Raw genomic sequence first — 107,236 nt, 5'->3', positions numbered from 1 at the left:
TATAATAATATGTTATGTTTAATGACTAATTGAGAATCTCCTCACTTTTAAAGTCAGATAAAACAACGTAAAAAGGTACTTATCCATAATATAACAATAAAGTACCTACTTATATATTTGTATTATATTTGTAATACATACTAAAACTACACCACTAGGTGTATACTATTTGTTATAACCCTGACACCAGGGTTGATGAGGTTGGTTATCCACCTCACAACCCACACGATAGAAGAAAATAATAAATAAATAATACAATGTCGGAGGTTCGTGTTTCTGCGACCTCCGTGGTCCAGTGGTTGACCGTTGGGCTCACGATCCGGAGGTCCCGGGTTCGATTCCCGATGGGGACATATCACAAAAATGACTTTGTGGTCCCTAGTTTGGTTAGGACATTACTGGCTGATCACCAGATTGTTCGAATATAAGATGATCCGTGCTTCGGAAAGCACGTTAAGCCGTTGGTTCCGGTACTTCCGGTTACTACTTACTGATGTAAGAATGTACTCGTTACATGAGCCATGTCAGGGGCCTTTGGCCTTTGGCGGCTCAATAGTAACCTTGACACTAGGGTTGATGAGGTTGATACTCCATCTCGCAACCCACACGACAGAAGAAGTTGTTTCTAAATGGTCTTTGTGTGTTTTCTTAAGCGCGGGTGTGTGCTATAAAAACAGAAATCATTTACTTACAATATTTGTTTATAAATCTTATCAAACGAGGTTAATCAGTGACTTGCTTCAAAATTGATTGGTCGTAGTGCTAGGTGGACTATAAATTGCTTGTACCATCTGGTGCTGATTCATGTAAACACCATCTAATTTTATTTTAAGTTATACTTATCATTTTCTTATCCGCCGAAAAGGAAAGAGCATCAATACAGTTAAAAAATTGTGGACTCAATTTTTACCCAGAATAAATTATGGCGTCACAAGGACTGTAACCTGGGGACATTGTAGAAATCACTTTGTGAGACTGTCCTTTGCTTAATAAGAACTATCAGGCTTGAATCACTTGATTGTCGGAAAAAGTAAGATGATTCAGTGCTTCAGGGGGCACGTTAAGCCGTTGTTCCCGTCTATTAGCCGTAAAAACACCTCCATCAACCCGCAGTGGAGCAGCGTGGTGGAGTATGCGGCATACCCCCTCCTGTTGATTGCGGGGTGGCCTGTGCCTAGCAGTGGGTATATAGGCTGTTTATGTTATGTCATTTACATTCATCACTTATATAAGAGCCACGCTCTTGTCGGTGTAGCATGATTGTTACTTTTTTAGGGAAAAATAGGGCAGTGGCTTCCCTATTGCCTTCCGCCCCGCAGTACTCTGTCTGACGCAAGTGGGATGGCGCCCAGAGTAAGTGAGTGTCGGTTATTTACATTATACATCGCAATTTTTTTTGTCGTGTTAAACGACACACGGCTAAGAATGAGATTTTTGTATGAAGCGTCAGACACCAGGGTTGATGAGGTTGGCAATTCACCTCACAGCCCACACGATAGAAGAAGATTAACTTCACGAACCTATCCGCAAAATCCTTGAGAAATACACAGCGAAATCAGGCTGAGAATCGCGCCAGTGGTAGAGCGAACCACCAAAACATCTGCCATTATCACACGGAACTGATAACCGTCAGTTGAGGTTCTGACGCCGCCCATGCGCCCGTCACCATGGCCGAGTTCCCCGTTAAGCTCGACGGTCAAACTTACGACCTTCAGAAGTTCCTAAAAGACCATCCCGGCGGAACTAACACGCTTAAGAACTATAAAGGAAGGTCTATATTAGAGGCTATGAAGAAGTTCGGACACAGTGTCAGTGCGTATCACATGTTAAAAGATTTTAAAGTTACGGATAGTAATCTAACTGGTGCTGTGAGTGAGAATGGCAGGATTATCACGAAGGAGGAGGAGGATAGGGATGTGGCAGAGATCGAATTTTTGGAGAAACTTGAGGTAGGCAGATAGAATTATAATAATAATAGATATTTATTTCAGACATCCCTTTCAGATCATTCATCATTTCAGATCCATCGAGTTACAAACAAATAATACAATATAATAATAAAAAGATAAATAATAATAAAGATAAATAACAAAATAAGAGAAAGCATATTCAAATCATACATAATAAAATTCGCAGAAGCTTCGATTTTTTTTTAATATGAATGTTGCTACTGACCAAGCCTGTGGTGGATTTACATTCTGTTTTTTATTATTATTTTTATCCTGTTTATTGAAGAATAAAATATTATTTTTTATTAATAAAATAATAACAAAATTGCTTTAAAATAAAATATAAATATTCTAAAATAAAACAATCCAAAACTCGCGTTAACTCTAGTAAGTAAATTATAAATTAAAGTAAATTATAAAAAAGAAATTATATTTTTTTGGCGGTACTTACCTACTTCCTTTTATATGTCAAAACAAAGGATTATTTCGCAGGTAGTAGATACCTATATGTATAATTAAGTAGTCTGAATTTTCGATTAGGCTGAAAATGCATTCACGTCTCCCTAGCATTATCTCGTTTTTCACAGGGTCCGCTTACCTAACTTGAAGATTTGACAGGTCCGGTTTTTTACAGAAGCTACTGCCTGTCTGACCTTAAAAGTCGCGAAGGGAATCCAGCCCAATAGGTACAGGTACCACACCTCCGAAAATGCATTTCTCGGGAATGTGGGTTTCTTCGTGATGTTTTCCTTCACATTTACTCATTTATTTATTATTTTCGGAGGTATGTGACGTAGGTATTAGGCTGGATTTCCCCTTGCGGGTTGGAAGGTTAGACAGGCAGTCGCTTATGTCAAAAATCGGATCTGATAAAAATTCAGGTTAGGTAAGCGGATCCTGTGAAAAACGGGATAATGCTGGAGATGATGATGATGATCAAGTGGAATTTGCCGTCGCAAATTATGGAACTGCTAATAATTAAAAAAAAATAAACTAAACTAAATTTACGACGGAAAATTACACTTGATATTAACTCAGAATCATGGTCTGATACATTTCCCTCAGTATTCGTTACGAAGTCATTAACACCCTGTATTATGTATCTACTTATATCTTCGTACTTCAGATAAGTATCCCTTCACCTTTATCTTCATCTTAGAATTATCAAGATTATGCCGTTTCTTATCAATGAAAAATATATCTAGTCAATTCAAATATACCTTTCTACCTACCTTACTTGAAATCACAATATTTTAAGAGATTGTGTTTAACAAAAATACTTATTCGTTAACTGTAAGCACACCCCGGGCACTTCATACAAACAACCTCGTTTTACACAGACACTACACGTTGACATTATCGTACACGCGCATCTGTGTGTGTGACGTCTGACGCCATACGATTCAAGTCTAAACTATGTTCGAGGTGGGGTGAGGTAAACCTAGCTCAGTTGCTGGTGTGGAGCGGAGAGTTGCAGTTCTATACGTAGTATTATTCCTTATTCTACGCTGAAAGTGACGACCTCTGAGGTATGTATCTACCTAAATTGGCCAGATACATAGACCAACAACCAGACCATTACAGAGGGCTATACACTCCACCACCTATCACGTTGGTCTAACAGAAAGCTCGGTGACGTGTGGGTATTTAGGTACTTCATCTTGCGATGGTTGTAATAACTCATTGGTGCAAGTCCGGTACCGGAGTTCGATCTGGCGCTCCACGTTTCAGACCCAACCGTATGCCGGTGAACCACAGGTAATCAACGCGCATAAAAAACACGTGTCAATTTTAGGCAGAAATTTCAAAAATCTAAATATATAAAAGGAGAAACTGACTGACTGACATATCAACGCACAGCCTAAACGGCTAAAGGTAGGCACTTGAAATTTGGAAGGGACGTAGCTTAGGTACCGTAGAGGTGCACTAAGAAAGGAATTCCCGAAATTCCCACGGGAACGGGAGTTAGCGGGAAAAAACATTTGTATGAAAAAATCTAAACCGCGTAAGATACGAGTAGATGTTCTTAATCTAGCATGCATGCATACCTTAGTAAATATAAAGTTTAGTTATGGCTGTATTTTGAAAAATGGGGGTTAGCGGGAAACAAATGTTGTATGAAAAAATCTAAACTGCATAAGTTACATGCTTGAAATTTGACATGCACTCCCACACACACAAAGATCTCTCTTTTATAACACGCTGCGCGGACGAAGTCGCGGGCAAAAGCTAGTGTAGGTATATTGGCCAATAACCCGAAGAATTAATGTTTATTATTACTTTGAATAAATAAAATAAAAAGTTTTTTATTTATTTATTAAAAACACTTACATCTACCATTACAGTTTATATAACCAATTCGATAGAGTAGGAACATAACTTGACATCAATTATTTATTTTTTTAGGTAGGACGCAAATGGGTTGCATATGAGCGCGATGCCTATTTTATTTGCTCTTTCCTTTTCGGCGGATAAGAAAACTACAAGTACCTATAACCTTGCCTGTAACTTATAATAAAATTAGGAGGTGTCTTCAGGAATCGGGGTCAATGACTACCTATGTAAAAAGTTTATCTACAAGAAAAAATACCGTATTTCGTCCAATAATTACGTATACACAGCGAATGTCTACGCACGTAATAAACGTCGAACAGCTATTGGTCTAGCCCGCGATACTATCGTCACCAAAAATTCCGGATTTTATCTTGCCCTGTTATCATAGATATCAGCCCTTGTGACTCATTGTTCACCCTTCGGATTCGGTTTTGATAAGTTCTACATAATCTTTTCAGTCGTAAATGTTATATCTAGTAATAAAACAGCTAGGACACTTCATACAAGAATCGTTCTTAAGTGTGTCGTAACCTTTTTTTTTAACGTTGGGAAATGCGTTACGCATACCACACCGCCCGGGGGACGACGTGGTTATGTGGGACTCCCCGGGTGTAGCCACCCGGTATACCCTCTAAAACCTAAGCGCCTCCCCCTCCGCCGAGGGCTGCCCGGAACACTTGGGGAGCCCTACGGCACGGGACCTATGGCGGCAAGTCTGTCGTAACCTAACCTAACCTAACCCCGCGTGTGCGAGCGAGACGCTATTCACACGCTCCCGAAAATATCGACTACGACGATTATTTTACGCATGTAAAGAAAATAAACTAGTGTAAATCTATTGCTAATGACTGTACAGTCATGAGCAATATCATGTACCCACTTTAGAACCCTGTCGCACTATCATATTTGACATTAATGAGGCTTATGGTTTAATTTGTCAGAAAAGTGAATGTGACATGGTTGCAAAGTGTAGGTATACTTACATATTAGTACTCGTGACCGTACTTGATTAAGTTGACGAGTAGCGTGTTTGGCAAATATCATAACTTGTCGAAAATAGGACTTGACGAATTACCAATTTGACATATGACAGACTTGACTATAGTCGTGAAATTCACGCTCCCTTACTCTTTAAGGGTGTTGGGATCCTCGTTATAGTATAAGTTTCGGCGACAATAGATGGCGTAAGTGTAGCCACACCATTTGATGATCGAAATTATTATTTTTGTCATATTATATAAACTAAGCTAAATGAGCTCTATGCTCTTTTGCCACTACTTGAAGGTCTAGAGAACCTACTAACAATAAAAAAATATACATTGTTTTAAGTTTACGCGGTTATTATAATAATTAAAGCACATAATAACGGGTTCATCTCGTGTCAGTGTCAGTTATCCCGTGATCATGGCACTTGCAACAGTGTCGAAATATCGGGAGTCTCATATCCCCATTTAAACGCGGTAAGAACCCGTTATTATGTGCTTTAATTATAATAAAAAAATATTATAAACCCTTCCTATTTTCTTCATGTTTACTCTGGGTCTGAGGTTATTGACAACTTCCCACTTAAATGTTCTTTTTATTACTTATTATTAGAAACTACATATAAAAAAATAATTTTGTAAAGGTTTATTCACGTTTACTTGTAATAAAAATACTGAAACTTAGTAAATACTTAAGTATGTATGAGAATGTATATTTAATCAACCATTTAAAGAAAATACATTATTACTTTACCTCTTGTGGTACAAATAAAATGAAGCCTTTTTTTGACGTGACTTATTGTAGATTTGCCGCAGATGGCATTAACTACTTGGCCGGACAAATGGGGAGCTCTAAAGGCTTTCACCCGGTACAACGTTTAGGACAACAGGCCTGAGGGTGCCCAGTTCGGCGCGAACCTCGGCTCAGGGCGTCGTCTGAGAGGAAAAATATTTGAAAGAATTAATCGACCCTAGTGGGTCGATAGCGATAAGCACTGAATGAGCGCTGAATGAAATGAATGAGAAATATACTAAATTATTTACGTTTTACACTGAATGCTCTACGTACGCCATCTAGGTGACGAATAGGAATTAGACTAGGGGGCTTAAATAGACTAAAGTGTGACCCTATCGGGGAGTGTCCCATCTGTACGGTCACGAGCATTAATATGTATACACTTTGGTACCATGTCACATTAACTTTTTTGACAAATTGAACTGTAAGTCTCACTAAATGTCAAATATGTTAGTGCGACAGAGTCCTAAAGTGGGTACATTATATTGCTCATGACTGTACGTATTTATGGTCTGATCTGCTCTAAAGGTGTAGGTTCCGATATTTGATATACTCACCTGTATACTGCACTGTTCACCCACTTGTTGTAGTGTGGCACGACGATTTTCATCTGCTGCAGTACAGACTTCGACCAGTCCAGCTGGCTCTGTAAACAAACAGAAAAGAATATAGTCTAGTGCTCAAGCGCCTGCGCAGACGACGGTTTTTTAACGTGACTTACTTCTTCTATCGTGTGGGGAGGTGCATTACCAACCTCATCTACCGTGGTGTCAGGGTTATTACTGAGCCGCCAAAGGCCCCTGACATGGCTCATGTAATGACTACATACTTACATCAGTAAGTAGCAACCGAAACTAACGACTTAACGTGCCTTCCGAAGCACGGAACTACTTTGGGGCAATCAGCCTGTAATGTTTTAACCAAACTAGGGATCACAAAGTGATTTTTGTGATATGTCCCCACCGGGATTCGAACCCGGGGCCTCTGGATCGTGAGCCCAACGCTCAACCACTGGACCACGGAGACCGTTACAAAACGATAATACCTGGTTTAAAATATCCGCGTCTCAAAAGTAGTCCACAGGTTATAATAAAACGAATGGGGAGTTTTCAGGCTACGTTCACCAAAAATGGCGCTGTATTAGATTTAACGGTATAAATACCTATTTTCTCATTACTCGGGATAGATAATTTCCAAAATAATTATTAGGCTATTAAAAAAAAAACACCACGTTCAGCTGCTTGTCTTCCCGGACATGTCGTAAAAACCGACAGAGGGGTTGCGTCCTCTAACATGATGGACTAATGTTATGGGCGATAGGCTGATCCCTTATCACCATAAGGTTCATCATATCCATCTTAGGACTTCGTATCAACAGTGGCTGCAAGTTGTCTTTGATTACTTGGGGCTCTGCCCACCACATTTGGGATTACGGGCGTGAGTTTATGTATGTATGTAAAAAAAATTAGGCTCCGCCCCTATGCGATAGTATCCGAAACTTTTATTTCGGGTTCGGTTACGGATGATTTTTTATATCATATATCCGATTCTTTCGGTTACGGTTACGGAGCTCCTTAACATCCCTGGTGTCTAACTATTCCATGCAGAGTTCCTCCTTCGAATAGCCGCAATCAATACTATTAGCCAGGCGATAATGCAAAACATTAGGAGCATTAATGTTTGAGTGATAGTTACTGCGACAGACCACGCAAGGACACTATAGTATGGTGCTATCCATTAATTAGGTTGGCCCAATCTGTATCGAGTTCACAGAGCTTCGGCATAGAATAAGGAATCAGTCAGTCAGTCAGTCAATGATAAAAATGAGGATTTTTGGACATTCATATCTAAATAACCGTTTGAGATAAGCTTATGAAATTAAGAACACATATGTATCTCGCAAGTCTCAAAATATGTGCCAAAGATACGTTTATGTGAAATAGTTTTTGATTTATGAGGGGGTCAAAAGTGGCTCCAAATGGTTCGTGTAATATTACACACGGTGCGGCTCGCCAGTTCTGTTTCTTGAACTTGGCTTGACACGCTACCGCGTGTCTAGATAATACAACGTAGGTATAGAACGGCTCTCCGCCTTCCACCAGCGTCTGAGCTAGGTTTACCTCGATCCCCTCGAACAGAGTTTAGACATTTTTTTTCTTCTTTGGCGTCATGCGACTTGCATATTTGCCATTAATGTAGATTTGAATGTAGAGGATGAAAACTTAGGAAACGTATAGAGAAAGGAATTTGGATAAGTACGAAATTTTGAAATGAAATAAAGGATCATAAGATAAGGAATATCAATGTACTTACTTACACATATAAATAGGTATAAAATAAACATATATTTAACTACAATTTAATATTATTTACATGAATAAATGTGGCTAACAACTTATATATTTGAGGGTCATCAGTTTAGACTTGAATCGTGAAGGCTGAGCGCGGACCGTTCTTTTTATTTTTTATCAGTTTAGTTCTATGTTCGAATTTTGAAATTGGACGCCGATGTTCTTTCGTCTAATTCGAATATTTGATCTGACAGTTATTGTCCCCTATTTTGATTGGCGCCCTATAAATATTTTTTATTTCTCATGGCGATTGTTCGTCAAAATATGCTATAATTTGCAATGAAATTGAATCTAGGCTAAGTGTTTATTGTAAAAATGATGTGAATGCAATTAATTAGTTCCGTGATTTTTTAAGTCAAGTGTAAAGCCTAGATATTTATTTATATTGTGATCCTTTATTGTTCAAAATTTCTTGTTTGTGATATGTATGGTAAATAAATAAATATTAATTGATTACTTATTATAAAATCAGCTTTCGTAAGTACTTAGTACTAGCTAAGTAAGTAATAACGGTTAAAATATTAGGTATTGTAATTGGCAGCCCTCAGACATCACACAAAAAAAGTATGGAACGCATAATAATAATAAAAAAAAAACACTAAAATTTACTTGAATTTTGCGACGGAAAATTCCACTTGATATCAACTCAGAATCATGGTCTGAATCATCCCCCTCAGTATTCGTTACGATGTCACTAATACCCTGTTTATCGGTATCTATTCCATTTCTATTCCGTCACCTTTTATAACAGCATGTATTCAAAATTCAAATTCAAAATTCAAAAATATCTTTATTCAGTAGGTAACATAGTTACACTTTGAATCGACAATTTTACATAACGAACGTCTCATCCGCCTAAAACTACTGCAGCTTCTCACAACCTGTATAGCCGGGGAAAAGAAGCTGCAAGAAAAACCTCGGCACAGGGCCCTAGACGTTCTTTAAAAAAATAAAAATACACATAAAATATTGGTATATTACAATTGAGTAATTTAGCTGCCTAATATCAGTTCCCAGACAGTTATCCCATGCATTCATATCTTCTAAATAATCACTAACTTTATAATAACCTTTTTTGTAAAGTTTTTGTTTAACTAAATCTGTCTTAAAACAGTTGAAAGGCAAATTCTGAATGTCAATGGGAATCTTATTGTAAAAACGTATACATTGCCCCTTAAAAGATTTAGTAATCTTATGTAATCGACTGACTTGTAAAGCAAGTTTATTTTTATTCCTGGTATTAACAATGTGCCGATCGCTATTTTTTGCAAATAATCCTATATGTGTATCTTAGATAAGGCTCGCTTGTCTCTGTCGTTATAGATAAGCGAAAAAGTTGACCGCGGCAGTGGGGTCGGCCAAGTCTTAAAATGTAATAGAATTATGATGAGTAATATATTATACTTACCTACAATTCTACAGGTAGGTACCTCTATGTTGACTGATTAAGTATTGTGATGACCGCAATAATACTGTAATATAATATCATATAATAACCATGTAATTTTCATTATGAAATGCATATTGTCAATGATATTTTATAGGTAATAATCATTGCATAATGTAAATTACTTCTATACCTACCTATAGATAATAAATTACTATTACGATACTAATAATAAAAAGTAATTTTATAGTGCATTTATTTCACTACGATGGACTGGGGGCGATCCGCGGCCCATATTTCCAGACATAACTTTTTTTTTTTGACGTGACTTATTGTAGATTTGCCGCAGATGGCATTAACTACTTGGCCGGACAAATGGGGAGCGCTGAGGGCTCTCACCCGGTACAAAATTTAAGACAACAGGCCTAAGGGTGGGCGAGAACCATGGCTCAGGGCGTCATCTGAGAGGAAGAATATTTAAAAGAATTAATCGACCCTAGTGGGTCGAAAGCGTTAAGCGCTGAATGAGGGAAGTTGTCGACCACGCCGGCGTGGTCAGTATCGGGGTTCTGAAGTGTTTGGTGTCGCGAGCTGATTGGCCGCCTCCATAGCTAGAGTAATCGGGCCGTATACTACGTTCTTCGGACGCCGATACTTTTCAGTATCGTCCCTGAGCGGGATGTATTCGAAAGCCGCAACTACCAGGGGATTTGGGTGGTGCGGGTCAGAATCGAAAAAACGTTTTGAAGCTAATTTGAGCCATTGGGCAATGGTTGGTAAACCTAGGTCAATGTGCACATTTTCATTGCGAAGGAACCACGGTGCCGCATATAGAACGGCAACTCTCCGCTCCCCACCAGCGTTTGTGCTAGGTTGGTAATTTGGTATTAATAAACCAATCTCAGCTGAGACTGCCCTCAAGATCATTCTCAAGTCCCTGTTTTTATATAAGAACTGTCACATTGATATGACCTTGAGGGCAGTCTCAAAGCGACCCAGAGGGTGTTAGGTAAAAACTTAGCGCCCGATACTAATTGGCGAGGGGCGGAGTTACAATTTTACGAAGGTATTATTTCTATTCTATGCCTATGCCATGGTGATAATCTCCCTATAAAGATAATAGTAGGTATTATCGAAGCCAAATACGATAACAATTCAACAATCACTAAAATATGTGTCAGATGTCATCGACTAGTACTGATTAGCGTGTTCGGAAAATGTTTATTTGATAAAATCTAGATAGGTACATACAAAATACTTATTCGTGTTCATTTTGACTCCTGAATTTTTGTTTATAAATTCACAGCTGAATTGAAAAGCAGCCTAGATATTTTGTAGGTTCTACAGAAAAACAATGACGGATGTTCCAAGCTATGTTCTCCGAAATGTAGATGGCGCTTTCGTGATTTAACGTGTTAATTACCTATTTTATCATTACTCGGGTACACTTATAATTATTCAAAAATACAATGTGATGGCAGAAGCAAATATAAAAATAATTGTTGCTTGATATTTGAATTACATTGTGTAGGTATAGAATTATGTTGCTACCTATACACTGACAGATTATTTGCTTATTGAAATGTGACGTCACTGGGCAAAATGTCACGTGACCAACAGTTTTCGCGCCAAATTTTAAATTAATGAAGAAAAATATGTTTTTTCTATTATAAAGTATAAAAAAGCTTTTTCGACAAAATAAAATATTTTAAGAGGTATAAAATAAGCGATTGTATTTTTTTAAATACTTATCCGAAAACTGTCAAGTGGCTCTTTTTTTTTTGACGTGACTTATTGTAGATTTGCCGCAGATGGCATTAACTACTTGGCCGGACAAATGGGGAGAGCTGAAGGCTCTCACCCGGTACAACGTTTAAGACAACAAGCCTGAGGGTGCCCAGTTGGGCGCGAACCTCGGCTCAGGGCGTCGTCTGAGAGGAAAAATATTTGAAAGAATTAATCGACCCTAGTGGGTCGATAGCGATAAGCGCTGAATGAGGGAAATCGTCGACCACGCCTGCGGGGTCGGTATCGGGGACCTGAAGTGTTTGGTGTCGCGAGCTGATTGGCTGCCTCTATGGCTAGAGTAATCGGGTCGTCGGGATCGTATATTACGTCCTTCGGACGCCGATACTTTTCAGTACCGTCCCTAAGCGGGATGTATTCGGAAGCCGCAACTACCAGGGGATTTGGGTGGTGCGGAGCAGAATCTGCCAAGTGGCCGATTAGCACCGAGCGCTGCGCAGAACCCGCAGGTGCTATTTACGTCATTTAAATAGACATCCTTCAACATTGTATTAGCGAGGGAATAAAATAGTTTATAAGTAGACTCTATAGACATGATAATAATGCGTTCTAGGCTTTTCGGCGGGAAACGGGAACGGGACAGTTGCTTTCTTCATTGAGTGATCTAAATAATTAATACGAAGTGGTGTTTTGTGGTTAATGATCGCATTAAGTTAGTCTGAAGACATTCGCGAGTGTTATTATATTGGAGTATTCAATGAACAAAGTGTATCTGCCTATTTTCGCTTCGTGCCGGGAAGCCGCTTCATAACTGAAAAGTTTATGCGGACTTTTGAGTTAATTCGTTTGGGGTTCGGAGTAGGAGTCTACTCCGAGGGTGGGGGCTTAGGTTTCATCATCATCACCTTTCATCATTTCATTAATCATCAAGAAAAAAAAATACGTCAGACATGGCTGTATGGGCATAGTTCCCTTTGCCTTACCCTTCGGGGAAAACCAAAACAAAAAAAATAATAAAAAAATAATGCGTTCTATTTTTTTTCTGCAAGTAATTTTATTCTTAAATAAGTAATTCCTACCTAGCAGAGAAAAACCAAGTCACTAAGAGCTAATTTAGTAGCGAATTACATTGATTTAGTTTCCTGATTTTTTTACGCACGGTATCAATTATTTATCCTTTCAAAAGAACAAAAAGGTTATTTATAGATCAAAAGACTAGATTTTTTAACCTACCTACTTGTACGCTCTAACCTAACCGAATTACCTAGTTCGATATTTCGACCTTGAAATGAACTGTAATGATTACAAAATAAATAGGAATCGGTTACTGGTTAGGATTCGATTATCTGCGGAACTGAAGAAAGAGGTTGGGATGGCGCTAACGCGCATTTTATACCGCGGTTCAACCCAGACTCTCTTTTAAAAAAAGAAAGAAAGAAAGAAACATTTATTACTTCCGGATACCACAGACACAGACAGACAGGTACATTACATTTAACACAGGACAGAAACCACACGGAAATCAATCTTTTACTGCTACCCCTGCAAACATATAGCTACGATAGCTCTACTGCTTCTCAAATACCATAGCCACTTTACCGGATATGTATATTTTATGTGATAGGCTGCAATTTTATCATTACTTTTCATAAGATACTGAATATTTTTTTTTTTGATAAATAACCGATCATACTAAGGTTTTTAGCTTTTCTGTGAAAAGGAGGGATCTCCTTGCATGTTAGTCGATATAAGATTTTTTTGCCCTGCAAGTTATAATGCACATTTTTTTTTTGACGTGACTTATTATTGTATTGCCGCAGATGCCATTAACCACTTGGCCGGACAAATGGGGAGCGCTGAAGGCTCTCACCCGGTACAAAGTTTAAGACAACAGGCCTGAGGGTGGCCAGTTGGGCGCGAACCTCGGCTCAGGGCGTCGTCTGAGAGGAAAAATATTTGAAAGAATTAATCGACCCTAGTGGGTCGATAGCGATAAGCGCTGAATGAGGGGGAAAGTTATAATGCACAAGACGACCTTTGAATATACTATCGCAAAGCTCCGTGTCGTAAAGATTGCGGACGAGTGGAGTGCAAAGCTGAAGTGTAAATGTGCTCATTTTTTTATTATACTTGAATGGCGCGCATTTCGGGCTCACTTGGCCGTTCCAACCCCTAAGTTCTTCTATTCTGTGATTAGCTTACCTATTACCTTCTATTAAAAAAAAAAAACAAAAAAAAACCTACCTATTTCAAAATAAGAACTCCAGTGAACACGTGAATAAACTATCCGTGTAGATTAGGCCCGTGCAATGAGGTGCTGATATTCTAATTAGGGTAGAGAGAGGTACGTCCATCACAGAATGAACCCACCCGCGCCTCACCGAGTTTTCTGTTAGACCAACGTGATAGCTGGTGAGCCGTATCGCCATCTGTATTGCTCGAGCCAACTGTGCTAGTGAAAAGAGCACTTTTTTTTATGACGTGACATATTGTAATGGTGTTTGGAACGCAGATATAAATATGTAGCTACTGACCTATATCTACAAATCCGATAAAAAAAAACTGTAGATTAGTACCTTAGACAGTTCAACTTCCTTGACCCCGATATGCATCTGACTGAGTCTCGCATTGTGACATGTAGGTTCCTAAGGACCTACCTAATAAAGAGAAATGGTTTTATATGTACCTACTTAACTATCTACTACCTCTACTCAAAGTATATAAGTATCCCAGCAGGCCTAGCACCGTAAGCACGTGACTCTTTTTCATCGCGACAGAGTTCGTCTGTCTCTTTCAGTGCAGTACTGTGAGAGAGTGACAGGTGACGTATGTCGAGGCGAGAAAGAGTCGCGCGCGTACGGTGCTAAGTCCGCAGGAGAAAGAAAGACATTTAAATGAGGAACTTTCCAGGCTACGTTCACCAAAAACAATATAGATGGCGTTGTACAGTTTTAACGTGCTAATTACCTATTTTCTCCTTACTCGGGTACATATTTATTCCAAAATACATTGTAATGGCAAAAGTAGGTATACATAAAAATAATTGATGCTTGATATTTGGATCACATTATGTATAGAATTATGTTGCTACCTATCTTGTTTCTCTTTATTTTGATCAGAATAATAATGCGTGGATGTAATTGTGCCTGGGTGTAAAAAAAGGGTCTTCATTATATCCAAAAACAAGGTAAAAGATGCATAGATAGAAGGTTAAACGAAGAAAAATCTGTGTAGTAACTTTGAACGGGATTTGAAGTTTTTTCTAAATATTTATGAAAACTTTAAGGTTTTTATAGCTTATTTTCTTACCTTGGCTCGTTATCACTAGTCGAAAACACTTTTCTTGTGGCTAAAACACCAAATTATGAATAACACAAAAAAATTGCCGCCTTTTTGTTCGAACTTTTTTGCGCCACTGACAGCATTATTATACGTAGTTACCATGACACAAAATTAAAAATGTGTTGCCCTAATAAAATACCAATATCTAATAGTAGAAATTCCGCAAAATGCTACCCAAATGCGAAATACCTTAGCCGAATTGAAATAGGCAATGTTGCGCTTAGTTTTCAAAGTTACAGCATTTTATATAAAACACGCTGGCGGTATAAAAGTGAGGAAAAAAACATAAGTAGCGGTACATACATAAAAACTCACGCCCGTAGTCTGTAATGGAGTGTGTTGGCATCAGTTCTGGCAACCACAATGTTTAGCTTTGTTATTGTATGGCGTATAGCAAATAGCAATACGCGATCTTTACTTGAGTCGCCAAAGGCCTCTGACATGACTCATGTTGGCGACTTAATAGTAACCCTGACACCAGGGTTGATGAGGTTGGTAATCCACCTCACAACATACACGATAGAAGTAAGTCACGTTAAAAAAACCCGTCGCCTGCGCAGCCGCTTAGGCACTACACCATCTTCTTTTCTGTTTGTTTACAGAGCCAGCTGGACTGGTCGAAGTCTATACTGCGACAAATGGACATCGTCGCGCCACACTACAACAAGTGGGTGAACAGTGCAGTCTACAGGTGCGTATATGAACAATCAAAACCAACACCTTTTATCAAGAGCCCAACGCTCTGACCACAAGACCCTACTGCTCAAGAGCACCTACTCTAAACCGGCGCATGTAACCTTTGATGAAAGTCGTATGTCAAGAGCGTAGTATGAAGTGGAATAAGCTAGTTTCCAACTAGTCAAATCAGTTACCTTTTCCTAAACGTTTAAACACGAAATTACTATGGAATTTCTATGAAAAAGCACACTGTGACGTCATAGAAAAACGTGATAAAATGTCGGACTTATTATTAGTAAAATAGAAAATAGAAAACTTTTCTTATCCGCAGATTGACAAATGACAATTTGAAAATGAATATTCGCCCGGGCGAATCAAATAGGTATCTCGCTGGTACGTAAACCCTTTGACGTGTGCTGTCAAATGATTCTGTCGGGTTATTGGCTAATGTAATATTAGGTTGTTTTAGATTTTTGCCTAAAATTGACGTGTGTTACTTTTAGATCTGTCTTTATTTAGCAATCAGAATTTCACAATTTATCTTGAACCTAGTACACGGCCCAATTTCGCGGTCTCTGTCTAACCCAATGGGAAACAGTGTGACCAGGGGCCTGTTTAATAAAACTTACAATTGTAAATTACAACGACAATTTGATGTTCATTACGTAGCTAATATGAAACTGCAAAATATTCGTGATCACACACTCCGCAATGTACATCAAATTGTCATTGTAATTTACAATTGTAAGTTTTATTAAACAGGCCCCAGGGGGGTTAAAATGGCTTCATCCAGGCAATTCATCTAGGAAAGCAATATTGCTATTTGACATTTGTTTGCATTGCGCACTTACTTTTACATGCGCGAATGTCAAGTTGTAATATTGCTTTTGTAGATGAATTACTATTTGCCTGATGCCGATCAGCAGCGGTATCAGTACAGGTTGGAGGCCGAGGAAATGGATTCTGGTAGGGCTCTAGCTAGAACATCACCGATTGAGAAATTGGTCGGTGTACTGTGGAACGGAAGGCGATTGGGGCAACCACCGTTCTACACGCCCTATCTATGGAGTATTGAAGGCGATTACTCCACCGACAAGAGCGCAGCTCTTAAATAAAGAGAGAGAGATGAATTGCTTCGATGTGCACTTTTTACCTCCTTATGTATGTATCTCTTCTACAGGAGATGCAGGTTGTTCGAAAGCCCACTGCTGGAGAACCTAACGTATTCACCGTGGTACCTCGTCCCGCTGTTCTGGGTGCCTGTCATGCTGTACATAGGAGTCACCGAGTATCACCGACTTGTGCTGTGTTCAGGTAACTACTGCGGGTCTGACAGGCCACATTGAAAAACCTCTTGATGTCTTTCGAATTCTGTAGGTGACGTCATTGATTCTTGTTATCACTTCTTTAAGACCCTCCCAACTTGACTGGAGCTTCGGGGACTTTCATCTAAAAAAGGGATTTTTCTATTTGACATTTGTTTGCATTGCGCACTTACTTTTATATGCGCAAATGTCAAATTGCAATAATGCTTTTTTAGATGAATTGCTTCAATGTGGCCTTTTTAACCCCCCAGTTCAGTACCTACAATTAGTATATTTCAATAAAGATTATAACATTTTAAAATAGCCTCAATGCGCGGTGAGAAATAATCTGTCAAAGTACGTAAGCCAGTGTTGTGACGTTCATTAGCTTAATGATAAAGAATAAGGAGTAGTATTACGTATAGAAGGGCATCTCTCCTCTCCCCACCAACGTTTGAGCTTGGTTTACCTCCCCCTCGATCTTAATTTAGTCTTTAGTCTTCAATCGTGTGGTCGTCAGAAGTCACACACGGGATTCTCTTAAAATGCATAAATGGTTTTGTCATAATTTTAATTATCATAATCCTTTTCGCATAACGTTTTTAAGCATAATAGTACTTTCCCATAATAACATCTAGGAATACTGGTTTGTTAGGTATAACTTATTTATGGACTAATATTTGTTGGTATAAATTTGATTCGCATATAAATAGGTATCCATTATTCTTTTTTAGAATAATAGTGTTTTGTCATAATTTTTACAAGGCATAACAGTAGGTTTAGGATACGGCGGGGGTGGCCCTTGGGCCACCCCTACGCCGCCAGCATGTTTATCTTACACACGAAAAGTATGCTGAATGATGACTAACAGCATGAAATAGAGTCAAAAAATATAAAACGTCACAATCATGAACCAAATGCAGTCAAAGAAAAAGTAAGTTTCGGAAATGTTCAAAGTTGTGCCAAAACTTTTCTTATTCGGAGTATAGTTTTTATGCTTATAATAATTATGCTTATATATCATTATTGTCATTAATTATTATGCTTATAGTAGTTATGAGTTTCAAAATTAAGCTTAAAAAGTTATGACAAATTAATACTATGCGTAACTAATAATAGGACAAGTAACATTATGCCATGGTAAATTATTGCATAAAAATTTATGCGTAAAAATAGAGAACCGTCACACACACACGCGCGTGTACCAAAATAAAAATAAATAATTACAAAAGACTCTTAACTAGGTACATGGCAAATGGCGGCCTTATCGCTTAAAGCGATTTCTTCCAGACATTCATAAGGCGAGGAAAATTGTGTAGGTAGTGTCTGTGTAAAACTAGGTGTTTTGTATGAAGTGTCCGGGGTGTGGGGACAGTCGAGATTAGGTCGATATTTTCTATCTAACAGTACCTACTTACATTTCAGAAGCATGTGGCGGAGACCCGATGTCGGTATGGAGGTTCTGCGTGCAAATAGCCCTGGGCATGCTGATGTGGACCTCGCTGGAGTACTCGCTGCACCGCTGGGTATTCCACCTCGACCCTGGCACCAGCCTCAACATGATCAAGCTGCACTTCCTCATCCACGGGCTGCATCATAAGGTGAATCATCAACAGGGTGTTAGGAAAAATAAATTAGGACGTCTACTTGATTGTAGTAAAAACGACGGTCTGTTCTGATAGGTCAAAAATATATTATGAAATTCTGATTACTAATCTAAGGCAGATCTAAAGGTGACATAAAATAGTTTTCTATTTATCTTATTTATGAATTTTCGTCATCACTAATTTAGGAGCCGCTCTCTTGTCGGTGTGCCATTCTTTATTCTACATTTTTATTGAAAAATAGGGCAGTGATTTCCCTCTTGCCTTCCGCCCCGCAGTACTCTGTATCACGCGATTGGGATGGCGCCCTATTTTAAAGCTGTACTAGGACTCCTGTCCTCCACCTCTGAATAGTACTGATAGTTACTTCTAATTAACTAACTCATTTATGAATTTTAATAAAGAAAAATGTAATGAGTGCGATATTTTTGTCACGTTTTTCTGTGACGTCACATGCTTTTTCATACAAATTCTATAGTAATTTCGTGTTTTGACGTTTAGTAAATTTCGAGTTTTGTTGCTTACCTATCCATGTTTGGGACATCACGATTATTTATTTTCAGATTCAGTCATTCCAAACTATATTGACCATGATAAACTATATTGACTTCATAAGATGATCGCTCTCCGTTGTTGAAGAAACTTTGAAAGTTATAACATTATTTTAACGTGTTCTGTTAATAATTGATTAAGTACTCAAATTTTAACGTGACAGACTCTTGTCAACGCCGGAGTTGATACTTGATAACACAACTGGTTAGATTAATTAAATTAACTCATTATTATCCGAATATTATCGGGCACTAAAACTTTAATATAAAAAGTGAACCCCATACTTAAAATATATTCCTAACTTATTTTCTTACAAGTTACTCTTGTAGTATTTACGTATATAATAATAATAATTTGTACAATATAAGCCTTAAATATATGACAATATTTGTTAACATTTATAAGTATGTAGTTACAGGCAGTAACATAATTATTATGAGTCTGGTGGTATCCTTAAAAGTTTTAAAACTGAGCAAAGGATACCTACTACCATCCAAAAGTTGTATTCAAAAGCCAAAAGTGAGGGTGCTGGCAATGAATATTGTTATATTCTTTAGATATGTGGAATTCTCTGCCTGAAAGCATTAGGCGAGGATAGAAGAAGAGTAAGAAGGGTAATAGGATTACGAAAGCGGTATATAAGGCGAAGGTCGGTGGTAGGTCTGGCAGAGGAAGACCTAGAAGGACGTACATTGACTAACTTGGAGGTGTCTGTAGAAAAGGTTTTGTACGATCTATTCTGAACCGGCGTGCGTGTATGAAGCGATTGATGAATGTGGAGTAAAAACGAGAAGTGTGCAAGAATCGAAGCAAATGGAATTCCATAGTCTCTGCTAGCCCCGGTGGGAATTAGGCGTGATTTATGTATGTACTTATGTACTAAGTTAAAAATAAATCGTCAAAATATACAAGTCCCTTGGGCATACATAAACAGCCTATATACGTCTCACTGCTGGGCACAGGCCTCCCCTCAATCAACCGGAGGTGGTATGGAGCATACTCCACTGCGGGTTGGTGGAGGTGTTTTTATGGTTAATAGCCCGGACCAATGGCTTAACGTGCCCTCCGAAGCACAGAATCATCTTACTTTTTCGGACAATCAGGTGATTCAAGCCTGAAAAGTCTTTACCAAACAGTCTCACAAAGTGATTTGGACAATGTCCCCATCGGGAATCGAACCCGGACCTCCAGATCGTGAGCCTAACGCTCCAACCACTAGACCACGGTGGCTGCCCCTTGGGTATATTTGCACAGTTTGTCTATTTCGTAACCTGGCGCTTATCTACTTATTGCTCAAACTCGGAGTAAAACTAACAGTAAACCATGTAAATACGTGTGTTGTACACACGAAACATGTGTGTCTATGGTGTGCCTGTTATTTTTTGGAGGACAACACTGCTGACTCACACGTCACACATCGTTATCTCCGAAGGCTGGGTCGTGTGCGCTATGACGTCACAGTACTACTAACAGGCCAGTTGACAATCTACTCAAATGAGATACTTTTTACGAAACGTCAAAACGAAAGTTTTCCTCGGAGTTTGTATGGAAATACTGGGGGGGGTTAAAATGGCCACATCGAAGCAATTCATCTTAGAAAGCAATATTGCTATTTGACATTTTTAAATTGCAATAGATATTGCTTTCTAAGATGAATTGGTTCTATGTGGCCATTTTAACCCCCCTGTTCTGTGACGTCATCAATAAAAGCGGTCAAGCGTCGTACTTACTCATTGATTTTTTTTAATTCATAAATAAAATTCGAAAATAAGTCGAAAAGTAAAATGAGTTTGATTTTTGATCATCTTAGACTGGCTTCTATTTCTAGATTAACATTTTATAATTTATCTTTTTCACCCGTTTTTTTTTCTATCCTGTTTGAGAAGTGTTTTTAATAAACTGTATATATTCCTGCTTGCTGCTTGCTTCTAATTTATCATCGTTATCACCAATCGAAAAAAATGTTTTTTTTTTATTATTTTAATGTTAGGGACGATTCAGATTTTTAGACGACTAATCTTACTAGCCAACACATTTTTTTTTAATTAGGTTAAAGTTCTATAAGTTAACAGCCTCCGTGGTCTAGTGGCGTTAGGCTCACGATCTGGAGGTCCGGGTTCGATTCCCGATGGGGACATTGTCGAAATCACTTTGTGAGACTGTCCTTTGTTTGATAAGGACTTTTCAGGCTTGAATCACCTGATTGTCCGAAAAAGTAAGACGATTCCGTGCTTCGGAGGGCACGTTAAGCCGTTGGTCTTGGCTATTGGCCGTAAAAATACCTCCACCAACCCGCAGTGGAGCAGCGTGGTGGAGTATGCTCCATACCCCCTCCGTTTGATTGAAAGGAGGCCTGTGCCCAGCAGTGGGACGTATATAGGCTGTTTATGTATCACCAATCACTCCCCTGCGCGCCGCAGTACAGTTGGGATATAGATATATGGGATATTATGTTACTATACGAATTCTCCTAAGACGACACGATACGAAGACTATAAGAATTTGTAATACAGGGTGTAAGTGATATCGTACCGAATACTGAGGGGTATGATTCACCTCATAATTCTGAGTTAATATCAAGTGGGACTGTTTTTCCGCAGACGCCGTTCGATGGTCTACGGCAAGTCTTTCCTCCGTTCCCCGCAGCGATCCTGGCCTGGGTCCTGTACACCCCCGCTAGTATGATATTCACGTATCCTCGACTACTCCTCGTTGGCAACCTCATTGGTAAGAACACGTTAAGTATTTCAAACTCATGGAAATGCCCACAGTGGCAGCATCAGAGGCGGCCCGCTACGAGTATAAGCAATGTTTGGACGATTTTTGTATAGTATTCATACATACATACATACATAAACTCACGCCCGTAATCCCAAATGGGGTGGGCAGAGCCACAAGTAATCAAAGACAACTTGCAGCCACTGTTGATACGAAGTCCTAAGATGGATATGATGAACCTTATGGTGATAAGGGATCAGCCTGTCGCCCATAACATTAGTCCATCATGTTAGAGGACGCTATTCATAATTTCATTTTATATTTTTCCGCGAAGAGGAATTCCTTCACCCCGGAGCGGATTGCTGTGGTAGCCCAGGTAGGACTCATATTCTATATACGCAAGGAACCGAATCTCGACCTCTCGAACCTTTAGATTCCGAAACCAGGCGTGTTCATTAAGAAGCGCTTGGCGAGACCATCACGCGTTTTGAATTTCTCGTCCCGCCACAATTTTATAAACTCCAATTTAAGGTGCTGATAGACTTGAGCATTCACTTGTAACAGAACATGGAGCAATCGCCGTTTTTATATTTGTCGAATTGTACAACGAGCCGAGCCGAGCCAAGCATAGAGCCAAACATTGCTATGAATGTTTTCATGAGCAAGAACGCTCGATAGAATGCTCGCTAAAATAAATAAATAAAATCTTTATTTCAAGTAACCATCGACTCATAGGTATGTGTTAGTAAATGACTTATTTCTAATGTTAGTATAAAATAAAAATAACACACAATATCAAAAGCTTATAATACATTTGGGCGCGTGCAGCCCACTGCAGCGACGCAAATAGGGGCTCTCATCCCCAATCGAACAGAGAGCAAGGTTGGGGCTGCCCCGTACGCGGCGCACCAGGGATGCTCCCCGCTTGCGCAGTGTGGCGTCGAAGCCGTCGACGCCTGCAGCGGCGAACATCCCTGATGCGCTACAGAAACGAGGCAGCCCCATCAAGGCCCGGAACGCGTTATTGTATTGAGTCCGCAGGGCTCTGTAAGTCCCTTTCGTATAATTATACCATAAGCTGCATGTGTATAGAAAATGTTCTCGTATTGTAACATTCGCACAAATGCTCATTACAAGTGAATGCTCAAGTTTATCAACACCTATAGCCAAACGGAAAGGTGCGGCTACACTTACGCCATCTATTGTCGCCGAAATGTAAATAGATAGGGAGAAATGCTCTCAGACCATTTATTCAAAGTATTCTCTTAATGAGTTCTGGCCATGAATGGAACAGCTTACTATTTTCAGTAAATACAAATGAATCATTTGATATAATTTAAACTTTTATACGGTTGCAATAAAGGTGATTAAGTACCGTTTTATGGTACACTTTTATCCGCATTTGATCATATTTCACACATAGACTTCGGATTACGAAATTAATAACGCAAGATAAGAAAAACTACAAAAATACGTGTGACTTACTCCAACGAATCATTGAGTCATCATTAATACGTACCTATCTACATAATATTATAATATCCCTAAAAGGTGGGCAGAGCCACTAATCAGCAATAAGATAATCTATACTCCTGGGGCCTTAGCCAAATTGCAAAACGATTTTATTACAATCGGCACTTGTTTTTTTTTGACGTGACTTATTGTAGATTTACCGCAGATAGCATTAACTACTTAAGACAACAGGCCTGAGTTCAGTTTTTGTTACGATGCCACTATATATTCAGTAGGCCTTCTCGTAAGTACAGGTAGGTACTAGGTGCCTACATATCATTACGATGAGTCGACGTAGTAGGTAGGTACAGTCAGTTTTTTTCTATCTATTCGTCGTAAAGCTGATATGCATTCCGTAATGTTCATTGAATAATACCTAAGTATGATAACACTATATAACGATTAGATAAGTATGAAAATTTTGTGGTATGATGACGCATCCAGAGCAATTAATACCTAGTACGTACCTACTACCTAATCATTTTTTTTTAATAAAGTAAAAAACACTTATTCCAGAATTATGAACTTGGATCTGTCGCATTAGAGTGCTCGCTCTTTCACCTCCCGAGCATTCGCCTGTACTTAAATCGTATGGTGTCAGACGTCACACACACAGATGCGCGTGTATGATAATGTCAATGTGCAGTGTCTAAAACGAGATCTCGGGGTGTGATAGAGTGGAGACACACATTTTCTCTATTTCGGGCATCATCGGCCTTATGTTTATGTTAGAGGTTTCCGCATTAGACTGCCGGTAATGATGCCTGCTGTTGGTAACTACGTAAGCCAACATAACGCCTTACAGAAGCTCAAAAGCCTCCTGGGGTTTTCGCAGACTTCGCGGAGCGATCCCATCCTTTTGAGGATTTGTACCCCTTGTACTGTCACTCTCGTGCATTCCAGGATTAGGTAGGCAGTTCCTTCTGCATCCAGACAGCCTCTGCAGAGTGGACTCTCTGTTAGTCCTAAGTGGACAGTGACTCGTAATGCTGCCCACTACTATTCGGAGATCATTGCGGTTTAAGCGAAGCAGTCAAAGAGTTAAGCTCTTGGATATCATTGGAATAGCCTTCGACTGTCTGCAGGTGGGCAACCGTGCCCATCTGTCGTTGTGTTGTTGCTGGGTATGGTCCCGGACCTACGTCTGACTGAAAGGATTCGGCAGGATTGGTTCAGGTCCATATGCCCTGGCGTCCGATCCTCTTTTTGCCAGTTCGTCGACGGCATCAATCTGCCAGTAAAAACAATCGACTCCTTCTCAAAAAAATTATAATATGGAAATTCAAATAAACTGTCCATAAACTAACTTATGGCCAGTAACATACATCACAGTCCGTAAGATTACAGATTCAATTCCCAGCATAACACTACATACTGACTGTCGGTGCCAATCAGCTCGCGACACCAAACACTTCAGGACCCCGATACCAACCCCGCCGGCGTGGTCGACGACTTCCCTCAATCAGCGCTTATCGCTATCGACCCACTAGAGTCGATTAATTCTTTCAAATATTTTTCCTCTCAGACGACGCCCTTAGCCGAGGTTCGCGCCCAACTGGGCACCCTCAGGCCTGTTGTCATAAAACGTTGTACCGGGTGAGAGCCTTCAGCGCTCCCCATTTGTCCGGCCAAGTAGTTAATGCCACCTGCGGCAAATCTACAATAAGTAAAAAAAAAACTGCCTGCCGGATTGACGAGCATTCGCATGTAGTGTTAACTGTAAGATTAGATTAGATTTTGAGCCTTTAGTTTCTCGTTTTATACAAACACTACAGATTGACGTTATCGTACACGCGCATCTGTGTGTGTGACGTCTGACGACGCCCATAACGATTGAAGAGTAAAGTAAGACCGAGGGGGTGAGGTAAACGTAGCTTAGTCACTGGTGGGGAGCGGAGAGTTCCCGTTCTATACGTATTATTTCTTATTCTATGCTACTGGTTTACGCATGTTTTCATATTTTCAGGATATTTGACCTACGATATGATTCATTACTACGTGCACCATGGCTCGCCAAAAGACGGGACTTATCTATACGCAATGAAGAGGTACCATTCCAATCATCACTTCGTCAACCATGACAAGGGTAAGTTTTTAATCTTCTTCTATGTGTTGTGAGGTGGACTACCGACCTCATCCATCTTGGTGTCAGGGTAATTATTGAGCCACCAAATGCCCCTGACATAGCTCATGTAACGACTACGTACTTACATTAATAAGTAGTAACCGGGACCAACGGGTTAACGTGCCTTCCGAAGCTTGGAACATCTTAATTTCGAACTATCGACCTGCAATTTCCTAACCAAACTACGGCTCACAAAGTGATTTTTGTAATATGTCCCCCTGGGTTTCGAACCAGGGACCTTCGGATCTTGAGCCCAACGCTCAACCACTGGACCACAAGGGCCGTTAGACATAATATTAGTCATTCCAATTATTACAAATAAAAGTAATGAAACTAAAAAAAAAAAATAAGTAAGATTTAAAATCTTACTTTCGACGCAAGTTTTTTTTTTATAAAGCCTATTTTTTTTTCAGCATTTGGCATCAGCAGTAACATATGGGACCACGTATTTAAAACGTTTGTACACGTAAGGAGGTTAGGTTTTAGTTTACAGTGGTGATTGTTTTAGTAACATAATGGCCCCGATTCCTGCAGACACCGCCTAATTTTAACTTATATCCGTCATTTTCATATCCGTCGAAAAGGAAAGGGATGGATGATTCATAGCTCTTAATTTTAGGAAGAATGAGTGAATGAATGAATAACCCGGGCGAATCAAAAGGTACGTCGCTGGTATGCAATCCGTTTGACGTGCTGTCTACTTAACTGTGTCGGGTTATTGACGGATGTAAAATTTTTAGACGGTTGGTTTAGATTTGTGCTTAAAATTGACGTGTGTTCCATTTTTATGCTTGTCGATTACCCGTCCCTTTCTTTTTCGGCGGATAAGAAAATGACAGATATAACTGAAAATAAAATTAGATGGTATTTACAGGAATTAGCACCATTATTTAAAAGTGTTTTAAAGTGCTCTTAGGCTCACTACAGGCAGAGGCGGTATCGGAAGCGATCCGGGGAGCTGGTATGTAAGTGTGTTAGGTATGTCATTTGTGTGAGTGAATGTATTTATAGTTTGTTATATGAATAGGCCGATTTATTTCATTTTAAGCCCAGTGCACACAGAGGCGCGTACAGCGAACGTTAAGGGCTGGGGAGCGGGTTTTTTTTTGAAACCGGGAATTTCTGTGTGAAGTCATAAAACATCCGGTCCGCAACGCTCCCATTGTCGCCTCTGTGCGTAGGGCGCTTTAAGGTCACAAAGTGTAGTATAGAATCCCACCACATGCAACACATGTTTGAAATGTTGTGTTTTTAAAAAGTAAGTCTTTATGTAAAGACGGGAATACACATGACAGTAAAACGGAGCAGTAACTATCATGCCAGGTAGCTGGCACGTACCTACATGAGCAATAAGGCCGCCTGTTGTGCTTTTCTGTATAATATGCTGTCCTTATATCTGTATTTTGTGTCCATTGTGCTCAATAAAGTATTTTATCTATCTATCTACATGTGCAAAAACAAAATATAGGTAGTGCAATCTACTGAGGGACTGTCCAGGCCACGTTCCTTAAAAACTATACAGGGTGTTAGTGACATCGTAACGAAAACTTTGAGGGGTGGTTCAGGCCATGATTCTGAGTTGATATCAAGTAGAAATTTCCGTCGCAAAAGTATGGATTGGAAAATAATTAAAAAGAAAAGAAAAACTTTCATGAATTTTTTGACACGAAATTCCACTTGATATCAACTCAGAATCATGGTCTGAACCATCCCCCTCAGTATTCGTTACGGTGTCACTAACACCCATACCTACTTATATGGCTACCGTATGTACTTGTACGGGGTGTAAGTGTCATCGTAACGAATACTGAGAGGGATGATTCATCTGATTATTCTGAGTTAATATCAAGTGGATTTTTCCATCGCAAAAGTATAGAATTGAAAATAATTAAAAAAAAAACTAAAAAAATCATGAATTTTGCGACGGAAAATTCCACTTGATTTTAACTCAGAATCATGGTCTGAATCAACCCCCTCAGTATTCGTTACGATGTCACTAACACCCAGTATAAACAGCCTATATACCTCCCACTGCTGGGCACAGGCCTCCCCTCAATCAACCGGAGGGGGTATAAAATTTTATACATTATCGTTAAATCTCAACAGCGCCATATACAGGGTGTTAAGTGACATCCTACCGAATACGAAGGGGGATGATTCAGACCATGATTCTGAGTAAATATCAAGTGGAATTTTCCGTCGCAAAATTCACGACTTTTTAAATATTTTTTAAATTATTTTCAATTCTATACTTTTGCGATGGAAAATTCCATTTGACATCAACTGAGAATAATCAGCTGAATTACCCCTCTCAGAATTTGTTACGATGTCAGTTACATGCACCCCATACCAGTACATACAGGTAGCCATACACACCGTAACGAATACTGAAGGGGCTGATTCAGACCATGATTCTGAGTCGATATCAAGGAGTTATTATTTATTCGTAGATTTCAAGTGGAATTTCCTGTCGGAAAAGTCATGGAAATTTTAGTATTATTTAAAAATATTTTCAGTTCTATACTTTTGCGACGGAAAATTCTACTTGATATCAAACCAGAATCGTGGCCTGAATCATCCCTCAAAGTTTTCGTTACGATGTTACTAAAACCCTATATACTACTTTTGGGGAAATTAGTCCCTCCTAGCACGCCAGGTTCAAAATTACAATTGAATAATTCGAATCCATTCGTATCCATTTGTTTTTCCAACCTATTCGAACGTATTATAGTTCATATCCGCCCATCACTAGTGTATTCTCGTCTATGTTTGAAACTATATCTGTGATGATATCTTGTGACACTATTTGTAAGATTATGTCAAGGTATATTGTGTAACGTTATCTTTTATCTTTGTATCGTAATATTGTATTGAAGGTGCATCCAAATTGCGGTCGATTGAGACCGATCGATGCCCTCATCATCATTCCCCTAGCATTATCTCGTTTTTCACAGGGCTCGCTTACCTAACCTGAAGATTTGACAAGTCCGGTTTTTATAGAAGCGACTGCCTGTCTGTGACCTTCCAACCCGCAAAGGGAAAAAAACCGGCCCAATATAAGTTAGGTCACATACCTCGGAAATGCGGGTTTCATCACGATGTTTTCCTTCACCGCTAAGCTGGTGTTCGAATCTGATTGAATTAACGTTTGCTCTACATTGGCCGCAGTATAGATGCACTTTTATGTTTCATCAAAATGTTAATAATGTACAGATTTATTGAAATATAGTGATAATAAAATAGGTTACATTATAATATCTTTGTTATTTTTACTACTTATTACACACAACAAGTGCCATTATTGCATTTTTCATTGTTAAATCGATATTTTTTTCCTGTAGGAATGTTTCAGTAAATGTAAATTGACTTCTTAAAATAGGCCTAACTACAAAGTAACAAATATGTAATATATTTTTTATTGACCAAAAGAAGGGATTGCTTAAATAAAGAATGATATGAAACACTTGCAACTTGTTTCTTTTAAATTACTTAACACATAATATAACGTATACGTGCCTCGATTAGATGAATCCATTTACGATAACAAAGAAAAAAAAAACACATTCCTCAGTTTTCTTTTAACCTGTTTACTACACCAACATTATAATTAATTAATATTAAAATATTAAAAAAGTTTATGAAACTCTTTTCTCCAATTATTTTTAAATAATAAAGCAGCACTGGCAATGACTCGACGAAAAAATGTTTAGTAAAAGCCATTAAGAAAATTAAAAAGAATGCTTTATTTTTTAAGTGCAAAAGGCTGATTTGTATTTTATTCGAGTAAAACTGCCAGTAAATATGAATAAAAACTTTTTTTGTGGATTAAAATGTGTTTTTGGAGTTGGGTTGGTGTTGTGTGTGTTTATAGAGAGTGTTACAGGGTGTTTCAATCCCGGATGGGAGAGTATATTCGATGATTTGTTTTGTGATGTGTGCCCATTATTAGCCAGTACTACTTCTGCTATCAGTGATCTATTTAAGATGCATTCAGTTGGTAAGTTATATTATTTATTTTTTATAATAAAATTGACAATTTGTCGAGTACCGAAAGTGTTCAGTTAGGTAGTGTGCCAATTATGGAATGTAAAAATTGAGTAAGAGATTACGTATAATAATATATTAGATATATTAGCTACGACTCTTCTTCTATCGTGTGGGTTGTGAGGTGAATTACCAACCTCGTCAACCCTGGTATCAGGGTTATTATTGAGCCGCCAAAGGCCCCTGACATGGCTCATGTAACGACTACTTACTTACATCAGTAAGTAGTAACTGGGACCAACGACTTAACGTGCCTTCCGAAGCACTGATCATCTTACTTGTTGGACGAAGGTGATCAGCCTGTAATGTCCCAACCAAACTAGGGATCACAAAGCGATTTTTGTGATATGTCCCCACCGGGATTCGAACCCCGGACCTCCGGATCGTGAGCCCAACGCTCAACCACTGGACCACGGAGGTCGTTACAGCTACGACTACTACCATAAGATTCATAAGTAAGTCGTCCCTGACGTCGCAAAGTGACGTATCTCAATTTTTTGGCGGATCTGATTTGCACCTTATGTTATTGTCAATAAGACACAATTTATTTTAGCAGAAAATTGCAGATACGTCTTTTTGCGACGTCAGGGACGAAGTATATTTAGTACCTATTAAGTTTATTTATGAAGTTAGTGTTCCATATCAGGGTAATAGCCATGTCAGGGGCTTTAGCTGCTAAATAGAACCCCGGACAGGATTGTGAGGACAGTGACCGACGACCAAAAATGGATAAAGAACACATCGGAGCAGTTCATCTAAAAATGCAATATTGCTATTTAATTTTGGGCATATTATATAAAAGCAAGTGCGCAATGCAAACAAATGTCAAATAGCAATATTGCTTTTTAGATGAATTGCTTTGATGTGGCCTTATTAAACTCTCCCCCGTTTGTTACTTCGATAACGAATATGGATGGGGATGAAAAGGGGGTAGTTCAGAAATCGTACGTTGCGTGCGCGAGTCAAGTTTGAGAGAGTCAAGTTTTTATTTTTTTGGTACGAAAAGGGGAAAAAAATCGTACGTTACGCGCGCGATAACGTAGTCAAGTTTTTTGTTACTTGACTTATTGTAGTTTTTCCGCTTATGTCATTAACTACTTGGCCAGACAAATGGGGAGCGCTGAGGACTTTCACCCGGTACAAAATTTAAGACGTTTGAAGGTGCCCAGTTGGGCGCGAACCTCGGGTCAGGGCGTCGCCTGAGAGGATAGTATTTGAAAGAAATAATCGACTCTGCGTAGTTGGCCGATAGCGATACGTGCTGAAAAAGGGAAATCGTCGACCACGCCGGCGGGGTCTGCATCGGTATCCAAGTCAAGTAATAATAAAAATTAAGACACATGAACATGGTACCACGCTTGTACTCCCAAAAGGGTAGGCAGAGGTGTATAGTATATATAACATCCACCATCGCCAGCTGTGTTTGAAGTCCCATGTAATACCTAGGGGGCGAACCTTTTTCCATTAACCGGGCACAAATCCAGGAAACCACAAACTAACTAATAGGTAGTAAAAGTTTCTCCTGTTATAAGTAATGTTTGTTAGTAACCAGTAATAATAACAGCTGCCTATCCACAAACCCTGACAACCCACAGAAGACCAATCACCCATCCCCTCGGACCTGGTTGCGGAGTGTCTCCGCTGCAGCCGCGAGCTGACCCAAGCAGCAACCAAGCGCGGCAACCAGCTGGTCAAGAGCGGGATCAACCTGGACACCTGCTCCCCTGCCATGCACCACTTCTTCTCCTCCAACCTTTCTCCGGAGATCAAGAGAGCTGCCAAGAGGTCCCAGGAGATGCTCGCTGCTACCAAAGTGCTGCAGATGAAGCTCAGTTCAGCGTATGTCATAGTTTCTTCAGTTTTTTAGGTGTTAGGATCATTGATAGTAGTATACAGGGTGTTAGTGACATCGTAACGAATACTAAGGGGGGGGGGGGGGGGGATTCAGACGATGATTCTGAGTTAATATACAAGAACAAGTTTTTTTTTTAGTTTTTTCAAATTATTTTCAATTCCATACTTTTGCGACGGAAAATTCCACCTGATATCAACTCAGGATCATGGTCTGAACCATTCCTCAAAGTTTTCGTTACGATGTCCTAACACCCTGTATATATGGTTACGATCTACTTTAGTATTAGGCTATCCAGTATGTAAAGACCTTGCGATCCTTCACTTAGGACTGACAAAATTATACCACGTTGTACGGTCACGAGCATTAAATGTATACACTTTGGTACCATGTCACATTAACTTTTTTGACAAATTGAACTGTAAGTCTCACTAAATGTCAAATATGTTAGTGCGACAGAGTCCTAAAGTTGGTACATTATATTGCTCATGACTGTACAGGTCAACGCGTGATACTCCGCCTAATGCCTTCCACAAGAGACAAGTCACCGCTAAACACCTCGCACTATGCCCCGCGACTTCATTCGAAAGTCCCACATTTGGCTCCTGCCACAGAATACGGAATAATACTACTATAGAACTCTCCGCTCCCCACCAGCGGCTGAGCTAGGTTTACTTCACCCCCTCGGTCTTTATTTAGTCTACAATCGTATGGGCGTCAGGCGTCACACACACAGATGCGCGTGCTCGATTACGTCAATATCTGTGTAAAACGCGGGTTTTTGTATGAAGTGTCCGGGGTGAGATCCTGCTTCATCTTTCCCCAATTCTAAGTTCCAGTTCTGCTGTGACGCCGAACACGTTCATATCCTTCCTGGAGAATCAAGTGATCCGACTCAATGACGTGTCGTACTGCGAACCAATCCTGCTGAGTTGCGCCCGACAAGAGAAGTATCGTTCTATCGATGGCAGTTGCAACAACTTGGAGCACCCTGGGTGGGGACGAAGTGGGTCTGCGCTTACAAGGATCGCTACACCGAGATATTCTGATGGTAAGATTTCTATTCCTGGATAAGACTACATGGGGATTCCCAACACTTATGAACGCAGGGACATTAGGAAGAAGTCATAAGTTACCTTTTGGTTATATCTAGTTATTAAGTAAGTGCCTCATCATCATCATCACCAGCCCATTAACGTCCCCACTGCTGGGGCACGGGCCTTCCCTATGGATGGATAGGGAGATCGGGCCTTAAACCATCACGCGGGCCCAGTGCGGATTGATGGTTATTAACGACTGCTAATGCAGCCGGGACCAACGGCTTAACGTGCCTTCCGAAGCACGGAGGAGCTCGAGATGAAAACTTTTTTTTTGTGGTCACCCATCCTATGACCGGCCTTTGCGAAAGTTGCTTTACTTCAACAATCGCAGACCGAGCGCGTTAACCGCTGCGCCACCGAGCTCCTCCACCTCGAGCACCGAGTAAGTGCCTACTACACTTTAATTCTAGACGTATTTCCTAAAAGTGTATACAAGGTGTTAGTGACACCGTAACCTTAACTGAAGGGGATCAGTCAGACCATGATTGTGAGTTGATATCAAGTGGAATTTCCTGTCGAAAATTGATGAATAATTTAGTGTTAAAATTATTTTCAGTTCCATATTTTTGCGGTTGGAAAATTCTCAGAATAAAGGTCTGAATCATCCCTCAAAGTTTTCGTTACGATGTCACTAGCACCCTATATAGGCACCTTTTGGGTAAGCTCTTTACACCGTCGAAACTTTCTTAACCTCTTTAAGAGGCAGAATGTTGCAAAGAGTAAACCCATCCAATAAAAACAAAACAAGTGAATAAATAAGACGAAAACAAACACGTTATGCCTCCATACAGCCTTACAGGAGTTAAGTCGAGGTCTAAGAATACCGATTTCAAGCTGAGTTCAAGGTCTTCCTTAAGGTCGCCTCAACTGAGAACGAGGTCGAGGATGGTTCGAGTACCTTCTTCTTCTTTCGTATGGGTTAAGAGGTGAATTACCATCCCTGGTGTCAGGGTTACTAACCATCTTAGAATACGGGTGTTAAAGTCTTCGTCAAATTATATAAACTATCATTGATCTATTCGTAAGTATATTTTCTCCTAATACTCTCCCCGCAGGTATCTACGCAATGCCTGTAGCGGTAAGCGGTAGGCAACTCCCGAACCCTCGGGTGCTGTCCACGAAGATGTTCACCGACCAGCCCGTCGCCAGCCAGGCGCTCACCTACCTCAACATGCAGTGGGGCCAGTTCGTCACCCACGACCTTGTTTACCAAGTCATGGAGACTACAGGTATTTAGGTCTTCTTGCCCAAGTTTAGGTCGATAACTGACCTCACCAACCTTGGTGTTAGTTGTTGAACCTCGAAAGGTTTTTATTGAGACTATTAGAACCTACGTGTGGTACGAAACTATCCGGAACGTACAAAAAGTAATATAATGTTCCACCTGTATATTCCCAGGCATGTCAGTATTATGTCGTTGGCAAATCGTAACACCATCAGCGTAATGCTTATAAACCTTATTAAGCGTAAAGGGGGAACGGCAAAGCAGAGATAGTAGTGAATTTCCTCATTATACACTTTCAGACGACGCCCTGAGCCGAGGTTCGCGCCCAACTGGACATCCTCAGGCCTGTTGTCTTAAATTTCGTACCTTGTGAGAGCCCTTAGCGCTCCCCATTTGTCCGGCCAAGTAGTTAATGCCATCTGCAGCAAAACCACAATAAATCACGTCAAAAAAAACCTCGTTATACACCAATGTATTTACACAACCACCATTCTTAACTCTATCCCGATCTTCCAGAGGAAGGCGGAATCCAATGCTGCGCAAACAACGGCGCAGACGTGCTGCCGCCGGAGTACATGAACCACAAGTGCATCCCTATCTGCGTGCCTGACGACGACCCCTTCTATCGCTACCACGGCATTCGCTGCATCAACTTTGTGAGGAGCGTCACTGCACCCAGAGACGACTGTTCGTTAGGGCATGCTGAGCAGGTGAGTCTTGCTGTTTTGTCATTTATATTTCGTATGTAAGTTGAAGCCTTGACCACTGAATCAGAGGTCTCACTTCAATTTCCAATCAAGTTAAATTGATGCGAAACTAATTTTATAATATTGACTCCACCGCATAAATCGGTGGCTGCAGAAAGTCTTTGGAATAATGCTTTGGAAAAACGACACTAATGTCAAACAAGTTTTAAAACACCAAAATGCAGATGGTTAAATCTGAAGAATGTCCATAAAATAAGTCTTCTTTTACCTAGATGAACACAGTATCAGCATACCTAGACGGGTCAGCAGTCTACGGGTCAAACAAGAAGCTAGCAGCTCGTCTTCGAAGCAAGTTTGGTGGTAGACTGCGTGAGGAAAAGAGGCCCTACTCCTCAAGAGGGTTCCTCCCCTCCGTTGAAGATAAATCAGCAGTTTGTGACCTGAGGAACGCATCGGAACCATGTTATCTTGCTGGTAAGTCTTCTTCGGGGGTGAGGTAAACCTAGCTCAACCGCTGGCGGGGAGCGGAGAGTTGCCGTTCTGTACGTGGGGAAGTAATATTCCTTATTCTATGCTTTCGGTGATACGATTATGTGACTATAACGACAGGAATAATATTCAATGTGCTCTATTGTTTTAACCAGGTGACGGCAGAATCAACCAGACTCCAACCCTAGCATTGCTTCATACACTCTTCCTTCGCGAACACAATCGAGTGGCCAATATCCTGAGCGAGCTGAACCCTCTGTGGGGAGACGAGAAGCTGTACCAAGAAGCTCGGCGTATCGTTATCGCCGAGATCCAACACATCACCTACCAGGAGTGGTTGCCGCAGAACTTTGGTAATTGCACATTGCTCGACCATTATAGACGGCGATACGGCAGAAAACTTGATGAGTACAATAAGCTAGTTTCCAACTAGTCAAATCAGTTACTTTTTACTAAACGTCAAAACAATTCACTATGGAATTTGTATTAAAAAGCACACTGTGACGTCATAGACAAACAAGATAAAATGTCGGACTGATTATGTTTTTCTTAATTAAAATGCATGAATAGGTTAAATAGAAAAAAAACCTTTTATGACACCTTTAGATCTGTCTTTATCATTACTTTTTTTTAAATTATTTTTATGTCGTTTTTTGTCTGTTTTTTTTTGTTTTTTTTTTATTATTTTTTGTTTTTTTTTGTCTTTGTCGATACCTAATCAGAATTTCATAATTTATCTTTGACCTAGGATACTACCCAATTACATCTGTCAAAGTACGTAGGCTAGTGTTGTGACGTTCATGAGTATATTAATGTATCAGTCGAGATTAGGCTGATCGATTTTTTTCTATCTAACAGGCCCGATTGTACCTCTAACTACCCCAATTGGAATACAGTGGTGAGGTTATGTGATGTCTTCACAGGAGATAACTACCTGCGGTACTATCGCATCTCGCCATCGACGCTGTACAGTCATGACTACAGCGAGCGAGTCAACCCGGGTGTCATCAACAGCTTCGGGGCTGCCGCCTTCCGGTTCATGCACAGTGTCGTGCCCGACTCCATCATGGCCTGCCCTGCCTCCTATCAGACCGGGTACTTGTACAAGTAAGAATGGAGTCGATGCAAAGCTGTAAATGTTGTAGAAGTTGCATCATGCATCGAGAACGGCCTCCGTGGTCCAGTGGTTGAGCCTCGCACTCACGATCCAAAGGTCCCAGGTGCGAATCCCAGTGGGAACATATCACAAAAATCACTTTGCGAGCTCTGGTTTGGTTAGGAAATTACAGGCTGATCACCTGAGTGTCCGAAAATAAGATGATCCGTGCTTCGGAAGGCACGTTAAGCCGTTGGTCCCGGTTACTACTTACTGATGTAAGTAAGTAGTCGTTACATGAGCCATGTCAGGGACCTTCGGCTCAATAATAACCCTGACATCAGGGTTGATGAGTTGGTAATCCACCTCACAACCCCGCGATAGTGATGAAGAATTTGACATCAGAATGTGATTTTGTCATAGACATCATGACTAAGAGGCTTTTGTAAACCGGCATTATGTCTTGTAGTGGTGAGATCGGAATGTGTTTTCAATACCTACATTTTGTGGGTAGGTATTGCCGATGGGTACAGGAATAGGGAAAGAAAGAAAGCTAGAAAGAAAGTGTGGATGATAACTGTGGTTATTGCGATATGAGTGTGAAAGGTGTGAGTATAAAGGTGGCTTATACTGACAGACAAATAGAAGAAGAATACATGTTGTGCCGACCCAACTTATAAAAGGGCTGGATGATGATGATATTTGCCTCGGATGCCATATACTACTTAATGGAAATTAGGTCCTTTTGTACCGATTATCAATCTGTTTTCACAGGGTCTGCTTACCTAACCTGAAGATTTTGAAAGAAAAACCAGCCCAATACAGCTCCTTTACACTATTGACATTGGATAAATGTTCCAGATTAAGCGACCACTACATGAACCCAAGTCTTCTGGAGAGCTCCCCTTCGTCTTTCGACGACCTGGCCCGCGGTATCCTGACACAGAGCTCCGCGGAGTCAGACCCCTTCTGCACTGGGGAGATCACCAACTTGCTGTTCAAGTCACATAACAGATGGGGGCTCGATCTTATTGCCATGGATATACAGCGGGGAAGGGACCATGGACTTGCAAGCTATAATGAGTATAGGTGAGTTCAATGATCAATGAAGACAAAGTCAATGACATACCTATCCAAGAGCTGCTGGAACTCAAATCTACGATACGTTGAAGCGTTCGTGAGGAACTATCTGTTTGGGTGCGACACCCTTAGGCCTGTTGTCTTAAATTTTGTATCAGGTGAGAGCACTCCGCGCTCCCCATTTGTCCGGTCAAGTAGGAATGCTATATGCAGCAAATCTACAATAAGTCACGTCAAAAAAACACGAACACCGTGCGTCAAGGGATAGGAGAATCTGCGTCTGGCTTCTTCAGGGCTGTGTTGAAATTCTCTCACTAAGTGGTTTAGGCTTCGCTAAAAAGTGTTATTTTGGAAATTGTATCCCTAATCTTCTACCGTATGGCCTGTGAGGTGGAAGGTCACGGACCCATCACTTACTAATTTCCCTCTTAACTTTTCTCCCCAATGATTCAACGCTCTATATTTTGATTTTCAGAGAAGTCTGTGGTCTACAAAAGGCAAAAACGTTTCAAGATCTGGCTGGCGAAATGTCACAAGACGTAAGTAGAAGTTCTAGTAGCAATTATGTAGGTACGTAGTCATTCCTAGTCAGTAATAAAATCTATTCGGAGCGAGAAGCGGGTGTTTGTAAGGAACTACGTATCTGGGTACCAAGTTCAGTCAAGGGCCTTTTTCCAATTCTTCTACCTAATAGAAATTCTTATATCTAAGAGAGTCGTGATGCCCTAATTGGAAGAACGCTTGACTATCACTTTGAGGTCACAGGTCCCAGCACAGGCCTAAACCAATGGTTTCCGAAGTTGTTTTCAAATTCATGTTTGGGTCATAAGATGAATATCACGTCATCGGTGAAGAGAACATGTGAGGAAACCCACATTTCCGAGAAATGCGTTTCGGAGGTTTGTGACATGAACTGTATTGGGCTGGCTTTCCCTTCGCGTGTTGGGAGGTCAGACAGGCAGTCGCTTCTGTAAAACATCGGACCTGTCAAATCTTCAGGTTAGGTAAACGGACCCTGTGAGAAATGGGATAACGCTAGGGAGATGATGACATATAATACAGGTTCTTACTTTTTTCAGCGTATATACGCCCTAGCCCAACTATACGAGTCAGTAGACGACATAGATCTGTTCGTGGGCGGTGGGCTGGAGACGCCCGTGGCTGGCTCCATCATGGGCCACACCTTCCAATGCATCGTGGCTGAGCAGTTCTACCGCACGCGTGTCGGAGACAGGTTCTTCTATGACAACAGCGAAATGCCGCATTCTTTTACTTCTGGTGAGTATCTAGTAAGATATGCTCACGACTATGTCCGAATGGGTAGCCAGAGGTACATCCATAGCAAGATGAACTAAGTACTCACACCTCACTAAGCCAGCAGCAGTGCCAACTTTGGTAGTGAAAACTATAGGTACTTAATATGAATTAATAACACATTGGTGAAGTCCGGTACCGTGGTTTGAACCCATTTCCTTTCGGGTCGAATATAAAATAATCGCCGATGTTCAAATGCTAAGTGTCATCGTGAGGAAACCCACATTCCCGAGAAATGTGTTTCGAAGATATGTGATAATGTGACCTAACCTGTATTGAGCTGGTTTTCCCTTCGCGGGTTATAAGGTCAGACAGGCAGTCGCTTCTGTTAAAAACTGCACCTGGCAAATGTTAAGTTTAGGTAAGCGGACCACGCGAAAACGGAATAACGCTGGAGAGACGATGTTCAGATCCTAAGTGTCATATTATGAAAGGTGCCGTGGGTTGCGTTCTTAAAAGTACGCATTACAGCGAAACTTTTCGTGTACCAAAACCCAAACCACAGCCTGCTGCTTAACGCGTAAGTGCGAGCGAGACACAGTCTGCGCGCTCCGCTTTACTCCTTAGCAGCGTACAGCCATTTAAGACTTTTTAGACCCAAAGGGGGTGAAATGCGCAGTCGATACGATTTGGTGCGGGGAGATGCGGAGAGTTACCGTTCTATACGCGGTATTATTCTTTACTCTCCCTATCTGACATAGTGAACGAGTGCCCTCTACACCGGATCCCAGGTGGCATAGCCGAGCTGCATTGTGTGACGGATGCGGCACAGACTTGGTTAGGGGAACTTAAGCTGGATATATGATCCACGCAGGATATTTTACTGATTGCCATGCTCTATAATAATAATTCTTTATTCTATGTCTAAACTAAAATTTTCTCCCATCCACAGCGCAATTGCAGGAGATCAAGAAAGCGTCGATGGCTCGGCTGATGTGCGACAACACGGACGGAGTATTCTACGTGCAGCGGAGAGCCTTCCAAATGGAGTCGGCAGCCAACCCTAAATACAGCTGTGACGACTATAACGCTATACCCTACGTCGATCTAACAGCGTGGAGAGATTAGCGGCTGAGCGGAGAATATATTGCGGAGGCCACATAGGACCTCTCTCTCTTTTCTTCTAATCCTATAATAAGGGATTAGAAGAAGAGGGATTATAGGGCTCAAATAACAGATTTCCACTCCTTGCGACCTTTAACAGCCTCTGTAGCTTGCTCGTTTTGTTTTTAATTTTTAGCCAACTGAGCGCCGCCGTATTGGAGCGCATCATCGAATTTCTCGCGCATGTAAAAGTAATTGCGCAATGTCAATAAATGTCAAAATGGTTGTCAAATAAATATAATGGGATTGTGCAATAAAAGGTGGTTTCTTTTTGTTACCTTAATCTATACTAATATTATAAATTTGAAAGTGTGTGTGTCTGTTTGTCAGTCTTTCACGGCAAATTGGAGCGTCGAATTGACGTGATTTTTAAGTGGAGATAGTTGTAGGGATGGAGAGTGATATATGCTACTTTTCGTCTCTTTCTAACCCCCCACTTCCCTAAAAATGGAGGTGGAAATTTGTATGGAGCAACCCGCAATTTTCAAGGTAGAAAGCTTATGCGTGCTATTTGTGACTACCCAAAAAAATCATACATATTTTTTTGATATACTTTTCGCAGTTTTCAAGGTAGGAAGCTAAAAATTGGTTGTGGAGAGCGAAGCCGTGGGCAAAAGCTAGTACATAAATCAACAGCCTCCGTGGTCTAGTGGTTAGAGCGTTTGGCTCACACAATATTTTTAAAGTTAATAAACGAAAAATTTATTAAAAAATATACTTTTTAACAAAAGAAAACCGACTTCAACGCAAAATTAAAAAGCAATAAATACATTTACTTCGCACACGGTAATAAGTACGTATTTTCAATTAATTAAATAATTTTATAATTTTGAAGTCGGTGCCAAGTGCCAAGTAAATGCTACAACGACCCTACTACAATATCAAACTACTATGTACACACAATATTGTTAAATACCTATATCAAAGCAAATACAAAACAATGTTAAACAAAAAATCACAAAACAATCAGTATTTGAAAAATATATGAATCGGTACCTCGTTGTAGCATTACTTGGCAGCGACTAAATTCGACCAAGATTTAAATAGGTTTCGTGAAAGGAAAATTGGTTCAGGTTCCATAGTTTCGCCAGGCCGTAGGGTGTCACCCTGAAGCGGAGCAGTTTTCGAAAATCGGGAAGTATTTGTACATTTATATTTATACCCCCTAGACATTTTCTGGAAAAACAAAATTTTGTATGGCGGCCATCTTTTTCTTCCGCCATTTTGTTTTTTTTTTCACTCGCGATGGAATTTGACCAAGATTTAATAGGTGCCGTGAAAGAAAATTGGTTCACGTGCGAATAGTTTTGCCAGGCCGTAGGGTGTCTCTAATGCGGAGCAGTTTTTGGTGACCAGAAAGTATTTAATTTCCGTACTCTACATGACGTTTTGAGCAAGCGCCCCATACTTTATTATTCTTCTTAAAAAAAAAAACAAAATTTTGTATGGCGGCCATTTTGTTTTTTTTCACCGGCGATTGGATTTGATCTTGATTAAAATACGTTTCGTGAAAGAAAAATTACTCCAGGTTTTATAGTTTTGCCAGGCCATAGTGTCTCCCTGACGCTGACCAGTTTCCGAAGGTCTGGAAGTTTTCCCGGGGCCTAGAGACCGATCCGATTAATTTGACCTTACAAACGCACTAGTCGCCCCTACGATTTTTGAAAATTCCCCTCGTCTTCTCTGGTCTGCCATCATCAGACCGTAACTTCCTTATCATGGGACCATCTTGGGAATATCTCCTTTCGAACAAAAAAATAATTATCAAAATCGGTTCATAAACGACGAAGATAACTTCGAACAAACATTCCCCGAAGAAACATAAAAAAAGTAATACGGTCGAACTGAGACCCTCCTATTTTGAAGTCGGTACATAACGATTTGTTTGTATACACGTTGCAGTGGTGTGGTTACCTAAAAGAAAATTGTGAACGACACCACAGTGGTGCGGTATCGTGGTGTCGTTGACAATACATGTACGACGTTTATCCGCTTAAAGGCCTCGTATAATTCATATCAATGATTGTAGTCAAGTCAGCACCAGCACAATCATTGAATAAGCTGACTGCGGTAAAATTGACACTTGTCAGTCAGTTTGCTAAGGTATTATGTGGGCCGATCCCGGCGGCACTGCAATGCCGGGCCGACCCGCGACGGGAGTGGAGCGAGCCCCGAACATCCCATCTGGTCACAAAAATCAGTTTAATATACTGGTCCCTCAGTGAGGGAACTTTCAGATATTAAGCTGAAAAGAACAGATACTACACTTTGATCTTAGCCAAAAGGCCGAGAAGCGATACCAAAAAATTTTGCTCGAGCCCCCTAATGAAATCGCGAGTAAATCTTAACACCGCGATGTAGAAATTTACAAAGTTAATTTGCAGTTGAGCAAAATATTACGTTACTTACGGCAGTTTCGATAATCTATTTATCTCGCTTAATAAAGTATTTTTATCACTGATTTTGATACAAAATAAAAGCCAAATAAATATAAAAGAAACAAAACCAAATTAATAAATAGGTAAGCAAAAACTATGGATAGATATTATTGAAAACGCCCGTTACAGACTAAGTTAAAAGATAAAATGTAAAATTTTAAAACAAAATTGATAACGCTATATAAATAACAATTTTACCCGCGTATTTTACTTAAAATACATTCCTTTTCTATGCGTAATAAACTAGATACTTGTAAAAATAGTTCCACAGCGAGAATTACTCTGTTGCGCGAACCGCAAAATATAACTTTGTAACCTTCTCACTGATCAGCGACATCTACCGGATTTTTTAGGAACCTCTTACTTTCGACGTGGTTTACGTTTTTGAATTGAATATTTATGATTTGACCTCAAGATTTGCCAATATTGATTCTCTAATATCCCTATGAGGGTAGACAGGGCCCTAAATCGTCGTGAGCTGTAGTTAGTAGTGGTACCAGAATACAATTAAACGTAATTTAAATTTATACGTCTTTGTGTCAATTGTTTGGTCAGGAGTCAGAACATTGCAGGCTTGAATTACCTGATTGTCCGAAAAAGTAGTATTTTTGAGGGCATGTTAAGAAGTAGGTAAAAAACACCATAAACCCGCACTGGAGCAGCATGGTGGAGTATACTCCATATGTCTTCCGGTTGATTAGAGGCCTGTGCCCAGCTGTGGGACGTTTATAAGCTGTTTATGTTAGTCTCTAAGGAAAATAAATAAGATATTGTTTGTAGCTTACCTTCTCGGGAATTCCTACCGTAAAACCGATGAAATAGGAATCGTTTACCTATATTTATTTTATTTTTGAATTAAACAAATGAATCAAACTTATTGGACAAATATATTTTCAAAAGCAAATATAGAACACGATCTTACAATTATTATGTAAAGATAAAATAGTAATATACTTAATAAACTCACTCAATAATAACAAGTTTGGTCCATCTTATAATTATACAGACTTTTATACTATAATTATTAACATTATAACTATCACATTCGCTTATAAACTAAGAGTGGTTCTAATTCCTGCAGATACCATCTACTTTTTTCTTATGCGGTTTCAAAGTCTTAATTTTTTGAGCAAAATGATTTTCGTATTCTCAGAACAAATCAGAACTCTATTCCCCTAAAGAATATTTGTATACAACTTGCTTTTATGGAAGAGCGGAGTCTCCGGACACAGGCACTACGCTTAAAAGGAGATTCCAATCACCTTTATTACTGTAAATAGTTGCTAACAAAAAAAAAATATTTTTTTATTAGCAACTATTTACAGTAATAAAGGTGATTGGAAAAAAAAATGATTTTTTTATTCCCATGCGTTTACAGAGCATGTTAACGGTCACGCGGACACGGCGAGACAGTAGTACTGTATTGCTATAGGTCACACTACCCAATCATCCAGCTTTAGCGGGTATTACACTTACATGTCCGTCAGGCTAGATTCGTCAAGGTCACGGCTGGTTACCATGGTTACTCCCCACCAACTCCCGTTTCCCGTTGATCGTGTAGTCTAATAGCAAATTGGCGGAGCGTGACCATGGTAACCATGATTTTGAGCGAGTTGGTGGGGGCCTTGACACATCCCTGTCGGACAGGGTAGGATGCAAAGAAGCATCTCCTATGAACGCGGCGCTTATTTTTTTCACAATCAAAGCGCGGACGCAAAACGAACCTAACCTAAGAATCTAAATCAAAAGGTTCCTATTACCCTGTCTCTCCTTACCGAGAAAATTGGCGAGTTTGTTATTGAGCGCGTTCCAAGTGACGGAGGTATGCATGAGCTGCGAGAACCCGCCAGGACCAGGCTTCACGAGCCTCTCCACGAACGGCCGCTTGTAGAGCCGGTGGGCCTCAGAACGCTGGTCCTCCGTCACCTTCCTGTCGTCTAAGTGGTTGAGTGACGGGAATTGGGAGATCACGAATAGCCTGTAATAGAGAACAATACAAAATAAAGTATTTTTACAAAAGGGTGTTTGATTTTTGTATGAAGGCTGACATACTATTATTATACTATTTATTATTAAAAATAGAAATTATTAAATATTCTATTTAATTGAAAAGGAAAGTCAATAAACAGAAACAAATCTCTTGACTCTTGTTAACCTGATTTTGAAATAGAGAAACAAAATGGCGGCAAAATAGAACGCCACATTGTAACTTTCTCGATTCCTTGCGGCGTAAAAAGTGCCAGCAAAACAGACAGTCCCTTTACTCCGTCGCGGCTTACGGGCATTTAGACGTAGTATTATTCCTTATTCTATGATTTAGACTAAAGTAGAACGGAGAGTTACCGTTCCATATACGTACGTAGTACTGTGCTCTAAAGCTATACACATGGTGTCCTTTTTTCAATAATAAAATTCAAGTCGTTGCAGATACCAATTTAATGATAACACTCATGTAACACTTACGTCATCAAACGGCTAGCAATGGCAGCTTTTCATAGGATTCGCATGTTAGGCCTGCTCATGATACCATAGGTATTTAAAATTAACCTTGGAAATCTACATTTTACATTTATTCCGATTGTTCGAAGGTTATCAATACTATTATCATGTTTACGTTTAGTTTTAAGGTAAAACCTCAAAAAAAAAAACCTTGACCTGAATGGTCTCAATAATCACCAAAAGTGAAAATTGTTGTGGTTGGTGGATAAGAAAATTGGAGCCAAATTAAGTGAATGCATTTTGAATATTTCTCTTTGAGAAATAAATTCTACGGACACAATAGTGACGCTCTACAGATCACGTTGGTCTAACAGAAAGCTCGGGGAAGCGTAGACACTTCAGTTCATCTTGCGATAGTTGTACAATCAAAGAGCAAAAGTTCAGTCACTGAGCCCAGCGAATTATTTGTAAACAGTGGTGAAATTATAAACCATTAGTTGTCATAATTATAAAATTTATGTTTTTGTAGGTGTTTTTGGTCTATTACAGAAACGACATGTAACCAGGAGGTCTTAAGTGCGACAAGGGGGATTAAAATGGCCACATCGAAGCAATTCATCTAAGAAAGCATTTTGACATTTGCGCATATAAAGGTAAGTGTGTAATGCAAACAAATGTTAAATAGCAATATTGCTTTCTTAGATGAATTGCTTCGATGTGGCCATTTTAAGCCCCCAGTTAATTTATTACTTTGCAAGAAACTGTTTGGCTTATTGTACCTCAGACTAACCCAATTGGGTTATAGTCGCAAGCTTATGTTATGTATATGTCGCGGTCGGATTGCATAATCCGCTGTATTACATTACGGCTAGCTGTTTTCAAAAACAGGGCCGTTTTGTAATGCGGCGGTTCAACGACTAGCCGTATTGTCATTGCGATTCGTTCTCCAATAAAGCGGTCCATGTTTAGCCGCATTGTACTACTACTTAAGTTGTAGGGTGACCATATTTTTTTCTAATTGCACTTGAAAATTGTTCTTAAATTCACTATTTACCGAATTATTTAACACGTTTCATTTATTTAATTCATCTCTCGCATTACATTACGGCTAGCCGTGTTGAATGACGTATGGCGACGAATACGTTTCGGCGGTTTTTTACTTAGCCGCATTCAATATAGCTAATCGTTGAACCGTCGCATTACAAAACGGCCCTGTTTTTGAAAACAGCTAGCCGTAATGTAATACAGCGGATTATACAATCCGACTGCGACATATACACGCATAAATAAATAAACAACTTCATGACTCAATCATTGATATCATATAATTGACGCCTGTATAAATAGGAGTGAGCTGATAATGGTAGGTAAATAAAAACATTAGTATCTGCCACTGCTGTGTACAGAGCAGTTTCTTATCAACCGGAAGGGGTGTGGTGTGGAGCATAGTTCGTGTTTCTATTACAGTTACCGAGCTATCGATAGTTTGGACAATCGACATTAGACCTTGAAAGAGTTAAGGAAGGCGTGCGGATTGTCTGTCTCGCTCGCATGCATGGGCACACCCCGGACACTCTATACAAAAAAAACATGGCATAAGAAGACCAGCTGGGTCTGCATGACAACCGCTCCGCGCGCATGGCGAATTATATTGAGCGCTTCGACCAATAAACGATACGAATGCTATCTACGTAGATGGAAGTCAAACGGCTATTGGACGAAGGACTCGATATAATTCGCGTGCAGAGCCTACAGGTATGCTCAAAACTGACAGCTAGCATTTCAAGGTTAGCCCAGCTGACGTCATAGAAAAACGTGATAAAATTTCGCACTATTTTTAGGTACGGATTTCTTGATTAAAATTCATAAATCTTTGTTTCCTTTTGGTGGTTGCCTGCTGTTGCTCTAGAGCAATAGGCCGCCCAAATTGTACTGTATTCATGTGTTATGTCTGATTGTGAAATTTGGTTCTGTGCAATAAAGTATATTTGATTTGATTTGGAAAAGTGAAATAGAAAAAAATAAAATTTTTCGTTAGGTTTAGATCTGTCTTTATTTAGTTATCAGAATTTCATAATTTATCTTGAACCTAGTACACGACCCAATTGATTGTGGAGAGTTACCAGTCTATGTTGTATTCTTTATTCTATGGCATGGGGTAAAGCGGCCTACACAAAGTTGCGCGTCTTCAAAAACTGCATCTTTGTAGTGTTTGTATAAGAACAAGATTTTTGTATGGGATTTTCGAGGAAGCAAGTAGGTATAGAGGGGATTTTCATACCTGTACTGTAGGTACTCGTAGAATGTCCCACCGTTGAGATAGCTGGGTGCAGCAGGGTTCTCCATAAGGCAGAGATGCTGCAGTCTGGGGCATGACTGCTTCAGTTTGCTCACCCAGGGGTATAGAGAGGCGATCTTGCAGTGGTTTAACCTGGAGAAAGAAAGAGGATATATAATTTAGCGGCGAGGGTGTACTGCCGCCAAAGGATGTTTTCGGGGCACCGAACTGAGCATATGAACACAACACTAAAGAAGACACTGAAATTGTATATTATGCGTCTTGCTGTGTAAACTTCGATATCGCGTTTCACGACCGCTTGCAGACTGCATTATTGAATGTGGCGCCATCTGTTGCAACTAGGTGGCCAACTAGTTGGGTACCCTACATATAATTTCATGATTATATTTCCGCTGGAGGTAGTCAGAGGTACGGCCGTCGCATGATGAACTAAATAAAAAATCATCAAATCAAATACACTTTATTGCACAGAACTTAATTTTAAAAAATATACCTACGTTTTTATTATCAATCAACTCAAATTTATTAAGGAAACTTCGATAAAGTTTGGAATGCTGGCTGGCTGACAGAATAAATCGAAATTCAGCAGGAAAGGGAGTGAAAATGGTTCAACGGTTCAAAGTTTAGTAAAAATAATAATTTTAATTTTACTTACCACAGTAACTGCAACTGCGGTAGGGGTGGAAGGATGCAGTTTTCAGTGATAGGGTTATGGTCAGCTATCAGTGATGTGAGGTGCCTGAAGTGAACTAGAGGGTCCAGGTTCCTGAAATGTAAATAAATATTAAGTAGGTAACAAATTCCCAGAATAGAAGAATAGAAGATGTTCCCATCAACCAATCTTATAAAGTTTAATAATAACCCTAACACCAGGGTTGATGAGGTTGGTCATCCACCTCACAACCCACATGATAGAATAGGAGAATACTCTACATGACTTCTCTCTACATCTCAACAATACTTTCTTCTTCAATCCACTGCAGATTATCTATCACTTTCTGAATTAATCTAATGTTACACAGATACACATGTGTAAAGACATGCATGCATGCAAGCACTCATGGCAACATGCATGCAAGCATATGTTTAAACACATTCTCTGTAAAATAGTTAACTTACGTGATTTTATTATGACTGATGTCTAGGTATTTGATGTGTTCTGAGAACCTCTCAGCAATGGTTCTTGGTATCTCATACAGATTCTCATATGCCAGAGTGAGTTTAGTTGACTCCTCGTCACTCTCGGCTGAACCATCAGCTGATCTGAAATATGGAAAAGTGAAGGAAAATAAGGAGAAAGTATGATATTGCATTTCAAATTGCACCCCTAATATTGGGACATAAGTAGTCAGATCAGAAAAATTTGGAATAAAATAACAACTTCTACAATAAGTACCTACCTACCCAGAAAGCTAAGCCAAATAGAGTAACAGAGAAAACTGAGGATTTTCCAGGTAATGCAAGAAAAACAAAAATGTAATTATCTACTTATTACAACAATAAGAAATTATTTTAAAATTAGAACTTACAACATCATTTTTAGTTCTTCTACACTGTAGGTGTTTTACAGTACCAAATTCAAATGAAACTAATTAATTATCGAACACTACGTGTTGCTTATCACTTTAATTAATTAGCTATAGTAATATTTCCTCAATAAATGTGCAAATGAACTTACAAGGTAAGCAAGTCTGGAGGTATAGGTGTTTCAGACATGTTAGTCACGGGATCCACTAGTACGTCTCTTGAAACATCAACAGCGATCACACCTTCGTCTCCACTACCTCCAATCCTGGTTAGAACACAGAAAATAAATTAAAGTTTGTTTTGCCTTACCATATTTTATTTATATGTTTTAGGTTTGTTAACGAAATATTTTCAATGTTTACCTACTATAATTTGTGCTCAAAATAATAACACAAACAAAAGCATGTAGAACTAATATAATTACAAAAAATAAGTTAAAATATAAAAAAGATAGGTATAAATAAAACAACAAAACAAAAAGTTGTATTTTTTCCGTAAAGTGTTGCCAGATAAGATAAGATTTCTGATAAGAGTCGAAAACTACTGAATAGTAAAATAATATGAAATCAACATTTTTGTTACTTCTTTTAGTTTGTTGTAAAGAAAAAAGATACTTACACATTCTCGAAATAATTCATTGCTATAAAAGTGAAATAATCTGAATAAGTTACTATTGACACGAATATTAAGATCACATATTTTCTGGTCTATAATTATATATCTGGAAAACTGTCTTTGTACCTAAAATTGAATAATATTACAGCTTGCATGCAAGCATGTTATCTATGTTCTACTATAGGTGCACACGTTTGAGGGCAAGAATTTCAAAGATAAGAGGAATACTTATTATGTTGTTTACATTAATCAAATTATTGATTTTTATATAATTTCAGTGACTAAGGAAACATTTTACTATAATTATTTTATTTACTGTTAAATAATGCACATTCAAACATTTCTACAAATTATTTATAAATTTGGCAGTAACATTTTATTATGGCTACATTTTTTGGAAAAAAAGAAATCAGTTTTGACGTCTTGTTTTTTTGTTAGCGAATACGTTCAGATTAGACACTAGTTTACTTTACACCACCACATAAAAGCATGAGCATTGTTTATTTTTGGCGATTGATGGATTGATATTTGGCGTAGAACACGTACAAATAAAACACAACTACAACTTTGTTGACACGTCACGGCACGAAAGTGAATTTTGTTGTTCAAAATTAAATAATTTAAAAGTAATTTATTGAATTAAGATTACAAAAAAAATGGACGTAAGTAAATACATTATTATTCTTTTTCTAAATTACCTCTTATACCTATAGTATTGAGCTTTTGAATTGTAACCTTTTATATTTTTGCTTTATTTTACAGGAAAGCAATATTCCTATTGACATAAATATTGGTAAACTGCAAGACTGGTTGGTGAGCCGTCACCACGTGAGCAAAGAATGGCAGAAGAACGTGATAGCAGTGAGGGAAAAAATAAATAATGCTATTCAGGATATGCCTGCTCACGACGATATTGCAGCCCTCCTATCTGGCAGCTACATAAACTATTTCCACTGTCTAAAGATCATTGAAATCCTCAAGGAGACGGAGGCAGATACTAAGAATCTCTTTGGTAGGTATGGGTCTCAGAGAATGAAAGATTGGCAGGATGTGGTGAAGACTTATGAGAAAGAGAACTTATATTTGGCTGAAGCAGCTCAGATGTTGGTTAGAAACATTAACTATGAGATACCGGGGCTAAAGAAACAGATTGCTAAGGAGGAACAGATGCAGACTGTAAGTATTTATTACTAAGTAAGTAGTACTTATTAGTTTAAGTAAGTTTACCTATACAATTAAGATTTTTCTATTTATAGCATCAATAATTTAAAAATGAAAGAGGAAGCTTTACAAATCATTGCTAATAGTAATATTATAAAGAGGAAAGATTTGTATTTTTGTATGTTTGTATTGAATAAACTCAAAAAGTACTAAATTGATTTCAAAAATTCTTTCACCATTAAAATGGTTCTCTTTTATTGAGTATAAAGAATAAACAGTTCTATTATTATCATTCTAAAAAGTATCACAGAGAGAGAGGAAGAGAGAGAGAGAGAGAGAGAGAGAGAGAGAGAGAGAGAGAGAGAGAGAGAGAGAGAGAGAGAGAGGAGAGAGAGAGAGAGAGAGAGAGAGAGAGGAAGAGAGAGAGAGAGAGAGAGAGAGAGAGAGAGAGAGAGGGGAAGAGAGAGAGAGAGAGAGAGAGAGAGGAAGAGAGAGAGAGAGAGTAGAGGAAGCAAAGGTGGTGTGGCAGGATCATATTAAGTGGAATGCCATGGTCTCTTCATGCCCCTATGGAAAATTGGTGTAATCTTATGTATGCATATGTGTGTTTGTTTTATTCAAGGAATGTGAAAAGAAGCAGACGGACTACTTGAAGAATGAGTCGTCAACCAAGTCAGAGTTCCTGACGCTGTGCAGACAGCTCGGTATCCAGGGCAACAGCATCAAGAGGGAGCTGGTGGACAGATTGCAGGAGTTACCAGAGATTTATGATAAGGTAGAACATGGAGCACATCTTGGTTGGTCGATTGTGACAGGATTAATAGCAGAAAACTAGAATAATAAGATTTGTCTATTGTCTAGGTTATGAGGTGGATGACCAACCTCAGCAACCCTGGGTTAATATTAAGCCACCAAAAGCCCCGGACATGGCTTGAAAAAATTACTGCAGTTTGTGACTTTAGTAGTACTCAAAATAATTTTGACTTTGAGTAATTTCAATTTACTAGGTATTGTCTTTGGTTTTTGACAACTGGGCAACTTCAGGCCTGTTGTCTTAAACATTGTACCGGGTGAGAGCCTTCTGCGCTCCCCATTTGTCCGGCCAAGTAGTCAATGCCATCTGCGGCAAATTACAACAAGTCACATAAAAAAAAATTGGTTTTTGAACAGAATAGAATAGGGTAGGCACCCACAAAATAAAAGATATACATATTGATTTACTTAAATATTTTTTTCAGATAGGAAAATCCTTGAAACCCCTTCAGCCTGGCATAGACCTGTATTCAGCATTCACAAAGTACATCTATGGTGACAGGGCCATGGAAGTGTTGTCGTTATTGCAATATGTTGTTGAGCATGGCAACACTACTGTGTACGAGTGGAGCTACGGGGAGCCCCCACTGAGTGTGGAGCCGGATCCTATACACATTGAGCTGGATGATGAGGAGGGTCAGGGGGGAGGAGACCAGGTAAGAAAAATTATATTATAGGTAAGATGGAGAAGAATGCTTGCACCTATGATTTTCATAGTTTTTTCGAATTCATGTTTGGATCATAAATGATTATCACATGTTCAGCGGCGAAGGAAAACATCGTGAGGAAACCAGTGTGTGAATACATTTCGGAGGTATATGACAGATGATCCTTGGAATCTAGTTAAATAGTAACTGTAGATGTTGTGTCTCTGTAAGTGTTAAGTGAGAGGGATTGTTAAATAAATACTCAATACAATTCCTCAACAGTGTTGATACCTGTAGATATCTCCTAATTTTATCTATTTTAAGTTATATCTGTCTTTCTCTTATCTGCCGAAAAGGAAGGAGACCTTGCATATCAATTACTCAGATTTTGACTCTTAGGGTGGTATTAATAAATTGATCTCAGCTTTGAGACTGCTCTCAAGACCATGTCAATGTGACAGTTCTTGTATAAAAACAGGTACTTGAGCATGATCTTGAGGGCATTCTCAGCTGAGATTGGTTTATTAATACCACCCTTAATTTGATAAAGTTTCAGACTGTCTTTAACAAACTTTGCAGATTGTCAACTCCGATTTTAACAAACTTTGCAGATTGATTTCGGCGACAACGCGATAGATTTTGGCTCACTTGATGCGGGAGGCGAGATCGACTTCGGTAACGGCGACGCGGCGGCCGGCGACATCGACTGGGGGAACATCGACGGTGGAGACCCCGCCGATATTGTAAGTAATACTTCCGCATAACAGGTCGCGACTGGGAGCAGTTCAGTTCGTCGCTCCTGAGCGACAGTATTAACTGAAACTTCTGATAGAGAACCGTTCATTCACGACGCGCTCTAACTAAGGAGGGGAAAACCTGAGAACTAGTTCGCGTAGTTAACCTTTAAAAACGCTTATACAACAAGTATTTTTGCCGTTATGGATATTGGATTTGCCAAGAGGCAACCAATTTCTCCTCCAGTAGGCCTAGCACGACCAAACTCAATGCGCGAATTGTCAAATTTGATCGATGAATTAAGGTTCCTGGTTCACGCATCGACTTGCTCGAGACTTGGATATGATAAGCTAACAATTTTATCATTTCTTATAAAAATAGATATGTTTTTTTTTTTGATATCCTTGGCTCTTCTTTAAGCAATATACAATAATAATGAATGCTACATCTTGAAAAAATCGCGGATGTCCCGGTAGTCGCGTGTACCAAAGGCCTTATATTATCTTGCGTCGCGTCGGGTCTGCTAAGCCTGCAGATACCATTGTATTATTTTTCCAAATTTTTCTTCTTCTATCGTGTGGGTTATGAGGTGGATTACCAACCCCATCAACCCTGGTATCAGGGTTACTATTGAGCCGCCAAATGCCCCTGACATGGCTCTTGTAACGACTACTTACTCACATCAGTAAGTAGTAACCGGGACCAACGGCTTAACGTGCCTTCCGAAGCACGGATCATCTTACTTTCGGACAGTCTGGTGATCAGCCAGTAATGTCCTAACCAAACTAGGGACCACAAAGTAATTTTTGTGACATGTCCCCACCGGAAATCGAACCCGGGACCTCCGGATCGTGAGCCCAACGCTCAACCACTGGACCACGGAGGCCGTCTTTTCCAAATTAATCCCGTCTTTCAGGACCTATCAGGAGACATAGCGTCAGTATCCCTAGAAGAGTCCGGCATAGTAGTTGAAGAACAAGGCGTGGCTGGCGGCGTCGCTCGCGGACGTGACGCGCTGACGTTGTTAGACAACCCTGCTACTAGAAACCAGCTGATCGACCAGCTGTTAGAGGTAACGTATGAATAGGGTATTTGACTCCAAGAAAATGCTAACCTAGAAATAGAAGCCAGTCTAAGATGATCAAAAGTCGAACTCTTCATCATCATCGGCCGTACGACGCCCACTGCTGGGCATAGGCCTCCCCCAAGGATCTCCACGACGATCGGTCCTGCGCTGCCCGCATCCAGCGGCTTCCCGCGACCTTCACCAGATCGTCGGTCCACCTTGTAGCGGGCCAAACTTTCGAATTTTATTTATGAATTAAGTAACAATCTTCTTATCGTGTCGATGGCAAACTAAATTGTATCGGCCCAAAACTTGGCAACAAGTATGGCGCTATCTGCAGCGCTCATCAGATCCTCCTGCGTACAGGTGTTCGGGCACGCAGGACACGATGTAAGATGTTCCATCGTTTGGGGAACAGTGCCGCACTTGCACTTTAAGTCCGAACTATCCGAGAAACCCCACCTGAACAAATTGTCCTTACTTCGGCCCACCTGAGTCCGAAGTCTATTTAGAGACTTCCAGGTAAGCCAAGGCAAATCAAGACCTGGCGGAGGTCTCTCGGACGGCGAAACAAAAGGTTTTGGGAGGTGTACCCGTTCCAAAGTAACAATGAGTACGACGTTTGACCGCTTTTATTGACGATTGTATAAAACTGTGTTTTTATGAAGTGTCTAGTGTATGGAGGGACTCTGTTTTACTAATATTAGAATAGAATAGAAAACGCTTTACACAAAAACAATCCAGCTTACGACATCGTATCAACAGTGGCTGCAAGTTGTCTTTGATTACTTGTGGCTCTGCCCACCCCATTAAGGATTACGGGCGTGAGTTTATATACATATATAAACTCACGCCCGTAATCCTTAATTTTAAATTAACAAAATAAATTAATACATATGTAAACACATACATATGTATGTGTACACAAAAATAAGACAATAACATCATTTAAAATTTTAGAACAATTACAAAAAGCATAGAGGGTGTTCATTAGAATGATCATAAGGTGGTGGTGGATGTCCTGAGATATAAGGGCCTTACTCAGCACAAGTTGCGGCGTGAACCACGACGCATTATATTATTTATCTCATAACATAGTTCTCACCTTCGTTCCAGCTGGAATCCTTCCTCAAGATGCGTCTATACGAGACCAACGCGAGCGACGTCCAGAGTTTCTCCCTCATGCAGCAGCTGCCGACAGAGAGCAGCGCCGCCCTCACCGCCATGCTGGACGCCGTGCAGCTGTCCTCCGCCCAGCTGGCGGGGCCCGAGCAACAACACCTGCACAACGTGAAGCATTCACAGAGGTACGGTATTTTATTTTTTGACGTGACTTATGGATTTGCCACTAATGGCGGTAACTGCTTGGTCGGACTAATGGGGAGCGTTTAAGGTCTCACTCCATACTCAACCTTTGGCCGTCTAACGCGTACAGTACACGCGCTTTCCCCCTTACAGCTTTGTAGCTTGTGGCCATTTAATTCAAACTCAAAAATATCACATCATTCATTTGGTAATATATGTTAGTTACACTTATAGCACACTTCAGACACAATTAAAGCACATAATAACAGGTTCTTACCGCGTTTAAATGGGGATATGAGACTCCCGATATTTCGACACTGTTGCAAGTGCCATGATCACGGGATGACTGATGAGATTGGAGTGGAGTAGGTAGATCCATAATTTTCTACGGGCAGACATATCTCTACCCTCTTTCTTTGCCGTTTGTTTATGTTTTTGATATCGGAATGTTCGGAACCATCTGAACTCGCACGAAACTCACTACGACAAACCGCACTCACTGTGTCCTCATGTTTTCACGTTCATCAGTCATCCCGTGATCATGGCACTTGCAACAGTGTCGAAATATCGGGAGTCTCATATCGCCATTTAAACGCGGTAAGAACCCGTTATTATGTAATTATGATAATACCCGCGTAAACTTAAAACAATGAACACTTCAGACACTTCACACAAACAACCTCCTTTTACACAGACACCATACATTGATGTTATCGTACACGCGCATCTGTGTGTGTGTGGCGTCTGACGCTATACCATTCAAATCTAAGCTATGTTCGAGGGTTAAACCTAGCTCAGACGCTGGTGGGGAGCGGAGAGTTGCCGTTCTATACGTAGTATTATTTCTTATTCTATGCTTATAGTCACATTTTAAATCAATTTTTATATAAATATATTTTTTATCGAATGTCTCATCCACCTAGAACTACTGTAGAAAGGTTTGGTACACAAAGGACTCATTGGCAACTGGACCTCCATTAGTTTTTGGGCACTTTCCTAAAATGCCCTATAAGTCCTTTGTCTACTAAACAGCAAGAAAGAAAAACCTCTGCACATCTATGGCGGGTCAGTAACCCTGACACTAGCTTTGAAGAGGTCATTCACCTCACAAGCCACACAATAGATGAAAAAGACTAGTCAGTACGAAGAATACTCGAAATAAACCACCTATCTCTCCCTCAACAGATACGTAGACGTCTTAACAGCTCAACTAAAACAGAAGTTGACTCTATGCGAGAAGTTATCCAAGCTCGCTGCCCGCTCCCAAGAGCAGCGCAGCGCGGCGGCGGCGCGCGCGGCCGAGTTGAGGCCGCTGCTGGCCAAGATCATAGAGAGGACTAAGGAACTGCAGGCTAATGTAAGTATAGTCGATTATTTTTAGGGTTCCGAACTGCTAAAGGAAAAAGCATAACAAATGTATGAAAATCAGGCTAAAACTGGCTATATCCTTGGATTGCGTTGTAGAAGCTTTTTTTTTTATAGCAGCTTCAAGGGACCGCAGACATAGGTATTAAATGTTAATTTCACCAGCCTCCGTGGTCTAGTGGTTCACGATCTAGAGGTCTGGGATCGATTCCCAATGGGGACATTGTCGAAATCACTTTGTAAGACTGTCCTTTGGTAAGCACTTCGCAGGCTTGAATCACCTGCTTGTCCGATAAAGTAAGATGATTTCGCGCTTCGGAGGGCAAGTTAAGCCGTTAGTCCCGGCTATTAGCCGTGAAAACACCACCAACCCACAGGAGCAACGTGGTGTAGTATGCTCCATACCCCCTCCGCGTGATTGAGGGGAGACATGTGCCTAGCAGTGGGACGTGTATAGGCTGTTTATGTTTAAAGCAAAAAAAAAACGAAAGAAAGTTGTTGTGTTTGTACTGTTAATGTGCCTACTAAATAACTAAATAAATGTTTATCTCGACGCGTCCCCGAGAAAAAGGACCTTAACAGATAAACGAACAGACGGACGGACAACAAAGTGATCATATTTTTTGAGATTACAAATTTATTTGCATTAAACTAATCGCGACCTGTATATACAGGATGTTAGTGACATCGTAACGAATACTAAGGAGGGTGATTCAGATCATGATTCTATGTCAATAACTTTTCAACGGCAAAGTCTTAGCCTTATTATATTTTTTAATCGACGTCAGTTTGTACTATTAAAAGTCCAATTTCTAATGTTATTCTCTCATTTGGTTACAGATTGAAAACGACATCTCTAAGAAATACAAGGGTAGACCTGTGAACATTATTGGCGGCGTCAAATTCTTATAGTCCTATATAGAACTTATATTATAACTAGTGACCACATCTTATAAAATAAAGAATACTACTGTGTATATAACCGTAAGGCCGTATACAGAAAGAAAGCTGGAAATTTATAAGCCCTGTCAAGCGTTGGTGACCTGCGCAGGAAAATATATGAACGCGCGCCGATAAGCACTGAACGGCGCCGACAAGCTTCAACACGCGCTGGTCAGCGCTGGGCGCTGCCATTTAAAATTAATACACAACTGCGTCAACCTGCTTCCTTTGTGTAGAACGGACCAGCGCTGTCAAGCGCCGGTAAGAGCTTATAAGTTTCCAGCTTTCGTTCTGTATACGGCGTAAGGGTTGAACTACATCTGTCAGCGCCTCATTGCACTTCCCTATGCTGCTATCCTATTCTGTTACTCAGGAACGTCATTTGCTAGAGCGAGAAAGAGCTTCCGCTATCGCCTCGTCGATTCTGCCGCGTGCGGTCCTGCCTGAGCAACAGAATAGGATAGAAGCATAGATGGTTCAACCCGTCGGCCCCGCACCTATCGGACGTGACTTGAAGGCGAGGGATTTAAAAACAAGGTCCCTGTTCGCTCCTATTCGACAGCAAGCGTGCAGTTTGAGGCCGCTTACACAATAAATAATAATGAGTAAAAACAATGAGGAGCTCGGTGGCGCAGCGGTTAACGCGCTCGGTCTGCGATTGTTGAAGTAAAGCAACTTTCGCAAAGGCCGGTCATAGGATGGGTGACCACAAAAAAAAGTTTTCATCTCGAGCTCCTCCGTGCTTCGGAAGGCACGTTAAGCCGTTGGTCCCGGCTGCATTAGCATTCGTTAATAACCATCAATCCGCACTGGGCCCGCGTGATGGTTTAAGGCCCGATCTCTCTATCCATCCATAGGGAAGGCCCGTGCCCCAGCAGTGGGGACGTTAATGGTCTGGTGATGAGTAAAATCAATAACATAAGTTCACGACTATATTCCGGAATCGGGTAGTCAGTACAGCCATGCATGTGCGCCTCAACGAGTAAGCGATCTTAATATGAATGGAATTCTAAAATAAATATTCGTAGTTTTTAAATGTGATCACGTACAAAACCGTTGACCATGTAAGAAGTATTTTTATGTGGGTTTGTAAAAACAATGTTGTATATTTTTGTTAACTATTAAAATACATCTAAAAGTGAATTGAAGTTTTATTACAAGAAATAATTGGGTGGTTTCCTAGGTAACACGCAGCTTTGTGTAGGCCGCTTTACCCCATGCCATAGAATAAAGAATACAACATAGAATGGTAACTCTCTACAACCAATTGGGTCGTGTACCTACTAGGTTCAAGATAAATTATAAAATTCCGATTACTAAATAAAAACAGATCTAAAGGAGACAAAAAACGTTTTCTTTTCTCGATTTAACTTATTTATATGAATAAAGAAAAATTTAATAATAAGTGCGACATTTTGTCGTACTGGCTAGCATAGTTTCCGAATCTCTTCTTATGTGTATTTTATTGATTGTCCGAAAAAGTGAGATGATGATGGAGTATGCTCCATACCCCCTCCGGTTGTTTGAGAGGAGACCCATACCCAGCAGTGGGACGTATATAGGCTGTTTTGTGTTGTTTGAATTTTAATCAAGAAAATGTAATAAGTCCGACATTTTATCACGTTTTCCATGACGTCACAGCGTGCACTTAGGCCCTGCACAGACGGCACACTTTTTGTGCAATCGAGTCTGCGGCGCACAATAAGTCTGCATGGCGCGCAAAAAGTCGGTCGCGGATTTTTCACAGACTCAACGCACACGACGTACATCTTCGAGCATTTTGTCAGCAGAGCTGTAGGGACGTAGACGCTATGGAAATCGTGCAGAGATCGCGAAGTATTATTTTGTACATGAAGTACAGAAAAAGAAGAAGAAATAGAGAATTTTGGGTAGGTACACCCTATACTTTCGGAAAGATTACTGAAGGGACAGTTCCATACTAAACATTCAATTCTGAAACAACATCCGGCAAATTTAGATATAATAAAGATAATAGATTGCGTGCGTTACGTCGTCCACCCCTAGCAAATGCAGATTGCCGACTAAAGTGTGCGCCGTCTGCGTTAGCGCGCGTTGAAGCAAACGTTCAATTTTTTTCACTCACTTTTTGTGCGGAGCGGCGCGCCGCGGCGCGGTGCGGTCTGCCCGAATTACACGGATTTTTTGTGCGCCGGACTTTTTGCGCGTCGTGTGCGTTACTGCATATAATTGCATAGGTTATATTTTCACAGACTAAAAAGTGCGTCACGGATAGTCTGTCGTCTGCGCAGGGCCTTATTATAACAGTTGGTACATGAAAATAATACTAGTATTACGGTTCGTATGTAGTTTAACGAGTTCACAATGTTTGCATCTGTAGTTCACTAATGCAGAACATAAAAGCTAGGTAGCCTAGGGCATCTAGGTTACCTGACCTAAGGCTTAATCCAGACTGGTCGTGCAGACCGGAACAGCGTTGGATTTAAACTGACTGGCTTTAGATGACGTGATCAAATATATTTTTTTGCTATCTACGTGTTTACATAAAAGCAATGCCTGAGATGTACGTCCCACTGCTAAGCACAGAGCCACTGTACGGGTTATTGTGGCACAAGGTTTGTCATTTGTCTAAATAATTTAGGTTTGCCCCTGATGACCTAAATGAGGAGCGATGACGGCTCTTTACAAATTTTAAGATAACGTGCCTGAGTGTATCCAGTTAGGCGCGACCGGCTCAGGACATCTAAGAAGATTTGACAGAAAGAATCAATCGGACTACTGGGCCGATCGCGAAATGCGTCTTTTAGCGGCGAGGGTGTGCTGCCGCCAAAGGATGTTTTCGTGGTACCGAACTGAGCATCGACGATCCACTAGTGTCATGTTGGAAGTTGTATTGTATGCGTCGCGCTGTGTAAACTTCGATAGCGCGTTTCAGGACTGCATTATTGAAGGTGGCGCCATCTGTTGCATGCGGTGGAAATAGCTGGTTAATTAATTGGGTCCGCCACACGTCGAACCGGTGGGGTCGATATCGGGGTCCTAAAGTGTTTGTTGTCGCGAGCTGATTGGCCGCCTCTATGGTTGGGATCGTATATTATGTACGCCCTTTGAATATATTTGTACGATTGCACACAGTCGGTGTGGATATCGCTTTAAGTGGACTAATGTGTTTTTTAATGTCAGCTTTTTAACTTTTTAATGTCCTGGACGGTGTTATAATGCACGAGTTATGTCGCTAATCCTTTATACGCGTATTAAAATGCAAAACTGACGTTTTATTAGGACAAGTAGGTAAGTATGTGGTGTTACTCCGGGTTGTAATTAAGATAAATAAGTAGTTTAGTGAAAAAACACCTTAAGTAAGTAGGTAGTGTATTTTACATGTATCTGCTACCTATTTTGCTTCATGAAAGGGTTGCTTAGACTTCACAGGTAGTTAATTGTTAAATAATTATCTTCATCATCAATCATTAAGATAACGCTCTTGTCAGTGCAGCATTTTCCATTCTTGTCTATCAAGGGCCTATTCTTTGACTTCCTTATAAAACACGACGTTCGCCTTCTCTTTAATTTGTTCCATATAAGCTCATGGGCACCTTCAGGCCTATTGTTTTAAATTTTGTACCGGGTGTAGAGCCTTCAGCGCTCTCAATTTGTCCGGCCAAGTAGTTAATGCCATCTGCAGCGAGTCTATTAAAAGAAAAAAATAGGCGCGTGCCACCTTTGTGAGACAGTTTTGCGTCAATAAGTAGTTTTGTATGAGAATAAATCAATTATTGCTATGTAATTCCTAACAGCCTCCGTGGTCTAGTGGTTAGAGCGTTAGGCTCACGATCTGGAGGTCCGGGTTCGATTCCCGATGGGGACATTGTCGAAATCACTTTGTGAGACTGTCCTTTGTTTGGTAAGGACTTTTCAGGCTTGAATCACCTGATTGTCCGAAAAACTAAGATGATTCCGTGCTTCGGAGGGCACGTTAAGCCGTTGGTCCCGGCTATTAGCCGTAAAACACCTCCACCAACCCGCAGTGGAGCAGCGTGGTGGAGTATGCTCCATACCCCCTCCGGTTGATTGAGGGGAGGCCTGTGCCCAGCATTGGGACGTATATAGGCTGTTGATGATGAATTCCTAATTAATCAATATTCAACCTTGGTGATGTAATCACGAATACACACGACACAATGATATAAAGTGACATTTATCGCAAACGTGATTCTATAACGTCTTAGGTAATACTTTTGATTTTGTAACCAATCAATCACTTACGCAGGTGTTTACATATCGCAGAGAGATAAATCGATTAGCACTGTAGAGAAATCGATCGTGTACTACATCAGTGTACATACATACATAAACAGCCTATATACGTCCCACTGCTGGGCACAGGCCTCCCCTCAATCAACAGGAGGGGTTATGGAACATACTCCACCACGCTGCTCCACTGCGGGTTGGTGGAGGTGCTTTTAAGGCTAATAGCCGGGACCAACGGCTTAACGTGACCTCCGAAGCACGGAATCATTAAGATGATTCCGTTATAGACTTTTTCAGACAATCAGGTGATTCAAGCCTGAAAAGTCCTTACCAAACAAAGGACAGTCTTACAAAGTGATTTCGACAATGGGAAATCGAACCTGGACCTCCAGATCGTGAGCCTATGCCTATAGGCGTCTCCGCCCCGCACCGTTCGTATCCGCCGTCGACTTCTCCCCCTCTGGGTCTTACTTTAATCTTATATGGTAAGCCTCTAAGGAGTAGGCAAGGAGTAAAGAGGACTTAGATTTTTGTATGGATTGTCGAGGGTGTCAGTCACATAAGCATAGAATAAGGAATAATAACACAAGGCTCCGTTCAGATTTCTCGGACGCGTGCATAATATATAATACAGTCTTCTTTTATCATGTGTAAGTATTACGAGATGGATATCCTTTTATTAATTAAAAAAATAGAAGTGACTGCGGGGTGTTTTATCACTCACTCATTTCTGATCACTCCTATAGGGAGTGGCTTTATGTATGTTAATAATGTGTTATACGTTGTAGTAAGTATATTTTCTACTTTATCGTGTTATCATCTGCCCTACTTTGACCTGATGGAGTAAGTGATGCTATTCAATTGTTACGAAGGCGTGAGACAGATGCTCTTAGATAATGGTTTGGATTTAACTATGTAAGCTTCTTTCGTTGGTACAAAGATGTCAGATAATTTGCCAGATTATGGATGACAATGGGAGTGGGTGGGTGCATAAAATGAGTGTGTACATTTTGTCACGTAACCAACAAAACTACCACGCGGTTCGCGGTACATCGTTTTACAGGATTTCTACCCGCTAATGACAATGCTGAATGTGAGGAGATCGGTGGCACAGCGGTAAACGCGCTCGGTCTGCGATTGTTGAAGTTAAGCACCTTTCGCAAAGGCCGGTCTTAGGATGGGTGACCACAAAAAAAAGTTTTCATCTCGAGCTCCTCCGTGCTTCGGAAGGCACGTTAAGCCGTTGGTCCCGGCTGCATTAGCAGTCGTTAATAACCACCAATCCGCACTGGGCCCGCGTGGTGGTTTAAGGCCCGATCTCCCTGTCCATCCATAGGAAAGGCCCATGCCCCAGCAGTGGGGACGTTAATAAAAAAAAGTAAGTAAAAGAATAAAAAAAATTTTTTTTTTATTTTTTTTTATAGGGAAGGCCCATGCCCCAGCAGTGGGGACGTTAATGGGCTGGTGATGAATGACAATGGACTCGATGGTACTTGAATATAACTGGTGAGGAGTGGGTTAAATATTAGTGACATCATAACGAATAGGTAGGTACCGAGAGGCGTGATTCAGACCATGATTCTGACTTGATATCAGCAGGGCTAATACGCGCAACGTGTTAAAATTTTGTCGAAATCGACAAGTTTGTTTTTTCCCAACATGCGTGACACGTGATTTTATTCGTATTTTGATAGAACGATATGACTTATTTGTCACGATGCGCATGTTAGCCCTACACGAGGAACTTTGAGTCGCAAAATTAATTTTCAATTCCATACTTTTGCGATGGACACTTCTGAATCATCCCCCTCAGTATTCGTCATGAAGTACATACAGATAGCCGTATTACCGCAACGTATACTGAGGGGGATGATTCAGACCATGATTCTGAATTGATTATCGTCTCCCTAGCGTCATCCCGTTTTTACGGGTCCGCTTACCTAACCTGAACATTGACAGGTCCGGTTTTCTACAGAAGCGACTGCCTGTCTGTCCTTTATTCTGAGTTGATATCAAGTGGAATGTAGATATCAAGTGAAACAAGTTTTAATTGGTAAAAAACAATTACGTACCTTATTAATTTTGTTTTTCCGAGGTTTTGGCCGCGTTGCTGCGACCGTGCTCACGGGACGACTGGCGCGGGGAGTGGTTGACATTGCGAAGGTGTTGTTATTTGGTGTAACTACCCTCATTTCACTACTATTTTTTGTCTATATCTTTATTGATTTACCTTACAAATAAATGTAAAATAATTGTTTAAATTAAGTTTAATATTTGATTAGAAATGGGGTAGAGAGACATACAACGATATTGATTCTTAATCCATTTTAATCCTAACGGAAATCGAACTCGGGACTTCTGGTTTGGTGGTTGACAGAAAGGTAGGCGTTATAATGAATAACTTCAAATATGGTCTCCGTGCTCTAGTGGTTGAGCGCTGCACTCACGAACCGGAGGTTCCTGGTTCGAAACCCGGTGGGGACAAATCACACAAATCACTCTGTGATAGGACATTGCAAGCTCACCTGATTGTCCAAAAGTAAGATGATCCGTGCTTCGGAAGGCACGTTAAGCCGTCGGTCCCGGTTACTACTTACTGATGTAAGCACGTAGTCGTTACATGAGTCGTGTCAGGGGCCTTTGTCGGCTCATTAGCAACCTTGACACCAGGGTTGATGAGGTTGGTAGATAATCCACCTTACAATCAACACGATAGAAAAAGATTTCAAAAACAATGAAAAAATTCATCAGATTAAAAAACACTTAAGTGTTTTTTTAATGTCATTTACACCGACAAGACAGTGAAGGCAAAGTTTTAATCAATTTAAAAATGATTGAGTAATTTTCATTCAAAGTTTCGAAGGAATCTGTTCGGTGGGTGTTTGTTACAATCGCGACGGCGTCGTAAGGATGCCAGAATACGAATCCTCGATATACGTAGTAAAACCACCTACAGCATTATTTAAAGAAAGTACAGATAAAGCCGCCGAGCGCGCGCCAGCCCCAACACCATCATGAGCGCATTGGTGGACCGGTACGCCTCGCCGCTGCTGAACTTCAAAAACCTTACGAGCTTATTTTGAATCCTTCTGCGGATATTCTTAGGATGTTACTATTATGTATGATGTATTTTATTTGTTTCAATACTTATTTTATAATGTGTGTGTTACATTGTCGAAATCACTTTGTGAGACTGTCCTTTGTTTGGTAAGGTCTTTTCAGGCTTGAATCACCTACGTAACGTACGTAAACAGCCTATATACGTCCCACTGCTGGGCACAGGCCTCCCCTCAATCAACCGGAATCACCTGATTGTCCGAAAAAGTAAGATGATTCTGTGCTTCGGAGGGCACGTTAAGCCGTTGGTCCCGGCTATTAGCCGTAAAAACACCTCCACCAACCCGCATTGGAGCAGCGTGGTGGAGTATGCTCCATACCCCCCCGGTTGATTGTGGGGAGGCCTGTGCCCAGCAGTGGGACGTATATAGGCTGTTTATATATGTATGTATATTCTTAGACTATACTTATGCAGAGCCACAATAAAACAGAAGGCAACGTGCAGTCACTTTTGAGGTGACGTAAGGTGACTATGATCATCCCATCACACATTGAAATCATCATGATAGAAAGGACACAATCCTTCAGTTTTTACAACTTACCAAACACGATGAGCTGCTTCTTATCTCGTGTGGATTGTGAGGGCAATGACCAACCTCATCAACCTTGATGTCAGGGTTACTATTGAGCCGTAAAGGTCTCTGACATGACTCAAATAACAACTACATACTTACTTTTCCGTCAATCAGGTGACCTGTAGTCACACCCCGGACACTTCATTCAAAAGATTTCGTTTTACAAAGACACTGCACATTGACGTTATCGTACACCTTTTTATTTTTTTTGACGTGACTTATTGTAGATGCGCTGAAGGCTCTCACCCGGTACAACGTTTAAGACAACAGGCCTGAGGGTGCCCAACTAGGCGCGAACCTCGGCTCAGGGCGTCGTCTTAGAGGAATTATCGTACACCGTTGTAGACTAAAGTATCTCCGTATGTCCGCACGCACAGGGTAAGGCAGCACAGAAGCACATTTCGGACACTTCACACATAAATCCTCGTTTTACACACTCTTTTAGACACTACATATTTGACGTTATCGTACACGCGCATATGTATGTGTGACGTGGGACGCCATACGATTGAAGACTAAAGTAAGGGTGGTATTAAATTATCAAATCTTTATTTTAAGAGCTAATTTCTATTCATCGAAAATCACCCTAAAAAGTGGGAAATATACAAAGGAGATCTTGCCAGCCAACGTAAAATTAAATTTTCCAACGAACTACATCTAAAAGTCGATTTGCCTAAAAATGTAAGATAGGAGTATTTGCTTCTTCCCCGTCGCACAGCTTCGAGACTGTCCTCAAGATCATGTCAATGTGACAGTTCTCATATAAAAACAGAGACTTGACCATGATCTTCTTCTTCTATCGTGTGGGTTGTGAGGTGGATTACCAACCCCATCAACCCTGGTGTCAGGGTTATTACTAAGCCGCCATAGGCTCCTGACATGACTCATGTAACGACTACGTACTTACATCAGTAAGTAGTAACCGGGACCAACGGCTTAACGTGCCTTCCGAAGCACGGATCATCTTACTTTTTGGACAATCAGGTGATTAGCCTGTAATGTCCTAACCAAACTAGGGATCACAAAGTGATTTTTGTGATTTGTCCCCACCGGGATTCGAACCCGGGACCTCCGGATCGTGAACACAACGCTCAACCACTGGACCATGATCTTGAGGGCAGTCTCAGCTGAGATTCATTTATTAATACCACCCCAAGACAGGGGGTGAGGTAAACCTAGCTCAGGCGCTTGTGGGAATCGGAGAGTTGCGGTTGTATACGTAGTATTATTTCTCATTCTATGCCCTAGTATAAACTCTCCAATCTCTCTATTGTCTGGGGCCTTTATATTTTTACTTAGGAGATATTCGGAGATGGTGCAGAACAATGAAAGTGTGACTGTAAAATTACAATTAAATATGCTCGTTAGGTAAAGTTGTTTTGGTTGGGTATAACTTGATGGGAAATACGATTTTTCCGCTAAATTAATAAAATTATAGAAGGTACAATAGATGTCAAACAGGTATTCTGTTCAAAAGTTTCTTAGAAAAATGTGTTCATTTTGCGCGATTATATTTTTTTACCAGTAGGTCAACGTCGTAAAATTAATGTTTTTTTTTTTAAATTATGAGCTGAATCATCCCCCCTCTCCCCTCAGTATTCGTTACGATGTTACTTACACCCCGTACGGTCACGAGTACTAGTATGTATACACTTTGAAACCATGTCACATTAACTTTTTTGACAAATTAAACCGTAAGTCTCATTAAATGTCAAATGTGATAGTGCGACAGAGTTCTAAAGTGGGTACATGATTGCACTGTGGGACGCCGGAGTTGTGGAGTTAAATAAGAAACGTGTGTCTTCTAAGACGGTCGTTTATTGTCTGTCGTTGGATATGATATATAACACAGATATGTATATAACATAGGTGTGGAGGTACACACTACACCTCCCTCCTTTTAGAGAAAAAAAATTAATACAAGTTATTTTTTTTTTCACATTCATACTTATATAAAGGCAAATGTTACTATGACTTACAAATTTAAGTTCAGTACAATATGTATTTTTTTTCTAATTTACCTTTTTTTATAACCTCATTTGTATTATTGTCACCTAAATTTCATTTAACAAATCACAATATTATGCAGTATTACGTGTATATTATGAAAGTGTATTTTTGTTCGTACATAATCAATTCTAATTCATTTTATAAAAATAATCCTTAGTAACGAAAACAATAATATGATATCGATGATAAGTAACATTTTTAAAAATTACACATACAAAGCAATTACTTAAAGCAATTTTAATAACTGTAATGACAACTGTTTCTTATGAAAATTGTATAATTATATTTGTTTCTATACGATACATTATACCTATACATACTTTATCTGTCATTAAGACCTGATTTTGTTTAAAGTAAAATTAACTGGTCTATCGGAAAAATAATGGAAATGTCCTTTAACCGCCTTAAAATCTTAACACTATCATAATTATCTTAACATTTGATTACAATAATATTCTTACAATGTAATAATAACAACAATGCATAGATATTTACTTTTATTTTTATTTATTTTATTTCTAATGGTGTTTTTTATTTATTTATGAAATTACTATATTTTTATTCATATTTATAATATTTTTTTTTCATTTTAATGAATATATACTTATTTAGATGTTTTAATATACATATATTATTAGACGTAGGTACCTACCACTTATATTCTAATTATTAATTTTGTTGAGTCTAAAATCACAGACTTTTTTTTTTATTTAAATACATATAATTCTCTTATTCATTCCTTTGCTGCCCACTAAACATTTCACACACAACCAACACACACAACTAACAAAAACAACTTCCAAATCCCTTTTAATGATTACTATCAAAACCTTTTAATGTAATATCTCCTCCTACCAAATTCTTTAATGCCATATCTATTCCTATCAAATACTTTAATGCAATATCTCCTCCTACCAAATCCTTTAATGCAATATCGATTCCTATCAAATAATTTAATGCAATGTCTCCTCCTACCAAACCTTTTGATGCAATATCGCTACTTACAATACCTCTTTTAATGCAATATCTCTTCCTACCAAACCTTTTGATGCAATATCGGTACACTTAATACCATCCCTTTGGTATTTTATTTTGAGTAGCCGGCTACTTACTCGTATTATATTTATTCATTTATTTATAATAATATATTTATATGAGGTACTCTTTTTTCATTTATTATAATTATTCATTCATTTATTGGCACCATAGTGCTCAATATGGATTGTGCGCACATCCATATTTACAATTGTGGTCATTTTTAAGTCTCATTTGGACACCAACTTATCTCACGGAGAATACTCGATTACACCATGATCGAATGGAAGGATCTGACCCACAATGTATTATCTATAGGGTCAGAATTAAGACAACTATATAAAGGTCTCCAACAGTATTCTCAGAGGAAGCTCGTTCACACTGTGACAAACAGAAGGACCTGAACCCTATGTACCTCATACGTGTACCGCATATTGAATATTACTTACTTACTTTTTACGTTTTACTCTCATTCCTATTTTGAGCTTTCAATTTCATATCGTAACTTTTTTCAATACATTCATTCCATTAATTTTAAATAACGCTTTGGCTAACAAAACATTCGTGTTGCATTTGGGTGATCAGTCCAGTTGCTACGTAAGCTTATCTACCAAAGTGTTAATAACATTTTTAAGTCATTTCGCGAAGCTAACTAAAGCATTTTTTTTTTATAATTCCACTTACTACATACGTTTTTTTTTCGCGTGAAAATGATTCTTTTGTTTAAAACATCAACATTCCTACATTGGAAACGCGTCTCTACTAATCAAAAGGACGAACGGTACCTACTAAATATACACAATAAACATGAAAATCCAAAAAATATTTAAATATATATATTATCTACTGATCACGAATACACATCATGATTACTTTCCCAGTTACTTGAGCTGGAGCGAAGTAGAAATATTTCTGATCGTCAGCTAAAATCAAATTGCGACGTTACTAAGCTCTATCCTTTTTACGGGTGAGTTATTGTACATATACAATACACACTAAACTGATATATTCTTACTTGTATTTAATAATGTAGACCTTCTTGTCCTGACTTATGAATTTGATAATGCTGCTCAGTTCGAAGTGAGTACCTATATTTTTTACAGAATATTAATGGATAACTAAATCAACTAGTTAATTGAAATAATTCTTTAAGTGTAAACATTTAACTAGAAAAAGTAACTGTTCTCAAAAATGAAGAGCTGAAAAATACAACAGGAATCGAACCTGTAACGTGTAGCCATTTGCAGGGCTATTTTAATCAACCAGCTATGCAACTATCTTGCATACAACTGCAACGTAAGCGAATTGTTCTATTGCAATAACAAGTATCCAGTGACGCTTTAAGCAGAATGATAAACGATGATATATTTTTGTATCATTGTACCTACTTATCATGTTTTATTTCTAATTTTACGACTTTTACCTGCTTAATAGTTTTATTGTTTCCTAAAGTTCTTCATGCGTTTTATTGCTATACGTGTTTAATTAATAGATCAAGTTATCTACGTATGGTTTTCTGTAGTAAAAATAATACCAAATAATCAATCACAAAATAACGTATATATACGTATTATATACTTAATGTAATAAAGTGAAATTGAATTTATCTATTCGTCACGTTTAAGTTTATATAATAGATTTCTTTATATCTACAATTTTAACTGTGAATCAGAAAATGCAAAATAAATCTACTAATATTCGCTACTAAAATAATAATCATTAATCATTGTATGAAATAACAACACTCAATGGTATAAAAAATGAAATTGCATACTTATTGAAATTATTTACTTCATTACGAATTAGAAGTGAATGAAATCTATGTGTGCTAAAAAGTTATTTAGTCATATAAAATAGAATATGTTATATATTTTGGATAACTTTTATTAATCGTCCCTTATAAATGAAAATGCCAATTCTAAACAAAATGATGAGCAGCTGAATATCTACTGTTTACACTTACCTTTTCAGGAAATACTGTTAGCCTGTAACTTAAAACACAAGATTACACAAGTGATCAAATCAATGTGCCTAGACTGATAATGCTCTTTCTTATATTACTTATTCCACTGCTAATTGGTACTTAATTGGTATTACTTCGTAAATTAACGAAATTGTGAGAGAAAGAGAAAAATAATACAGTCATAATTATGTTAAAATGTTCAATTCTGTAGTTTATGTTTTGAAAGTAATTCCGTACTACGTGTATATACTTATTAACGTTTAACGATTGTTAATTCTATATTTTTTTTTTCTTTTAAACCGCCTAGATAATCAAAAAATCCTCAAATCGTAGAGTATATATTCGAATTGAGTTTCTAATATCTGAAAATAAAATGAGTTAAGACAAGAATAATAGTTTTTCGCTGAAGATACATATAAGTATAATTATTAACGAAAAATATATTTATATAGTAATAGCATAAACGTTATGATTTAAAACTATGCATTGTTATTATAAATGTTAAGCACGGAGGCTTGTAGTACGTATTAGACTTATATTTAAAATAAGAAATGATATAATGAATATATGCAAAATAGTCTCCAAATGCCCTTAATAGGGTCAGGTGCGCACCTATTTAGATTAATTTTATAAATGCTTAAAAATAATTCGATTAACTTCAAGCTTAAACAAACATTACATCATATTTTACTAAGTGAGTTAAAAAAAATGTTCGATAATAGTAGTGATTTTCAAACCAAGAGTCACTTTCATATATTTTTAAAATAAATCGTAAATACCTCTTCTTCCTTCTTGATAAAATTTAAAATAATGTGGTAGCCGCATCTGAACCGAATTTATAAAATGTTGTTAACCACTTTTCCGTAATGACAAACTCGCAAGCCGATGATTTCGCACAACTCCCGGCTGCCTCCTCATCAGACACCATCTACACCATCACCCGGCTGCCTGCATCTTATCTCCTCTTATCTCCGACTCGAACAATACTCCGCTGGATGGCTCTCTGATCTTCCTTAATTCCGTCTTCCATCACCATAAGTTGATTACCGCACCACATTTTTACTTATTATATTTATTTAATTTTGCCAGATGTCCAAATCTTCTTGTATTTATTTGGTATTTTAACGCTGATCATTATATTTATTTTCTTGATTAGTAGTTATGTTATTTTATTTTAAGTATTTAAAGTATTACTATCCTATATTTTCTTATGTATTAAAACTTAATTTTAGGTGCACTATATTTTTTAATTGTTCTTTGTGGGTCCCATATTCATTCCATAAGTTTAGTTTTGTTATTTTATGATTAGTTTTTATTTATAGTTTTTCACACTTTTCACATTTCATTCATTTCTAACTCGTGCGCAGCGCCGCCGTAAGGCAGCACTGGCAGGGTCGCCATGCACTGTGGGACGCCGGAGTTGTGGAGTTAAATAAGAAACGTGTGTCTTCTAAGACGGTCGTTTATTGTCTGTCGTTGGATATGATATATAACACAGATATGTATATAACATAGGTGTGGAGGTACACACTACATGATATTGCTCACGCACGACTGTACAAGTACGTACAGGTAGCCATACAAGTTTGTATGAGTATTAGTGACACCATAACAAATACTGAGGGGGATGATTCAGACCATGATTGTAAGTTGATATCAAGTGGAATTTCCTGTCGAAAAATTCGTGTCAATTTTAGTGTTTTTTTTCTAAATTATTTTCAACTAGCGACCCGCCTCGGCTTCGCTCGGGTGCAATGCTGAGGAAAAAATGAAATTATTTACGACATCACATTAAAAACCTCAAAAAAAAAACAGTATTTCTCCACTATTTAATGGATGTTATTATACTTACATATAAACTTTCCTATTGAATCACACTATCTATTAAAAATAACCGCATTAAAATCCGTTGCGTAGTTTTAAAGATTTAAGCGTACATAGGGATATAAGGACAGAAAAATATGTTTTATACTATGTAGTGATTCTTTACGCCCTTGGTCTTGGTTCCATACAAGACCATTAACCCGGCCCCAGGGGGGACAGAGTCATCTTCTCTGCCCTCCACTGGGGCAATTCCTGTTCGGCGCGTCCTTGCCGCGGGGGTGGGCGCCTCTTACTTCAGTAGGCCGGAGTAAGATGGTGGCTGAGTTCGAATAGGGACCCAGACCTACGGGGTATAACGTAGAACCCTTGCCCAGGGATACGGGTGAAGACCTCAACGGCTGCAGAGGCGGAGATGGGAGCCATCGGTACGGCAATGCAGGACGGAAGGGGCATGTCACAGGGACTGTAACCTGGAACCTGACAGAGGGCAGCAGTAACTGTCAGTACTATTCAGAGGCAGAGGACAGGAGTCCTAGTATGGCTTTGTAATAGACTACTCTGGGCGCCATCCCACTCGCGTCAGACAGAGTACTGCGGGGCGGAAGGCAAGAGGGAAACCACTGCCCTATTTTTCCCTAAAAAAGTAGCATGGAGAGTATTTTACAGAAATGCTGCACCGACAAGAGCGTGGCTCTTAAATTGATGATGATGAGTGATTCTTTACTTTTGCGATAGAAAATTTTACTTGATATCAACCCAGTCATGGTCAGAATCATCTCTCAAAGTTTTCATTACGTTCTCACTGGCACTCTGTATAACGCGATGAGAAACAATGTCAATAGCTACCCTAATGACCCAGATTCATGTTTTTATGTTACATTCGTTACACAATACGTTATTTTTTAATAAATATAATGGACAATAGAGAGAAGTTTACTACGTTAATGTCTCACGCACGACAGAACAGCGAGCTGGTATCTTTATCAATCTGCTCTCAATCCTAATATCATTGTAACCTGCCTATGTCCCAGTATGTAACGTAACAATAGTAGGTATTATTCAACGTTGATACAGTTTATACTTCATACAGTATTAAGACCCACGCTCTTGTCGGTGCAGCATTTTCCATGCTACTTTTTAGGGAAAAATAGGGCAGTGGTTTCCCTCTTGCCTTCCGCCCCGCAGTACTCTGTCTGACGCAAGTGGGATGGCGCCCAGAGTAGCCTATTACAAAGCCATACTAGGACTCCTGTCCTCTGCCTCTGAATAGTACTGACAGTTACTGCTGCCCTCTGTCAGGTTACAGTAGTGATACCGCAAACATAAGCTCACAACTATATCCCAATAGTCAGAGGTAAGTACATCAATCGCAAGATGAATTAAGTAATAAAGGATACCAAAAACAAGAGCCTATTCGCGCTTGTATAAACCTCATAAGGTTTCTTTAGCGGGTCTTAAAGTAAAAAAAAGTCAAAAGTAGGTATTTATTTTCTTTTCTTACATGTTTTTCTTAAACTACTTACTGGAGCTTCCTTTTAAGCAAAATATGCCTGTACCAGGAGACCAGGAGACCTTAGAAATGACCTTAGGAGGTCTTAGAAATAGGAAATAAAATAAATATGTACTTACTTAACTTGTATTGAAAAATTAAAAATAAAAAATACCGTATATTATACAGGGTGTTAGTGACATCGTAACGAATACTCAGGGGGATGATTCAGATCATGATTCTGAGTTGATATCAAGTGGAATTTTCAGACTGATTGTTCATGAAATTTTTTGTGTTTTTTTTTATTATTTTCAGTTCCATACTTTTGCGACGGAAAATTCCACTTGATATCGTCTCAGAATCATGGCCTCAATCACCCCTCAAAGTTTTCGTTACGATGTCACTAACACCCTGTATAGTCGTTATGAAAATCTAGTGCATTAAGGCCTAACGATGCGATTTTTATTCAAGTCTAAAGATTCATTTCAGGGTTAAAAGACCATAAAGCAATTCATCTAAACAGCAATATTGCTATTAGGCCTTTATAGATCACCAGCAGGGCTAACATGCGAAACGTGATAAAATTATCGATTCAATATATTTTGTCGAAATCGATAATTTGGCCTTTTTCCCTAACATGCGTGCCACGTGATTTTGTTCGTATTTTGATAGAACGACGTGACTTATTTGCGTTCACATACCTATTAGTACCAATCGACAAAACGACATAATTATATCGTCAGAATCGATAAAATTACCATGACAAAATTTTATCATTGCGCATGTTAGCCCTACTGATGAAGATCAGATAAATACACACATTAACAGCCTCCGTGGTCTAGTGGTTAGAGCGTTAGGCTCACGATCTGGAGGTCCGGGTTCGATTCCCGATGGGGACATGTCGAAATCACTTTGAGACTGTCCTTTGTTTGGTAAGGACTTTTCAGGCCTGAATCACCTGATTAAGATGATTCCGTGCTTCGGAGGGCACGTTAAGCCGTTGGTCCCGGCTATTAGCCGTAAAAAAAACACACCTCCATCAACCCGCAGTGGAGCAGCGTGGTGGAGTATACTCCATACCCCCTCCGGTTGATTGAGGGGAGGCCTGTGCCCAGCAGTGGGACGTATATAGGCAGTTTATGGGCAAGTAGGTAGGGCCAACCGTCATAAGTTAATACTTACAAACTTTTTTCCGGGGTAATGTCACCCTATTTCTGGAGATGGTATCCTTATTACTTATGCTATTCTTAGCTCAGTTTTGAAACTTTTAGGGATAACAGCTGGCGCTCTGTAACATGCTTTTTTTTTGTTTTTTTTTGACGTGACTTATTGTAGATTTGCCGCAGATGGCATTAACTACTTGGCCGGACAAATGGGGAGCGCTGAAGGCTCTCACCCGGTACAACGTTTAAGACAACAGGCCTGAGGGTGCCCAGTTGGGCGCGAACCTCGGCTCAGGGCGTCGTCTGAGAGGAAAAATATTTGAAAGAATTAATCGACCCTAGTGGGTCGATAGCGATAAGCGCTGAATGAGGGAGCTGTATCATGCATCTGTAATGTTGAAGTACTGAGGAACGTTCTCCAAAAACGTTGGCGTTGTTCAGTTTTAACGTCATCATCATCATCACCAGCCCATTAACGTCCCCACTGCTGGGGCACGGGCCTTCCCTATGGATGGATAGGGAGACCGGGCCTTAAACCACCACGCGGGCCCAGTGCGGCTTGGTTGGATTAACGACTGCTAATGCAGCCGGGACCAACGGCTTCAACGTGCCTTCCGAAGCACGGAGGAGCTCGAGATGAAAACTTTTTTTTTGTGGTCACCCATCCTTTGACCTGCCTTTCCGAAAGTTGCTTAACTTCAACAATCGCATCGCGCGTTTACCGCTGCGCCACCGAACTCCTCCCGTTTTAATGTGATTCCAGTTTTAACGTGATAATTACCTATTTTCTCATTGCTGGAATACATTATTTTTCAGTTCTTTTTATCTGCAATCAGTCGCAAGACTTTTATATCAGATTTTATGCTTTTTTATTGATTTGTTAGAAGTAAAGCAACCAATGTCACTATCTTCCATTATTTTTAGTGCCCGAGATACATAGTTATTCAAGGTAAGTACATAATTATTTAAAAAATATAATATAATGACAGCAGCATATATAAAACTAATTGTTGCTTGATATTTGGATCACATTACGTATAGAATGATGTTGCTACCCATATTGCTTCTCTTTCTTTTGATCAGAATAATAATGGGTGGAAGTTGTAATTGTACCTTGGTGTGATAAAACGGGTCATCATTTATACCCAAAAACAAAGATAAAAAATGTATATATCTGTTATCCATGAAATTAGAAGTTTAAACGAAGAAAAAACTTAACAACGCCATCTATGTTTTTGGGGAACGCCGATTGGAAAGTCCATCCTTGCTACTTACCAAAATTTACCAATCTTCTCTCGTGTGGGTGCTTTGTGGGGTCGATGACCGATAACACCAATCTCTTGGACAGATTTAAATGAATTAACAAATAAACGCCTTATTGCACACACAAACAGAACCTGTAAGAAAAAACTAAAGGCAGGCAAAGGCGGCTTCGCCTAAAAGCGATAACTTCCAGACAACCTGACGGACAATCTGACCGTGTCAGGAATACAGGAAATTGATATTCGTGGAAACAATTCATAAATAAGTAGATTTTTTTATACAAATTGTTTAATAATACTTATTTACTTATTAAAATCTTTATTATTATTTACACATAGGTAGGTACATTCCATAGGAATGATAAATGACACGATAAAAATTGAACTTCGCTTTACGGTTATAATTAAAATATTTAGGTAAGTACTTACCTACATTGTGTATTTATTTTTGTCTTTTTTAAATACTTTTTAATAGTAGCAAAATCATCATCATCATTTCCTTAGCCTTATCCCGTTTTTCACAGGGCCCGCGACAGGTCCGGTTTTTTACAGAAGTGACTGCCTGTCTGAAGGTAAGCCTTCCAACCCGCGAAGGCAAAACCAGCCCAATATAGGTTAGGTCACAAACCTTCGAAATGCATCCTCGGGAATGTGGGTTTCCTCACGATCTTTTCCTTCACCACTGAGCACGTGATAATCATTTATGATCCAAACGTGAATTCGAAAACAAATTCGAAAATCAGTAGTTGCTGGGATTCGATCCTGCGACCTCAAAGTGAGAGTTAAGCGGTCTACCGAATGGGCTACGACGGCTCTTTTAATAGCAGCTAAATATACCTAGTTATTGATGCGAAACCATCCAAGTGCGAATTCCAAATCTTGATCTCGCTTGGTATAATAAGTAACTTAGTATAATATTCATACATATTACTAGTTACCGCGACATCGTTCGCGTGAAACTACTATTAAAACTATGGAAGTTTCATACAAACTTGCAACCCTTTTTACCCCTTAGGGGATAAATTTTGCAAAATCCCCTGTTAGTGAGCGCCAGCTTCCTAAAAGGAACCTTTATGCAACATTTGAGACTTGGGCACTTGTAGTTTGTGAGATTTCGTGATTTATTTATTTATTTTATTGATTGGTGATGAGTGAATCAGACAGTCATTGGCTTTTCGTTTTTATATAGGTAAATAATTATAGATTATCTCACTAAAAAACCACTTGTTAAAATGTCAAGAAAACAAGTAAAGCTTATTACAGAACAATAATTAATTAAAGAATGACTGGTAACAAGTCAGACACCACTTTCTTTGGTGTTTTACTTTCGTTATTGTATAACAATCTGTTCATCAAAAGTGTCATGAAATAATATAATATATTAAGTAATTCAAGTAAGTACTTATCTACGAGTGTTTTTTGAAATAGTGGCAAGTATCTATGTATTTAGGAAACACTATGGCCAAGGAAGACTACAAAATGGGTGCCAAAGATGGCGTGACGAGTTGGATGCATACTTAGCTCAAGATCGGAAGCAGTGGAGGAAAGAGAAAGAGGTAAAAACTCCTCGTTTTACACAGACACTACACATTGACATTATCGTACACGCGCATCTGTGTGTGTGACGTCTGACGCTCATTCGATTGATGACTAAAGTAAGACCGAGGGGGAGTGAGGTAAACATATCTCAGCCGCTGGTGGGGAGCGGAGAGTTGCCGTTATATGCGTTCTATGCCATAAGGCGACGTTATACAGATCTTCAACGGAACATGAGTAAGTTCTGCAGCAGCCTAATCGGCGAAGACCGGCACAGCGCTCGTCTCCTCGGACAGGGGTACTGCTTCACACACATGGCGAACCTCCTGTCACACTCACACAGCCGCGCCGCGCACCCGTTGATGAACTGGTGTTGGGTGTGGTAGTTCTCCAACGCGCATAGAGGCTGACCCTTATAGCACTTCCAGTAGTACGGCTGGAAATACACCGTGAAGAACGGGCAGTAGATGTTTTCGTAGCACTCGTCATGCATCTTGCAGCATCTGTTGGAAAATAAATATAGTATTATTTTTATTCTACCAACGGTACGGTCACGAACACTAATATGTATACACTTTGAAACCATGTCATATTAACTTTTTTGACAAATGAAACCGTGAATCTCATTAAATGTCAAATATGATAGTGCAACAGGGTTCTAAAGTGGCTACCTACATGATATAGCTCATGATTTCAGGAGTGGAAGAAAGGGAGAGTGACCTTTGCCCTGCAGTGGGATTGTGTAGGCTAGAAATAATCATAATAACAACGGTATACAGGGTGTTAGTGACATCGTAACAAATACTGAGGCGTACCATCGTACTAGTCATGATTCTGAGTTAATATCAAGTGGAATTTTTCGTTACAAAAGTATAGAATTGAAATAATTTTAATAAATACAAAAAATACATGAATTTTGTAACGGAAAACTCTACTTGATATTAACTCAGTACATACAAGTAGCCATAAAAGTAGATAGGGTGTTAGTGACATGATTCTCAGTTGATATCAAGTGGATTTTCCTGTCGCAAAATTCATGAAAATTTTAGTGTTTTTTATTAATTATTTTCCGTTCCATACTTTTGCGACGGAAAATTCCACTTGATATCAGCTCAGAATCATGGTCTGAATCATCCCTCAAAGCTTTCGTTACGATGTCACTAACACTATGTATATATTCAGCCTTATTAGAGCACTGTTGAGGAAAGTGCGGTTTCTTATATGAGCACAATGACCGCACGTAGGATCTCTGATTGCAGCGGTGGGAAACATATATCTGTCTATGTATTGTAGATTCACATACTATTGACATTGACCTGAAGAAAGAATACGTGAAATAAGCAAGTGAACAACCTCTTCACCGAGATAAAGTGACGTAACGAAACAAAGTGGTTTCTGCGCACGATTGCCACAAATTGCACGTCTAAAGTGTATTAAAATAACCATTTTCACACTTTTATTTGCTATAATAAATTGTACGTAACACTTGTTGCGCAAAGATGGAAGAATTACAAGCATTTACGAGTATTTACTATAGTAAGTAACGCCTTAAGGTTACGAGTTATTGTTATGGCGATGTTGTAATTGTGTTTTGTGGGTTGATGGTTTTTTTTGGTTGTCTTCGAATTCGATGTGTGGATAACTATCCAATTCTTTAGGTACTAAAGAAATCAATAATTTCATCGCCCAATTATATTCTAGTTTTGAGGCTATCACTTACTTACGGGTTAATGTGCCTTCCGTGCAGAAACGGATCCAGCTTTTATAGCTTTTGACAGGGGGGTTCACCAGGTCACAGACAACCTATCTCCGTAGAGATTTAGGTAAAATTTTATTGACATTATTTTGATCGCTTAATACGCTTCAACATATCTGCTGCATGATCCAACCAAAACCAAAAGGGTATGCCCGCCCATACGTCCGTGCTTTTGGAAGACATGTTAAGTCGTTGGTCTCAGTCACTACTTACTGATGTAAGTACGCAGTGGTTACATGAGCCATGTTAGGGGTTTTTGGCGGATCAATAGTAATCCTGACACCAGAGTTGATGAGGTAATCCACCTCACAACCCATACGATAAAAGAAGATTACTACCGATTCGGAACGTGTTACGGATGAAGGTTAGAAGCGGCAGAAGACACTCCTCAAAAACAGCCAATCTATTTCTATAACCTTTATTTTTTTATGTGACTTATTTTAGGTTTTCCTCAGATGGCATTACTTGGCTGGTCAAATGGGAAGCTCTGAGGGCTCTCACTCTCACCTCACTTAAGGGCCACACTTTTGTCGGTGTAGCATTTTCCATTCTTGTATCCAAAGCCAATTCTTTGAGTTTATGTGTGTACATACAATCAAAGAGTTCAGTCACTGAGCCCAGCGAATTATTTGTAAACAGTGGTGAAATTGTGACCCATTAGCTGTCATAATTATAAAATTTATGTATTTGTTTTTGGTCTCTTACAGAAACGACGTGTAACCAGGAGGTCTGAAGTGCAACCAGTTCATTTATTACTTTGCAAGAAACTGACTGGAATTTTGCAGCTTATCGTACCTATGTGAATGTATTTTTCTGGTGGAAGTGGTTTGGATAATATGTACCTGTCAATCCCGTCTGTAGGCCTTCCGGAGCCCAGGAAGCCGCAGTAGCAGCCGTACCCTTTGTAGGCCAGGGGTTCACATCCTGTGGCGCAGTACATCATGTTGTACAGGTGTAGGACTCCTCGCTTGCCACGATTCTCGCCTTTACTCATAATTGATTTAGGGTTCATGTTTCTGAAAAAAGACAATCATTTTAAACTCTCTCTCACCAGGATACCATGGTGGAGTAACCACACTCGCGCCATCAACAAACTAACACACTTACTTTCATATATGCGAAAATGTAAAATTGCAATATTGCTTTTTAGATGAATTGTATTCTTTTGTTTATGTTCTGTTTATGTTCTGTTGTTGTTTTGTTTTGTTCTTGTGTTTAGTATTACAAAACGAAGACTAAAGATAAACTGGGTTTAAAATAATAATCTGCGCCACGAAAGAAGTCGACGGATTTAAATGAAACCTTTGGGGCCTGGCGGCTCAATAATAACCCTGACCCTGGGGTTGATGGGGTTGGTAATTCACCTCACAACCCACACGATAGAAGAATGACACTATCTGACTAAGTCAACTATGAGGGACTTTCGAGACTACGTTCTCCAAAAAGAATATAACCATTACCTATTTTCTCATTGCTCGGGTACATAATTCTTGCAGAAGAACATGTAATTATTGCTTGATATTTAGATCAGATTATATACTTATAGAATTATGTTGCTACCTATATTCATTATCACTAATTTAAGAGCCACGCTCTTGTCGGTGTAGCATTCTCCATTCTTGTCTAACAAAGACCAATTCCTTCACCTGCTTATAAGACACGACGTTCGCCTTCTCTTTAATCTGTTCCATGTAAGCTCTTCTTGGTCTTCCCCCACGTTGGCTACCTATATAGCTTCTCTTTATGAATAATAATGGGTAGGAGATGTTGTGCCTGGGTACAATAAGAAGGGCCATCATTTGTACTTACCCAAAAACAAAGATAAAAGATGCATATGTGTGTTATTCATCAAATTAGAAGGTTACACGAAGGCAACACTGAACAGCGCCATCTTCTTTTTTTGTGGAACATAGCCTGGAAATTCCCTAATTCAATGCAGAGTCTGCGACAAAAGCGCCACGGCTGCGAGTATTCTATCATGACACGGACTATATTTTAAACCTACTTTATCTTCTACTCTACGATTTGTAATAACACTGCCTTTGTTAATGTCATATTTTTATATGTATAGACTTACCTTACACCTTTCAGAAAATCATCTTCAGGTACTGAATATCGGAAGGGGTCATGAGAGAATCCTACTAGAAGGGGTTCCTTGACCACACTACTTAAAGCCACATCATATTCTATATCCACTTCGTTTCCTCCGTTATCTTCTTCTGAACTGTATTTATAGTTATTTATAATTCTTCTATCATCTCTGTTCCCTCTAAGTTCTTCTAAACTATGTCCAATATTTAAAATTCTTCTATCCTCATTGTTTTTTCTATGTTCTTCTAAACTATGTCCAATATTTACAATTCTTCTATCATCATTCTTCTTTTTGTCATCTTCTAAACTATGTCTAAAGTTATTTACAATTCTTCTATCATGTTCTAGGTTTATTCTAAAGTCATTGGCTAGGTTATAAGTGTAGTCTGGTATGTCGTATGGCCTGGGTCTCTGTTGTATCTGTACATAATGTGTATCGTTGTATATTTCGTCGAATGTTAGTCGCCTGGACCAATCTGAAACAAATAAGACTAATATTATAACATAAAATTGCCAGCAGAGGTGTATACAGAAATAGAGGGAGTGTGTGGTGAGTGGTGTCGTAAGAACCGGATTTCTTTTATTTTTAAATATAATAGGCTCGCGTTTGACCACAATCTCACCTGATGTTAAGTGACGATGTGGTCTAGGGTGGATCACGCTTACCTAGCAAATGCCTATTCAATCTAGCCTTAAAGACTCCCCGATTATAACGAGTCGGAAAAACAGACGACGGCAGACATTTCCAGACCTTTGCAGTTCGCATCAGAAAGGATGAGGCAAAACGCTTAGTTACATATCCACAACATAAGTATGAAATGCCCGCCGACGCCTAGTGGTGCGTAGATGGAATGGAGTATGTGGAATTAACTCGTGAAGTTCCTGCGCACACTCACGGAAGTGTATCCCATAAGAGACCGACAGACAAGCTACCCTTTGTCTGTGTTCTAAACTTTGGATTTCCAGCCAACCAGGTCGCTGCAACCTTTCTACGTAGAGAATTAGATAAAATTGCAGTGGCCACCCATGACCCAACCTGTCTAATGTTCCCTGCTGGATCCGACCATGCACGACCCTACATGTTGCTTGCTAACTCAGGACGCGTCGGTCCGATCGGCCATAGAACTCTGGACCCAGGTTTGTGGTTAATCATTACCACTTCATTACCACCAAGGCCCATCCATGTAATCATTTTAAAGTATGTTTAACTTGTCAATTTACTCAACTTGCAACAATAGTAAATCACATGTTCATATTCGATATACCTACCAGCATATATCATTTAGTACAATAAAGCCTGCTTGTACTGAAACATGTATCACGGGAATGGCCACTTTTCACGCGCTAAATAGCTCAGACAATAGGTCATATAGTTACCTAATTGAATACAAAGGGTCTCTATAGGCACAGACGACACAGGTACGTTGTATACACTGCTGTAAATTTATAGCAGAATATACAGGATGTTCGTGATTCAGATGTAAATAAAATAAACTTTTTTATTATTATTTGTATGTCGCTCACGTGCTCTCATTGTGCGCGGGAGTTTATTGTAAAGATAGGCTACATAAGCCATCTTCGGGCGCATCAGCGTCGTGCCGACTAGGAGTCGAAGTGGTCGCCATGGCCGAAATCGGTCGAAGAGATCATCATCATCATCATCATCATGTCGCTTCCATATCTCGGGCCTATGGAGTCCCTGACTTTTGGAAGGCGTGCGTGGGGCCGAAGCCCTTGTTGTACTTAAGACAATTCAATCTAAATGTTGTGTTATTATTATTATTATGTTCTGTTCATTCTGAGTTAATATGAAGTGGAATTTTCCGTCGCAAACTTATGGAATTGAAAATAATGTAAAAAACACAAACATTTTCATTAATTTTCCGCCAGGGAATTACACTTGATATCAACTCAGAATCATGGTCTGAATCATCCCCCAAAGTTTTGTTTACGGTGTCACTTACACCTATACGTACCCGTACCCGTACGTACTTGTACGGGGCGTAAGTGACATCGCAACGAAAACTTTGGGGGATGATTTCAGACCATGATTCTGGGTTGATATCAAGTGTAATTCCCTGTCGGAAAATTAATTAAAATATTTGTTTATTTAAATTAATTTAAATTCCATAGTTTTGCGACGGACAATTCCACTTGATTTTAATCAAGAGCTGAATCATCCCCCTCAGTATTCGACATGGTGTTATTAACATCCTGTATAATAGTACCTAAGATAAGATCAGCTCACAATGGATCAAGTATGGTATGTCCCACAATAGGGTAGTTCATGTGATCGTGAACACGTTAAAGATTAAAAAAGATTTTATTTATTTATTTATAGGAAAACCAACAGCTACATCAAATAGTATAAACATAAATATAAATCACAAAAGAGTCAATTATAGGTTTCCACAGATAGACTTCGGTATATGTTGGTCATACAGCAACAATAGATAGTAAAATAAACTAGGTGCCTATACAAACATAACAAACACATTTCACGAAAAAATCAACTAGTCGCCCACAATGCCCGGGATAGAAATCTGCAAGCAGAAAAATGCCTGCGATCACGTAATTACAACGCATGATACTCCTAACCTATTAATATAAGTATCTAATTTGAAATCCGTTATTTAATACCAGATCTAACACCGGAGAGAGAATGCTCCGTTCCGTTTTAGCAAAACGGAATTTGTATGTAGATTGTATGGCTTTAGGAACATGAGCCGTCAGGCAGAGGTGTACATAATAATTATACGCAACTGTTCCTCGTCAGCTATTTAAGGCGAGCCTATTGCCATTAACATTAGGCACAAATCCTGGAATCTTGGTAGTCTCTGCTCACCCCGGTGGGAAATAGGCGTGAGTTTATGTATGTGTGTGTAAATTCTGGAAACTATATCATATCAACTATCTATACGTATATGATCCAAACATTAATGTTGTACATACATACAATACTACGAAATTCCATTTGCTTCGATCCTGACATACCTGAGTACTTCTTTTGAATATTGTATAATGCAATTAAACATATATACAACACATAATAATATATGTTTGGATCATAACTGAATCACGTGCTCAGCGGTGAAGGAAAACATCGTGAGGAAACCCACATTCCCGAAAAATGCATTTTCGGAGGTGTGTGGCCTAACCTGTATTGGGCTGGTTTTCCCTTCGCGGGTCGGACGGTCAGACAGGCCGTCGCTTCTGTCAAAAACCGGACCTGTCAAATCTTCAGGCTACGTAAGCGAACCCTGTGAAAAATGGGATAATGCTAGAGAGATGATTTCTACAAACTTAAAACCCTGTGTCTTGTAATCTAATACTAACAAATTGTGTCGTTGTATTTTCTAAGTTCAATCTACACCATTGGACTATTCACTGATTATACCGAATTTAAGCGATCATAATTCTATTTTAATGTTTACTAATTTCTTTAGAACCTTGACGTTGGCAGAATCATCGTTCTCCCTCCCACTAGGGTCGATTAATTCTTTCAAATATTTTTCGAGACGTCCTGAGCCGAGGTTCGCGCCCAACTGGGCACCCTCAGGCTGTTGTCTTAAACGTTGTACAGGGTGAGAGCCTTCAGCGCTCCCCATTTGTCCGGCCAAGTAGTTAATGTCAAAAACAAGAAAAAAGTTGAAGTTGAAGTAGGGCGATGATGACCTATAGGTCTGTAATTAAAATCACGCGATAGGATTACTTACCTGTTTAAGTTATAAACATGATAAACATATTCAAGCTTTGTACTTGAATAAGAGAACAAAGACTAATAGATTAATTTTAGGAGAAACGTGCGCGCAACACATTAATCAATTCCAATCTAGGCAAAGGTAGAGAGGCTGACTGGCTGACGTTATCACAACTCTAGGGGTTAAGTTAGACCATCGATTGAGACAAAAACTAAACCTTTACACCCTTGTATGCGGGCTCACTTACGATTAGCTTCTAGAATGATTTATTTTATTGTAAGTAAGTACTTGAGTGTATTTGAGATTTTGAGAAACAATATATAAATAGACTTGCGTTTTTCATTTATAGTTTATTATTAGTTTTTATACTGTTTTCTCCTCATACAGCGCATTGCATACTGTAAAGATGTATGTAAGTACTTACCTTTATAAATAAATAAATAATGTTATGTTATAATGTAATTGTTTTTGTTCATAAGACCAATTTACACACTTGAAAGTAAAGTTGAAACATATCTTCGCAACAACCCTACTTAACCTTTTAATGAAACTGCCACATTTGTAACACGTATGAAACGAGGGGCCCCCTAGAGCTTACCAAGACTGTTTTACTGCGATAGTTACTGGTACTGTAATGCTTTAAATAAGAAAACTTAGAACCACTAGCTTTCGTTGCAGTTGTCTTATATGTTTAAAACAAAAACGTCGGCAAGGGAGTTGTTAATAATTGACCTTCAACAAGTTTTTTTTTATCTGTGATAATTACGTTGAATAAATGATTCTGATTAAAGAGTTTTTAAAACGGGAATATTCCTAGGAATGCCACATCACTGAGCGTGACCAAATAAAGTAGGTAATCTTACAACATAGAACGTAAGTTAGACGTAAATATAGAAGTATGAAGAAATAAATATTCAAATATTTATTACCATTGTTAAATTAGTTGATATAAAATATATAATAAATAATAATAGTGTATAATAATTCATATTCATTCGCTTCATATAATCTGTGTACTTAATTTCGAAAAAATAAGTAACAAAACGTTTTTATGTAAATGGTAACACCATAACCTAAGTTTTTTTATTTTGCCTATATTTTTTCTTCTTCTCAACTTAGTGCATAATGGCTGTAATTTGTTAAAGTTAATTTTAAATAAGTACAGTCTATTTATAATTTACACCAGCTTTTTATTATTATTGCGTATGGCAGACAAAAATAAAATATCCTGCGTGGATATTATATCCAGCTTACCAGATTTTTATTTCTATAACCATCATTTGCAAGAATTGATGGACGTTCTATAATTTGCGATGATGTGGGGCAATCGACCTTATACAGTGTTTGGTGATGATGTTGGTCTATAGTTGCACCATTCGTCAATATTTGATGACCAACAAAATTTAAGTTCAGTGGCAAAACATGTGCCTTGATCTGAAGGTCACATGATCACTTGTTTGAGTCCAAGTAGGCCCAACCGGACTTAATATCTATTCGATCTCGGATCTCGGATCTCGGATCTCGAATCTCGGATCTCGGATCTCGGATCTCGGATTGGATATCGGTTGTATTACTAATTGATACATTCAATATTTACGCTTCCTGTATGAAGACGTCTTAGAACAGGTGTACCCGTTTAGAGGGTTGCCATCCGTCCGGGTTTCCCCGGATTTGTCCTAGTTTAAAGGGCATCCGGGGAGCGTCCGGGGAAGGTTTTATTTGTAAACCGGGTTTTAAAAAATAAATAAATAAAAACAAATTTGGCCGCTCGCGAGACACGCACTATGCTCGCATGCACACTACGATCAACCGACGAACCAAGTAGGTATACCTACCTATGCACAACCTAGCATATTTATATAATATGTGGGTCGTTCTTCTTTTTTATCGACAATAAAAAGACATTTTCTCGATTTATCGGATTTAACAGCTTTAAAATTATAACGGCAATAAATATTTTAAAACATCATATAAAGATGTGTCTGTAGAGGACTATTTAGTGGTTCTCTTTATCTTGGTAACATACTTTTCTTTGCAGACGTATTCCAAAAAAATATTGTGACAGAGTGGCCCTTTTCATCGGAGACAGCATTTCAATTTACCACTCTGTCACATAATTTTGTGAAAAACGATCAAGCTACGTTAATAACTAATTGAGGAACCGATTAGTATTTTGCTTGTATTTTGAGTATAATAAGATAACTATATTTTTGGACAATCAAAACATGAAATAAAATTCTAAAACATAACTTATCAGAAGCAGAACGAAGGACAGATCATTGTCGATAAAAAAGAAGAACAACCCATGTATGTTTTTGTTTAATATTTTAATAAGGTTTTGTTTTATTATTTTAAGAATTAAAAAAGCTGATTTATATAAATAATTTGTAACAAATTGTAATATGATTCTGTTTTGTTGATTTATGACATTTTCAACTGTTTTTTATTACATTGAAAATATGTTTAAAAGGTCTTGTTGACATGTCCAGCTTTCGGACTCTAAAATCCGGGGTTTTCACGCGTCTTGTCCTCTTTTCCAAATTTAAGAGATGGCAACCCTACTTTAGTAGAGAACTATAAACTCACAAGGGACCTTTATATTTTCTTTCTTTTTTTCTATAATCTCCTTCAAGGATCACTTTTGCTAGTTATAGTGAGATGGCTATTAGCCGTAAAAAACACCTTTACCAACCCTAGTAGCCTGGTGGAGTATACTCCATACCTCTGACGGTTGATTGAGGGGAGGCCTGTGCCCAGCATTGGGACGTATATAGACTGTTTATGTATTATGTTTATGTACTGAGACAAGGCAGTGTACTATCTGCATCTGAAGATATAACCTAAAGTCAATTCAGTCTGTTTTATTATGGTACTGGTTGGTTTATCTCATATTGTCACTTGTTTGAGTCAAAGTAGGCCCAACCGGATTTAGTATTTGGGGGGTTAAAATGGCCACATCGAAGCAATTTATCTAAGAAAATTAACGACAGGCTTAAAAGGCTACTAGGCCAGAGCCGTTAAAGTTAAACCGTTTCCAAAAAAATAATATCTAAGGAAGCAATATTACAATTTGACATTTGCGCATATAAAAATAAGTGCGCAATGCACATAACTGTCAGATAGCAATATTGCTTTCTTAGATGAATTGCTTCGATGTGGCCATTTTAACACCCCTGGTTTATAAAAGGTAGAGTTTATGATACTTACATTAGTATCACCTATAAGTATACTCTATAATATAGCTAAAGTGCTTCTATTTCTTACCGGCTTCCCAGTCTTCTTCTATCGTGTGGGTAGTGAGGTGGACTACCAACCTCATCAACCCTGGTGTCAGGGTTACTATTGAGCCGCCAAAGGCCCCTGACATGGCGCATGTAACGACTACCTACTTACATCAGTTAGTAACGGGAACCAACGGGGGCTTAACGTGCCTTCCGACGCACGGATCATCTTACTTTTGGACAATCAGGTGATCAGCCTGTAATGTCCTGACCAAACTAGGGATCACAAAGTGATTTTTGTGATAGGTCCCCACCGGGATTCGAATCAGGGACCTCCGCATCGTGAGCCGTTATACTGATCACTGCTGATACTTTAGAAACCATTAAACCATTGTTTGACTGTGCCGATTAGTGCGAACGTCCTCTTACCGAGCATGCCTATAATCTATAATGTCAAGGTGCCTATACTGCCTATGTTTCTTAGCGATGTAATTGCCGTGAGAATCTACAAAGGTCGTTGTTCACCGCTGCTATTTCTAAAACCAGCACAAAATTTGAATTTAAATTCTAGGAAAAGACTAAATTGAATTAATCTTAGTCGCAGCTTTGAATACGTAATACTTTGGCCACTGTAGTAGGTTAAGAGTACAATTGAATCATAACTGTGTAGTGTATTACCAACCTCATCAACCGTGGGGCCTGTTTCATAAAACTTATAATTGTAAATTACAACGACAATTTGGTGTTCATTACGTAGCTAATATGAAACTGCAAAATATTTGTGATCACTAACTCCGCAATGTACATCAAATTGTAATTATAATTTACAATTGTAAGTTTCAATACTATAATGACTCATAATATGAGTATTTACGGTACTATATTACAACAGCTACGTACCTGTGTTACATTATAACAACTACGTACGGGCACGAGCATTAATATGTATACACTTTGGTACCATGGCACATTAACTTTTTTGACAAATCGAACTGTAAGTCTCACTAAATGTCAAATATGTTAGTGCGACAGAGTCCTAAAGTGGATACATTATATTGCTCATGACTGTACTTATAGAAAGTAGTAACCGGGACCAACGGATTATCGTGCCTTCCGAAGCACAGATCATCTTACTTACGTATAACGGGGTGATCAGTACGCAAAACACATAATTAAAATAAATAATTTGTACATGTACGCAAAATAAATAAATAAAAATAAAATAAATCAGCTTGCAATGTTCTAACCAGACTAGGGATCACAAATGAAAATGTTTTTTATGATGTGCCCTACCGGAATTTGAACCCGGGACCTCCGGATTGTGAGCATAACGCTCAGCGCAAGCGAAGAACGTTAATATAGAAGAATTTCGCCATAATATTTTTAAGAAGTGTATTACGATACCCCTCGCATCGTAATACACTTCTTTAAAATATTATGGCGAAATTCTTCTATATTGACCTTTCAAGCTGAACCAAGGTTGAATTCACAATTAGAAGTGGTATTTAGATTTTGCTGAGTCAATTTGCGCAATATTGTTTTAATGATCATTTCGCATGGACAAGAGGACCCGGTGGTGTAATGGTTAACACGCTCGTCCCGGTTTGACAAGAGCTGCGGGTTTAAGTCCCGTCCGAGTCAGAAATGTTTTCGATTTAAATTTTCTCGTTGTGAGTTTCGTGCTATAAAAACAAACAAAACATTTATTTATAATTGTACCTAAATTTACTTATACACAATAAAAATCTTTATATTTATTAGTTTGGATTAAGTATAGATAATTGATATCACCTTTATGCTTTATGCCTTTGGTCTTGGATCCTTACAAAACCATTAACCCGGCCCAGGGGGGACAGAGTCATCTTCTTTGCCCTCCATTGGGGCAATTCCTGTTCGGCGCGTCCTTGCCGCGGGGGTGGGCGCCTCTTATTTCAGTAGGCCGGAGTGAGATGGTGGCTGAGTTCGAATAGGGACCCAGAACTACGGAGTATAACGTAGAACCCTTGCCCAGGGATACGGGTGAAGACCTCAACGGTTGCAGAGGCGAAGATGGGAGCCATCGGTACGGCAATGCAGGACGGAAGGGAAGGGACAAGTCACAGGGACTGTAACCTGGAACCTGACAGAGGGCTGCAGTAACTGTCAGTACTATTCAGAGGCGGAGGACAGGAGTCCTAGTATGGCTTTGTAATAGACTATTCTGGGCGCCATCCCACTCGCGTCAGGCAGAGTATTGTGGGGCGGAAGGCAAAAGGGAAACCATTGCCCTATTTTTCCCTAAAAAAGTAGCATGGAAAATGCTGCAACGACAAGAGCGTGGCTCTTATATTGATGATGATGAATTGATATCACGTGGTTTCCCAGATGTGTGCCCGGTAAATCGTAATAGACTCGCCACTTATTACATGGGACTTAAAGGCGAGTTGTGGATGTATATACTGTTAACCTCTGCCTACCCCTTCTGGGATACAGGTATGATGTCGTTATATTGTGTGTGTCCCAACCCTATCTCACATAGTGAACGAGTACCCTCTACACCGGTTCCCAGGTGGCATAGCCAAGCTATATTGTGTGACGGATGCGACAGAGACTTGGTTGAGGGAGCTTAAACTTAGGTATATGATCCGCACAGGAAATTGTCATACGCAAATAATTGTGTGTTTATATGATATTGAAGCCTAAATGTAGAATAAACATCAGTATTTAGGTACGAGTACAATGTAATCTAATTTTGTTGGATTAACTCCAATGTAGCTTATTGTCGACTGTGATTAAACAAAGACAAAATTTTCGATATCTAATGTAATAAACAATAGTTGTTTTCATGCTCTAGCTAATTGAGTGTTTTCAATACAATCTCCGCCAATTGTAATCTTTAGTCACTGTCTACAGTTTATCAAAACGCCAAACAGACGAATAATAATTAGTCCTGTGAGGAAATTTAAATCGAAAAAAAAAGCAGTGTTGCTAGCGTTTGGCGCTGACAATTTTTTACTTTGCAACAAACTGATTGGACTTTTGAAGCTTATAGTACCTCTGTCTACTATATTAGGAATATACTCATGAGTTTATTTATTTTAAGCAACTTTTTCTACCCATGTAAAGAACATCTGCTTACCATATCGAACCACATTTACATTGCAAAGTCGACGCCTACATGGCAAACGTAATATAGAAATGCAATAGCCGTCCTCCCATTTGTATAGAATAGCAAAAGCAAACAATATAGACAATCTATATAGACATCTGAAGGTTGGCAGCCGCTCTGTGACATCTGAAAGACACGTGTAAACATTACGTAAACTTGATCTACATAACTTGTTAAGAGTTAAGACCGTTAATTGAGTACAGCTTAGTTATTTGGATCCGTGATTCTTTGACTAAGTACGTATAAGTGAATCATATTTCTATTTTCTGTTTTCTTTAATGTTACTTTGATAAAACGTCAAAAATATATTTTGTAAGTATTTTATGCCTGATGCAAAGGTTGTCTATTGCCATTCAATGTGGTAACGCTACCTATATGTCATGGGCACCTCTTTACGTAGCAGGGAGCCCTGCTATTTTTTTTTATTTGTATGAATTTCCGTTTTCCCCAAAAAAATAAAAGTTTTCATCTCGAGCTCCTCTGTGCTTCGGAAGGCACGTTAAGCCGTTGGTCCCGGCTGCATTAGCAATCGTTAATAACCACCAATCCGCACTAGGCCCGCGTTGTGGTTTAAGGCCTAATCTTCCTATCCATCCATAGGGAAGGCCCGTGCCCCAGCAGAGGGGACGTTAATGGGCTGATGATGATGAATTTTCATATGACGTCACGCTCGAAAGTTGTACTCATTGCTACGCTTTCGAAATTTTCACTAACACAATTTGTTTTGTGTTCATTCGATTTTTTGTACAGGACTTGCACCAATGAGTTATTAAGTCACTGACACAGTCACTGACACAGTTGTCTCGACCATAGGCGGCTCACCACCTATCACGTTGGTCGAACAGAAAGCTCGGTGAAGCGAGGGTATTTAGTTCATCTTGCTATGGATGTACCTCTGACTACCCTAATTGGGATATAGTCGTTGTCTTATGTATTCATTGAAACATGTAGGTACCTACTCAATGCTTTATGCTTCCAACGTAGAGACGTTTTTTTTATAATTTATCACGGCTTTCACACAACAGATAGAAAACGAATGTAGTTAGTAACAATTTATCAAACGGACCACAAAAGATGGTACAAAGGATCTATTATGTAACATCTGTGTTCATTTTGTGGACACTATGTTATGACAAATCATACAGAGTGTAAGTGACATCATAACGAAAACTTTGAGGGATGATTGAGACCATGATTCTGAGTTGATATCAAGTGGAATTTTCCGTCGCAAAATTAGAATTACGGCACTGAAAATAATTAAAAAAAAACACTAAAATTTCCATGAATTTTCCGACAGGAAATTCTACTTGGTATCAACTAAGAATCATGGTCTGAATCACCCAACTCAGTATTGGTTACGGTGTCACTAACACCCATACGTACTTGTATGGCTACCTGTCCGGAGAGTACGTTACGTACATGTACGGGGTGTAAGTGATAATGTAACGAATATTGAGGGATGATTCAGCTCATTATTCTGAGTTTATATCAAGTGGAATTTTCCATCAGAAAAGTATAGAATTTAAAATAATTGAAAAAAAAAACATGAATTTTGCGATGGAAAAATTCCATTTAATATTAACTCAGAAATCAGAATCATGGTCTGAATCATCCTCTTGGTACGTAGTTATTATTCTTGGTTTTTGCTTAATAAAGCTGAGTTTTAATATCTTCTTCAGTTAGTTTTTTAAATTAAACCGATCAGATATCGAACCCACCTCTCAAGGTCGAGTACACCACGGATCGCATTTGTCATAGCAACAAGGACCAGCTATTCTCATCCTCAATGTCTCTGAAGAGACACTCGAGCTAATCTAATAGGCACAGTAAATACAACAACGGCCTCTGTGGTCCAGTGGTTGAGTGAAAAACACTTTGAGATCCCTAGTTTGGTTAGGACATTACAGGCTGATCACCTGATTGTACAAAAGTAAGATGATCATCGGAAGGCACGTTAAGGCGGTTGGTCCCGGTTATTACTTACTGATGTAAGTACGTAGTCGTTACATGAGTCATGTCAGGCGCCTATAGCGGCTCAATAATAACCATGACACAAGGGTTGATGGGTTTGGTAATTCACCACACAACCCGTACGATAGAAGAAGAGTAAATACAACATAAGTAATTGTTGATTTCACTCCACTTGCACTCGCAAGGTAACCGAAAATAGTGGCATAATGCAATAATACGGTTGTAAATCAAGTTTAAATCTGTTATGTAAGTAAAAGCTGGAGGCGGTAACCGCGCGTTTACACCAAACATCCGTAACGTAAAAGATTCAGAATGATAAGTTGCATTCTTATTATTTACAGTCTGTGTAAAATATATTCATCATGATCAGCCCTTTAACGTCCCCACTGCTGGGGCACGGGCCTTCCCTGTGGATGGATAGGGAGATCGGGCCTTAAACCATCACGCGGACCCAGTGCGGATTGATGGTTATTAACGACTGCTAATGCAGCCGGGACCAACGGCTTAACGTGCCTTCCGAAGCATGGAGGAGCTCGAGATGAAAACTTATTTTTTGTGGTCACCCTTCCTATGACCGGCCTTAGCAAAAGTTGCTTAACTTCAACAATCGCAGACCGAGCGCGTTTACCGCCGCGCCACCGAGCTCCTCAGATAGAAGATTGTAAAATATATTACCGACTAAATAATGTTAATTTAGGAACATGAAAACTATGAATTTATTTAACTTTAGCAAACGAGACCAAAAAGAAAAAAAGACACCATCTCTTGACAGATCGTAGAAGTATTAATTTAAAAACCATTACAAGTCTATATTGCAACGACCTCCGTGGTCCAGTGGTTGAGCGTTGGGCTCACGATCCGGAGGTCCTGGGTTCGATTCCCAATGAGACATATCCCAAAATTTACTTTGTGGTCCTTAGTTTGATTAGGATATTACAGGCTGATCACCCGATTGTCCGAAAGTAAGATGATCCGTGCTTCGGAAGGCACGTTAAGCGGTTGGTCCCGGTTACTACTTACTGATGTAAGTAAGTAGTTACATGAGCCATGTTAGGGGCCTTTGGCGGCTCAATAGTAAACCTGGCACCAGGGTTGATGGGGTTGATGAGGTTGAGAGAGAGAGAGAGAGAGAAATGTTTATTTTGCAAAACTGCACACACAAAAATCAAGCAAAAAACAAAGAAGAAGAAAAAAACAGTAAGATCTTACATTAAAAATAAAAATTACAAACAAAGATACATACAAAAGTTGTGTGCAGTCTCCTGCCTTTTTCCTAAAAGGGGTACGACTCAGCGATGTGCTTGCTTCATACAGTATGGAGCAAGCGCTGTTATTCTGCCGCCCCCTTCTCGTCATTCAAATTGGGGTTGGTAGTCCAACTCACAACCCACACAATAGAAGATAGCTTCTAAGGCAAACTCTCTTCTTCTTCTAATCCTTTTATCACCTGTTGGGATGTAGGGCTCAAATAACAGATTTCCACTCCTCGCGATCTTTTGCAGCCCCTGTAGCTTGCTCCCATGACATGCCGAGAGCTTTTTTCGGTCAATCGAGGGTCGCCAGGTCTCTTTGGGTCGCCCCTATTGTTTTTTCCACGCGCACTGGGTCATGTTTAATAAAACTTACAAATGTAAATTACAATGACAATTTGATGTACATTGCGGACTTTGTGATCACAAATATTTTGCAGTTTCATATTAGCTACGTAATGAACACCAAATTGTCGTTGTAATTTACATTTGTAAGTTATTAAACAGGCCCCAGGTCAGAGCTCGGGACGGGTGTTCCATCGGTCTTCTAAGGACATGACCAATCCACCGCCTATTTCGTGTACGGATATCATCCTCCACAGTATTTTGCGTCTCAAGGTTTCGTATCAAAGGCAGGTGCAATTTGTCTTCTGATTCCCTTAGGTTCTGTCTACCCTCTTAAGGATAACGGGTGTGAGTTTACGTATAAATCCCATCATCATCAGTAAAAATTGCATCTTCATGGATAAAGGTACCATAGAGTCCTTTTCGTCGAAACAGAAACCGGTCGTAAAATCAGTGTGTACAGACCTTAACATTGGTAATGGTCGCGCGAAGTTGAATGTCACCAGAATGGCGCCGGAACGATGATTACCGAGATCACCGCAACTGGTTGACCGCTAACGAAAGTGGTTGCGCGTGCGCCGGTAACATTGACAAAAGTATTTTTGTGCTGTAAGCTGCTTGGGATGTCGCTTAGCGTTTTAAAATTACAGAAAGCATTTACTTTATACATTTCCTAATACGATATTGGAATTATATACAATTCCTTGATTTCATACATTTCCGGTAACATAGGTTATACATCAGAAAACCACTTATAGGAACATTTAATTATCGGAATAATCATCGTCAAGTTGTTGTTACCTCGTTCATTTCTACATGAACAGAAAGTAAAATATATGACGTTGCAATTTTTATTGACTGCGCAGTGAAATTGCATACTGAGATGCCTGAAGTGAATTTCGAAATCAAACGTGACTTTACATATTGTCGACCTTTTATTATATATTTTTTTACTTAATATATAATTAATAACAGCCTTTCGTCTTAAATGATAGTTTGAAGGATTATCGTCTCCCTAGCATTATCCCGTTTTTGACATGGTCCACTTAGCTAACTTTGCATTTGCAAAAAATAACATAGTAATAATGTGTACACTTGTGCTTCCTGGAGGGACTGGCCGGAATACGCACAGGACCGCGAAAAATGGAAAGAGAAAGGGGAGGCCTTTGCCCAGCAGGGGATCTTGTAGGCTAGATTAGATTAGAATTATGTGTACATATAGGGTTCACGAAACAGCACATTTATAAAATTAAAGTGGCACAACGGGCTATGGAGCGCGCCATGTTAGGCACCCACCAGCTAGATCGTATACCAAACGTCAAAATTCGGCAACGCACTAAAGTCGAAGATATAGGTATACGAATAGCTAGGCTTAAGTGGAGATGGGCAGGACACTTGGCAAGACGGGAAGACCAGATGGACTAAGGCTTTTACTGAATGGTGGCCAAGGGATGGCATGCGATATCGAGGCAGACCTCCAGCCCGGTGGTCGGATGACATTGTGAGGTATGCCGGAAAGCAATGGATGAGACTTGCACAGGACCGGAAAGGATGGCGTGAAAGAGAGGAGGCCTATACCCAGCAGTGGGTGGATACAGGCTGAGTAGATAGATAAATAGATCAACTCAGAATCATACTTTTATTGTTGTTTTAAAAAGAATTAAACCTTAAGTATGTACCGAAATTGAAAAAAAAAAGCTGGCGTGAAAGAGAGGAGTGAGTGGATACAGGTTGAGTAGATAGTAAATAGATAGATAGGCAGGTAGGTCCTTCTGATGACTCTATGTATGTAATGATACTTCGTACTTTAAAAAATAAACATACAATTCGCTGTCTACCAAAAACGGCGTAATGTGAAAGGTCATCGGCCGTTCTCCGATGAATATGTATGAGAGACAGAAGGATGGATGTATGGACATTCCAATAAATTCGGATAATATTACACGCCTGATGCATACAAAAATGTTCTTTATTTGAAACTGCGTCAGTAAAGAGATTTTAATTCAAAATATGTATTTGGATTAAGCTATCGTAAGGCCGGGAGTTATAGATACAATAACGGCCTCCGTGGTCCAGTGGTTGAGCGTTGGGCTCACGATCCGGACGTCCCGGGTTCGAATTCCGGTGGGGACATATCACAGAAATCACTTTGTGATCCCTAGTTTGGCCTTACATCAGTAAGTAGTAACCGGGACCAACGGCTTAATGTGCCCTCCGAAGCATGGAATCATCTTACTTTTTCGGACAATCAGGTGATTCAAACCCGAAAAGTCCTTACCAAACAAAGGACAGTCTCACAAAGTGATTTCGAAAATATCCTCATTGGGCATCGAACCCGGACCTCCAGATCGTGAGCCTAACGCTCTAACCACTAGACCACGGAGGCTGTCTTTGGCCTGAGTGTCCCGCCACAACAACGGTTTTATTCCCAATAGTGACTGTTTATGTTAAGAAACTTATATGTATAGACTATCCGATGAACTTTAAGACAAACCCAATCTCACCAATATCATGGCTTCTGAACCTATAAACATTGCCTTTAAACCTTTTAAAATAGTGTAACAAGAATCCGGTTTCTCCCAAGTTTTTACGGTTGAACGTAGGTAAATTAAATAGTTTTATAACACTTTCAATAGAAGTCAACATATTTTTTTATGGAATAATCATTGATTTGGCACCCAAAACTAACAATGTTAAGGGTTATTTTTAGGAAAGTCATGCATTGCACACACATCCACGCACGCGGACACGCACACACACACACACACGCACACACACACACACACACGCACGCACACCTATAATCATTTTATTTATTATCCGTCGGTCCTAAAGGTGAGATAAGAACAGATATTTACATAATACTATTTCTTAATTCCTCACGCTGCTCCAAGGTTTCACATCTCATTGTTCGCTTGCACTCAGCTATCAACAACGCACCTTGATTAACATCAAGTTCACTGTATTATTGCATCATTTGCACTTTGCAAAATTATTTCGTTTTACTGGATGTACAAAAATGGTGAAAGACAACATTGAAATTACTTTTGAATTTGCGCTTTACTTTAAGTACCCCGGTTTCGACTCCCGATGGGGACATATCACAAAAATCACTTTGTGATCCCTAGTTTGGTCATTACAGGCTGATCACATAACATAACAAATACTTTATTGCACAAACATGAAAAAACAAAATACAAAACAATAGAGAAATAGAACCACCTGATTGTCCGAAAGAAAAATGATCCGTGCTTCGGAAGGCACGTTAAGCCGTTGGTCCCGGTTACCTACTACTTACTTACTCATGTGAGTGACTAATCGTTACATGAGCTATGTCAAGGGTCTTTGGTGGCTCAATAATAACCCTGACACCAGGGTTGATGAGGTTGGTATATGATAGAAGAAGAAGACTTCCAAGTACCTAAAGAAAGATAAACAGCCTCCATGATCTAGTGGTGGAGCGTTAGGCTCGCGATCCGAAGGTCCCAATAGGAACATTATCGAAATATTTTTGAGACTCAGTTATTTGTTTGGTAAGGATTGGTAAGGAGATTGTGTGACCAGAAATAATATCCTAGTGATAATTACATAAACAGTCTATATACGTCCCTCTGCTGGGCACAGGCCTCCCCTTTTTCAACTGGAGGAGGTAATGAGTATACTCCACCACGCTGTTCCACTGCGGGTTGGTGGAGGCAAACATATCGTGAACAAATTGAGGACGTTTTAAAGAAAGTTTATCGGAACTTGGGAGCACGTATGAAGCCTAAAGTGAGAGTGGAGGAAGCGAAAATGGTGTGTAATTAGGTATATAATTCTTGTACTCGTATAATAGTAAAATAAAATAAAACTTACCTGCGGGCTTAGCACCGTCAACACGCGACTCCTCGCCGTGACAGAGATCATCTGTTTCTTTCTGCAGTACTGTGAGAGAGTGACGGGTGACGTATGTCGAGGCGAGAAAGAGTCGCACGCTTACGATGCTAAGCCCGCTGATTAGATATTGTAATAGGTATCCACCCGCAATTTTCAAACAAACACAAAATATGAGTTATGTGTTATTCCGAGTTATGTTTTTTTTATCAGTTACTGTGGTGTCTCTTTGTATAATAAACGTTTCTTTCTATCTTTTTTCTTTTTTTTATAATATTAATATTGGCTTCTATCAACGGGGACAATTCGGCCAGTGTTTCTTTAAATACTACCAGTGCAAACTTGACACTTCGTCTGTCGTTCTTCCAACACTTTGTAGGTACCGAACATGTTCGATCACAGCATGAAATCTCTCAAACTTAGCTTCGGTTTCGATGGCAGCGGAAACCGAAACTAAGCCGGATTATGACCGAAACTAACTAAACCGAAACCGAAAGTTCGGTCGAACATTATTTGCAAAATTACTCGTGTTGCTATTCTCACGAAATTCTATAACCGTCAAAATGAACGAAGTCTTGAACGATTGTTAGCATTTTATAATAGCGCTAAGTGGCAGAATGGATGTGGGCCAGTGCCAACCATTGTTGTTTTCTTAAACGATGTTTAATCTGTGGTACAATGTTGTTTTACCTTGATTGTCATGATATGGGAACTTGACTATAATAATACTAATAGAACACACTTTATTGCACACTTTACAAGACATTTATAGGATAAACTTATTCTAAGGTGGGTAAAGGGGGCGGGTGGGGGGTTATAGTTATTTTAATATATATTTATGCGTGAAGGCGTCTGAATTTTGGAGAAGGCTGTACAGCGCGTAGTCGTTGCCAGGGAATCTAAACGGGAGTCTCTGATTTGGTGATCAGGGGGTGTACCCTAGCATTTAGAATTACATGTTCAGTATGATTAGACGCCACAAAGGTCGTATGAAAATTAGAATTCTAATTATTTTCTTGAGGAGCTCGGTGGCGCAGCGGTAAACGCGCTCGGACTGCGACTGTTAAGCAACTTTCGCAAAGGCCGGTCATAGGATGGGTGACCACAAAAAAAAAGTTTTCATCTCGAGCTCCTCCGTGCTTCGGAAAGCACGTTAAGCCGTTGGTCCCGGCTGCATTAGCAGTCGTTAATAACCATCAATCCGCACTGGGCCCGCGTGATGGTATAAGACCCGATCTCCCTATCCATCCATAGGGAAGGCCCGTGCCCCAGCAGTGGGGACGTTAATGGGCTGATGATGATGAATAATTTTCTTGAATACTCTTATATTAATTAAGCAGTAGCTGTTATAAATGTAACTGTAGTATTATAAAAATATAGACACAAACAGATAGGAAAATAAACCACAAATTATTTTAAGAATCCATAAAATTAATAAAACGCAAAATAAAAATAGTATAAACTGCCATCTGATCCGTGAAAATTAAACCTAATTTCATGCGTCGTAAAAGTTGATTTGATTTCCCAAAGGCTTACAAACGATAACTTCTTTAATTAGTATTCACTAGCGGAGTCGAGAGGTATTGTAAGATTGCAATTTGGATATGTCACGTGAGTTTACCTCTTCCATATCATCTTAGGACATTATATCAACAGTAGCTGCAAGTTGTCTTTGATTACTTGTGGCTCTGCCCACCCCATTACGGATTAGGGGCGTGAGTTTATGTAGGCATATAATTTAACATTAAATTCATAAAGGTTACTTCTTCATGTGCTAACTCAAAGTTATGAAACTATTATTTATAAATTATGGCCCTGATTTCTGCAGATACCTGGTAATATTGTTTTTTTAAATATAGGTAAGCTCCTATCCTAGACTTCCTAGTCGAGTACTTTTAATTAAGTAGTCGAGAAGAGTGGAGGAATCAAGGGGCCTTTGCCCAGTAGTGCGATCAAATCTAAATATATAAAAGGAGAAACTGACTGACTGACATATCAACGTACAGCCTATACGGCTAGACGTAGGCACTTGAAATTTGGAAGGGACGTAGCTTAGTTACAGTAAAGGTGCACTAAGAACGGAAATCCCGAAATTCCCACGGGAACGGGAATTAGCGGGAAAATCCTTTTGTATGAAAAATGTAAACCGCTTAAGTTAGACGCTTGAAATTTGGCATGCAGGTACCTTAGTAAACTTAAAGTTTAGTTGACACAGGATATTGCAAAATCCACACGGGAACGGGAGTTAGCGGGAAAAAACATTTGTATGAAAAAATCTAACCCGCGTAAGATAGATACATGCCACGCGGACGAAGTCGCGGGCAAAAGCTAGTAGGTTATATAAGAAAATAAAAGAAGATGTACCTGTAATTTTCTTATCCGCCGAAAAGGATAGGGACGGATATTGACAGCTGACAATTTTCAAATGAACGAATGAAGAACCCGGGCGAATAAAATAAGCACCTCGCCGATATGCAACCCGTTTGATGTGTGATGTCAACTTAATTCTATCAGGTTAGTGGCTAATGTAAAATTTTTAAAAGGGTTGTTTAAATTTCTGCCTAAAATTGACGTGTGTTCCATAAATTTTATGCTTGTCGATTACCCGTCCTTCTCGGCGGTAAAGAAAATGACAGGTATAACTGAATTTTGTGGCGATGTCACCTATAACGTGAGGAATGATGAATGAATGAAGAAGAATGTGTTTAAAATTTTGATTAATTTTGACTCGTGGAGCAGCGTGATGGAATATGCTTCAAATCCCCTCCGGTTGATTATGGGGAGACCTGTGCCCAGCAGTGGGACGTATATAGGCTATTTATGTTGACTCGACCATTATAGACGGCGATACGGCTCACCTCCTATCACGGTGGTTTAACAGAAAGTTAGGTGAGGAGTGGGTATTTAAGTAGTTCATCTTGTGGTAGATGTACTACTGACTACCCCAATTAAGATATAGTCGTGAGCTTACGTTTGATGATATTGTGCTTTACCGATAAAACTCTCTTCTCTTTTAACAGAGAGTTATAGAGAGCTAAAATCGTGGGTGTACTGAGTTCCACTTTTACCGGTCTTCCCCGCATTATATTAAAAAGTATAGTCACACACGTAACCCGTAAATTAAAACTTTATCTTTTTCCTCACTCATTTTAAGTAGAGAAGTTATCTCAAGAACGAAAAGAAATCTTAGAAAAGGAAAAATGTTTCTTCTTGTTTAACTGCCTCCGTGGCACAGTGGTTAAACCGTTGGGTTCACAATTTCGAGGTCCGGGATGATTCCCGATGGAGACATTGCCGAAATCACTTTCTGAGACTGTCCTTTGTTTAGTAAGGACATTGCAGGCTTGAATCACCTGATTGTCCGAAAAAGTAATGAATCTGTGCTTCGGAAGGCACGCTAATCCGTTGGTCCCGGGCTACTAGCCCAAACACCTCCACCAACATGCAGTGGAGCAGCGTGGTGGATAGTCCACCACGAGAGCCTTCAGCACTAACCTTAGGTAAAGAATGTACTCAAAGTGATACTGCAAGTTGTCGCCTGATTACTTGGGGATCTGCTCACAATGATAGACATTAAGAGTATTAGTGTGGTGTTCGATGGCGTTCCATACATAAACAGCCTATATACGTCCCACTGCTGGGCACTGGCCTCCCCTCAATCAACCGGAGGGGGTATGGAGCATACTCCACCACGCTGCTCCAATGCGGGTTGGTGGAGGTGTTTTTAAGGCTAATACCCGGAACCAACGGCTTAACGTGCCCTCCGAAGCACGGAATCATCTTACTTTTTCGGACAATCAGGTGATTCAAGCCTGAAAAGTCCTTTTCAAACAAAGGACAGTCTTACAAAGTGATTTCGGCAATGTCCCCATCGGGAATCGAACCCGGACCTCCAGATCCAGATCGTGAGCCTAACGCTCTAACCTCTAGACCATGGAGGCTGTTTGGCATTCCATACTTGTCTGGAAAGGAAGTATAGTGCCTAGTACGCCTTGTGCTAGTAACGTTATGGAAAAACGTGTGAGTTACGTATGTAATGTGCTTTCTGCGCAAGTGCTACATGACGTTTTAGTGCCGCGGTGTCATGGCCAAGGTCTAGGTCTAGGGTAACGAATGTAATCAGTATCACCAACGGCCTCCGTGGTCCAGTGGTTGAGAGTTGGGCTCACGATCCAGAGGTCCCGGGTTCGAATCCCGGTGGGGACATATCACAAAAATCACTTTGTGATCCCTAGTTTGGTTAGGACACCAGGTGCTTCGGAAGGAACGTTAAGCCGTTAGTCCCGGTTACTACTTATCGATGTAAGTATGTAGTCGTTACATGAGTCATGTCAGGGGCCATTAGTGGCTCAACAGTAACCCTGACACCAGGGTTTATGAGGTTGGTAATCCACCTCACGACCCATACGATAGAAGAGAAGGAGTATGTATGACCAAGTGCGTCGTAGAATGAAGATTCTAGAGAAAAAAGTTTTTGTCACGTCCAAACTTGGTGGTGGTGTAAATTCATATATTTGGCACGCGCGAGGTCGAGTTGTAGTACTTATTTAGATATTTCTTATAAGTTGTCAATTAGGTTAAAATTGTACATCGAAACACTTCCGACATTTTGTTCAAAAACAATACTTTAATAGACTAATTTCAAACTAGTCAAATCAGTTACTTTTTACTAAACGTCAAAACACGAACTATGGGGTTTGTTTGAAAAAGCACACTGTGACGTCATAGAAAAACGTGATAAAATGTCGGACTTATTATTACGTTTTTCTTGTTTGTTATTCATAATTACTTAAACAGAAAAAAGAAAATGTTTTTCGTTAGTTAATAAATGCGTTTTTATTTAGTAATCAAATTTTCATAATTTATTTAGAACATAGTACAAGACACAATTCAATTTTAAATTTGAATTTGGAACATTAGTATTAGGAGTTAAAAACCTACCGAATACTCACTGCAAAATGCAATTTCTTATTAATTCCTAATAATCGTATTTAGATAATATTTGTCTGGTAATAAACATAAACTTTTTTTGATAAGAAGTACCCACTACTTAGATATTTAAATAATTATTCAAATATAGAAATAGGAAGTCGTGAAGGTAACATTTTTTGCTTATATTCCTAATCTAATAATTCCATTTTTTGTATTTAGTACCCATTGCTAATTAAGTAGGTTTATGCATGTTAACCTTTATTTTTTAATACAAAGCTCGGATAGTATTAGTTTAAAGTCCACAGGTGTTCACTGAGGTACAAATGTTTGTAAAAAACTCGTTAAAAATAATTCCTCAGGCATAAATACAGCTCTGAATACGGAATAGCCGAAAATGCTGAAAATACATACAAAATAAGGACCGGATAATCTTTTCAAATTATTATTGTGAAAAATGAAACAAAAATACTTACAGAATCGGGAAAAAGAAAAATCTAAAGTAGATTAACATTGTCATGATTATCAATGCCAACATTTTAACATTTTTAACTTCTTGAAGAAATAAAAACTATAATAATATACAGGGTGTTAGTGACAAAAAATTGAGGGATGAATTAGGCCATGATTCTGAGTTGATATCAAGTGGAATTTTCCGTCGCAAAAGTATGAAACACTAAAATTGTCATGAATTTTTCGACAGGAAATTCCACTTGATATCAACACAGAATCATGATCTGAATCATCCTCCTCAGTATTCGTTACGAAGTCACTAACACCCTGTATTATCGTGTAAGCTAGCAACTAGGGCAATATGCCCTTTCCAACATGATGGACTGTGGTTTTTGAAAATTCAAACAAGATTTTATGCAGACAATATCGTGGGCAACAAGTAATCGTTTACAAAAGAAAAAAAAATATAAAAGAGTTTGATAAAGTCAACATTGTAAGACAATAATTGTTTTGAAAAAAGAATGATACATTACTTGATATATATGTCGTGGCCAGATCATAGAATTGATCATTTCATGATGTGCTCGATCATTTCATGAAATGGTCAAATTTCATGAAATAGAATATCATTCGTTGGCTATATCATGATGTAGGTAGGCCAGATCAATGAACACAAAACGTTTAATGATATGAGCAACTAAATGCATGATTACTTCATGATATGGCCAAACGTTGGCAATCATATTGTAAAATAAGTAACATTACCCACCGATAGTGGCGCTGCTGGTGTCGATTATATTTAAAACTTGATTGGTATTATAATCGAAGAATCAATGTAATTGTAAAATTTTCCATATCGAATAGGTACATAATTTTGAACCTAAGAAATGAATCGACTATTCGTATTTTTATTACACCACATAGCATGGACACCGCCTATATTAACGGTATGGCCAAACGTTGATTGATATATCATTAAACGTTGACGTTTCAACGATATGGTCAACGTAAGTTGGCCATTTCATGAAATGTTCAAACATATCATGAAATGATCAATTTTACAATATGGCTACGACATATACAATGAAATAACCGGAAACGTGACGTTTTACCTACCTACTTGAAATTCACTTTATTCCGTCAGACGTGTTTTAAAATAAACAAGTTTAGAGATGTCAATAAACTAATGTAATTTTATAATACTTGTATTTTTTCCAGTTTGAATAAATTAAAACGTTGTTCTGTATAATATGGAAGCTTTAAAGTACGTGTGTTTAAGTGGCAGCATAGAATAATGAATTACACTATGTACTTAACTGTCTAAGAACTGATATTAGGTAGCTAAATTACTCAATTGTATAACAATATTTTATGTTTATTTTTTTTAAAGGACGTATAGGGCCTTGTACCGAGGTTTGAAGCTTCTTTTCACCGGCTATACAGGTTGTGAGAAGCTGCGGTAGTTTTAGGCGGATCTTATTTTTGATCTTACTTTTGGAAAATTAGGTGATCAGCCTGTAATATCCTAACCAAACCAGGGATTACAAAGTGATTTTTGTGATTTGTCTCCACCGGGATTCGAACCCGGTACCTCCGGATCGTGAGCTCAGCCGTACTTATTGGAAGGTCAATAACATCCACTACCATTTAAAAAAGATAAATCCATTGGAACAATGGACAGTATAACCATACTCGTCTTAAAAGCTAGGACGCGTTTGAATTAGAGATTAAACTGAGGTACAGTTATAAATTCATCATCATCTGCCTAGCATTTATCCCGTTTTTCACAAGGTTCGTTTACCTAACCTGAAGATTTAACAGGTCCGGTTTTTTACAGAAGCGTCTGCCTGTCTTACCTTCCAACCCGCAAAGGGAAAACCAGCCCTATACCGGTTAGGCCATATACCTCCGAAAATGCATTTCTCGGGAATGTGGGTTTCCTCACGACGTTTTCCTTCACCGCTGAGCGCGTGATAATCATTTATGATCTAAACATGAATTCGATTACAAATTCGACTATCATTGGTTTAGGTCTATGCTGGATTTGCACCTGCGACCTCAAAGTAAGAGGCAAGCGTTCTACCAACTGGGCTACCACGGCTGAGACAGTTATTAATACAATAATTAGAAAAAAGATATGATGCCACACAACAGTCGAACAATAACAATTAATACAACATAAACAGCCTTATACGTCCCACTGCTGGGCAAAGACCTCACCTCAATTAACCGCAGCGGGTATGGAGCATACTCCACCAAGCTGTTCTCTTGCGGGTATAGGCGTAGAGGTAGAAGTAGAGGCGTTTGGACTCGTAGCCTGGGTCCAATAGCTTAACGTGCCTTCCGAAGCACGGAATCATCTTATTTTTATTTATTTATTTATTTATTTGTACACAATGAAACAGACACAAGAAACATACAAAGAAAACAGATAGTACAGGCAAGCTTATCTCTAAACAAATTTATTTTTAATTTAATTATTTTTAATTAAAAAAAAATTAAATTATTTTAATTTTTTTATTTTTAATTTTTTTTTTTGTAATTTTAAAAATATTGTAAAATGTCTTTTTGTAGATACAATTTTTTTTTCTACCTCATAACCCACACGATAGACGAAGATTATTTTATCGGATAATCAGTAATAAATACTGTGTTTTGTTTTTAATATTCCATCTGTAGTTGAAAGTAAGTACCTTCTTTCAGCGGAAAATGTAACTATATTATCCAGTGATTTGAGATCATAAATTCATAATCATACCAACAAGTCTGCAATACCTACATGATATTATTTCTCTACAGGACTGGTATTAAAGAAAATTATAGAAAGTGGAACGTACCCGTGATTCATGTTTTTTTACACTTCTTTACAGACGCACTGTTTACAAGTTCACCTTGCAAACTGGCATGCTAGGTACTAGGTACTGCCCCGTGATACTGGCCTGTGTATTCCTGCCTTATTGTTTTTTTCTGACGTGACTTATTGTAGATTTGCCGCAGATGGCATTAACTACTTGGCCGGACAAATGGGGAGCGCTGAAGGCTCTCACCCGGCATAACGTTTAAGACAACAGGCCTGCGGGTGCCCAGTTGGGCGCGAACCTCGGCTCAGGGCGTCGTCTGAGAGGGAAAAATATTTGAAAGAATTAATCGACCCTAGTGGGTCGATAGCGATAAGCGCTGAATGAGGGAAATCGTCGACCACGCCGGCGGGGTCGGTATCGGGGTCCTGAAGTGTTTGGTGTCGCGAGCTGATTGGCTGCCTCTATGGCTAGAGTAATCGGGTTATCGGGACCGTATCTGCCTTATTGTCATTATAACTGATAATACCGATTCTTCAGAACATTTTATCAAGTGTATGCCACCATGAGTATTACGAATGCGGATACGTAGACAAGGGCCGCATTACCCGCATTCAAAGCAAAAATCGGTTAAATCGTATTGTAGCTAACAATTGCGTTTGGAACGATTGTGTAATCGAGTTAATGGGAATCGATTATCGGACTCGGCGTTCCGTTGCGTTCGGTAATCCGGGCGACGACGCGACGCTACT

General features: G+C 39.3%; 5 protein-coding genes and 1 non-coding gene across 9 annotated transcripts; 3 read left to right on the top strand and 3 right to left on the bottom strand.

Annotated features, from left to right (window-relative positions):
- The first annotated feature begins 1,650 nt into the window (after positions 1-1,650).
- On the top strand, positions 1,651-28,837 carry LOC126370105 (uncharacterized). Its single transcript, XM_050014837.1, has 7 exons — positions 1,651-1,949; positions 15,491-15,579; positions 16,747-16,880; positions 18,296-18,471; positions 21,627-21,753; positions 25,223-25,342; positions 25,795-28,837. The coding sequence occupies exons 1-7, from the start codon at positions 1,668-1,670 to the stop codon at positions 25,878-25,880; spliced, it is 1,014 nt and encodes a 337-aa protein (XP_049870794.1). The 5' UTR covers positions 1,651-1,667; the 3' UTR covers positions 25,881-28,837.
- A 1,934-nt stretch (positions 28,838-30,771) lies between these two features.
- Positions 30,772-40,167, top strand: LOC126370422 (peroxidase-like). Its single transcript, XM_050015260.1, has 12 exons — positions 30,772-30,799; positions 31,021-31,264; positions 32,117-32,328; positions 33,433-33,606; positions 34,119-34,312; positions 34,582-34,783; positions 34,954-35,151; positions 35,722-35,905; positions 36,756-36,983; positions 37,450-37,513; positions 38,054-38,252; positions 39,181-40,167. Exons 1-12 carry the CDS (start codon positions 30,772-30,774, stop codon positions 39,354-39,356), a joined length of 2,103 nt encoding a protein of 700 aa, XP_049871217.1. The 3' UTR covers positions 39,357-40,167.
- Positions 40,168-41,497: 1,330 nt separating this feature from the next.
- On the bottom strand, positions 41,498-41,690 carry LOC126370499 (U2 spliceosomal RNA). The gene has a single exon (XR_007566890.1). It is a non-coding gene; the product is annotated as a U2 spliceosomal RNA (small nuclear RNA).
- A 1,481-nt stretch (positions 41,691-43,171) lies between these two features.
- On the bottom strand, positions 43,172-48,875 carry LOC126370119 (uncharacterized). 4 transcript variants are annotated; one of them, XM_050014860.1, is made up of 6 exons: positions 48,714-48,875; positions 48,247-48,360; positions 47,688-47,831; positions 47,224-47,334; positions 46,551-46,700; positions 43,173-43,808 (listed from the first exon to the last, which is right to left on the bottom strand). In XM_050014860.1, the coding sequence occupies exons 1-6, from the start codon at positions 48,731-48,733 to the stop codon at positions 43,568-43,570; spliced, it is 780 nt and encodes a 259-aa protein (XP_049870817.1). In that variant the 5' UTR covers positions 48,734-48,875; the 3' UTR covers positions 43,173-43,567. The 4 variants fall into 4 exon arrangements, with proteins under 4 accessions (XP_049870821.1, XP_049870817.1, XP_049870820.1 ...); XM_050014863.1 differs by lacking the exon at positions 48,714-48,875 and adding an exon at positions 48,462-48,595; XM_050014862.1 differs by lacking the exon at positions 48,714-48,875 and adding an exon at positions 48,458-48,581.
- A 388-nt stretch (positions 48,876-49,263) lies between these two features.
- Positions 49,264-57,887, top strand: LOC126370068 (CDK5RAP3-like protein). The gene is made up of 9 exons (XM_050014718.1): positions 49,264-49,372; positions 49,473-49,886; positions 50,494-50,646; positions 51,110-51,340; positions 51,943-52,074; positions 52,983-53,138; positions 54,249-54,439; positions 55,623-55,794; positions 56,643-57,887. The coding sequence occupies exons 1-9, from the start codon at positions 49,367-49,369 to the stop codon at positions 56,712-56,714; spliced, it is 1,527 nt and encodes a 508-aa protein (XP_049870675.1). The 5' UTR covers positions 49,264-49,366; the 3' UTR covers positions 56,715-57,887.
- An 18,672-nt stretch (positions 57,888-76,559) lies between these two features.
- On the bottom strand, positions 76,560-98,452 carry LOC126370421 (uncharacterized; the record flags this gene model as incomplete). Its single annotated transcript, XM_050015259.1, has 4 exons — positions 76,560-77,451; positions 79,547-79,720; positions 80,782-81,271; positions 98,287-98,452. Coding segments are annotated over 4 exons (1,110 nt in total), but the record flags the coding sequence as incomplete, so codon positions are not given.
- Between the last annotated feature and the right edge of the window lie 8,784 nt (positions 98,453-107,236).

This window comes from Pectinophora gossypiella, chromosome 10 (assembly GCF_024362695.1).
Source record: "Pectinophora gossypiella chromosome 10, ilPecGoss1.1, whole genome shotgun sequence".
Classification (NCBI taxonomy): Eukaryota; Metazoa; Arthropoda; class Insecta; order Lepidoptera; family Gelechiidae; genus Pectinophora; species Pectinophora gossypiella.
This window is presented reverse-complemented; position numbering and strand designations above follow the sequence as displayed.

What these genes read in the sequence shown, in the direction of transcription:
- LOC126370105 (XM_050014837.1), top strand. Translation starts at nt 1,668, where the DNA reads ATGGCCGAGTTCCCCGTTAAGCTCGACGGTCAAACTTACGACCTTCAG. An exon ending in TCCACGGGCTGCATCATAAG is followed by an intron (nt 18,472 to 21,626) that starts GTGAATCATCAA and finishes GTTTTTCCGCAG; the next exon opens with ACGCCGTTCGATGGTCTACG. An exon ending in CCTCGTTGGCAACCTCATTG is followed by an intron (nt 21,754 to 25,222) that starts GTAAGAACACGT and finishes TCATATTTTCAG; the next exon opens with GATATTTGACCTACGATATG.
- LOC126370422 (XM_050015260.1), top strand. Translation starts at nt 30,772, where the DNA reads ATGGTACCACGCTTGTACTCCCAAAAGG. An exon ending in CCAAGTCATGGAGACTACAG is followed by an intron (nt 33,607 to 34,118) that starts GTATTTAGGTCT and finishes CCGATCTTCCAG; the next exon opens with AGGAAGGCGGAATCCAATGC. An exon ending in CGTTAGGGCATGCTGAGCAG is followed by an intron (nt 34,313 to 34,581) that starts GTGAGTCTTGCT and finishes TCTTTTACCTAG; the next exon opens with ATGAACACAGTATCAGCATA.
- LOC126370119 (XM_050014860.1), bottom strand. Translation starts at nt 48,733, where the DNA reads ATGAATTATTTCGAGAATGT. An exon ending in ATGAATTATTTCGAGAATGT is followed by an intron (nt 48,361 to 48,713) that starts GTAAGTATCTTT and finishes TGTTCTAACCAG; the next exon opens with GATTGGAGGTAGTGGAGACG. An exon ending in CCTCCAGACTTGCTTACCTT is followed by an intron (nt 47,832 to 48,246) that starts GTAAGTTCATTT and finishes TCCATATTTCAG; the next exon opens with ATCAGCTGATGGTTCAGCCG.
- LOC126370068 (XM_050014718.1), top strand. An exon ending in TACCAGAGATTTATGATAAG is followed by an intron (nt 50,647 to 51,109) that starts GTAGAACATGGA and finishes TATTTTTTTCAG; the next exon opens with ATAGGAAAATCCTTGAAACC. An exon ending in AACGTGAAGCATTCACAGAG is followed by an intron (nt 54,440 to 55,622) that starts GTACGGTATTTT and finishes CTCCCTCAACAG; the next exon opens with ATACGTAGACGTCTTAACAG.